We start from the raw sequence: 143,736 nt of genomic DNA, 5'->3' as shown, positions 1-143,736 counted from the left end.
TGTGAAAGCTGAGTCAGGTGGCCGCTTTCTTCTGCACTTACCAGAAAAAGAAATTTTATCTCCAGCTTGTGGAAAGAACTGCAGCTTCTTAAGTTTTCCCCTAGTCTTCTGATTTTCCCTGTAGCTTCAGACAGTCATGGGCAACCTGTCCACATTATCCTTTCAGCAGATAAGTGGTTGGCTCAGTGTAGATAAACCAGCTGGGTGATGGGGAGCTCTGTGAGGCTGGGGTGGGGGGAAGCCCCTTCCCTTGGGGCAGGAGAGCGGGTGGGCTGGGTGGCTTGGCCACCTGGGCATCCCCGGGGCTGCAACACCCCTGCAGCCACTGCACCTTGGGCATCTCAGAGGGTCACAGCTGGTGACATATTTACTACCTTGTCCTGCTTTTACTTGAGCCCCTGTCAAAAAGGCACTCCAGAAACCCAAAGAGGGTAACCAAACCTTATAGACAGGCCCCTGGAAATCCTGGAGCAGCTCGCTCCTGCACGGGGAAGCTGCACAGATACATCTGCAGCTGAGGACTCTGCAGAGGCAGCCATACAGGATGTGGGCCTAAGGGGGAGAAATGCAGGTTTGGGAGGTGGGGAACCAGTTCTTGCAAAATGTCCTTAACCAGCCGAGGCTTGAGTGGTAACGTCAGCACTTCTGGGAGCAGAGCGTGTTCCAGCATCTTCTCCACAGGGTCCTCCTGGATCTGGCCTGCATGGGCTTATTATCATAATTAATACTGCAATTTGCTTTAAATGACACACCACAGTAAGTTATTAGTAATTCAGGTGAAGGTACGGTGAGGCCAGTCAAATGTTTACCTCGTAAACAAAGCATCGTATTAACCTTCAGTTCCATGCGGATGATCACCTGTAACTTACGTGGTGCAGCAGGGCTGTTACAACATCCATGAGCTCTGTAGCCTGGTTTCCTCTGGATGTGTATCTTAACAGCTGATTGTGCATGCTGCCTGACGCTGTTTCTACAGCTGAAGCATTTAGACATCCTTTCTCCAAAGAGGATTTTCTGGAGTCCATAATAAGTTATGAGCACAGACAGCAGGCTTGGCATCCATCAGGGCACTGAGTTGCTCTGATCTATCTGGTCACCAATTTTTACAGATCTTGTAGGGCTTAGTTATTTTCAAGAGCTCTGGTCCTGTGGCCAGCTGGTTCAAAAATTCAGTGTGGAGCTCCGTATCAGGGGTTCAGTGCTGCCACCATAGGCATAGGACACCTCCTCCTTGCACGAAACTCCAGTGACCATTTCCACACCTGATGCCTTCCACTCAGCCATATCTCTCCGGTTGTGCTTCCTCCAAAGGCAGTTTCTACTGCTTCCACATTCAGGCTAGGGAAAGCACCACTTACCTCCTCTGGCAAACCAGCTACAGAGCAGCATGTATTTCTTATTGGTTAGATATGGAATAATTAGGATGTCAAAACTATATTATACCATTGCTCTGAAAAGCACCACGCTATGTTGCCTTTAGCTGCTTTGCAAGACAAGCTCTTGCACAACTCACTCCCTTCTTGCTTGAATAAATTCGGTGCTACCTCATCAGCTCCTGCACCTCAGATGCCAAGTCATGAGCCCTTGATACCAGTGAATTGACAATTATTGAGAAGCATAGCCCGAGACAAATATTTATTTGAAAAGGCAGCCCAGACCCCATGGGAGAAGTAGGGCTAGAGGAGGTACAAGAGTTCAGAAACCCCTCGCATAGTTTTCCAAGTGTTGCTGTTGTTTTTCCACTAAGGACCTGCCCCATGGGAAGTGTGTCACCAGCCAGACCTTCATAGCACAGTATCAAGTTTGTTTGTTGGTTTGTTTTTTCTGTGAAAAAAGGCAAGCTTGCAGAAAGTGGCAAGCCAGGGAATTCCATTCTGCAGCAGTGTTCCAGTGGTAATTTATCTTCTGACAAAAGATGGAGCAGAGCACACAGATACAAAATAAAATCCTATTCATATAGTGTCAGATTTGAATCATCCTGCATCTCCTTCCTGTGTATATATGCAGCAATGCTTAAGGGTGAGATGCTCTTTTGTAAACACACCACAAGGATACATGAACTCTATTTAAGTAAATGCATTGCATCTTTTCTGGAAATATGTCTGAATTATTTTACCAGTACAACTGTCATGAATCCTTGCTAGTATTATATATCTATTTATTTAATTTGGCCACCCAGCTCTTCTAGTGCTTCTCAGGACTTAGCTCTAAACTAGGAATTTTTTTACATATTGCACATACCTTGAAGTGAAGAAAACCGTATAAAATTCAAACAGTACCTTAGCATAGGGATAAAAACATTACATCCTTCCCAATTAAACAATATTTTCACATGTGTTACAGGCCATGCAGAATGGCTATGCACTTGAAAGCTGTTTTAGATATTATACAAGCAAATAAACAGCACTTTTTAAAATTTATTTAAATCAAGAAACCAGATTCTGGATTGGAAAATGCTTCTTTCCAGAGAAGCATGCAGTCTACCTTTGCTTGATATTACACTTGCTAGCCAGGTGGTTAGAGAGACCTGGAACAATTTTTCATCACTTTTAATAGGCAGAGAGCATGCTTCTATTACCCATGGCCCCGAAGCACAACCAAGCACCTGTTTTTAAACTTGTGCGATTCGGTCCGACTCGGTGAGGCAGTGACCCACGCGAGGCTGAGCCCGGCGCCAGCGGGGGTGAGCAGTTCCCAGCCCAGACAGCACAGGCTGCGCACAGTCCATCCATCATTCCTCTGCAGCACTCCAGGAGGGGTAGCGTCCCAATAACACAGTCATTTAGTACAAACCATGCAGTGCTTGTTATTGCTTTCTTCTTCAGCAGTGTGTTTGAAGGACTTTATAGTGCTACAGAAACAGGGCAGTAGGGAAGACAGAGAACATCTGTATCAGTTAAGGATACAACTGATCCTTTGGAAAAAGTGAAGTGCTTTACCATCCTTCTATTTTTAACTGCATCCAATTAGCTTGCACTTCAATTCTCGCTTTCCATAAACGCGCCTTCAACAGCATGAAACCGCCTATAATGACAGTATGCATTTTTTTGATGCATTAACTCTTACATGCAGAAAAACAGCCTAGAGTAAGGAGTTTGCATTTAACATAGGCAAACTTAAAGCACAGAAAAATTGTACAACAGTAATAGATATTGGTACTGGTGTAAGATTTCATAGTCTCCCATTCAGTAGCTATCATCGCTTACCATGCAAGAAGACGCATCACCTTGCGCTTATCTATATTAAAAAAATGTTTTGTGACACTGTAACAATTTAATCCAGTGATTCAGACCTTGATGTAATATTTTCTTTTGAGGTACAGTCCTACTCATCCTTGTGTCATCTGGAAATCATCTGCAAGGATCACATACCACTGTACCTATGAAGAAGGCCCGGCCGCATAATGAGTGGCAACTGAAGAGGACAGGTTCCACGTTGGGGACAGCCCCTGCTTTGGCCGGCACGTGACCCACACGGTGCCCCGGCTGTCCTGTGGGGTGGCACGGCAGTGGGGCAGGATCACCATGCATGGCCCATGGAGCCACCTGCTCCTCAGGCACAAAGGCAATGGGCCAGGCAAAGCTGTCCCAATGCTGCCAGTTGGGCAGTGCTGGTCTACTACAAAAAAAAATCTTTGGCAAGAACTTCTAGAAATAGTCCCATTCATCGTTCTTGCCTCAGAAACAATTAAGTTCAGCAAGCTGCTGCCAAAGCACATTTTTAACCCTGTTAATTCAAGAGCATGCAATTGTTTAAAACAAATTGGTATGTCTATTACACTAAAATCTCTTCTTTTGTGAAAAGTAGGCTGACGTATTTCTCTTCTTTTATTGCCAAGACTTGCGTATTTATTCTTAATCAGCAAATAATTGTGCTGTACGTACCTCAAGTGTGGTCCCGTGAACTGAATGCCCAATAGCAGCCGGAAAGCATTAGGCAGTCCCTTAGAATACGTCTTCTGGCTTGGTTTCTTCCAAGAGAAATCCTGTTTGCATGCTCCAACTCTGTTCTGCCATGTGAACCAAAGCAGGTTAGCAGGCAAGGATCCACAGATTCATTTCAGCCACTCAACCGATCCAAGCTAAAACGCTTATGCAGCTGTGCCCTGTGGTACACATCCTTAAGCAGAAGAGTAAAGCCTGAAGTCTGGTATGTAAGTTTATGGCTATGTAGCTAAATAAGCTGATTGGTTGGAGAGTTTTGACTCTGAGCTCCCAGCAGAGCATATAGGTATATGAATGTACCTAGTAGGTATCTAATTGAGATGCCTTGTTTCTGGAAGCCAAATTTGAAACTTTGGGCCTTAGTTACATGTTTAGGCATTTAAACAGACATTACTAAGCACCATTGCTTCCTACTGGCTTCAGTAGGATGTGAAAGCTAGGCTGCTATGGTGCCCCAAAACAGGGAGTAGGAAGCAAACCTTAGATTCACCACTCTGAAAATTCTTACCTTCATGGTGTGGTGGGACAGTAAAAATTGTTTCTGATATTGAAATTTATCTTGAGTGTTCTTTGTTACATATTATCACTATTCTGCAATGGATTATAGCACATGGGACTTTCTACAGGGAGTTATAACAGCTCTTCTCGAAAAAAGGGTGGCTTTTTTCTCATCAGTAGTAGCACGCAGGAAATACTAAATCAGCCAGTAAACCTCTTGTTATATCTCTATAGCTATCTCTCCAATGCAGGGAAAAAAAAAAAAAATACAGTTACACAAACTAGTTTTGAATCAGCAGTGTGTACTCATAGTAACTTTTCAAAGTCATGATTTCAAAGTAAAGTCAGCTTTACAGAGAGGATTAGACACACCAAAGAAAATAATTTTATGTTCTCTCCATGCATAAAAATCAGAAAATAAGCATGACAAAATAATCATATGTCAGTGCAGTGGGACATTGGAGGAGATTTTATAGCCACTACAACTGTTATGTCTGGGATCTGATTATACTTTTAAAGACACGAAGACATTCAAATTAATACTTCACATACACTCCAATATTCTGAATGCTGTGTATAAGGATATCTTACTGCAGGACGATGAAGAATAATAGGAGTATTCACTCATTCAGTATGAAATAATTACACACCAAGTATTAACTCAGCTTTTCCAATATCCTATCATTGCATGTTCAGACTTTACAAAGTGAGCAAATCATACCTGCTGTGATGAAATGGATAAGGAATGAGCAGGAATGAGAAGCTATTTTCCTAAAAACCTGTAGAAATAATGTCTCTGGTGAGGCGTATGTGCTGTCTGTACAGCTCCATCCTTCTGCCAAACTCGGTTTCTGCCACTGCTGCTTTACAATGAATGAGGTCCTGTGGAGGCACAGTCATGAGCACAGCTGCCCGCAATGTGTGTCCCTACAGGAATACAATATTCACACATCCTTCTCCACACATCTCTCTTGCTCACACATGTGATGACATTTGCTTCCACTAGTAATATACTGTCTGTATACTTGCCATGGTTTAACCTGGGCACACGCTGCTCTTTCCTCCTGATGACAGGGGATCTGAGAGCTGGAGTTAACAGATTTGTTGACATGAGCCAGGTGTCCCTTACATGTCAGACAGTCGTGCTATGGCATGTTTCTGCCACTAGCACTTTTGCAAAGATTGTTTCCTTGCAAAACATACGTTAATTCAAACAGCCTCCACCTACGACTAAAACTCCACCAGTTTGCAGAACTCCAAGGCTGTGAAGAGGGCATCTCAGCACTCCTTCCCTGAGCATCCAGTGCTGTAAATGGTTTGAGCAGATCGTCTAGCACATGTACAGAGTTTACGCAAACATCATTCCGTGCAGCAGTTTGCCTGCCTCTTTCTATCATACTTTTTATTATCTTCCTTTTTGTATTTCCCACTCAACAGCAAAGAGAAAGCATGGTTTACAACAACAGTGTCCTGTGTGGCAGTATGCACATATATATCCTGGTAAGATGATAAGGCAGTTAACTCAACATAGCATATACTAAATTAATCAGGCATCTAAAGAGAAGATCACCATCTATAACCACAAGAGAGAGAAAAGTAAAGAGATGCACAGAAGTGTAACAGGAAGAAAACAGCATTAAGAGAAGGATACGAGGGGAAATTCCTGTCAGTCAGCACTATTAGATGGTGAAAGAGATACCCAGGCAGAGAAACGTAAACCCATTGCTCAAAAAATTTTAAATGAAACTTTATGCATCACTTCATTTAAAAAAAGTACTTAGAAGTATCGACAGCACAACACAAATGTCTATGATTAGAATACCTAAATACATAGTTTTGATCACCTATTGGCACACAAGTGAAGAGCTTGTTGGAAAGCAGACCTTCAGAAGCAGAGCCTTCAGAAGCACCACTGCTCTGCTCCACTCTGTGTCCTGCACCTCCTGCTCCGTCACTAGGCTGGCTCATGTCCTGGAGAACCACCTTTATTATTAATAACTATTAACCTCAATCTCCTCCCCAGAGCACAAAGCAAGCCAGCCTGTGAAGACCATGCAGCACGGCTGGGATGCAGGCGCTGCGGCAGAGCTCCCAGCAGTCCTTGCCAGCCCTGCAAGCCCATAGTGCCCCTGTCCTGGGCACTTTTATTTCCTGGGAAGGCGAGACACGCTGGGCACACTGCTCCCAGACACAAGAGGTTACTGTCCCAGCCTTCCAGATCCCCCAGATACCTGACAAAACACCCTGGACATCTGGTGAGCCAACCAACAACATCTCCCGACCAGCTGTCCCCACCACAGTCAGTAATACCCAAGTCTGCTGTCTATCTTTAACAACTGTATAGTTGCTCCTTGCACAGTTATATATCTGAGCTTGTAAAGATGAAGTCTGCTTGTATCAGTAGATACCAGCTGCTGAATTTTTGCTACATTAGGTAGCCTTGATCATTACAGATATTTGCAGCAGCACATACCTTGCAAGTTACAGCTGCGTTTGGTTGCAACGCCATATTAATAACATTTGCAGGCTAACTCAGTTTAATACTATTCACGTTACAGTGTTATCTGCATTGAGCCAGAAGGGATTTCAGGAGAATTGTGTGGGTCACTAAAATAAGAAATTGTGTACCTCTCGTGAGGCACAGCTTACAGCTTCACAAGACTACTGGGGAGGCGAAGGTCAGCCTCCTGTCTTCTAAGGGACCAGAGGCAATGTCCTCACAAAGGTATTTTGGTGTTGCCTCATTAATTTCATTGTTTGCTGTAGAACATATTTCTTCCATAAAAGCTGGAAAGTTAAACTTCCTACCAGGTACAACTATGCATGCCTACTGTCTCAGACAACAAATCGGTTGCACTTCTTCTCTGCTATACTTTAATTGCATATGTAATTATGTATGAGCTTGAGAACTTCCCTCGATCTTCTCAGGCTCTTGTTTAAACCACTCAAGGCTGTAAAGTACTGCTTACACTTTACATAAAAGTTGATTTCAGGACAGTTCACTTTAATCTGTTCTTGGCTCTGAGTACTGATTAGGCCCCAAGCAAAGAACAGAAATATGTTCCTCAGCTGTAAAACCATTGAAAACGAAGAAACCTGCATTTGCTAAGGGAAAAATATAAAAATGTATAAAAAAGCATCCAGACTTAATATTTTCTATGTATCCAGGCAATTGCCCTAAAGGCAGTTTCTGTTATCACAGCTGCCAAAACTGTTTATTCTCTTAGCTCCTCCATGTGACTTTTCTCAAAGTCCTAGAGCAGACACCAGTTGATGAGTGCAGGTTCAGTAAAAAAACAGGCTGCGCAGAAACTCCTGTATCTTAAGTGCAAGAAGGAATACTTGCAGACATCTGAGGCCCCTGCGGTTTTTGCTTCAGCCTAAACTCTGGTTACGGTGCCATCCTACAGCCTCTCACGAGACAGTAACAAAGGCCAAGCAGTCCTAGATACCTCCTGTACAAGGGAGCGTATTCCAGGAATGCTGAAGCTGAATTTGAACTTCCCTTATCAGGAACAATGAAACTGAGAGCAAGCAGCTTCCCAGAAACCGCAACTGTTCAAGATACCCCATGCAGAAATGACTACTTTTCAGCAAGTGCTACTGTCAATCACTGCGAGCCAGCCTAGAGGAAATGCAATTGTGATAACTGAGTATTTTTAGTGCCCATAGAGGAAGCAAGTAGTTTAGCTTTCTTGCTCTCTGCAGAAGGGATCATTACTATGCCATTTTAATGTCAAGTCCTGGAGCACACATATAGATTGTGCACAGAAGTGGGGTGAAGTTTTCCCTTTTAACATAAGGGCAAATCAGCCCACCCATATTAACTTTCCATGACAGGATCTCTAAAAAAAGGCCACACCACCCTTAAATTGTTTTGGACTTAATTTGGTCTTGTCATGCAATTAGGTTTTGCAAAATTGGCTTCTGGAGTGACAGCTTCTATTGTTACAGCATATGGCAATCAGAGAGCAGCTTGTGGCAGATGTGATGTTTATTCACTATTAGCTAGTTTTAGATTTAACGATGTCATTCTAATCAAAGCAAATGTTAGATGCATTTGACATCTAAGGAGTTTTGCAGCCCCCCCATCATGTTTAAGCTGTTTCTGTCAAGTGGGAACACTGCAGCTCTGAATAACTCGAAGTCATATTTAAGCATTTTAATGCAATTTACTGGTGGTCTGTATTCCAAAAATCCATGTTTCTAACACATATTTTGTTCCTTCAGTAGACTACAAAGACCACCTATTACAATAAGTGAGCTCATTAAGCATGCAGCTCCTTAGTCTTGCAAGCTGTTGCGATAAGCAGCTGTTGCAAGAGGGTGAAAGGTTGAATTATCAACTTGGACAGCACAGCTCTTCATTCAGCTGGCCCAGGAGAGAAAGTATTTGAGCAATAGCTCCATTACTGCAGAGTATACCTTTGACTACAGCACACAAGCAAAACATCAGTGGTATTTCATGCTTCCCCACCCAGTAAGCAAGACACTCCCAGAAATTAATTGTCAAAAATTTATTATGAAAGCTTCAATAGCAGCAAATATTTCAGTAAAAATTATTGCATTATTAAACCAGTTCTGCAGAGTGACCCAAGAGGCCTGCTGAAGTCTGTCCACTTTGGAGTCTCTATTTGTCTCAGTAACCAGTCCCCAGTAGTCCATCAAATATTGAAACTTTCTCCTCTCTGCGTTTTGTAGACAGCACCAACAGTTCTAGTTACAGTACTCTGTCCAGTCCTTCTGGTAAGTTTTGGCCTGCTTCCCCCAACTTTCTCTCTGTCTTCTGAAACAGCTCCACTTGACCAGGAAACTTGCAATACTTCTTTCAGTTCCATGGTATGTCAGCCTCTCCACGGTTGCAGCCTACTGAGGCTCACTGGTGAGGTGAGCTGCTCTCCTCTTTCTCCTCCGTAAGAGCCCACTGCATGCCAGTCTGAGTGACTTTAATCCAGTCTCTTGACCAGGCTAATCCATGGAATCAGCAGCTTGTTGCACACTTTGGCGAACCCACGCCACGTTGAGAATGCAACAAAGGTTTCAGCCTCCCCAATGCACTGGGACCCCATCACTCAGGCAGGGTGATGGTTGGCACCCAGTCATTGATATTTCGGCTCTCTTCACAAAACGAGTTCAGCTTTTCTAGAGCTGGGTCCTTCCAGCCATCTTCATTCGGGTTCTGCCAGAAAGAAAAGAGTTGCACACCATGAGCACTGCCTGCCAGCTGAGGTCATCACAATATTTACAGAAGCATTAGCTTAGGGAGCAAGGCATTTTCAGATGGTTTGTGTCCTGACAGAGACAAAGCAGGAAGCAGAGATATCACCCTCGTGTATAACAGAGGAAATCCCCAGTTAGGAGAGCGTATACTACTACTACTCCTCAGCTGACTTGCTCTACAGCACGTGGCAAGTCCCCTTCCTTTGCCCAGAAGAGGATTTAACTACCAGCAGGAGACAGGGCCGCCCCCGAAAGACTAACCGTCCCGTGCAGAGGCCGGTACCACAAGCACAGCCCCGGAGGCCAACGCACGGAGCACCGGTCGCCTCCCGCAGGACACCCACCGTGATGAGGATGCAGTGGAGGTCCCGCGGCTCCCCGGACTCCTCGCTGGGCCCCACGATGGCAGCCAGCTTGGCCACGTCGTTCACCCGCACAATGTCAATGTCGTTCTCGCAGCAGAAGGCCTGGATCAGGGTGAAGTGGATCTGCAGGGCAATGTCCCCCTCGTCCTCCTCGTCCGTGGCCAGCACGCAGAAAGCGACGTTGTCGGGATCGCTGCAAGAGGGGAGCGGCGCGTTGAGCCCCGCGGCCGGCCCCGAAGCCCCCGCGCCCCGCCGGGCGTCCCGCCAGCCCCCGCCCGCCGTACTTACACATTCATCAGCTTGGCCGACTCGTAGACGCCGGCGGTGAGGCAGCCGCGGCGCTGCGCCGACACCAGCAGCTCGTGGAGGGCCTTGCCGGCGCCCTGCATCCTGCGCGCCGGGAGAGGGCAGAGAGTCAGCGCGGCGCCGCAACCGTCCCCAACGGCCGCCCCGCTTCCCTCGCCCCAGCCCGCCCGCCGCCCGCGCCAGCCGCCGCCCGGACGTACCAGTCGTGGCCCGCAGGCACAGGCTCCTGTCCGTGGATCTCCTCCAGAGTCATAGCAGCGGGTCCCCACAGCGCGGCGGGCAGCGACAGGGCGGGCAGCGACAGGGCGGGCAGCGACAGGGCGGGCAGCGACAGGGCGGGCAGCGACAGGGCGGGCAGCGACAGGGCGGGCAGCGACAGGGCGGGCAGCGACAGGGCGGGCAGCGACAGGGCGGGCAGCGACAGGGCGGGCAGCGACAGGGCGGGCAGCGACAGGGCGGGCACCTCCCCTGCGCGCACTCCCCGAGCGCTCTGAGGCGGCAGCTCGCCGGCCGCCTTATTTATAGCCCACGCGGCTGCGGCGCCGGCAGCTGGCGGTGCCTCCTGGGTTCCCATTGGCCGGCAGGGGAGAAAGGGGGGGCATTATTATGCTAATCGGCGCGCGTCGGCGGGGCAGCGGGGGGAGGAGGAGGAGGAGGAGGAGGAGCGGGCGGCTCGTGCCCGGAGGCCACGTGGGGAGGGAGCGGGGCGGGGGCGGGGCGTAGGCACACGCCGCTCCGCCAGGCCACGCCCCGCCCCGCCGCGGGCAGCGGGCGCCGGTGGCGGGGCCGCGGGGTCGGGCCGCTCCCGGCTCCCTGCCGCTGCGCTGCCGGTGCGCTGCCCCTGCGCTGCCGCTGCGCTGCCCCTGCGCTGCCCCTGCGCTGCCGCTGCGCTGCCGCTGCGCTGCCCCTGCGCTGCCCCTGCGCTGCCGCTGCGCTGCCTGCTCGCCAAGCGCTAGCTGTGCTGTGGTCAGCTGCCGGCGCTCCCCGTCCCGGTGGGTTTAGCCACTGGAAAGTACCGGGGCGATTTCTGTCCGAGGCTTGGAATGGAAAATCCAAATAGTGCCGGGGAAAACAAAAAACCAAACAAACAAAAAAAGGTTTTAGCGATATGATATCAGCAAACGCAGATGCCATGTCCTGCTCCCCGGAAGGGACGGCCCTTGCAGCAACCCTGGCTGGGGAGCAGCTCTGTGGAGCAGGCCCTGGAGCCGTGGTGGGCAGTGAGTGGGCATGGCCAGCAGTGGCCCTGGGTGCAACGAAGGCCCAGCGTGTGCTGGGCTGTAGGCACAGGGGCATGGCCAGTCGGTGGAGGGAGGGGTAACCCCCCTCTGCTCAGCACTCGTGAGACAACAGCTATGCAGTTTGTCCGGTTTTGGCACCCCCGGTAGAGGACACACATCAATAAACTGGCACAAGTTCAGAGCGGGGCACGGAGGTGTCCAGGGCTGCAGCACTGTCCTGCCCTGCAGGCTGAGGGACCAGGGCTGGTTCAGCCTGGGGAAGGCACAGTTCAGGCAGCACCAGGCAGCAGCCCCCCAAAACCTGTGGAGCTGTCATCAGGAAGACAGCGCCAGGGTCTTCGCAGCAATGCCTAGTGGGGGAACAAGAGGCAATGGGCGTAAGTTGAATCGAGAGGCTCAGACGGGATGTCAGGAAAACCCTTTTCCCCCTGAGGACAGGCAAGCAGTGGAGCAGGCTGCCCAGGGAGGCTGTGCAGGCTCCATCCTTGCAGGGCTGCAAGCCCCAATGGGACAAAGCCCTGAGAGACCTGCTCTGAGCTCCCTGGTGACCCTGCTGCAAGCTGGAGACCTCCTGAGGTCCCTTCTGGGCTGTGTTGTCCTATGATCCTATCATTTTAAATTTTTTTCCCAGCAAATGGGAATTTTTTTTCAGTTGAGCTTTATTAAAAGTAGATCTAATTTGGATAGTACTGTGAGCTCGAGTGTATCCTTTAAAATTAATTCAGTGTGAAATGTGTATGATTGCTGAACTCGGATCTGAACCCGTCATCAAGCCAAGCAATAGTAAAACAAATTTTCCCACTCTGAATGAATACGGTCTAAATATTAAAGGACAAATCACCTTCCAAGTCCTTTCAATCTCTGACATCTCAGCTTAGGCTGCCAGTTAGTACTTGTCCACCGAGTAACCGCTTCAGACCAGCGCCAAGTCATTTCTCAGAGGTTGAGGAGAGCCACCTCGAGGTAGACCTACGTCTGTTGCAAACCTGCACTGGACCGAGTCCAGCAAGTTGCAGAGAAGGAGCTCTGTAACCTGTCACCCTCGCTGCTCCCTCGCCTCTGGTCACATCGTCCCCTTTCAAATGTTTTGAAACCCAGACTCCGCGGATGTCCTTTCCAGTACCCCTCTGGGAGTCCTAGATCAACCACGGCTCGTCTGTGACTGTGTATGGTATACGCTGTCTGCTCAGTAGTTTCAGCCTCTTTGAGCACCGTAATTTCAGAAGTGCTCCTCAAACTGAGCCACTTCAATGGCTTGCTGTGTTTCTGCTTCCAGTTGTTTCTAGTTAATGTCCCAGGCATTACTACAGGTGACAGCATTAGACCCTGCAGTAATCTCTTAGCGAGCTTCTATTTTAAACTGATGACAACAGCACGGTCTGTCAGATACATCCGACCTCTCTGAGAACATTTCTCAGGTGCTGTCTACAGAGCTCCCAGGGCTGGGGAGACAACTCTTTGTTGTAACTACCAATTCTCAAGCCTACTGGATCTTTTTCACCCTATTAGTGTGCAAAGGCATTCTTGACTTGTGGACCCACGCCAGTGACCTGGCACACTGAATATGCTTGAGCAGGGCATAAATTCTTAGTTTGTTTTCTTTAAAAAATATGTGAGAAGTTTTCAGAAAATTATCTCCCGGTCTGTATTCATGAAATGGCAATTGTCTCCACTTGTTGGAATGAGTGTAGTGTAGGTAGCGTGTACCGTTCATTCTCAAAAGGTAAAAGTCCTTCATATGTCTGCCATTTATTTTTTTTCTCTAAATATATAAATGGGGAGGAATGCAGAAGAATAGTTTGAGTGGTAAATGGTAGCTTTAGGCTTTCTCATGAAATTAGGTTAGAAACACTAAACGATGCCTCTGTTAGAAGTATTGAAGGGCCTATTTCTGATACAGTTTCAGTGCATGATGAAATAGGTGGAAAATCTAGGACTGACTCAGAGCTTTGAAAGATGCTGATATTAACTATGACTTCGATGAGTTTCCCATTACAGTGGAAATGAAAGTTACTTAAAATGAATTGAAATTAGTAGGCCAAAGTAACTCGTAGTGGATAACAGTGCATATGTACTAGTTTAACATATATAAGTACCTAAATAATGAACTGATGGATGGAAGCATATTAACACATTAATCCTTTCACATGCAAGCTTCCTGTTCTGGCCTAATGATGCAGCACGCTGGAGTTAGGGCTTCTTGTCATCACACTTTTCAGTTTGCCCCGTTATTCCTGGGTCTCCTAGCACAGATGGTGCTGAAGGCCACGAAGCTTTACCAGGCACCCTATCCAGCTTATTTCAAACCATGTTATCAACACCAGGCCTCCAATGCAGAGGAGGAGGTGCAGGAAGGAGGTGCAGCTGTGCCTGCCCCAGGTCCTGTCCCTGTTTTGAAGGCGTCAGCTCCACAGACACGATGCCTTTGATACCTAATTAGCAAACTGCAGTGGAGGTTGGACTCCACTGCTTGCTTTCTTGGTCTTTTCCTCCCATGTTTTTAATACATCCATGAAAGAAAAGAAAGAAAATAAGGAAGTGAGACATCCTTTTTGCTCTTCAGCATTCCTGGCCATGAACACCAGAGTAAGGGTGCTGAATGTTTCCATCTGAAAGTGGAAGTTACATCCTCCATTGCCACAGGACGCTTGAGCACACTTAGGCGTACTTCAGTCCCCTCAATATGCTTATGTGCCAAATACTGAACAACAAAATTCACTTCTGTAAATGCAGCTCAGTATAATCTATGCATTTGATGGAAAATCAAAGCACGCATTTGATGCGTGCTTGAAGCTATCCTGTAGGTCGGGGTGGGAACATCACATGGCCACACTACTCAGACATGAATAAGTGGATTTTGCCGTTGAATTTGACAGCAGTGGTATAATGCCGCTGCCACTCACCCGTGCTTTCCATACCGTGAAAAGGCTCGCCTGCAAACCCTTTTTTTCCCCCTGGCACCTTTAGCACATGGATGTAAGGGCCCGTAAAGGTGCCAGGGAAGGACCAAAGGCGCCTCGGCCAGACGTGATGCTGCGTTCCCAGTAGAGCTGTGACCTCTGCTGGACATCTGAAATATTACTGCCACAAAAAATGATCGACGGCACTTGCGTTCGGTTCCTGTTTTCATATCCTTAGTGTTTGCAGTGAAAATTTAGCAAAAAAAAAAAAGTAGACGTTGGTGTTTCCTACAGGAAGAAGACCCCTAAAACAACTCCCTAATCTTATAAAAAGTCAGATGCAGAGTAACACGGAAACAGTAGTATATTGAATCACAACGAAGGCAAGTAACCTAGCAGAACGTAACAGATAAAACTGCAGATAGATAACACCCCTGTATAGCTGGTAAAAACCATGATTTTGTCATTTTGTGAGGAAAATAATAATGTGTCTCCAACTGAAGAGCAGCAGGCACAGACATCACCGTTTGGCCTAAGCGAGAGGAGATGCAAGCCTTCCACATCAGAAAAGGCATGCAAGCAGTGGTAACAGCCAGCCCAGCCACGGGGCTCTTGCATTGCCCCAACCTGTCTGGTGCTTTCCTGGCTCGTGCTGCATTCCTGGACTTCCCATCAGACAGACCCTTTTTACCAAGATATACGAGTGCTTTCAGTTTAGATGGAGTACCCCCAACCTCAAGTCTTTCCAAATCTGTCAGAACTTCTCATCCCGTTCCAGTCCTCCATCCAGTCATCTGCCTTTGCAGCCCTGTTGTTCTCACCCAGCAAGATTCCTTCTCCAGTTATGGCATCTCACAAAATAAAAACCAAACCAAAAACCTGTCTACCAAACCTAGAATTTTTAGGAAGCGGAGCTGTAGTCCCAGCTTCCTGTACAAATCTTCTGGCTATGATCAACCTGATTTTGTGTTTCCATCAGACCAACAGGTCACCCAGTCTTTGTATTATTTCCTTCCGCTGAACCTGACACAGATGCTGCTGATTCCCATGCCTAGTAAACCAGACAGCTCCCTCTGTTCATACACTTTGTTCTGTAGCACTTTCACCACAGAAATGCCATCTGCCAAGACCAAACATCCATGATCTGTAGGCAGCAGGGACATTTAACTTACTGAGAAAGCAGTGAAGTAAGACTTTTTGCAGCATCTGCTTTTTCTAAAAAAATAAACCTGCATATTACAAGTCTCAGCGGAAAACGATGCTGTGGGAATAGAAGCAGTATTCATCTGAATTAAGTGTTTTACTATTTTGTTTAAAAAAATCGAGTATTCCCATAAATAGAACTGAAGTGCTATAGGATGGACAACACTTAGTTGGCTGCACAGACATGTTTATTATAGAATGTAGTACAGACAAGCACAGAGCCCTCATTTCTGTCATCTTTTCAGGTTTTGCGCTAAAAAGGGCAAAAGCACCTCTTGCATTCATTGTGGTTGTTTGAGTTTTTGTACAGACAATGGCACACTGCATCAACTAGCCAAAAGAGTTTTAAGTGTTGCTGAATTCACACTGCTAGTGCATTTTCCCTCCTGCAGATCCTATTCTTAAAGTAAAGCAAGAAACCAGAAATGTTGATCTAATAATAGAGAAGCATCTTTGTAATAATAGATTAATGTTTCTCTCCTGTTCTAAGAAAAGAAAGCATTGTTTTAGAGGTTTTACAGAGATGGCTATTTTTAGTCAATGCCTTCCTTTTTACAGGTGGGAGGTTGAAAGAGGTAGTTTTGAAAACGCATACTTGGAGCAGGTAAGAGCCTTCATAGAGGGAAGGGGAGAAATACTGCACCCAGCAACTCGTACTGGAGCAACTCTGCATATTCTGCCTTGCTTTGCTTCAATAGATGGCAGCCCCTACCTGATCATGTAAATGGATAGCGCTGTCTACAACACCTTGCAATCTGACTTCAGCTAAAAGCATCAGCCAGCCAATGCAACCAAGTGTTTGGGATCAGGACACAACTGACCATCCCTGAAACTGGTTGTTTGAAAAGGCTCCTTTATCCCCTTCCACCTCAAAACACAGTCCTATTCTCCCCAGCAGGTTTGCTTTCACTGACACGCTTAAACAGAAGCATTCAGCAAGTTCAAGCACTTTTTTCTCTTCACAAATGATTTATTTGCACAGCTGCTTAGATTCCTATACTGCATTTATCTAGCCATGTGATGCCTCAATTAAAGATAGTCACATAAAATGTCTTCAACATAGCATTGTGTATTTGGGTTTCATAATTTAAACAAGACATACATCTCCTGCCCATCTCTCTCCACCAAGAGTGACTAATAGAGTTCCAGAAAGAAAAAGTTTTTCTTTTCGTGCTTATCTTCAACGTGACAGTACTACACCAAGTTATGCTCCTGAGAGACCCACCTTAGTGTGCATCACCAAAAAAAAAAAGAAAAAAATTAAAAAATTAAAAAATCGATAAACCTGCATTGGCCATTCTCTATTTAGACTGTGGTGAGCTGCAAGTGTGCAAAGAATATGTGTCTGGGACAGCCAGGTCCCCCCCCCCGCCCTGTGCCAATCTGCATAATTCATATCTTACTGGGCGCAGGGAAGGGCAGTCTGAAGCAGCTTATTGGGGGTAGCTGATAAAATGTTAGGGAACCTTCTGCTGCACCCCAGCTCAGGAGTCCCTCAAAAACACTGAGAGGCATGACGATGTTTTCCTTTTTTTTGTTGTTTTTGTTTTTAATTAAGAACTGCTGAAAGCCAGGTTTTCTTGGCAATGCTTTCTTTCTTTCAGACCAGAAGTTTTATCAGGGCACATTTTTCAGGATCCTCTCCTGGGATTTCTGTGTGTCTGTAGGTCTAGCAACTGAAACCTTATTGTGCATTCACAGCAGCTCTGCCTGGCTGCTGTACGACTGGAAATCCTAGACACATTCACAGCCCATATGCACCACGGCTGCATAACACCCAGCTCAGTAAATCCTATGTTTTCAGGCCAAATTGGACAGATCGTGCATGCAAGTTCAATTGAAGTCTGTGTGCCAGGAAGTCTGCAGTGTCAGATTTACTACCCTTGAGCACACACCTTTGTCCGGGAATGCCTGGAAACCTTACTTAGGAGTATGACTTCAGACAGACACTCGAGGTTAGAAAATTACATAAGTGACACTAACAATTATATTTGCTAATAATTCAAGCCAGAAGAACAGAAGCAAAGCCAAGCATCAGAAATTGCAGGTTCTAACTCTCCATCCACTCAGCACTGCAGCCTTCGGGCTGCTGCCAGTAGTAGTCTCAAGTGAGGCTCAGTTACAAATAAAACTGGGAATTTCTTGTGATATAGCTGGTTTTCATCCCCACTTACCTTAGTTCCTTCACATATTTTTTCTGCCATATCTGTTAATGTGCTGCACAGGGACCCCTCTCCTCCAGCAGAATAAAACTGCTGAAAAACAGTCTTGTTTTGCTAGCTCCCCAGTCCAACCAGATGACATTAAAGACTGCTGTGAATGACAACTTTGGCTTTCCCAGTGTCGATGGCTCCATACGATGCCAAAGGGAATTTTTGAACAGCTGAACATAACTTGATCAGCATAACGTTAAAGAATCTGATTTTTATTTTGTTGTGTACTGAACTTTCTTAGAGATGCCAACAAAAGCTAAAAATCAAATACTTAAGAAGATCACTGAGCAGGTGTCAGTGTGTTACAATGAAAGAAGAACACAGTCTTTCCTTAGCCCAGATGCTGCCAGAATTATTCATTTCACTGGGTAATTCTGCAGCATGAAGAAATGTAATTCACTAAGAAGGCAGATGTGTTGCCCTATGTCAAGTGCCTTTCGAATCTCAGCAAAAGACTGTCTAATGGAGCTTTTATTGCAGAGACGTGCCTAGCTGAGTGAAATAATCTGATCCTTCATCAGTCCTTGGGTGTCTCCTGTTGTAGGTGTAACAGAACAGAGAACCTGAGACTGAAAACTCAGATGGTCAACCTAGACCTTAAATGTGTAACTCTTGAGTCCTTCCATGTGCATTTTCCTGCCTTTAAAAAAAAAAATCTATGAGACTGGCTTATATCTAAACAGGTTAGACATGAGATCTGATGGGGACAGGGTTACTTTATCTTGACCCCTTCCTTTAAAACAAACTGAAAGGTAAGAATAGCAAAAATCTTTACCGACCTCAGTTATTTGCTGAGACACCTCTGTACATGCGAATTTTCCCTGATCACAGGCAACATCAAATCAGAACGTTTGTATCATCCCACCTTTGTCATAGTAAAACAAGAATCAGCTTAAAGCTACAAAATGGACACATTTTCTCTTTCCTTTTCACCCACTCAAAGACATTTTCTTTAGATATAAAGAAGTACATTAATTAAGCTACTACGTAATGGTACCTAGAAGTTCAGATTTCCTCTTTGAAGTCTTGTTAATCAAATGCTCCAAATATCATAGTGAGAAGTGAGCCGTGAATGACCCCCATAAAGTGAAATCCAGTTGCACTCTTTGATGCATAAGGTTACAAAAAGCAAGTGATGACAGCTGATAAATGTGCAGAAATATAACCTAACATTTAGATGCAGTTTAGCGCTCTATAGGAGAAGGCCAGTTGGGAACTATTGATTATGAAATTACTGCAGTAGGACTATTATTCCTGGCTATCACGTTTCACTAGTGAAGTGTTTTAGTCAGTTCATCTTGAAATTCCTGAGGTAGTTTTAACTAATTTTGTTAAAATATGTGTATGCCAACTGGCTAAGTTGTCATTGTTTCTCTGTTGCTTTTTACTTTTTAGCCTTCTTGTGTTTCTCTCTGTAATTCCTTGTCATTTTCTCGTGTAGCCCTATACCTCAGTCACGGTGTATGGGATTTTGGACCAAACATATAAATCACAGGCTTCCCTCTACACATTAGGTGTTCATCTGGTGGAGGAAAGCGGGGAGCAGGGACACAGATGGGTGTACATAAGAAGGGGGGGTGGCAGGTAGCCTTCCCTTGAAGCAAGTGTTGTGATCAGTTACTATCTGGGGCATGGGTAAGACACTGTCTTCAGAAAATGTGGATACCTAAAACCTCTCTGACTCCAGTCAGCTTGTGTATGACCCCAGGTATGACAGAGGGATAGCACAGTAGCGCTGGCAGATGCTCTTACTCATTATTAAAAATTCGGTATCCACACCAACAGCATAAGTTCCATCAGCTGTGATTTATGCCTGGCCCCTGACACCTGCTCTGAGGGTCACGTGTGTTGTTTGTAATAAACAAGCCTTAAGCGAAAGATGCAGTGGTCCTTTATATGGGGACCAGAATGTAGTTTTTCCCTGGTCACAGCTACCTCCCCTAAGCAGTAGGCAGCAGAGTCTTTGAGCAGGACTCTCTCAAGCCCAACATATACTGGGATTTGGTGGGGAGTGAGGCTGCCTACTGCCTACTTGTACTGGCTGAACAGAGAGGGTGTCAAGTACTGCCCATGCCAGTGTAGCATGTAGTTTGAACCAAAGATATACCCAGGGAGAGCTTCTGGCAGCCCTGGGAATGGGAACTGGGATGTATGAGACTATCGAGCAAAGCCTTTTCTGCTCAGCTGAATAAACAGGGGTAGCAGCAACAGCTCCTCCACCAGCCCTGGTTTTGCCTAGGCAGAACACCTACATTCAGTGCCAGGTCCAGTTTTAAAGATACAGGCTGCACACCCTGGGCTCTCAGGGCTTAGTTATAGGAGGCAGATTTGGCTGAGCTGTGGAGAAGCAGCACTGAAAGTCTGAAATTGCTCTCAATGTTCATGTAGGCAAGAATTCAGTTTTGGGAACGTCTCTAGCGAAAGCTGAGGCACACACATGGAGAGGCTGGAGGAGTAAGAACTTTGCCCTTCAACTTGCACCAACGCAGTCCCTATCCTTATGAGCCTTTCCATAGCTGTGTACCCAAAGCCATGCACGTCTTTAACTGGGAAGGCAGTGGTTCTTCAAAGTCCCAGACGAGTTTATTGAACAGTGACTCCTCTCCTCATGACTCCGCATTTGATAATTCATTTTAGGTCAGCGTATCTCATTTCCCAGTGTGCAGCTCTGCCTCTGTAATTTGTCTAATATCGATAAGAGAGGCCATTAGCAAGCTCCTTCAGCTTGTGCCTCCAAAATTTCTGAGAAAAAGATAAGGATGCTAAAGTGGGCTTTCATGCGTTATCTTGCACAGTGACTTCATCCTCTGTATTTAGGGTGAGGAATGAGTAAAATTACCAGCAGACACACACTGATCTAGTCTCTCATTCAGTATTCTTCAGTAATCTGTGGAACAGACGAGTGTTAAAAAGAAGAAACAAAGATCTATCTGCTACTACAAGAAATGCCAGAAACCAAAAAATACATGTTATCGCTTAGGGTAGCGTTCTCATACTAGTCACTTAAAGCAAAATAGTTTAGATATTTGTTTTCGTATGCAAGAGCTTAGAATTTTGGTACCGATACTCTACTCTTTTCTATGCTCTGCACAGGACTTGTGTGAAACGGACCTCTAGTGGTTAAACTGGGCATTTCTTCAAATCCTGACTGCCCCACCAAGTCCTACATCCCACATTCTCGGGGAAATCCTCCATTCAGGTTCTTGGCTGAATATTTCAAAATCTAAGAAGGACATAAGGTTTTTAGAAATATAATTCCCCTTGGCTCCAGTTTGTGTGGATACAATAGGAGGAAAACGTGAATATCACTTATCAGTTATTCAACTTAATGCTGTTTCTATTCAGTATTGAGGATACACGCATTTGGAGATGTGGCCCACTCAACGCTGATTAGGGAAGTCTGGAGATACTGGTACCAGCATTTAGATAACAATAATAAGACTGAATTTGCAACAGAGATCTTCTTCCACTGCACCGTGCTATGCAACGAGCTGTGATCTTCATTCACAATACAAAAGCAACTGTAAAAAATCTCCCCTGAAAAAGACAATTACTGAAGGAGGGAAGGGCAGAAATTACACATGCAGCTTGACATACGCTAGCACGGATTAGAGAGAGTCCTGGCCAAGTAATCTTGTATTATGGTTCAAAATGGGGAATTGGCTATAGACTTTGGTCATCTCTGTTCTTTCAGAAGAGGAAGATGTGTTTGGTAATCTGGGCATCAGGGCATCTAACTCTGTCCAAAATGATATGTAACCCTGGGCAAAATGGTAAATCTCTCAGACCCTGGCCTAGTTCCACATGTGCAAAACAGGATTAGCAGACTGGCTGAATCTCAGCATGTTTTCTGTCATTTTAAATCTCTCCAGCTCTTGGATTCATGCTAGTGAAGGGAAGCTTTTTGGGTTCTTAATTAAAGCTTTCTGACTGTCACAGCTTGAGAGAAAAACTAGAAGTGAATGAACCATAGAGACTGATATTAAAATGAAAAAAAAAAAAACCCATGCAATAAAATGAATCTGCTAATTTAAAAAAAATTATCTTTAAATCAAGCTTCATTTCTTTTTTTGTGGGCCTGACTCATGATTTATTTATTGTTTTTATCACTTGAGGTTGAAAGAGGTTGCAATAATGCTGCCTTTCTAAAACTCTTTCTTGGCCTTGTCTAGTTAATTTGTCATACCTTTGGATGGAGACAGTCTCTTACAATATAACCACAGTTTCCCTTGTACTGTGATGTCCTGCTGTTAACTGATGCCTTCAGGTGCAACCATAATGTGAATCATAATAATGCAGAACTTTAAAGCAAGGGAGTCAAATAAAAGGAATACTTTTTTCAGTAGCAAGGTTATAATGTAAAGGTGTCTGCCAAGTTCGGAGTAAGTCTCAGCCTTCATTTGCTAAGCTCAATTGCTCAACTTCTACGTAAAAAGAAGTAGTCACTTCATGAAACTAAATTTTCCTCTGAAAAAATCTAAAAAAAATCTAAATATGCTCTCACATTGTGTCTACTTATTCTCACTATAATCCCATATTAAAAGTTATTCACTTTCCAAGTAGAGCTGAGGGTTTGGTTTGGGTTTTATTTTTCTTGCACTGGGCCTTGAAAATCAAGGCAAGTTATATCTTCTTTTTCAGCTATTATCAAGAAGAAGAAATCAGGCTTCCTGGTTGATCTTCTGCAACCCTATTGTTAACAGAAAATGACCAAAACCTCAAGGCAACCTCTATAACCTCACAAGTTAAATCCAATTAGGATCATTGAATACCACCAGCAGCAGCGACTGTTCCTTGGATCTTTTTTGCGGAATCACAGAATCAATCACAGTGTGGTTGAGGTTGGAAGGGACCTCTGGAGGTCATCTGGTCCAACCCCCTCCTTGAGCAGGCTGCCCAGGACCACGTCTAGATGGCTTTTGAATATCTCCCAAGGACAGAGGCTCCAGCAGCTCTCTGGGCAACCTCTGCCAGTGCCCTGTCACCTTCAGAGTAAAGAAGTGTTTCCTGATGTTTGGGAGAAACCTCCCGTGTCTCAGTTTGTGCCCATTGCCTCTGGTCCTGTCACTGGGCACCACTGGAAAGAGCCTGGCTCCATCCTCTTTGCGCTCTGCCTTCAGGTTTTTACACACATGGATGAGATCCCCCTGAGCCTTCTCTACTCCAGGCTGAACAGTCCCAGCTTGCTCACCCTTTCCTCATATGTGTTAGCAAAATGGATGTGCTGTCTGGTAAAAATAGCCAAATACGTCAAGCTTCTTCCAGCAGTGGGAAATGCTGAACACCAGAGCCCAAGGGCTATGCGCTGCTTTAGCTGCATGCCATCGGCTTCCACTTTAAATGATTACACTATCAGCTTCTCTATTTTATATGATTTACAAGTGAGGAAAGTTTTGCTGACTAACAGTATAAAAATACACCAAAAAAACAGATTCAGTTAAAACAGAGCACATATCTGCCCTTGCCAATACTGGCAATCGCCAGCACTGCAAGGGAAGGGTGCCGGATGCTGTCACCGGCGGGCAGGACCTCCCTCGCACACCGAAAACCACCGTCGGTGCTCGGCAGCCAGCCAACTCATCAGCAAGGCTGAGGATGACTCTAACCCCAAGACAGGCTTTTGGGTTGTCGTCGATAACACCATCGCACCGAGGTGGAGGGTCGCCCAGTGGCACGGCGGCCTTCTCCTCCTCCTCATGCGCCTGTGCTACAGGGCAGGGCTGCGATCTGCTTTTTTTTATGCACACCCTTATTCTGGGAGATTAAGAGGCAGAGGTGGCCCTGCTCCCGCGGGGATGGCTCCGCACACCCGAGGCTACGCGCCCATGAGTAACTTCATCGTCATGGCTTCAACGGCACTGCTCACCAGGTGTCACCCACGGATTACGCTCGTGCAGATTTGCTGAACGCAGCTTCTCAAGTGACTCCTGGAAAGCTGTGGAAATCCTCCCGTTAGCGTTGGGTTTTCTCTTAGGTCATCTGCGTCTCACAGTCAAACAAGACTGAACGTGTACTTGTTGGTCACCGCTACACTGAGCACACCTCGAAGGTTCCCATTGTCGGCACTGTCTGAAGTTAAATATGAATTACATACCTTCCTCTTTTATTCCTATTAATTTAGCGTCTGCATACAAAGTGGTCAAAATAGGGTAGCTTTTGCATACCTGAGTCTAGGACAATGCTTCCCAGAACCAGGAGGAAATAGGGAAACAGATTTCCTGTTTCACCTATAAAGCCCCTGACTTTCAGAGAGCAATGCCTATGCTGAGGATACCGCTGGCAACCACCTATAGAAAGTATTACTTTTAAAAATTGAAAGGAGTTTGGAAGCATGAAGGGAACCGTGACTTGGAATGAAACTGCTATGGCAGCAAATAAGGCATAAAATGAGACCAGCCTTGTTTATACAGTATCCTACTGTCACAATTTAGAATTGAATGTAGTTAGTATTCAATTCAAAGTACCTGAAGCCCTGCATATATTGTAATGAGGTGTATTAAAGCTGTCGTTAGTTTTTGGGATTCTGCTTCTTCAATCATTTCTGTTCATGGATTAGGTTATACATGAAAGTAACTTGAAAGTACTGTTGCAACAGGACTGTTTGCAAATGCATCAGCCTAAGCATGGATTAAATTCTTGCAGACTCAGGACCTAAATGTTTGTTCCATCACACAGGTTTGGAGTGTGTTTAGCACTGTCCTGACAATTTTCTGACACATCCATAACAGACAGAAAGAGGTTAATAGCATCCCGTCTGCAGTCAGACAGTCTCAGATCCCTGCAATTAGATGTTATCATTGCATTTGTGCCTGTAAAACGTCTGAAGGATCCTATGATTTCATTCATTTGCAAACTCACAAGTCTGGTTAAAATTATACTAAAGGATGAATAAATATTTGTAATTTTACACAACAGTTAGATTATTATGATTATAATAATAACAGTAATGATTAATAAAGTTGAAGGTTTTACACATTGCTCATTTTCCCAGCATCAAAACCCAGGAAAATAACATCTGCAACACTTGAAGTGAAAGCAGAAAAAGTAAGTTTCACATTGTATGACTTGTGCACCCTCCCCCCTGCAACACACACACTCCCTTGGGTCCCCAACTCTTCCTTCCGCCTCTGCTCGCACCAGTTCCCCCGGCACGCACAGAGGCACCAGCCTCTTCCAGGGGTCACCGCGCTCTTACTGGAGTCACTCCGCTCCCTAGAGAAACACCACAATACCCTTCCCCCCGATTTCCTTGGTAAACTCATCGCCTGCATATCCCTACTCCTGCCTGCACATCTGGCTGACACACTGTAAATGCTCCACTTGCAAGACACAGACCTTACATCAGCATCCAGGAAATTGAGAATGAAGTTTGTGGCTTGACCAGAAAAAAACCCAGAAAACAAAAAAGCACACAAGGGGGGGGAAAAAAGCATTTAGGCTCTCTTTTTGCAGACTTGAGGCCACCCTTCGACAGCATAGCCCTGTCTGCACGACAGAACATGGCTGCGTGCAGGTCCTATGGAACATCTCTGGCATGTGGCATATGACCAAAACATAATGCCATTAATGCGCTAACATACCTCTTTATTTCACAAAGAAATCTCCAGAAGGCTGTGAGAAATCACAATTAATTATTCAGATCAAGTTTGCTGCCACACCAAAAGCTGTAATGCTTTTGCACCGGGTTTCTAGTGCAAAAGGAACAAAACCTCGCAACAATTTGGGGCATTTTCAAGGATGCTTGTGACCTAGAAAAGCTCCTTGCATTGCCGAGCTGCAAGAGGGATTTGCTTTGCCTCCATTCCTCCTGCCACAGCCCTAGGCAGTGCTGGCCATCAGGGAGATGTTGGGGGAGAAGACCAGGGCTGGCTGTGCCCTGCTCTGTGTCCCTGTGTTGCAGGGGCCCCGCAAGTCTGCACTGCAGAGTCCCCCGCTGCCAAACTAAGAGCAAGAGCCAATTCCTCAGTCGCCTGGCTAACTTAACATCTGCAGCTGGACGATACAAAACGGACACTGCACGCACACGGACTGGCTTTGCCTGATGGGGGGGTTTGGGGCCATTCAGATGGGAATGTATGAGATGTTGAGTTTATTTTAGGCAACCTGAGGCTGGAAGTCTGGTCCCTTGTGTCACTTAACAAGGAGCAGTGGTCACAGTCTCTCGGGTGTAACAACATTCACAGAACATTTCAACTCGTCTTCTTATAATGAATTAGGATAATTTCGTTGAACTGGAGTTGCACAGAGCCCAACGACATACACTAAACCTGAAAATAATTTGCGAGAGTCTGACGACCATTTTGTAACTGCTTGGGCCAATTCAAGACAAGGAAAACATGCACATGACAAAGAGAGAAAGACTGCTTCTGAGGAAGACACATACAACCAAACCACCTGGAACCCAAACTCAATGCTATCCCTTGAAATGACTGTTCATCTTTTTATGATATAGCAAAAGGCAAATAAAAAGTAAGCCACTAGCAGCCTTAGCCATACTTTGTCTGAGGCATAACAGGCAGGGTTGTTCAGCTTTGATTTTTAATTTGCTGTTGCTCTTGAATCTACAGCAGGAATAGCATCATGGGAGTAAACAAATTACTCTCCTAACCCAATTTAAAACAGTTTTGGCTGATTCACACAGTCTAGAGAGTAATATTTAACACATACTAGCAGCTATGTAGTTCTAAAAACGCATGAGATACACACTTACATATGGAGCAGTGGGAGGTAGGACCCAATTGCACTAGTTCTCTGCTTAATGCGTGAGACCAGACAGGTTTGTATATACAAATGTAATGCCTTATATCTCTGAGGAACATATTTGGTATCCTAAGCAGATCATGGCGCAATTAGGCTTATTTACAGAGCTCCCCTGTTCTTTTAGGAACCGAAGCGCTCCGCAACGTTCAGCCTCCCCGGTGGCCTATATTCTTGTTTCGAGATCTGCTAGTTGGTTGCTTTGAAATACACGTTTCAGTGATAAGTAAACAGCCTAGCTCAGCATATTTAACTGACCTGTTCCCATCACAGTGTGTCGTTACACCAAGTGTGAAGTCAGCCCCACATTAGACTTGTGAAGATTTCAGGTTTCCTTTCAGAAAAGACCCTGTTGAAGGGCACCATGCGCCCAGCAGATCCCTCTCAGGTTCAGCTGCAAAATACTCCCAATGGACAACAGTTCCCCATGCCTCGTTGCTTTTTGCACTCCCCAGTTACCCAGTTCTTAATTCATTCAGTAGGGGCCTGCAGTCATTGCGTATAATGCTGATTATTATTGGTTTTTAATCAGCGTGTGGTGGAAGCTAAGACCCTTCACTCTGCCAGTTGCGTCCTGTACCAGCCACTCCATTTGCTCCCGTGATGGATGTCAGGTTCAGGAGCATTTAGTGCCCCACTGATCCCATTTACTCTTTTAAAAGATTGGCTTTTTTCCAACCCTTTTCAATTTCTCCCCTGCTCCATATTTTATTTTTCATTGTGTCGACACTAATGGTTCAGAGAGCTCTTTGGCCAATTCCTGGAAGTTATCCAATCCTTCAGGTTTTTAAATGTTTAAGTTTAATATCTGCCATTTAATATCCTCCCTAGTCACTTGCTAATGGAACAGAAGGTAATCATCACCGTATTCTTATACCTTTCACACATCCATCAAAGACTAAAACGCCTCTTCCACAGAGAAGTCGTTTCAGATCCCTTCTCTCCGTTAGCGGCCCTCCCCATCACAGCCGGGTGCCCAAGGCAGCATGAAGGCAGGGCTGAGGCTATGCCAAACTACTACCTTGCAGTCCATAGGAGAGGAGCCCTTAAGCTCCAGACTGACTTATTTCACTTTTTCTTGTACCATTTCCTGCACCCCCTTATCTTGCTGCAGTGCCCCCTTGTTATCCAAGGAGGGATGCACGCATCCCCCTGTGCAGCTGCAAGGAAAGCAGCCCTGCTTTTGCCATTACCACCACGGAGCAAGCCAATGCCTCGCAGACTCTCTCCCTTGGCTGTGATTTTCCCAGTTACATTGCCATCTCCCCCAGGAACCCACTCATGGATCCAGGAACCATTGCAGTAAGCACTGGATTAGGAGGGGAGTGTGGTCCCTGCCCCAAAGGAGAGCAGCGGACCGCAGCTGGGTCCGACCAAGCAGCCTCGTTGACATGGTACCCCACAGCTGAGAGGAGCAGCCCCGAGGAACTCATCAAGTCTCACCTTGATGCAGGTACCTCGGTCAGCCTGGTCAAAAGTGGTCTGAGGACAGCGAGGGACAACCCAGGAGACTGCCAGAAAGCAGCAGGTCAAAATCGCGCGACACGCAGGGTAGTGGTCTCCATAAATCCACAGCCTGAAGTTGCATTTGATACTTCTTCCTCCTTCCTTGCATGTCTGCAGTCTCTACTTCCCCAAAACACCCATCCCCCAAAACACCGTTTTTTGAAAAGATTAACTTGGATCAGACAGGGGCTGAAACTAGGCACGCCCTCAAATGCACCTTTGGCTTCTGTCACCAAGATGCAGACACACTTTGAAAAACAGTGTCGGAAACAAGGGGATTTCTAGTTGAAGCTGATTCCCCAAAGCTACAAAGATTCTGATTCTCTGAAGCTATAAAGAAATACCATTGCTCTCAGACAATAAGAAACAATTATCTCCAGCTTTGGGTAGTGGTTTTCATCAGTGGATCTAAATGGCCTTTACAAAGGAGATAAGCATTATCATTATTCTTATCTTACAGAAGGACAAACTACAGTACAGAGAGGCCAAGAGGCTTACAGTCACTCATTTGGCCAGTGATGGAGATAGTCATCTGATTTCCAGTCAGATGTTCTGGCCACTAATCTACCTACAGAAGGAACGCTTATTTACAGAAACTTGTTTCCTAGTTGACAGTTCATGACCACACAAATGGGTAACCAACAAACAGAGGAAATCACTATTTTTTTTTTAAATGCAGTCCATTTCTGTCTTTCTCTCTGTGCAAAGGTCTATGAGATCCATGTTCTTGCACTCAGACAATCTAACGGAGGGGATTTAAATAACCATCAAATATCCCCATGGAGATATATGGATTTTCCAATAGTGTCTGACTATCCATTTAACTCAGCTTACTTGTGTAAGAGAGATAAGCTTTTACCGTTATTTACACTAACTTCAGGCCTGCTGACACACATTTTCAAAGCTGTTTGTAGCAGAAAAATCCTAAGGCTGGCTCTGATAAGAAAATGGCAGCATATTGCTAACACACAGTATGAGGAGCTGATGGTGGTAAAACGCATTCACTTCCACAGAGCAGGTTGAAGATTGCACGTTGTCCTTACGGTATAAGAGCTGGTTAGGAAATTATGCTTGCTGCTGACATTCCTGACGGCGGGATGTCCATCAGTGTCACTCTTCTTGCTCTCACAAAGCAGACTGAGTACTCCAGCAATACGTGCTATGTATCTCTTGCAGTCCCTGGGGATGGTAGTAGTGATCATAACCAACCCTCCAGGCGTGAAACTGTCAGTGACTTGAGCAGAAATCAGTCTCTCCATTCCTAAAACATGAATTCAGGAAACCTTACATTTCTACACTGAGGCCAGGCTTTGCTAGAAAATGCCTGAAATTAAGTAACAGGCGAAATAAAAGTTTCCTCCAAATGCCTGAGACATTTAAGCAGGACACAGAAGTACAAATACTTAAGGCAAGGAACACGTAGCTTTGAGGGCAAATTTTCCCTTTCATACTTTGACGCAAATTGAAAACGATGTTCTTGATATCAGTTCATGCTTCAGTGGTGTAACTAGCAGCAAACTTAGTGGACTATTAAGAATCATACATCAAAGTTTATAAACACACTTTTTGTTTGAAGTTGTGTGAACGGGCATCATTCTTTCCTCTGTGACATGGATGCACAGCCCTGGACGCCAGCAGAGCTGTACCACAGGAAATACACCTAATCTGCGTGCTTTGCCATTACCTAACCATATGCGAACTGGAAAACTGGCACCTACAGAAAAGTGAGAGTTTTCCCAAGTGCATTTCAATTCAGGTTTGTTTACCAAACGGCTTTAACTGTAGCAATCAGTGCATGTTTTATTTAATAATTTACATAACAAATGAAATCGTTCTCTGCAAACTGTAAATTTGCAAAGACAAGTCTGTGGGCGAGATTCAGCAAAGACATGCACAGAACTTAAGTGCTGCAATGATTTTTAAACACTCGATCCTTGGAAAAGGATCAATAGGTTTATGCTATGCCCTGCGGCTGCTGATACAGTGTGCTGGAAGTCCTTGGTGCCTTAGACTGGCAATGCAAAACACCCATATCACAGAGCCACAAAAAGCAAGCACTGAGCACCAAAACCACGTGAAATGTCATCCCGCTCCAGAGGCTGAATCTGGGTCAGGGCTGCCAGAATCCACCATCCTGAATCCTCTTCTGAAAAACAGTTCAACCTAGTGCCTCTTGGTGCAATATTGAGATTATTTACAGTACAGAGAGCAACGCAAGAGCTAAGTCTAGGAATAAAACTTGGGAGACTGAAAACCTGAGCTCTAGACCTTGCTCCAGAGGATGTTTCCGTGTATGATATAAGAGATGTTAAGCACAGGACCAGGACATAGAGCTGCCTGGTTCCCTTACCAGTAGGCTACTGTTATGCCCCCTCTTAAATCCCCTCCCTTTCATTCTTGTTCTGGTTTAGATATTGATGTCAAAGAGCTTTTGGTACAGAAAATCACTTTTTCATCCCAGTCAGGGTCAATTCACTGCAAGAGCCAAAACTGGGGCAAAGAGGCGGGGGAACCACCTCCAGAAGAGAAACTACAGCCCTGTGGCTGACCTGGACATGCCTGGGGGAGTCACTGCAGCCTGCTCTTGCCTCTGAAGCTGAAGACTGGTCTTCAGGCGTATGCAATTGCTCCTGTGCAGACAGCAGGGATCCCTCAGAGAGCCAGGTAGCTCTGTCTGCTGACACATCCCGTGAAACAGCCGGGATGTCAGCTGAATGCAGAACAACAGTTGGAGAAGCTAATTTCACAGAAGCAGAGCACTCAGTAATTACAAATAATACGGGATTAGCTACATATGTTTGCTTCAGAACATGAAAAGGACATGGTCTGGAGGCAAGGAGAGGAGAAATCAGATTTCACAAGCAGGCCTTGCATTTTACAAAGCAGTGAGCAGCCCAGTCATGGGACTGGCAGTATTTAATAGCTAAAATGGAAGAGACCTGTTTGTGAGACTATGTACAGCAGCACTCTCAAATAATTATGCAGTGATCCTGGCAGCCAGAAAGATGTGTTTTAACTTGTACTTTGGCCTCTCTCACATGGCATGTTGGTGTACTTTTGTCTTGACAAGCTCTCTTGCTTTACTGTCTTGGAGCCAAACCAATGTGTGGTGCAACCAGGTTCAATTCCAGATCAGCCATTGCAGCGATGGATTTGGCATCCAGCACTTGAAATTGTTCTTTTCTCAGGCCTGCTCTTGCACAGCCCTGAGCACTGACTTCTCAGCGATTGTAATGCAAGCTGAAAATCCTCAGCCTTTTTTAGGATTGGACTGGAAATAATTAAGATGATCTTAAAACCACCAACCCAACCTGACGAGTAGGTTTCCTCCTCCAGATTTCAGGCTTGGATATTAACTTTTCGCTGATGATCAGATTATTGACTACTTTGGTAAGGCTTTCCACAATCCTGGGTATACAAACAAACCAGTTATGTTTTTGGAAGACATAATTAAAGGTTGTCACAGCTGTTATAAAACTAAAAAACTTTGCATTTTAGACATAAATGAAACAAGTGTATAATAATATGTTTTATTCTAGGAAAGGTTATAGAAGAAGTTTTATTATATGAAAGGGTTCCTGTAATAATGCAATACCAGGTGCAATCAATTTCTGGCAGTGCTTGCATCCATCCGTTAGTCTAAAATGTTTGAAACGCGTGGAGATGCTTGTAGAATAAAATGTTCCTATAAGATAGTAGTCACGTCAAGCTGTCTTTCCTAATGCATTTACTGACTTCATTTCTGCCAACTACATAGCAGTGGCGGTATAATAATGTACCTGTAATAGAAACCAGTATGCTTACAGCATGCTAAATATGTTTTGAGCTCATGTGGATAACTGCTTTCCTGAGAGGAGATCTGACACCTCACACCAAGCCAGGAAACAAGCAGGTATACTGCTAAGCGCTTAGCTTTGGTGGAAAGACAATTTAATGGATAGTAATAAAAATATTAAATGTCTACTTTTTTGTAGTGTGTAACTTCCATAATTTTCATGCAATTGTTTGGTGATGAGAACATAACTGAACAAATAGTTAGCTGGCCAATGCTTTTCTCTCTACTTGGCCAACAGTCTACAAGTTACTGGGGGTAAATACTACACTACTGCAAGCTGCAATTGATGCCAATGGGACAGCACTGTAGGTACCAACAGTAACAGCGGGGTGGGAAAAAATGGCTGGGGTTCTTTTTTATCCATGTCAGGGATCTGGATAAATTAAAGTGAGATTAGCTGCAGGTTAATATACCACCCAAAAAAACCAAAACAACAACAAAAAAAACCCAACCAAAACAAACCCAATAAAAACTTCAAAACAGACAGGAAAGAGGATCACTTTGCATTACTCTCACGGTACTAAAAGCTTGGAAGGCTGCTGTAAAAGAAGCAGTGGGGAATTTCTGGGCAGTGCACAACTGGCACGATGACTCTTGTGCTATCCACCCCTTTGGACTTTCTTCTGCTAGGGGGCACATTAGAATAGGGGAAGAGATGAGAGGAGGTACTTCCAGATTCCCAGCTGCATTGCACTGCAGGCAATTTGCTTCTGTGAGAAATGGGTATTTCGAAGCACTGAAAGGAAGCGTCTGCATGTGACATTTCGAGGCATCCCCCCAGGTGATTCTTAAACCAGAGAGCCCTTTGCAAACCGGAATCCGCTGCACTGGGAAGAGCTCCAGGTGGTGAGCACTGAAGCGTCTCTGCAGACTTCCCTGCAGTTACGGTTCAGACCTGCACCAGCACCGTGCAGTTAAAGTTCATGCCGGTGCAGTGGCTAACGCCCATTGCTCACTTGCCTTATTACTCACACACTTAAATGTCAAGAGCACGAGTGGGCCAGAACGAGCAAGGCATTGCTCTACCCTGCAGATGAGAGGCCGTCCACCCCAGAGATGTAAAAAAGATGTAGTTAAGCCTGTCCAGACACCCAAGGCCCCAGTGAGGGGAGAGGAAATCCTGGTGAAAGCACCTGGACCTGAAAAGCACTGCAGGAAGGGAGGCAGCCCACATGCACAGTGCCTGCATCCCGGGCCAGCGATGCACGGCTCTCCCCGGCCCCCACAGCCGCACCAGGTGTAAGATGCTGAGCCACACCGTCAAGCCCCAAGCCCCAAGAGCAGGCGTGCCATGCCGGCCTGCCGGGCCGTGCAAAGCCCCGCCACCGTGGACAGTAAATCGGCACAGCGCCAGGGAAGAACGCGCTGCCCCACTGCCCGCTTCGCCTGGCTGCGGCGGGGGCCAGGTCCAGCCGGCTGCGGCAACCACCCCTGCACCGACTTCAGCACAGCCACCCCTGCCCCTGCGGGACCGCCTGGAGAGAGCCAGCTGGAAAAACCACATCGGAAAAGCTGTCTGAAGGTTGTGCGAGCCCTGCGCCCTCGGCACGCTCTCCCTGCAGGGCAAAGAGCAGGTTTTCTGTGATGTTTAACTGAGCTGTGGGCACTGTGTAGGTCTTTCAAAGTCATCATGACGGTCCCTTGCTTAAATCTGGATGTTGACATGTGGGACAAACGTTGCATGTGAATGAAATCACACCCTTTCGCTGGCAGCTAAATACCCAAATACGTACTGTGCTTATATATAAATATGTATGTCACTGTATGCCTAATAAATATGTTGAAGACAGGTTGGAACATATAAGATTTTCAAATTTTTTTTCTGCATTATAAGCCTTTAATGAGTGATAATCCAGCACTGAAACCAAGTAAAAGCTCGCTTTTTTACTTTGTCAGTTACAAAACGAGGGCACAGAACAGGTACAGCCAGCAGGTAGACTCCCAGCTCTGAATCCCACTTCTTGCTAGCAGACCATGTTATTAATGACTGTTATCAACACAGATAACCATAGGAGGGACAGCACAAGGTAGGGCTGCTCTCCTCATGCAACTCAGTCTCCTCTGGGATGCTCCGGAGGCAGGGGTATGTTCCCTTTAGAAACCAACCACTCGTGACAGAGTGAGGGGGTGTGTCGGCGATAGATACTCTTATCACTGTAATTAGCAGCTTCAAGAAAGGTGGAGCTGGATCAGCCCTAGCTAAAATAGACGTACGTTATCCTGACAGCCACCCCTTTGGCTGGGCCAGCGGTCTTTGAAGTCACTAGAAAGACTGGGGACCGGCTGGGGCTCCTGCTCCGGCTCCTTTGATCTCGGCAGCTCTGTCACAGGATAAGCCCGTGCATGACTCGTGTCTCCAGAAATTTGCAACCCCTCCCACAGCCACTGGCACAGCGGTGCACCAGGTGCCCCCCGCACCCCTTCCCGCCAGCGGCTCCGGTGAGCCCAGTGGGGCTGGGGGCACCTCAGCAGCAAGGATGCAGCTCCGCACCATCCTTGCGAGAACCAGGACGAACGCTGTCCTTCAAGGAGCAAAATTCACCTTTAGGGTGGCAGGGTCTACCACCCTCCTGGAGGCTTTCTGGGAGGTCATCTGGCTGGCGTCCACCGCTGGTGCTTTGCAAACTATTTTTGTGCTGCCGGTCTTCACACTCCTCTTATCTTCATAGACTGTCCTCTGCCACCAGCTGCCTTTTCAGCTAGTGTTTCTGTTTTCTGTGGCCATCTCCCATCCCGGGGGTCTTGACGGCTTAGCTGGGGCTGAGCTAAAGCCCTGCCCTGAAAGGGGGACGGCAGCAGGGAGAGGGGGAGGAGGAGGGAGTGGATGCGGTGTGCGATGGTGTGTGATGGTTTTGGGAAGGAAGGGTCGAGGCGATGAGACCTGCGAGGGACGGCTGACCCGAGCGGGCACCGAGCAAAAATGTCTGCACGTCCTCCCCATCAAAGCCCCGAGCCGGCTCTGGGCCCCCTTCCCGCTCCTCCGGGATCCCTGTGCCTGCCCCCTCCCTCCAGTTCTGGTCCCGCATCCACAGCAGGACGGGTCCCACCCAGTAAACATCACTGTCAAGTGATTTTCTGAGGCCGTGCCTCCTTCTAGGAGGCCATGGCCCCTTTTACAGTGATTATGCAGTGCTGCAGTGAAGGCTGCTGAACTTTTCACCTCCTTGGTCACTCATTTTTACAAATCACAGCACCACCGCACTTCTGCATATTGCACAACCGGAGATCTGACCAAGGGGCTTGCTTCCAGCATCACGGAAAATAAAAAGACAAATCAATATTCTAAAGGTTAAAACAGTCCTCAAAGGCCAGGCACTCAGCAGCTATAAATCAATGCAGCAATATTCACTACAGGAAAGCTTATGTCGGTTTAGGATCTGGCCCGAAAACAATTCCAATCATAGAATCACAGCAACGAGATGGAAAAGAATGATTAGATCATCTCCTCCGACCCTCGGGGCAGGGCCATCAGGCTATACTGAGTGCTTTGTGCTGTGGTCAGTAAAGCTGTAGCTGGTTCAGGCTCTGCTAAGGCTTTCCACTTCTGTTTTCCTAGTGCTTCTGTTCTTTGACAAATGTATTTTGAGTGAATAATTTATGCTTGGGATATTTAAAGAACAGAAACCTAAATCCTCTATTTACTGAATTCAAGCAGAGCTAGCCTAGAAGGAAACAGCTGCAACGCCTCATTTCCCATTGCCGCCTCTCTGCTGACCTGCTCAGGACCTTCACCCCAACCCAGGGAGAGCATCCTCTCCAGGGGAAGCAGTTACTGGAAGAGTAGCCAAAATCATTCATAAATGACTGTGTTAAAAATGGTTTGCTTAACGTGTTAGATGTCCAGGTGTGCTACAATATGTTTTGGTTCCTTGCATGTTTTACAATAAAGATGAAAGACACGCCATATCCTCAAAAAAAGATCAGAACTCTTCCTGCTAAGTTCACATGATCAATTCCTGCAGCTCGAGCCTTGCCTCTCTTTTGAGCATGGACTCCAAATTATGCTGTCTGATGCCATCTGGTGAATCCACAGGGGATGAGTAAACAATAGCAAACTGATTTCCCTCCGTACCAAAGGAACTTGGCTTGCATTAACATTCCCTTGGAGGTAAATCATTATTATTCTGATTGCTAACTCAGATTCCACTAAGAGCAGAAGGAAAGGAAGGGAAGTGATAAAGGGACCTCCTTTTGGAGCATGGATGCAGTGAAGATCATGGAGACAAGGTGCAATAATAAAAGCAACATGATAGAAACTGCTCTCTTGATGTGCCGGTGAATCACAAGCCTTGATTTAAGCAAATAGGTCTGCATCTGCTCCGCAAATAAGCAAAGGGAGGAAAGTGTGGGTGAAAAATCTACTGATTTTTGATAAGGGTGCGCAGCCTGAGGTGCATTTTGTTCCCAGTTAAATTGTCACATAGTAAAGGAAAAATAAAACAAAACAGACAAACTTGAAAATTAGGTGCAGTAGATGTAGAAATTTATAAAATTATGGGAGGGGGATTTCATTTAACACATACCACATATTCAAATTATTTCCTTTAGTAATTAGATCTCTGTGAACATACATTTTTCAGTCTACCAAAATTGTGCAATAATTTTATAGTGAGATAGAGAGACAGAGAGTTTTGGCCCTGCAGAGACCTAATAGGGCATAAAGACAAGCATGTCCGTAGGTGTCCCATCATGTAACTGGGCAGCTGTAGAGTTTTCGAGAAGGTAAGACAGAGCAGAGGTATTGGGCCACAGTCATGCAAGAGGTAATGGAGTCAGAAGGATGGACAGAAATGAGTTCTTTATACCCCACACATTTTCAGGTAAGGTCATGTCTGATTTTTATTCACTCTGTGGTTTAAGCCATTAGTGCAGTGCTCAGGGGTGAGGTTCTCTTCCAGCACCTGCTGCAGACTTCCTGAGCAGTTTGGCACTTGGCTTGTGCACCTCGTTTCCTGTCCATATTAATTGCATCTCCCTGACGAACCCACCGTTGCTGGCAAGTCCTGCTGAGAGCAGTAGCTCCAGCATGCCCCACACCTGACTAGCTGCATCTCTCCAGCAAAGCCAGCACAGACCAGACAGACCAACAACGCGCACATGCAGAAGGGCTCTGCACACGCAGCAGACCCTGTGTAGGATATGGCCCAACAGTTGCACACCACCAGCCTTGCTCTCAGCGTGTGCAAGAGCACTTCTTCAGGGACGGCTGCCCAAAGCAGCAGGTGACAGATTGCTGCTTAGCACAGCAGTCTGTTGTCAGGAGAAGGGTTGTCAGGCATGTCCTACTTAGGGGATGAAAAATGCACTGTCTATAGGCACAGGGACTATATGAGTCGTTATGACAGATGTAGGAAGGCAACAAAAATAATGTTCCTTAAAGTTATTGCCATATCATGGGGAAAATGTGGAGAGAAAAAAAAAAATAAAAAGGTCACACTGCCCTTGTAGGGACCATGCAAGCATCTAAAGGACTACTTTGGGGAGAAGGGACAGCTGGCATCATCCTGGAGAGCAAACTCCAGGCAGTTGTGGGGACAGCGAGTAAACTGTTGGGAAAGGGGTATTTCCTCAGTGTAGGGAAAGAAAGGCACTCAGAATGCGAGACTTCTTCAGCTACCCCAGTGGATAACAGTAATAACATGGATGGGAAAAAAAAGAGCATTTGGAGGCAGGAATGAAGAATATCCCTTAGAGGACAGCAAGGCCAACATCCAAGAGGGACCAAAAAAAGGTGGATGTGCTAAATCACCCAGGCAGCAGACACCAAGGAAAGAAAAAGCACCCCTGGTCTTCCCTCCAGCACTCGTCTGCATCGCCGGTGGTGGCAGAGAGGGAATGGGTGAAGGCAAGCCAGGTGTCTGGGCTCCCACCTCGGAGGGGGATGGAGGAGAGGGGCCGGGAGCTGCTGCAGGCAGGGATTTGGCAGCCTGTCCAGACAGGTCCTGCAAAGGGAGAGGGGAGTTTTTCTGTTTCACTCTGGTTCTTTGTTTTTAAACACCGACAGTATTTCCCAGTGATTATACTCATGTTTGCACTCATTAGCAGCAGTTAATACAGTATCTTTGCCGTCATACTTGTGGATCCAACTCATCAGTACGGCAGAAGCTTCCTTAGCTGTAGGGTGTTTGGTTTGCGCAATTCGGTTTAGGAAATCTCCCTGGATTTTCCCAGGTTTTGTATTCATTCAGTTTTATTGGTGGTTGCGCTCAGCACTTCAAACCCCTCTTTGCTTTTGATATGTTTTCGTGGCTCTGCTCCATGGCACTCAAAGGCCAGCTGGGAAACAAAAGGAACCTCTGAGATCAAAAAGCTTTCAGCTAACACACCAGCTAACATGTGACTCAGCCCTGCGATAGACTTACTTTGAGAAAAAAATCTCTTTCTGAATTTTTTTAAGGAGAATCAAGTGGTTAAGGATGTAACCTATATTTGCCTTCTTTTCCACGTGTCGACGGCCTTATTTTTATAACGGCTCCTCCAACTGGAAGAACGCATCTGTTAGCTAGGCGAGATTAACTTCAGGCTCTGGGCATCCCCACGACCTGCTAACATCTTCTTAAGCACAACGATCCTTGGCTATACTTGTGGATTCACACCTGATTCTCCGTTAGGGCGTATTTTACCTTTTAGTCAAAACATTTAATTGAGTCGATACGTTTTCTAACACAACGCTTCCCCACTCCTCCTCCCCAATACGACACGTCTACAGGTAGGAAGGCTTTTCAGGGAATTCTCCCAAAAAGAGAACAAGCGAAGCCCACGCTTCTGCCAAGGCTGCACCGGCGCGGCCTATCTGGCCGCACCACAGGGCCGGGCAGCGCGCTGCCGTGTGTGAAATAAAAGCAAAACTAAAAGGCGGGCGGGCACGGCTCCAGCGCAGCCACGGCTGCCCGCCGCCGCCCCGGCTCACCCCACACCCCGCTCCGCCGCATCCCCGACGGCTCCGGCCGCCGCGGGCGGGGGGCACGGTGGGCCGGGCGGGGGGCAGCGGGGCATGGGCGGCTGGAGAGGAGAGGAGCGAGCAGGAGAGGAGCGAGCAGGAGAGGAGAGAGAAGGAGAGGAGGGGAGAGAACAGAAGAGGAGAGAGCAGGAGAGGAGAGAGAAGGAGAGGAGAGAGAAGGAGAGGAGAGAGCAGGAGAGGAGGGGAGAGAACAGAAGAGGAGAGAGCAGAAGAGGAGAGAGCAGAAGAGGAGAGAGAAGGAGAGGAGAGAGAAGGAGAGGAGAGAGAAGGAGAGGAGGGGAGAGAGCAGAAGAGGAGAGAGCAGAAGAGGAGCGAGCAGGAGAGGAGCGAGCAGAAGAGGAGGGGAGAGAGCAGGAGAGGAGCGAGCAGAAGAGGAGCGAGCAGGAGAGGAGCGAGCAGGAGAGGAGAGAGAAGGAGAGGAGAGAGCAGGAGAGGAGGGGAGAGAGCAGAAGAGGAGAGAGCAGAAGAGGAGAGAGAAGGAGAGGAGAGAGAAGGAGAGGAGCGAGCAGGAGAGGAGGGGAGAGAGCAGGAGAGGAGCGAGCAGGAGAGGAGAGAGCAGGAGAGGAGAGAGAAGGAGAGGAGAGAGCAGGAGAGGAGCGAGCAGGAGAGGAGCGAGCAGGAGAGGAGAGAGAAGGAGAGGAGAGAGCAGGAGAGGAGCGAGCAGGGGAGGAGAGAGCAGGAGAGGAGCGAGCAGGAGAGGAGCGAGCAGGAGGGGAGCGAGCAGCAGAGGAGCGCTTCCCCCACCTGCCCGCCGGCTGCGGGCGAGGGGATGTCCCCTCCTCCGCTGCAACGAGCTCCGAGTTCGGGCGGTACCCGAGAATCTGGGTTCGCAGGGGCCTAATTTCCAATGAAAGCATTTGGCGCAGAATATGCGTAACCATTAACCTAAAGTGCTAGGGCAAGCTGCCTTTTCACATGCAAGCAGGCAGGTAACAGGCAGCTCCCTCCGGAAGGGGGGGATGGCTCTGTTATCGGCCTCTCCTCTCCTATTCTTCTCTTTTATAGCTGAAACTTCAGCTCCCATGCTCACACAAGCCGTAGTCGTGGAAGGTTTTTGGCCACCGGATCCCTCATAGCATTGTTGTCTAGCCTAAAAGCTTCGTTAAAATTCAGACTTCGCAGTTTTACCTGATTATTCCAGCAGCAACCAGCAGGCGGTCTAACGAGAGCCAGGCAGGTGGTAATCCCTGTCACTGCCAGGTAACACGTCGGTGTTTCCACGCTACCGTTTTGGAAAGTGGCCAAGACCAGAGCCAGGAGCACCAAAATGCAGAAAATAACAAATGTAACAAAAGATATTTTGGAAAAAGAAGCGGGAGCGCCAACATTCAGACAATGCAGAAGCTCACAAAAGCAGTTCCGAGGGCCTTTCTGGGCAATCCACATGCTGGAAGTGCCACAAATCTCATTTGCCCCTGCAGCTTGACCTCCTGCAGAGGTTAAGTCCTTGGAGGCAAAAAGGAAATCTTCCTACCCTTCTCCACAGCCTACATATATCTCTGCATGGCAGCCAGACCAACAACAGCACAGCATAGTGCACATCTGTCTTGGAGATGTTTCTTTCTCATTTTGGCTAAAAAGGAAACGTGTTTCACAAATGAGAGGGCACTTCACCAGGCTGACAGAGCATCTCTGTCCGTGGAAATTCAAAGTTTCTATGTTGAATCGTTGTTCCAAAAAGAAACTCCCAAAACCAAAATGTTATACTCTTTAAATGATAGGAAAAGCTACTTTTTGCCACATCCTTCATGAAAATGGCAAAGCCAAGAGCAGTATTTTCTGCATGCGTCAGTGCCTCCTTCTTTAACAGCCTAAGCTTCATCTAAAACCAATTTTCCTCCTCTGTAACTGACACTAGACTCATTAAGCATGTAACAAATTAAAAATACAAGTATCTATTAATGAATAATCATATTCATTCATAAGGAACGCAGTTATGGACCTCCTCTTCAAGGGTTAAAGCGCTTTTTGGATGCTTACCACTTACTAGCAATTTGCGTAGTTAACCCAGTGGGGACTGAGGAGTCAGGCTGGGAGTTGCTGTACGTTTGCAGTGCACATGTAGGATGGAAGCCTGAAATTGTATAAAGTAAATTAAGATGGAGTAATGCAGAATTCTTATTTTAAGTAAGAACTTTATACCTTTTGAGCAAAAAGGATCAAGAATGTTTATAAATAAACTAGGAGAGCAAATATTTTAGACTCCACCATAACAGGCTAGCAATAAACAGAGATTTCTGTAATGTTAATTCCGGCTCAAGCAGTAATTGTACACATATGCATGCTGAGGACAATTAAATTATACCAAGATACTTTGTGTAGGGACAAGTCATTCTTACCATTTTATGGCACTGCATAAATAGTAAGTAATACCATAATGTAACTGCTTTCCACAAAACCTGATCACACATCTTTTCCCCCAATTTATCACCATGCTGGTTCATACCAACAAGTTCCCAAAGGAGCAGCATAGTTATCAGCAGGCATTGATTTCTGAGCTCAGTCTGCATCTTCCTACTATAACATTTCACTTGAGAAATGAAAATGTTTCTGAAAACTGGCAGTGGGGCGACACACCAGCTTCTTGGGAAGGGAACATTGTAAGCCATTTACTGCTGTCAGCGCCAATTCCATTTACAGGGCTGTAGTGCATGGGAAACTTTTCTGCATTACTAATGAATAACAACTTCTGAAAGATGGGAAATTAGTTTGATAAGAAGCCACCCAAGCCCTTGCAGAGCAGGATAAAGGCACCCAGGAATGCATAAACAGGACGGCTGAGTCGGCAGGGTGAAGCAGGAGGGCTGTCAGAGGAACGTAGTCTCACAGGAGCAGACTTTGACTTCCTGAGAAGCTCCTCAGGGATGAGCTTTCCCCAGCCGGGAGTGCCACAACATCAGCAGGGCATTGATTTCACACCCATCTTCACTTTCTGGCCTTCTCCCTACCGCCCTGCTCACATCCCCACAGCAGCAGTAGGTCTGGCAAGAGCCAGGAAGGTACCGAGAACTTCAGACCTCCCTAATTAACTCCTTAGTCATCACAGCCCTTGATCTTTCTAGTACGGCCTGTCTTCCTTGTACTAATCCATGAAATCAAGGGAAGTGCTGACAAAAGAGTAATTACTTGGGCTGTCGTGAGGGTTTGGTGGCAATAGTGCCCGAAGGTGTTCCTGTTCCCCTCGCCTGCCCACTGCTTGCTCAGGGTGGGGGAGACCACTCCAGAAGCATTGCTGCAAGCTGCCTGAGGAAATGCCCCGGCTTTAAAAAAACCCAAACCTGCCAAAAACAGACACCACACCTAGGAGAGAGCGTGGTGCATGGGAGAGACTGGGAATTAACATCTGATTTCAGGGGAGAGACCCAGGAGCAGCGCTTGGATTGTCACCAAGCACTCGGTAGCCTCATACACACAAATGTTCAGGGACGTTTCTCCTCTGGGAGGAACTCACTGTATTTTGTGTGCCAGGGGGTAGCCAGCATGGCTAGCAATAAAACAGCTACCGAGTGTGATAATATTTCTATTAGGGAAGATACATTTGCGTCTGGGTTCAGCGAGTGACCAAGTGCCTATGATAGCTTCATGCCTAAGGAGTTATCAGTGCTCCTTCCTTTTTATTCTGCACTCTCAAGTCTGATTGGTATTTTTGTCTGTGAGGTTAGAGCCAAACTTATTGTTCTTTCTTTCTAATACCATTATAGCATGGACATTTTGGCTTTGTGAGATACTTTATTTAATGAAAAAGGATAATAAGGGGGTTGATTTCTACAAAGACTAGCAGGAGGCAAGAGCTGGTATTACCAAGCTTTGAGAACAGTTGCTTTCAGGAAAATTATTCTGCAGATGGAGGCTGAGGGCACTGACCATGGGGAACTGAACTGCGACATGTAATTTCATTACTTTGACTGGGCTAAGCTGCCTAAGCTTATTGCTACCTTCAGCAACAGAGCACATTGGCTTGCAGTACTGCGGTTCTGTGGTGGAGGGATGTGAAAGGCTGTGAGGGTTGCTACAATTTTCTCAAGTGCCATAAAAAAGTGGACAATTGGTCATTAGCTGATCACCCCACAGTTTAAACAGATCACATGCTACTGAGATCCTGAAAATACGCCGGTTAGCACTTCAGGCGGCACTGCCGTTAGACTAGCTCTTGCAGAATTACCATGCATATAGGAAATCTGTTTGATTCCCACGTGTTTAGTTTTCAGACTTAAAGGCTCCATGGAAGGGTGGGAGGAAAACCAACAATCAAACCATCATTCCCTTGAGCTCTGTGCTGCATTATTTTACTGTATGCAATCTTTTTTTGTTTATGAGGCTATATATACCAGTACAGCATTTCTTGTCCTTTCTGGTGCTTTGAAAGTAAGAGAGTAAGATGAATAGCAATCTTGCACGGTGGGTACGTGTACCTGTCTGTATACATTTATATATGACTTTCATGTCTGTGAATTGTGCTGGACAGATAATAATGAAAACTTGACAGCCCCTCCTTCAAAGCAATACAGTGAGAAGCAATTACATGCACTTTGAATACCAGCCGGACAAGCTTCCCACACCATAAAACGCAGTATTCCATTTTGAACCTGGAGGAGAGAGTTGCATCCTGCCATCTTTACTCTGTCTTCAAATAAGATTATCTGTACTGTGCTCCAGGAAAAAAACATGCTGCTTATCATTTGCACTAGCTGCAGGAAACATTGGGTGAAATTCGCTGACCTGTGTGATACAAAGGGTGAGACTGAATGATCAATCGTCTTTAATCCTTAAAATCTACGAACAGAAAGAGGGAAGTGAGCAGCTCACTGCGATATGAGCTGTTCTGTTATCTATGGCACAAGCCCTAGTGCGTAAGGCTCTGCGCTTCCTAAACTGCCTCGTAAAATCCTGCATTTATAATGGGTGTCGGTACTGGGTGTAACTAAACCAGCATGGAGAGTGGTTTAACAACATGTATAAACAAGACCAAGCAATGCAAATCACAGTTCCTGCAAGTCCTTTTGAACTGTTCTTAGAACAGGGAGGAGTGATATACAATAAAGGGTGAAAAATCATGTCGGTTTTCCCCTTCTCTAGCTTTTACTTCTCGTTAATTAATTCATACTGTGAATTAGTTCTGGTTGGTGGATACATTTAGGTGTTTTGTGAGTCTGAGAGCATGTCCTACCTTCATTCAGATTATGAAACAAGCACAACAAACATGCCTATTGACTGGGTATCTGTACTGCATTTGGTCATTTGAGAAATCTGGCCCCATAAAGGTCAAACGGATGTCCGAGGACAGGAGGAAGGTAGAAGTATAGAGGCCCATATGTTGCACAAGGGCTGTCAGGGGACAGGAGGTGTGGATGGGCTGTTTTGGCTCTCCTGTCAATCTACGACTCCATACACTGGTGACAGCAATGTATTTACTATTTTTTTAAATCAAGGAATGTATCTGTTTTCAATCAGATCCAAAATTATTCTTAATCAGTGCTCCAAAACTACCTTCAAGTCTTCACACACTACTTGCTGTAAGTCAGTCACCAGGGCTGACTGCAGAACACAGGAAAAACTTCTTGTGCGATTTCTTAATTTAATTTCCTTGGGCTGAAACATCAAAAGGAGCGTTAAGTATGTGGAAAAAAATCCTATTCTGGTTTCTCAGGGTTTTTAAATCGCTATTTGTCTTCTTCCCTAAGTAGACTTCTAGCTAGTCATTAGAAGACCAATCCCTGCTGAAGTCCCTGCTGCACCTGTTTGTCGCAAAGCAGCTGGAAACTGGCCAGGAATTATCAGTAAAGCCCAGAAAAGGACAGAGGAGCAACTGGCAAAATTAAGGGAAAAAACTGTGAACTTTTTAAATAATGGCATTGTCCTGTGTTGTCTCCTTCTGTGCGAAACCTTGGTGAAGAAGGCTGTCCCTGCAGAGATTTTTGCAAATCCTGCTGAGAAGGGAGAGGTCACCCAGGAGGGAACACGCTGTCCTCCACACGATGCAATTTTTGCCAGGGATGAAGCAATCTGCCCTGAGACCTTGTTCCTCGGTATCAGGGTCAGGATTTTGCTCAGCTTGCTCTGGTGCAGAGCTGAGCTGGCAGCATGCTGCTGATGCCCTGGGAAAAGGGGAGAGGGGCTGTGATGCCCTGAAACCCTGGGAAAAGGGGAGTGGGGCAACAACACCGAGGGGCAGAGGGGTCTCCCTCCCACCTGCAAGGCTCAGCACGGCAGGGGCAGGTTGTCTTGCACTGCCCCTGATCAAATTCGGTTGATGCTCACAGAGCTGGGAAAAGATGAGACAATCCTACAGGAATGGTTGGCCAGGCTAATACATGAAGACAGTGAAGAGGAAGGTCTTTCCCTTCCTAAGAGATCAGCAAATGCCATTACAAGGCCCAGAAAGGGGCCTCGTATAATACCTCTACTATTTGCCTTCTCCATTTAATTGAAAACAATATAATTGGGCAAGACTCAACAAGGACACAAGAAAAGACAATAATGAACCCCAACCAGGACATGGTATTAATAGGCTTAAAATCCCATGGAACAGCAGTTGTTTATCCCATATTTTACATGTTAAATAATTAGATCACATTAAACTTTAACGAAAACATGGTAGAAATTAATATTATGGCACCAGTCCATTGCATTGAGTTTGGAGATAATGTGGCTTCTCATCTTTGTCCGCTGTATCATCAGGACTCTTTTCCTGAGCTCCTACCACTGGTAATTTACTGCGTAAATGGTCAATCCAAGCCTGCTGTTTGGATCTGTATTTAGACTTTGGAAGACCTATCACTTAACATTTGTGAAAGTATCTGTTATTCTTGAAAAAACAGCAGGTACCTTAACATGTTTGGATTTGGGCTTGGCTTATTTTTGTCTTTGCTTCACACAGAGAACCGTGAACAGCTCTTTTGATGCTGTTTGCTTTTTCATCGTTTCATGCTATCTAATAATTTCGTACTACCAGACTTCCTTGGCTGTTATGCATAAAATGATTTCCACGTGACTAACTCAGAGAAAAACAAATGAGGTTGGGCTCTGGACCAGGCAAGGGAGCGCCAGCCAGGGAGCCCAGCGCTGCACGTGTCTTGCCTCAAAACGATGAGATTTCGTGTGGGAAGAAGGCAGGAGGATCTGCACAAAGTGTGACAGTGACTGGAAGGGACCGGTATGATACTGATCCCTAAAATCCATTCAGACTGACTTTGATTGAGCTATTTGTTCAGCTGCGAGGCCAAAGGAAAAGTGGACATGGAAAGCAATAAATACCATTTTCTTATCCTTTGTTGTAGGGTCATGTACTTTTTTTCCGATAAAGGAGTGTACACAATAGAAATAGACTGCATACACGATGCAAGCAGACTACCAGTGACTCTAAAAAGCATTGCTTTAAAATGCCTGCCCCTAGGCATATCACGCAACAAATCCCAGAAGGTGGAAACTCCAGGCCTGCCCTAACACTGGAGACAGATATAATAACCAGAAACAACAGGCCTTGAAAGCAACTTCAAAACCCTAGGAAGTCTGGAAGTGAATTTTCTTTATTGCTCCTAATTACAGAACGTTCCTTATCTTTTTCTTTATCTCAGTGAAAAAATGAATTTTGTATGTGAGAAACATATAAATAACAAGCCCAGCTCAGTCATTATATTTTTCTAAGATTTTTCTCTCATCTTTTTTCCTCTATCTCTTTTTTTTCTTTTTCTTGGCTATTTCCTAGTAAAGACACTTGCTTTCTAGTAGACTTTTCTTTCTCTACCTATTTTCACTCCTAAAGCCAAAACAAACAACAGTGATTATCAGCTCATAATGTCCTTCATGATTCCTTTGTTGACATTTTTCTTAGACTTTTTCTTGTCGCTGTTATCCTAAAATAATTAGGAATTTAAAACATTAATCAAATAAAAAGAAAGAGTAAATATTATGTTACCCCTCCTTCTGGGGTAGTCCTGAGGTAGATATAGCTAAGAGCACCTGATTGAATTTAAAAGAGTCAAGGTGTCTCAGCAATGATGTTTAAGGCAGCAGTTCCACTTTTGCCCAGCAAATAAGCCCAAAGGTGCACTGCAACTCTCCTATGCCCCTTCCCGCGTCCTCCTTCATGCCAGCAACAACGCTGCGGAAGCTCTGCAGCACGCCGGGTAACGGGACTGGTCCACCTGGAAACCCACCTACTTTTTCAGCCAAGGAGGTTTTCAGCCAGATCAGTTCCTTGATCTGAGCTGCTGTACAGCCTCCCAGATGTGAGGGCCGGCACGCGAGAGGTGTCGGGAGAAAGCTGCAGAGGGAAGAGAGAACCAGCTGTTCGGGTAACCGACCACTTTAATGTCATATAAAAGGGACGGAGAATGTTGAACCAAAATCAGACCTAGCAGATTTTACCTAGCAGTTTTGCCATCCTCAGCACAGGTATATTAGTTGCCATGGCCCAGCTGATGGATGGCAATGTGCTAAGTGACCATACCCTGCATCTCTAATGTGATTTGCCACGTAGTTGTGTCACACTGTCATGAAATCATGAGATGTAAATGTGAGCGACCAACAGACTTTTATTACTTGCTATCCATTACATTGTATTACACGGAAGAATTTTGGACACCTCCTTTCATTGCCTTAGAAAAGTTTCCTTGATTTTAAAGTGTTACCAACTCAAAACCAAAAAATCAGTATAGAAGACAAGTGGTTAATCAAATTGCTTCATTTGTAATTGAGGATTTTTTTTAGTGTTAATTAACAAAAATAAAAAGTTACAAAATACAAAGTCCTTCAGGATAAAAACTTTTGGCTAAGGATGTCTTGATAATTTTAAGCACAAAATAAATATTTAGTCACAATAACTGAAACTGTTCCCTTGTAAATGGTTTTGATGTTAACCAATGAAGAATTTCCAGGGTTATATAAAAAAAATCCTCACTTGCTCTACAGTAAAACTTTTGCTTCCTCTTCTTCCATTACTTTTTTTTTTTTTTTGGTAATTTCTCTGTATGATCTGGCAGTTCTGCAGAAACATGAATAAAGAACTTCTAAGCAGGGTGATGGTTTAGATGGCTAAAAGATATCTTTTGCAGATAGCCAGACTGCTCAGCGCACATTAAATGCAGTAACCGTAAGTCTTTGAATTTGTTGTCTTTCCAGGGAGACAGAGAGTTACAGATGTGAATTTTGACATTGTGCACTTCTACTCACTTAGATTGTTACGCAAGCCATAGAAAAGCTATAAAATGTTCCCAGTTTCTGCATGGTTAAAGTGATCTTTTATGTCTTTATAAGTCTCCTGTCAAAGACTGTCCTTGGTCCCTTCCACCCTATCTTTTACTTGCCTTTTTGTTATTCTCTGGAACAGAGCGCTGTGTTCCCAAGGGGGTTTTGTTAGTTGCGGATTGCTCATATCAGCTTAGAAAATCCCATCCTTTCCTGTACTGTGTGTCCTTTCATTTAATTTATAATGGTGAGGCAATTGGATCCTTTACTTTTGTTCTCCAGATGAAATAACAGAAACCTAATAGGAGCAACCGGTGGAAAGGAAAACCTTACTGTAGGCCAGGAAAAGAAATGTCCCTGTAACATCACACTGGGGAATCATGACCTGGTTTAGCTTCAGCAAAGGGGTGGTTATTAGGGCAACTTAGTTCAAGCAGCAAGTTACATCAGGTTTTTGCATTCTTTTGGAGTGAGAAGGACAAGGGATGCCAGCACAAGAAACCACTGAAAAAAGAAGAGGCCATGCAAGGAGAGGAGTCTGCTTTCACCTTTTATTCACGGCATATTTCCACTGCTGACTTCTCATTTCATGGGTTTGTGGTTGTCTGAGTGTTGACAGGCATTAATTGGCTTGTGGATTAGTTGAGGCAGATGCCCAGTACAAGAACAGCAGCAACTACAAGATAATTTTTTTAAAGTTAATATTCTTTTCTTATCAAGGTCCAAACTTGGAGTCTACAGGTTTTAGCTGGGTAACTCAGCTGAAGTTACAGGCATTGGTACACGTCAAAGAATCTCACCAGTCTTGTGATCCTCTCCGAGTAAACTGGCATGTGTGGAAAGAAATCGGATTAAGATGCTATGCTGAATGATAAAAAGGGAAAGTCCTCACCCACTAGGTAAAGGAGACAGGTCCGTGGCTATTAACTTTTACAATCAAGTTTGTCACCAGACAAATCCCTTATAATTGCATTTCTTAATTTGTATTTGTGAAGTGTGATATCAAATTACTAGTCTATAAACACAATTGTGGAAAATATGAAAAAGTCATAAGGTATTATAATAGTGCAGGCAATAAAAAGATAGGGTTCATATAGGAAGACTGCAAGCTCAGTATAAAGTGTATAAATGTCTCGATCCATTGCTGTCAAATCCTACATTTGCTTTTCCTGCATGAACAACAGAACACCTTTGTTACCCCTCTGGTTTCATACTTAGCCCACATCAATAGTTTGATATTGACTTGTGTGAAAAACATGTAAACGAAAGTAATTCCTGTGATTGGTGATGACTCCATTTAAAAATTTTCATTAACTTTGACCTTTTTGGAAATATAATTGTATTTTCAAAAGAGATGAAAACCAAGATATTGAGTTTTAGTTTCTTCATTATTCTTCATGTACTACATTATTAATGTTGCCTCATTGACCTTGTCCCTTGAGGCAGGCACTGCTGACACCTTTTTTATTATTTTTCTCATTAATAAACATGTTGTGCCTCCTCCACCAGCCCATGCACTTCTTCCACTATGTAGAGTGGATAAAGTGTCTTTTATCATTCATTTATCATTCATTGACTGTTGATCCTACGTCTTTGCATGCCAGCTTCCTATGAAAAGACCACTTGAGTGGTTAGATTCTTCATTTTGTACCCATGCATGTAACTTAGCTGTTTGAATAAGAATTATAGGCTCCAAGTTTGGACACTGATAAGTGAAAACTATTAACATAAAAATATTTGTTTGAGTTGTTGCTATTTTGCCTAGAAGCAAAGCATGTCAATAATGTAATTTGCTAGTGACTTCTCATTGTAAAATATGAATGCCTACATAGAACCAGAATGAGGGGAATTCCTACCACTTTTGCCATCTTTCCCTAAATTCACCCTATCCTTCATCCCTTTACCAAACTTTTTAACAGGCTTTGCAGTGGGATTTAATGGAGACTGGACTACAGATAACTCTTTTGTCCATTGGTTAGACACTAACCTACAGTGTAGCTCCACTAAATCGGTTATTCCAGACTGGGAAGTAAAAAGAAAATAAAGGGAAAATATTCTCTGTGGCCTTTACGGGGTTCTTGGCCACTACATCCCTCAAAAGAGGAGAAAGAGACCCTCCTCTCCCATGTCGTCCAGCCATGCACTTCCTCTGCACTACATAATCTAAATGCAGATGTCTGTGCAGCATCTACTTAACTCCCTCTCCTTCTGTCTTAGGCATACAAACAGACACATGGTAAACATAGGGACAGTTTCAAAGTCTTGGAGTGTATCCTCTATATAATTGCCATGTTTATCCATAATGATATAGGAAGTGTTCAGACCAAAAAAAACCCCACAGGGTTAGGAGATAACGCCCCTTGACTATTATAATTTAGTTCCATTGCCTCTGTAATTGCAGAAGTGAAGGCAGTGCATTTTCTCTGCCTGATGGGGAAGATACAGAAGTAAAGGTGAAGGTTTTATCTGTCTGTGGTTCTGCCACTGACTTATTGTATAATCTTGCACAAATCACTTTGAGCTGTTGTGTATCACGTTCCTAGCTAGGATAAAGAGTTAATGGTATTTTCCTACTCCACAAATAATTTTAGGTCTATGTCAGTTTTAGTAGTTTAATAATGTTAATCAACATGACTTTATTGGACAGTGCTTTTAAATGCCGTTTGTGTGCTAATTTTTCCTTATTAAGGTTTCCAAAACTGTCTTTATTGTCATGACTCTAAAGTGCATTTAAAATCTGTATTTTTATCATGCTATTTTCCCAAGATGGTTAATTGAAAAGGGTTTTTTTTCAGGAATGCATGTTGGTTTCCTCTAGCAGTGATTAATATCAATGGCAAATGATCTAAAAAGTCACGCCATCATAGCAATACAGCAATAAAACAGTATAGCTTGAAACTTTGACTTTGTTTAGAGTTGTTAACGTAGTCACATTCATTCAGCCCAACTGTTTATTCTTTTATCCTCTCATCCATTCATTCTCTCACATACTCTGCTACTGACCTATTCATTGCATTATATATTGGTCTGCAAACCTCCAGGCACGTTCCCTGCCCTTTTCACTGACTTACTAAATACCTACCACCTGTTCACTCACTCACTCTTGGACTGATCTGCCCTCGGCCTCAGACCTGGCTTCCGAGCCAGCTTTGGTCTTCCTCTCATTCCCTACTCTCCTCTGGTATCTTCTACCCTGCCGCTTATTTCTTCCTGAGTTTAATTAAGGACTTCAGGTTTAAGAGCACAGTCAGTTGTTACAGCTTTCTTCAACTTTTTCTTGCTTAATTGCTTCTTTTTTTTTTTTCCTGGCACAGATTTGATACAGCTTGCCTAGGCTTAACATACCCATGTGTATATTCATCCCTCAACATGATTTCTGAGCTAGGTATATCATGACTGAGGCAGTCTAAATATTATTACTTCGCAGCATGCGTTATGTGTACTTTCAAAGATTATACTTTCTTATGCTTATAACGGAGGTTTTTAAAAGTATGTTTCATGCATATCTTTGGAATACCCATTACGGAGTTGCTGTGGACATGTATTAATAGTTGTTCATTATATGACCTCATTGCTGCAGCATGTAGTATTTGAAAGATGATAATAATTTTTAGCAAAACACATTCAGTTATAATTACTGTGAGGACCAGTGTCTTTAGCCCTACACCACTAGTTCACATACAATCCAGGCTAATGTTACAGACCTTTGGAAAACCTCCCAGATTTGTGTCCATCACACCTTGGAGGCCATTTGTTTTTAAATCCTGTGAAAGATGTTACTTATAATGGGAATGGACAGGAGTTTTCAGTGGTGCAATTTATGCTACTTGCTACATGTTCCCGACACGGTTATTATTAGGGCATTTCCTTTTTCTCAACAAATCCCCGTTGATAACACATTTTACTTGAAAGAAGATCCTGAATGTGACTGAGAATCTGGTGTTTGACAAGGTCCAAATATCAATTCCTTGTTTTACCTCTGACCTTTCGGTCTGCGATACTCCACAGGTTTTGCTGAGAATGGAGATTGAAAATGACGCTATACAAATGAACAGTACCATTCTTAAAATCTAACCTGGATAGAGACAGCAGAAGTAATGGAAATTTTGTCTTGGTGCTAGCCTTTGCTCTGGTGCCTTTGTGCCGCTCTGGGTTTTTGGAAGCTTGTGCAGACCATAGGCTCCCTGGGGAAACCTGACAAAACCCCAGTGATTTTCCTGCTCTATGCTAAGAACTGCCCTAGCCTGGAATTTGTACAATGCAAAAGAGATTAAAAAAGCACCTTTGTTTCTTCCCTTGGAATATAATTTCATAGCTGTATCCCTCAGGAGATGCTTCAAGTCTTGTCTACGCTAGGAAGGTTTTGCTGGTATATTAATACCAGCAGCCAGTCCCAGAGCAGATGCAGCTTATTCTTCTGCTGGTATAAATTACAGCAATTCCCCAAATAAAGTACGACAAGGGTTTTTTATCCTGCTACCGTATTTGCGCTAGGGATTTTCCAGCATGGGTTCAGCGTTTGATCCTTTTTCATGCTCCTGGCAGACACAGGTAGATTGTCAGAAGTGGTTCTCCCCCCTCCCAGCAGACCCTGGGACCTCTGCTCCTCCTGCTCCCTGTTGCTGTTGCGTCCCAGAGCCGGGTGTGACCGCTTGCTTCTCCATGCCTCAGATCTAACGTTTTGATGGTGTGTGACCCTGTTTGATGTTAATGGTGTGATGGACACCAGTGGCCCGACATTAAGCAGCCTAAGTTAAATCACCATTTTGAAAATGTAGTGAGGGGAAGTGGATTTCCCAGTGTTTTCCACAGAACAACAAACTGTTCACTGGCTGTGCTAATATCCTCCTTCAAACCCTACAGTTTCAAAGACCCTGAAATATCAAGGTGGCCAGGTCTTGCCTTGCACGTAAACTTTCTTCATCTCAGGTTATCATCATGACTCTATGTCCTTAAGAGTCTCTTTTTCCTCAATAATTTCATTTTGACAGTATTTCTTAGCTATCGCTCATGTGAATTATAGATATTAGAAATCGATTGTCATGTTATTGTAACAATACATACATATTGTGTAATGGTGGAATTAGAAGGTCATCCAGTAAGGCAAATGCCAGCATCCGATAAACTAAGTATTTTGTTCAGTCTTGCTTAAATGTTAGCTCCTGTTAACCGAGCCAGAGCAATCAAATGACATTGGATATCAGCAATAAAAATTGCCTGCTCCACAGCAATAAAGAACCCCCAGTCATCCATGTGTTGGTTCATGTCATTCATCAGAACAGTCACCACAGGCGTGCAGGCACATGTCGGTAATCAATAACCCATCAGTGACTCAGCAGAAGCTGGTGAGATCTGTGCAGTCACTGACCTATTTTCTTTTTTATGCCAAGCTGCTCCACCTTTAATATTACCAAGCAGTCACCTACGCAGGCCTACGCTTTAAGGTACAGTAACGTTTGCTTTCAGTAGAAATCATTCGCATTTCCGTGGTGCCGAGAGGCTGCATCCCGGATGCGATTTGCACTGCGCTCTGCAGCGAGCGGATCCATCCTGCCCGAGACGAGGCAGAGCAGGAGCAGGAGCAGGAGCAGGAGCAGGAGCCGGGGAACGGGAACGTGACCAGCAGCACTAGGTGCGAGGAGGCGAGGCGGCTGTTGCGCGGCCTGAGTAAACTGCGGGGACATCGCATCTGCTTTCGGCAGAAGTGCCTCGAAACCTTCTCAAGCCACACAGCCCTAAATCCTTCGGGAGGATCCGGTTTCCTGGGGCCATTCCTAGGGGTGTCATCGAGCGGGCATCATCAAACTGTTGCCCTCTCTGGCCCCTCCGGCCGGACCCTGCAGGGATGCTGCCGTTCATGGGGGATGCGCTGGGGAAAGGGGGAGGAAAAAATACCAGAGTTTATTGAAAAGAGGGCGGAGCAGCCCCCCGGCCGAGCCCCGCCGGTGCGCGGGCAGCCGCCCCGGGCCCCCCCCCCCGGGAGCGAGGGCCGGGTCCGCCCCCGGCGCCGTGCGGCTGCAGCCCCGCTCCGGGCGGGCACGGCGGCCCTGCACGCCCGCCCCCCGCCGGCCCTCGGCCGCCATACTGCGGGGCAACCCAAACTTGTTACACGCGGGCAGCAACTCCTCCTCCCGCCGCCGCCCTGCCCCCGCCGGCGCGGGGAGGAGGGGGCTGCGCCGGCCCAGCCTGCTGCGGGGAAGGCGCCGAGGCGGGCGGGGGCCGGGGCGAAGGCAGCGCCGCGGACCCCGCAGGTAGGAGCGCCCGGCGGGGCGGGCTGCGCGCCGCCCGGGGCCGGGGGAGGCGGCGGCGGCGGCGGGGGAGGGGTGGTGGCGGCGGCGGCGGCGCTGGCGGCAGAGGCAGGGGCAGGGGCAGAGGCAGAGCGGCCGCGCCGGGGCCAGCGTCTGGCCGTGCCCGCCGCGCCTCCTCCCGCCGAGGTGGGTGCGGGGGCTGCCGGAGCGGCGGGGCTGGGGTCAGCACCGCGGCGGGGGCCGGGCGGGCGGGCGGTGCCGGCGCACCTGCAGAGCGGGACCTCCCGCCCGGCGGGGCCGAGCCCGAGCTGCGGAGAGGGGGCGCGGGCGGCGGCGGCGAGGGGGGACCCGGCGCGGGCGGCGAGAGCCCCCGCCGGCGGCGCGATCGGAGCGGGGCGGAGAGGAGGAGCCTTCCGCAGCAAATGAGCGAGGGCTGGCAGGTTTATAAATGGGCTTTTTCTCCCACCACCCCCAAGCCCCGCTGACTGGCGGCAGCTCGCTGTCTGCCCGCCCGCGGCGGCTCCCCATGGTGCGTCCCGGTGCGGCGGGCCGGTGCTCGGGCCCCCGCCGCCGGTCCTGGCTGCACCTGCCGCGGCGGCGGGGCTGGGCGAGGGCCGGGGGCACTCCCGGGGATGGTGAACACGGATGCGAGGTGTTTTCGCCCAGCCGGGGAGCGGCCCGGTCGCTTCCAAGTGCCAGCCCAGGTTGCCATTAATGTGTCTGGGCACCTCGGGAAGGCTGCTGCCTGCTGGAGCCGCGGTCCCTTGCTCAGCGAATAGCAGGACGCCGTACTGGGTGCTTGCTGTTGGGCAAGTGGCTGCATATGTTTTGAAGAGCTATTATATGCTGTTTTATTTTTCAGCGGTCAGGAGAGTTTAAATCAGGTCTGCACAGAGGTGCTGAGTTTGCAAGGGATGGGTAAAGCGACATAGGAGTTTCCTGTCTATTCCTATCTGCCGTGCAGCTGATTATAAGCGGTTGTCTTCTCTGCTGCTTTGTGGAGGTGTGGGCTGTTTGGTGGTGTTTTCTGCGTATACGAAACCACGCAGCATCGGTGTTCAAGGGAGAAGGAGTGAGTGGGTGAATGCAGTGATAGTTACTTACTGTTGCAGCTCGTCTCTCTCTATTATGTGAGTGCCATTAGCAGGGAGGGGAACAGGAGCTTGTTCCTGGCCCTGGTGTGGGAGGGAACCTGGTGGATCTGCAGGTTGAAGGGCTTTTTCATGCCTGCTCTTTGGTTTCGTGCTGAAACACTTCCCTGCCGTCGTCTTACCTCCTGTCTTTATTACCACCTACTGCTTGCAAGGAGATACTTCAGCTGAAAAAGGTGAAACATTAGCTCTAAGTCTGTGACACCCAAGTATTTCTAGTAGGCTCTGGAAATCTATGTGGTTGTAAAGCCTCTTTTTTAATTAAAATACCTACAGTAATTAGCCGGAGGCTGTTGACTGCTTTATGACCATCAGGCTCAGAAATAGCTACTGATCTCATACTCCCTTTTGGATACCTATACGGAGGTTTTGTTAGAGAACTGTTTAATGATTTCTTTTATTAGAAAGAGTGCGAGCTTAGGCAGTTATGCAAGTGCAGCTAAAGGAAGCCCTGCTGCTTGCGTGGCTGTGGGATGGCGTGCGCGGGGCCATGCTGGAGTGGGAGTATCGCTTACAGACTGGGTTAGAAAGGGGCATTGTCAGAGAGAGAACCGAGTAGCTTGTGTAGGGTGAAATGCTCTATGTACCACGTTCCCTGCTGTGCAGGGAATTGCATGAGTACAGTGCGACTGGGATGAGCGGGCTGTGGACAGGCACTGGTTCTTTCTGGTAGCAGGGATGAGGCGCAGGCGGCTCTTTTCCACTGAAAGCAAATGAGTGGCAAGGGAATAGGTTTCTACGTGTATGTTCATCAAGGAAAAAAAAAGAAAGCTTTGCAAATGTGGAGCTGCATTGACAGATGAAGTCTGTCTCTGCTGGGATTTCTTGGCCTAGAGAGCAAATAATTCACCCCCCACCCCCAAAAAGCAATTATTCTGTGTACACTTTGTGGTGGTCAGGATTTGCTACAGAGTCTGCTGACAAAAGCTGCTTGCAGTCATACCTACCAAAATAGGTCTATAGCTGTTCTGTTTTGTTTTTTAAAGAAACAAAAGGCACTGTAGCTGGTGGGGAGGGCGGCAGCTCCTTCCACAGCGAGTGAAGCATTTGATGTCAGTGTTTGGTGTGAGTGGATTTATTCAAAACTATAAGACTGATTCATAGATTTTTCTGGACCTTGTAAGTACGGGTGTGCCTGGAGACATCGTTTAATGTGCTGTGTTGCCCTCTCTTTGCTGGTGTTATGATTCAGTCCCCTCTCCTCCCCCCAACATAAACAGCTATTACATTAAACACTTGATAACCTTTTGTTAACCTGCTTGCATGGATGCAGCTGTGCCCTGCCAAAAGCATGTGGCTTTATACCACTTAGAGGTCCTGCAAGAAGGAGAGATGATCTGGATGCCCTGGTGCTTCTCTTGCTGGCCTGCCTCCTGAGCAGCTGAGCTTCAGTGTTACCCGCTTTGTGCAACCTTTTACTGGGGAGGAGCTGGCAACCTCTCGAGAGGATCTGTAATCTGCCTAGGGCCACTTGGCTGGAGTTGGAGGCTGCACTGTGCTTGCTCTGCTGCGCACTCTTGCGCTTGCTCCCAGCCATCTTAAGGGGTGCATGTTGAATGAACGTTATGATGTTAAAGTATGTTCTCTTGGATGTTTTCTTGCAGTGAAGTAAGTGGAGGTCTCTTTCAGTTATGCCAAAAGGAATTCTTGATCTGAGCTGCTACCACTCGATCCAGTACTTGCATATGCCACCTGGTTTGCAAAAGGTGTTGGATAAATTGGTAGATGGTTGTGCCTTACTCTGATTCTAAAGGTGATGATCTGAAGTGGGGCTCTTAAGTAACTGGAAATAACTATGTTAAAAATGCTCCAAGATTTTATGCTATCTCTGAACTCCTCAAATGTTTTGTTTGAGTTTTTGGTTTCTCTGGAAAAAATGGAATCTCAAGCGACAGTTGATGCAATTTTGTAGATGATAAGAAAAGAAAGTATTTTCCCTGAATGCTCAGGGATGAGGTTCTTTGTCCCAGTTTTTGCTGTGCAAAGATAACTTGAAATGACTTGTGACAGGGAAGGAAAGATGTAATTGCTAAGGTTGACTAACATTTCTCGTAAGCCTTCAGTGCTTCCAAGTGTTGGATCTTGTAAATATTCATATTATTCTATTATTTAAATGAGTTGAAAAGTAGTTTCTGAAAGTGCGTGACCGTGAAAGTCTTATTCATTAATGGATGCTGATCTACTAATACTTCGCACTAAACTGATGTTTAATTGCTTGTAGACATGACTGAGATAATTTTTCACAATGTTTTACTTTAAGAAAAATGCATGAAACAGTAATATATTCCAGGTAGCATGTGACAATAAGGATGGAGACTTAAAAGTGACAACAAGAAGAAGCAAAGCAGGTCATAAACTTTCCAGAGTTACCCTTTAAAGGTCCCCTTTTTTTACACCTTTATATAAATTACTATGTTGAAAGTTTAAAATGAGAATTCAGATTTTCATTATTGTGGTAATACTAAACAGTTTTGGGGTGTTCTTTGTTGTGCCTAATACTCAGCTGCTGTGTGCTGTGTTTAGTTAGCTGAAGAAAGGTGTGCCCGGTTGGGATGTTGTATAATAAATAAGGAGTTGGGAAGTGCTTTTGGCTGTTTTATTTGATTTTTTTCTTTCCCTGAAGCTTTCCCTCTCCTCCTGTCTAACTGGTCATTTCTCTGATGATAAAGCAGCATTTTATTAAGGCCTTCTTCATCTGGCTTTGCATAGTCTTGTGCTTGAGTGTCTAGGCAGATAGGTGGAAGTGTATCGAAAAGAGTGAGGAAGGTCCCACTTGTTTTACTGGGGTCTTGAGTTTCAGGAAGATGAAGTGGCTGCAGAGTTGCTTTTTCAGTGTAGCACACAACTGGTTCTGTACCAAGAGGAGGCTGTGAATGCTGAAAGGATGCTGCTGCAGCTGCCATTTGGGGGGTTGACTCAATGGTGCGTTGATGTAGCTGTAACAGGCTGGGTGGAAGCTGTTTTAACTGTTTTCCCTCTGAGATGAGGGTTTCATCTTTGTTTCTCGGATGAGTTAATGAAAGGAAAGAAAATGACTTCTTGTCTTCCCACAACTGTTCAGTTACAAACCAAAAGTAGCACCTCATATTTCAGGCTAATGTGTGCCATCATCTTATATGGTGAAGTTGCAGGCAGGTCTTGCTGTCCAGAACTGGATTAACAAGGTCTTGCATTTAATTGTGTTCTGGCCAAAAGGCTTTTATGTTCTGTCTTTTATCTACCTGTAAAGTTCCAGGGATGTAAAGGGCTGCTCAGCTTTCTGGCTGGAGGTATTGCTGCAGCCTGCCTTCACTACGAGGGAGGTTAGTACCTGTAGTAAGAAGGGTGTTGGGCTCCTCTTCTGCTAACCTTGGGTGTCCGGGAGCCACTCTTTTCCCTCCTGCTCCCCGCCTTGCCAGGCTGTGCTGCAGCAAGCTTCTGGGTACATGAACACATTTCTGAAAATGGCATGAGTAAATAAGAAGAAACTTATTTTTGGTACTGTTAGCACTTTTTTATGATGGGATGGAGGGAGAAGAAAGAAAAGACTTTTTTTCAATGAGGGGGCATGCATGTTTTTTGTAGTACTGCGACTCAGGCTTCTGACAAGTAAGTGTTTTAAAGCACCAAGCAGCAGACTTTACTTCAAGAGTATGTTCTTACAGTGCCTGAGGGGGAAACAAAACAGATGGCAAATTCATAAAAATGTCAAATTAATAAAAACTTGGACTATAGATGTGAGCAGATAAGGAACTTTTTAAAGTATAGTAAGTAAAGTGAAGCCCATGTATCACGTTTAGAACAAGTTTGTAGTAATCTAGAAATAATACCCATTTTCCTGTCTTTCCCTCCTCTTCTACCTATTTCTTTTTCTCTCTGTTCATGTACAGCAGTGAACTCATAATCCACCAGGCATTTTCTGCATTGATCCTCTTAAAAAATTAGCATTAGCCTATATATGAGGCAGACCAAAGAGGATTGAATGCTGTGCTGCAAAATTAGTACCTCTTGGCCTCATTGCACGGACAGGCAGGTTGCATTTCACTTGTTGCCTCTCTCTGAAGAATGCTTTTGGTGCTGTGGTATGGCATGGGCTTGAGGGGAGAACAGGTGATCATGCATTGCGAGGAGCTTGCTTTGTATGTTCCTGTGCACGATTGTGCATGCTGAGCAGATGTGTACGTGATTGAGCACTTACATGAAACGTATGGAATTAGCAGACTGGGAAATCGTGACGTCCTTAATGCATCTGATTACTCAACTGAGCTGGGAGGCAGAAGAGGATATGCAAAGCAGGGGAAAGTTTATGGAGACAGGCGTTTCTGCTGGGAAAGCAGGCAGGAGAGTAGAAAATTCTGCAAACTGTATTAGCCCTTTGCTGGTATGCAAGAGAGACCAGCTGGTGACTGGAAGCTAAAGCAGGTCTAACGTGACTGCAGCGAGGTGAGACAGAATGGGGAGGCTGGTGTTCTGTGCTTGAATACGGCCTGCCAGGTCCGGACAGATTTGCATGCATTGCAAATGCCAGAGAGGGGGGAAAAAGGGGAAAAATGCATGAAACGTGATTATAGTTCCTGCTTTGTTCAAGAGTAGTTTTCAAGGGCAGGCTTTAACTGTGTTTCTGCTGAGTTTTTCCTCTTTCCCCCAATATAAAGCAGGCATTCTCCTTGCCCCAGATGATTTTTATATGTATGGTTTTTATATGTATACGCTTGGTTGTGCTTGGGTTTGGTTTTTTTTTTCATAAACAAATGATGCTCTATGAACTTTGTCATTGCATATACAAAGAGATGCATAGAAAAGTGGAGGCTATATATATATATATTTAAAGAATGTCTTTGTTCTCATTTGCGCTGAAAGAGATTATGTGTTATGGTTGTTTGTTACTGGAAAAACAATGCAGGATGTAGGGAAGAGACCTAGAGATGTGAAAGTTCTTGGATTTGTATCGGAATTCTCTCTCAGTCTAAACCTGCTGTGTTTTGGGGAGAATGGAAACATATAGACTTTTTTTTTTTTTAAACAAAGTGCGCTATGAATTTATACCTTAAATCAGGTTGTTGAGGTTGTGCTTGGCTTTGCTTAGGTTTGTTGCAGTTAAACTCCCAAGTCTGAAATACTTCAGAAGGAGCTAGCTGTCTCTTACATTGTTTAGTGTAAAGTAGCTTGGTCAAAGTTTGTGTGAGGAACAAAGTTTGTGACACTAAATTTGGTAATTTATCTCTGTAAAATGCATTATTGTAACTTCCCAGTTTGCAAGTTGTCTCTTGTGACAGTAGGAGAAAATAAACCTGCTGTGCCTTGTGGTGTTGGGGAGTGTCATATGCACGTGGGTAACACTGGTATGTTCTCTGGAGTTATAGTAACTTTTAGGTATTGATATAATATTTTACAGATACCTTTCCCTGTGCTTTTACCTCATCCAGTAATGCTTGAATTTATTCAGAAGCCATTTATTAAATCACATTTAAGAAATAAAATCCCAGTTATTAACGCAAGCAGAACACTTGCTGTTCAGTGGAACCAGCTGAGATTCTTCTCACTCACCGGAGGACGAGAGGAAGGCAGAGTTTGTGCAAAAAGGCTATACCTTTCATTGGACCAACTGATATAATTGGTAAAGTGACAGGAATATAGACAGGCTTTTGGACAATCAATCTTTTCTGAACCTAATCTAATAAAATATTTATCATCCTTCCCTGTAAGTCCCATCTTGGATGTTCTTGGTAGGCTCTGTAATTCTTGTCAGGCATTGTAGTGTGGGCTGTGAGATATTTCTGTGTGTAATTCTGTATTTAATTGGAGTATGGTAAGAGTGATCTGCAAAGCATTTACAAGTGGAGGAGTGTTCTGCACACAGAAGTTAGTAGCCAGGCCCTGACCTTGCTAGCAGCTGTGTGTGGATGGAGCATAGCTGAGGTTGGGGATGTGCCTGCAGAGGTTTACCTGTAGGACAGGGGCCCTACACAAGCATACTGTCCTGATGTCTCAAAAAACAACAAAAAAAATTAAAAATATTTGCTATAGTAACAGGGCACTAATGCTTGAATTGGTCATTTTGCATACAGAAGTCTGCTGGAGCAATGCTGTGTTGAAAGCTTTTTTCTTCTCCCACGTTTCTGTTGTTTCTTTTAACAAAAAGTGCGTAAAACGGCCAGAGGCAAGAAATTATGCATTCCTGTTTTCACTCAGCAATTGCATAATTACTAAGGATTTGCAAGAGATGCATATGTATGGACACACAGATCCCCTTCCGTATTTGGCTGCAGATGTACCCTACCTGAAGGGTCCATTTGTCAGAAAATTAGTCGTCCATCAGAACTGTAGGTGCAAAGAAAATAAATACTTTTGATAGAACTAATATTCCGCACCTGTCCCCCCCCAAGAACCCCAAACAAAAACAAATTCTGCAGAGCCACTAAAAATTATCTGTCTCTTGCTCAGGAGTAAGAATTACTTTTTTTTTTTTAATTAACCTGTTAAAATCTAGTGTTACTTAGATGAGAGAATGGCTGCCTTTTTCTTGAAATTATTGGGGTTGTTAAAAATCTGCAGTTACATGTTTAGATGCTTGGCCTTACTGAAATAACTTTACTATTCAGTTGAATCTGACTAGGTTTTTACTTCAAGTGTCAGGGAAATTGATAAACTGCCTTGAAAGGTCATCCTGATTATCTACAAGGTAAGTGAGATGTATAATGGCCTTTTCATTTCACTTCTTTTGCACAGGATTTAGTTGTGAGGGATTGTATGATAAGTATGTAAGATAGACCTTTTCTTAGGCTTAAGAGCTTTCCTCTGTGCAATTCTATCTCCCCAAAGAATGAATGAATGAATTAATTAAATAAAACCCCAACCCATATGTATACATTCACAGCATATTAATTGTTTAACATATTTGACTAGTTATTTTCATTGAGGGTAGATACTACTGAAATAGTGTTGTCTTCAAATACACAAATAAATAAATCTAAGTGTATCTTGAATCTCATATTTTATATGTCTAAGGGATTTATTCTTGCAGTGGCAGAGGGTGTATGGCATAAATCTGTTTCATACAAACACATGGCTGTGTAAATTAAATGTGTGTATTTTAAAGCTAAAATTAGTATTTTCTCACAGAATTAAGATTCCGATAAGGAGACATTCTCCAGTGGTTGAATTTGCCTATTTGGAATTGATTTTTTTTTTTTTTTAAAAAGGCTCTGCTTGCATCTGCCCTGAAATGGGCCTCCTATGTGCATAAATTGATTGTGCATCAAATGGTACACGCTGATATTCAGAAATTCCACTGAGGTTTTTAAGAACTTCTTTTTCCAGCTTTAGCACTGACAGCCACCAGGGGAAAAAGTGACCATTATTCAGAACCTGTCTTCTGTTGTCTGATTTAATTGTTGGCTTTTATCAGAGCTCAGTTCCTGTCGCTGCATGTCTGGCTCTGTTTTTCTTCATAGCTACGCCTTCATCATCTGGAATAGGATGTAGATTTATTATGTCAATTGCTTTGGAAAAAGGAATTTCTCAACAGATTATGAAACGATGCTTTTGATCAGGTGAAGCGTCTGATGGCCTTTGCATTCTCTGGTTTCTGCTTAGTGTTTGCCAAGAAGCTCGTACAGATTGAAGACCAATTTGCCGCTGTATGAAGGATGGTGCAGAAATAGGTCTGGGAGCATGTCCAGGGGGAGGGGTGAGTGCGCAGAAAATCACTTGAGCAGGGGTAGTTAATGTTTGTCTGCGGAAGGTGAATGGAGTCAGCTGTGCTAATTTCTATGCAATAAATGGGCTTTGGGAGTCAAAGGTGTTAATGTGACCCTGTCATTACACGGAGGCTGTAGTGAAGGGAGCTTTGAGGTTCCCACAGAGGGATCTTGGCCTGCATATTTCCATGGCAACCGCCATCACTTAAACATTTATAACCTTTGATTAAAGATACAAAAAGGAGGGGAAAAGCTTTTAAATGTTACAAATGTAAAGCTTTAACTAGGTCTTTCATTTTAACAATATCCCTTATTTACATTCCTTGGAGTGTGGAGGTTTTATAAGGAACACAGCTGTCTCTTCCCCATTTGGTAGACTTTGAGATGAGATTTCGGGGTAAATGTGATGTTCTGGAGATAGCTACCTGACTTTGATCATAGCTGCACTGCACTGACATCACTCCACCAATTTAGTTGCTATTTATTTACATTAGTGTATTTTGAACCAAAATTATACTTGAAGTCTCTTATGCAAGGAGATTTGTGTCTCTGATAAAAGGGTTTGAGGAAAACAACTAATTCTGTGTTGAATAAAACTTATTTTTGAAGAGGAGGAACATGAGATATACCCTAAATTAAAGTCTCTTAAGCAGTATAATGACTGATACACAAAAGGGAGAGCAAGCTGTTCCTGCAGAAACTGAGGCTTGCTGTTGGCTTGCAAACTATGTGGAAGGGCATGTTTATGCTTGGTGCATCTTCCCATCCCTCCTTCCTCTCCCCCACGTGTGTATTCATTAAAATATTTTACTTCATGCTATGGTGGCCAGGTAGCAGTGCTGTGAAAGAAAGGCTCTCCGTTCAGGTCAGGTATTCTCATGTCTAATGCTCAGGTGCAGCATGTTATGCTTTCTGGGAGTTTCTCACTGCTGGAAAGCAGTGGAGTTCTGGAAGCAAATTTGATAGTCTTCCATTATATTTTTCTGCTTTCTTTTTAATCTTGGTCCCCGTCCCCGCCCCCCGGTGTTTTTTTTTCCTCCCCTATTTATTTTTTTTGCCACCTGCCACTCTTTTTGAATCATCCTTGGGGAGATGGAGGAAGTACTGAATGTGCTAGTGGATTTCATGGTTATGTTACCGAAAGTTGAGCCGTAATTTCAGGACTAGCACAGTGGGAGCTCTGAAGAGGGATGAAATAAAGCTGTGTTTCTTCTGTACCTTTGCTTTGGGCAGCTGAAATTTGGTTTTGCTTTCTACTAATCAGTACTGACTGTAGGTGAGGGCAGAAGTGGTATGGCTGGCTCGGTGAGAGAACATCACAGGTGTAAAGGGCTGTTTTGCGAGGACTGCATGCTCCAGCATTTCACCATCACTTCTTTTCTTTCCAAAGGAAGAGATGTATAGATACTGCTAAGACTAATAGCTGGTGTTTGCTAGTTTAAATGGACAGGGCTGGCTACGGTTGCCAACACAGAGAGTTTTACTGCTACAGATGTATTGTTCCATACGAATTTCTAAGGCCGAGCACACTGTATGATTGTTAGTAGCCTCATGTGCTGCTTCTGCTGGGACTGTGGAGGGGCCTTCGTGCTGCTCTGGTACAAGCCCTTGACATTCCTCAAGAAAGTTTTTAGTACTGAAAGACCTGGTTGGTTACAGTGGAAAGTTCATAACAAGTATGCAAACACGACTGGAAAGTTCATGATACTAGGATATTTATAAGGATGTCCTCCATTACAGAAGAGACAGAAAGGAAAATAAAAGTTGAAGGAAAAATGAAAGGGCATTGTGAAATACTTGTTTTTCTTCCAGGCTAGCTGTGGATATTGATGCTGTTACTAATCCATGCAATTTTGGGTTGGGAATGATTTTCAGTAGCTGTTGTGATATGAGTAAGTACTTCTGTCTGCCCTGTGAAATATGAGAAATAACTTTTCTGGTGACATGTTGCCTGCTTGGGATCTAAACATGCCTTTGAAAAGCAGCAGCATGCAGAGGTCATCCTGATGTCAGGGCTATATGTCAAATGGACTTCTTCACATAGTTACAGCATTTCTCACTGTTTTAATGAATCAGAAAGGTAGGGTTTGGGATTTGTAAATTTTTTTTTTAATAGTCAGAGGATGAAAGCTATACAGCTCAGTTTCAGGAAACAGCCCAAGGTGTCCTCTGTGTTGAAATGTGCATGTACTAGTATGGGCAGCTTGATATTACTTATTCTTGTGTTGCATTTTGCATGCTTCCTTTTAGTATACTGAAATGTTTGTAATCCAGTGCACGTTTTATAACAGCGATGTCATCATGAAATGGTTTGGCTCATTTACAAGGATTGTGAATGCACGGGTGTTACTAGTGTTAAGACAACTCAGAGCTGTGTTTTTATGTTCTGCAAATTTAGAAGATGCTGTGCTTCAGAGTGATTCCCCCCCCTCTTTTCTTCTTGTCTGAGTTCCTTACTCCACTTTTCCCTTTCTACCTTTAAAATGACTACCCATTCTTAGTTTTTTTACATACCATCAGCCATTCTGCAGCTAAAGTGGCTTTTTGTGAAAGTTCTTGATTAATCCTTGTTGTTTCCTTTCTGGAGATGCGTAGGTGGAGGAGCTTTGTAATGAGAGGAGCGTGGTTACTGCTGGCGTCTTGCAAGGAGAAGAGGTTGAAGACTTGTACAGGCGTCAGGGCACTTGCTGGGTGACGCGGGTCCCTTGAATGACAGCATCCCCAAAGGGCTGGGTTTGGGGAGTAGCTGTGTGGCAGGGTGGCAGACTCAAACCCTCTGAGGGCATTTGTGGGCTCAGCTAATGGCCTGTGCTGGTGGCAGGTCAGCGATGAAGCTGGTCTTACCTTCTGGTAGAAGTTTACTCCCTAAGTGAACGAATTAGTGTTTTGAAAAAGAACGGTGGTTTGGCATGGGGGATATAACAACTCAAGTTGACCCACTAGCAAGCTGGAAAGGAAGGAAAGCTCTAAGTTTTGTAAGCCAACTGAAAAATGCGCACCAGGATATGAATGCGGACAACATAAAGACCTATCTGAGAATGGAATCTCTGGAGTTAGTAGTGGAGGTGTTTTGCCATCAGCAAGGCACTTCTGTTTTCAGCCTGGTGAGCATGTGTCTGAGAGAGGACCTTGGCCCTAGTCAGGGGTCGGCTCCAGAGAGAGGTGTCTCAATCAGTATGCTTTCAGTTCCTTAAAAGTAAGGATTTCTTTGGCTGAGCTCCTTTTTGGTTGCTGAGGTATGAGGTATTGTTTTGGCAACTTCTGTTTTTAACCAGAGTTGAACAACTGCATTTTGAGGCTGAAGCAACTACTGGATCAAGTTGCCTTACCACCCGAACACAAGACATTATGCGAGTGTATCCAGGTACACCCATGAAGAAGGGCTGTCATTTGTCTTCAGATGGAAGAACGCTCAGTGCAACGCCAGAGTCACAAACCCCCTTTCTAAGGTGGTTTTGTTCTTGTGGTTACTTACGAGAGAAGGAAAGCCGTGAGGTTTCCGTCAGCTGCTGCGATGGGGAGGGAGAGCACTCCCATACCTGTCGTACGGTGTGGGGAGTGGATTGGGTCAGCGCTGGAGGAAGGAAAACCACCTTTGATAGCTTGCTTCTGTATAGTTTACAACTAAGATTTTAACTGATATTTCAGGGTCCTGAAAACTTGTTTAGGAGCTTTGTGAGGGTTTATGTCCTCTTTCATCACTGAGGGAATAACAACGAGCAAGCTCCAGATAAATAATATTAGAAACTTCCCAAAAGGCAGATAGAGATGCATAGAGGTGGGGAACCGAGTTGTCAAAAATTAATGCTCTTGAAAGCGCATGTTGAAGTTTGAAGATGGGTACATAAAGTGTGGGACAGACCCTGATGATCTGAGCATGCATCTCCAGCGGGGCGGGTGCTGCAGCAGCTCTGAACTTGTGCGTTCAGCCTGTGCTGTTTGGGGGGCCTTGGTGATTGGTTCGTCCAGATCCTGTAGTGTCTGGATAAAGCTCAGCTGGAATAGATATGTACACAGGAGATAATATTGTGCCCTTTGTTCAGAATTTGCATGTTTTTTTGTTGGCTTCTGAAAAATTTTTAATGGTTTCACTGAAATGAGCAGTGTGGATTTTTAATGTAGAACTTTCATTACAGCCAATAGCACTGTGCAAATGTTTGTTTAGATGTCCATGTAGGGTTGTGATTGCTGCAGTGACTTCAAGAGTTCTTCAGATGTGATCAAATTACTGTAGTAGGCTTTTTTGAGACCCTCCTTGTGGTGTTGAAATCCTTTGTGATTACAGGAGTTTAAGATGTTCGCGCCTTGAGTTTTAAGACTTTATACACTTCAAAATTGTAAATGTGGCATCAATACTGAGATGTTATATTTATTTATCCAGCCAAGATGCTATATTTAGTTATCCAGGCAATTATGTTATTACTTTTTTCTTTACACATTGACACTTGTGAGTGTTCCTTCTCTTCACAGACAGAGGAACCTTTGGTTAGGGTAAAAATTAATCAAATATTGACAGTAAAGCCATAGGCATTTTATAGGCCATACTATCTAATACTGGCATACATTAAGATTCTTATGGGAAGCAAGGAAAAAAAGTTTTATTGCTGAGATACTGATGATAATGATGCCTGTTGATTTCAGCATTCGAAGAGGAAAAATACAGAGTTTTGAGCCACTGTGTTTATTTCAGCAAGTCATTTTTTGAAAATGTATTGATGGAATTATTTGTACTGTTGTAAGCCAGGACAATGTCAGGTGGGTACTGCCTGTACTGGAACAAGCAACTTTATTGTTTCCTGAATCACCCTGAGTATAAGAATGTGAAGACCAAAACTGTAATAAAACCAGATGATTATTTCTTTTCACTCAGAGAAAAGCTGTAGCTAAAATTCAGTTTAATTCTTGGCATTTCATTTCCTTTACTTCAAAGCATTGGATAAAAACATAGTTGGTACTTTGCTATTAAAGACAAGTATATTCCATAGGACTTAGAATTCAGGCTTCATTAAAATTAAAACCACTTTAGCCTAAATTTTAATATCAAACTGTTTAGATATTTACATGAGTAGAGGAAAGTTGATATTTTAGTTAATTTTTAGTGACTAGTATATGTAGGTTATGTAAATCAGGTCATATGTGTAGCATTTGTAACACCTAGGACAAAGAAGAATTGTACATAAACTTTGCTTTTTGGCTGCCTAAAATTCCTAATGCTAGCGGGTACAACAACGTACCATAGCTGTCTGTTCTTTTTGCAAATTATGTGCTACGGATAGCCACATTGGCACAGATTTTCCAGACTCGTCACCCTGAACCAACAGTGGGACGCATGCCAAAGGGTTAAGTGTGTAGAGTAAGAGGCAGAGCATGCGATACCCAGCACAGCACCAGCAGTTTTACCAGCAGTGTAATGATTGTCTTTTCTGGGGCTTTGTTATGATTGGTAAAAGTTTGTGCAACAATCCTTCAAAACCCTGTATTTATATTACTTTCAGCGCTTGGGTTTGTGGCAGAGGGGAGGGAGTGGGAGGGTGAAAGCTGTTCGCTTTCATAAAATGCACAGCAAAAGGCAGAATTCAGCAGAGGCTCTGCCTCTTTAGCCCGGCTGTCAGCCAGTGGGCTACTCACAGGAGTAAAGTACTTATGCTTTTTTCGGGATAGGGCTTTGTGGCAGGTGGAAATTGGAGTTCACTGAAACAGCTGAGCGTTTGCTGCAGTGGTTGTGGAATGCTTCCGGACTTTGGCTGTAACCCACTGCTTAGCTCTTTGGCAGGAGGACAGAGCAATCTGGTCCAGAGCCTGAGGTCAGCTACTCAGGCTTTTACGTCTCAGAGTTGTGTGGAACAGCCTAGCTCTGAAGTTGGTAAAGGGGAAGAAACCATGATAGCAGTGAAGATCAGTAATGAAGCTTTACGCTTCTTGTTGTGGACATCTGCAGAGTCGAAAATGTGTTTGTGAGCTTTAATGCGTGTTAACAGCTATCTTCGTACCCGGGGGTCATGTAGACGTGCATCATAAAGCAATACATTGATTAATCAAGGAAGTGTTGTAGTGTGAACAGGAAACTGTTAAAAACATGGGCTTTTCAGTAGCACTTCCCCTTCCCTGTCTCAGCTCTGTCTGCTGAAATAATGCAGTTTATTTGCTTCTCACCTTCAATGTTTTAAGCACTCAGCAAAACCTGCCTGTAGTGAAGCGTTTTGCATCTGCTTACATTGCCGCTGTGTTTTTTCCACTTCTTAAATTTCTTAACATGCCTATGATCATTTTAAGGTTATAAAGCACTTATTTCAGATCTCCCAAAGCAAGGACTGCTTGCTCCATTTTCAAAACTCCTTGCTTTACTTCTAATATCTAATTACACTTGCTTTTCAAAGTTTGTGTGAAGAGGTTTAAAGGTTTCTGTGTGGCTGTGACGTGGGATGGACCAAAGGCAGTTTAATCTTCTATAGTTGATGAAAATACCAGCTTTTAAAAAGTGTTTGGGGAGCAGAGAAGAAGAAAAGCTGAAATTTAACTGAATCTTTGAGAGGTTGTGGAGGAGGATGTGGAGGCTCCTGAATCTTTCATCCCCACAATGAAACGCTGTCTAATACAACCAAAGTAGGTAGTTCCCTTTGTGTGGAGAGCAGGGACTTGTGGGTTGAGAAAGGACAGTGTTTGTCACTCCCTCAATTACGGATTTTCCATTTCCTGCAAAAATCTGAAGCTGCTAGGCTCAAGTGTAATTGATGGTTTTACAGTACTACCAGGTCTGTTGTATTGTGGTGGCATTCAGGGGCCCCAAGCAGAGCTTTGGTGTGTGAAGAGTTTATGGTATACACACATGTGGGAGACGTGGTCCTTTCCTTGGGAAGTGTACAGCACAGTTTGAAACAAGAAGAAGGTGAGTCTCTTGAAGGAGGAGAAGCAGAATTTGGAAGACTTGGGTTAAAGATACCTTGTACAGTCCTGCTGCATCTGGTCATTGAGCTGTGCCTTTGGCTGTTGTATCCGAAAATGATTTCCTGTTAAGTCTCACTGTGAGTGTGGATCTCAAACACATGGGGGAGAAAAAGGAAAGTTGATATTTTATTTAATTTTTAGTGACTAGTATATGTAGGTTATGTAAATCATGTCATATGTGTACCATTTCTAACACCTAGGACAAAGAAGAATTGTACATAAACTTTGTTTTTTGGCTGCCTAAAATTCCTAATGCTAGCGGGTACAAAAAAGGGGATGGTAGCTGTTAGTTTACTGAATAAGCTGCTGAGTGAAATGGGCAGGGAAGGTGAGAGTCTGCCACGGGTCCGAGCTGTGGCTCGGTGTCAGACTTCAAGAGCGGGTAACTAGCAAGGGGGCAGAGTTGGGAAGGATGGAAAAATGGATAAAAAGAAACAATTATGGGATTTAAGTGTCCTTACAGAAAAGATGATTTTGGTGGCTCTTTGAGGATGAAGACGGGGAGGATCATGTCTAGATTTTCTTTTTCAAGTAAAAGTGTGATGTAGGGAAGAGAAGGTGACTTGTTTTGAAGAAACGTACCTGTGCAGTTTCCAGATGCTTGATGTTTCATTCTGGAGTGAAACTACTGCATGCGTTACTGATGTGATGAAAGCTGAAATTTGTATTATTCCGATTCACACATTTCCTTGGTCTACCCACTGCAAGTGTATTAGCAAAGCCCACGAGCATGTGTTTTCTCTCCATCTCTCCAGTTGATTGAGAAATAGATACCTAGTTTTCTTTTCTAAGGTATTCATGCAGAGAGGTAAATTAATCTGACTTTGTAAATCTAGTGTAATTTTACTGGTATCCTTCCTCTGCCAGGGCAGGAGAGCTTGCAGACCTACTACTGCTTCTTACCCTGTTCACACTGTGATAAAAATGTAAAGATAACACAATTGATTATTGCTTGCATATATGTATCTAGGCATACCAAAAGCATTGTGAGTTCATTTCTACAGATGGATTTTTCCCTGAGGTTTGTATGCAGGCTGCACTGATTGATCCTTGGCAATAGCTATATTGATAAGCTAAGTCCTAATAGGCAGCTGGTGTAGTAGTGTGAAGTGGGTTTTTGGAGGGCGACCTTATTGGAATATGGTTCTCATTAGGGGAGAGCACCACATTTAAAATCATTTTAGTTCTTGATGTTGCAGTACTGCCTTGTGGAGACGGTGGGATTACTCCAGGGAGAAGGTGGAAGTGCCTCACATCACTCAGCTGTCCTCCTGCTGATTAAGGAGTGACACTGTCCGAGATGCCGTTGGGAGGCAGGCAATTATTTTCAGCTGAAGAGATGTTAACCAAGAACTGAAGCCTTAGGGGAGGAAAGGGTGAGCAGGGCTGGAGAGGGAGGGGGGCACCCACAAAATATGTCGCGTTTATTTTGCTGCTTCTAAGTATTGGGCTTCTGTAGCAAGCTTTCACCATTTGCATGGTGAGGCATTTAGTGCTTGCGGCTGACTCTGCGCAGAGCTAAGTGTTCTCTGTTTCATATTCTTATTTTTACGCTTGCTTAAATATAAAACAACTTAGTGCTAATTTGCATCCTGCTGTATAGTTAGTGAGACCAGCACAGTTGCTTTTTATTCTTGCTACTCTTTTCAGATAGTATTGGGTTTTTTGTTTTGTTTTTGTTTTCATATTGATCCAAAATCTACTTTTAAGCAGGAAAGGGATTTATATCCAGCAAGCTGCTGCCATGCAGTCATTATTTTTGTGGCAGGCTCATTACCTGATGACAAAATTCAGGCCATTGCATACTGCTCAAGGCAACATTTTGCTACGGTCTTTGTAAGAGAGCTGTGAGAACAGCCATGCAGCTTGGGTTGCAGGTAAGAAATTAATTTTTTAGATATTTTGTAAGGCACCATAAGTCAAAAGCTCATTTAAAGGTTTGTTTTTATCAAGTAAATTAGTGACAATAGGGAATAACTTAGTAGCAGCAGAAAATAATTGTCTTTACTTGCAAAATGCTGTGATCTAGGCAACAAATGAGAGAGGTTTATGTAGTGTTGTCACCGTTGACTGACTGATCTCATTACATCATAACTAACAATGAAGCTGTTTGAATTACTCAGCAGATTGAGATTTCTTAAACTGACTGTGAGTCATATTGCCTATTTGGAGAGGAATTGTAAATGATCTTATGTTTATGCCTACATTGGAGAGGGATCTCTTTCTCTGACTAGTCTTCTTAACTTCTGTAATAGCCTTGGTCCAGCTTGAGAGTACTCAGATGTACACACGTAGGTGTAGTCCCCACAAACAGCAATGCCTGAGCCAGTGCCTCAGTGTTGTGATACAGTGTTGTGAACTGTTGGGAAGCTGTCTTTTTTTGTTGGTAGATCGTATATAGATACTGTATGTCTTCTGTTGCCATACAGCTGAAATACGAAGAACTAACAAAAAACCCCTTTGATGGGTGTATTGTGTAAATTGTAGCTGAACAGGCAGCTGCTTTGTGAGCATTCAAAATTGTAGTTTGAAGCTTGAGATCTATTTGGAAGACATCAGACTTTGAAGTGGTCTGTATTAGTGTATACAGAATAATCTGTGTTTATATAAGTAACTGGCAGTTGAATATCAGTATTTTTCTCCCAAAGAACAGCTATGCTGAAGTTAGAAGAATAAGGGGGGGGGTGGTGGTGGCAGGAACAGGGACAGACCTCAGTGTGGTTGTGTTCGGGAAGGTACTAACAGTTTTTCTGGTTATTGCTATTAAATCATGCTGATGCTTTTGGTTTTTATTAAAACTTAGGGTATGTGTTGCCTAACTAGTATATGCTTTTTCTGTTTTTGCTCTTTTTAAATTTAACTGCACCTTGATTATCAGCATCACTGAAGCTCGCTTGAATAAACGAACGAAACTCACTCCACACAAATCCAAAATCAGTAGGGTGGTGTTTGCAAATATGTGCAAAGCAAAAGGCAAACCAAGAATAAAATGTGCCTTTTAGGAGACATCAGAATAATCTTTTATGCTTCTAAAAGTTCTGTTTTCCTTAATAACAAGAATCTATTAAATATTGAAAGGATGCCGTTACATTTTAATGACATTGATGCTTTGTCTAATAAGAAACAGAGAAAACAAAAGGAGAGGGGAATTTGTGAGCATTTTGAGAAGCTAAGACTTTAAGCAGAAACTTGCCTTATGTTCAATTAACTGTGTTTTGTTGTTTGATTTTTTTTTAACCTGTTGGAACGTTTCATGACTTTGGCAAGGTCTAAGGGTACCTATTAATTCTTAACCAATTTTTTTGCTGAATTCTGTCAGGAAAAGAAAGAACTGTCACTAAGGAAAAAAAAGGTGGATCACAAGAAACGAACCTTTCTCACTTTGAGTTGCTTTGTGGTGGCTAGGCATGTAGTGCTGTCTGAGGCTTGATGTGTTGAAATGACTTTTCCCCTACTATTAAAAAAAAAATACATGCGTGTATATATTTATATCCTGGGAGATGAGCAGATAGCAGACAAAAGAGGAGCCGAGGATGTAGAGCGCAGAATGGGGAAGGCTTCTACAGTAAATACGATCATGGCGCAGGCAGAATCAGATATCTCTCTTGAGGTCCACCTTTGTTGAGAAGGGATTTTTTCCTGAAAAACGTTGCGACTGAGTAAGTGGTGCCATGGGTCCGGGCGCAGCGAGTGCAGGACGGGTGCTGGTGGCAGAGCAGCATTTGGCCTGGAGGTGGTAGGTCCTTCAGAAAGAGCTGGCCGCAGCAGGCTTTTTTCTTGGCTTTGGTTTGGCTTTCGGGGCTGCTGGGAAATGAGGTTTATTTTTGTGGGTGCGGGTGGCTTTTCTCTGTCCTCAGCCTGAGTGATTCGAGAGGGTGGTCCCATCTGTCAGTGGGAGAGGCGTGTGATACAGACCTGCTTTTTTCCTGAATGGCCGAAAACTGACGCATGGTGTAATTTTGGGGAATGGTAAGGTGATACTTCTGATCCAGAGTAGCTGGATCAGAGTAGTCTGTCTTTGGTGTCTCGCTCTGCGGTTGGTGCTGCTCTCCCTATCTTCTGTCGGAGTATGTAGCTATGTCTGCTCCCCCCCCCCGCCCCATCAGATGCCATGCGACTGATGTCTGGTGTAACTCACCTTTCTAGGGCCTGGTTTATTAACGCACTTCAGTACAGACTATTCTGCCTTTGCTTTTGTACCTGTCCCTTACATTGTAATGAGCTTTCCCCTGAGCTTTGCAGGCGCTGGAAGCCAGGGGCAAAGGTGCCAGTGCTGCGGAGTGGCTCAGCAGGTCTTCTGCTGACCTGGTGGCAGTGGCTGCTGCTGTGGGAGCCTCGCCGGGGCTCCTGCCTGCCTGCTGCCTCTTCTGCCAGCCTGCCTACGGACTGCCGCCCGGTGACTGCAGGCACCCAAACGGGCTGTTACAGAGGCTTCACAAAGGGACCAGCTGGACTGCCCAGAGTGTCAAGGAGTGAGCCGCAAGGAGAAACGAGAGCGTTCCTCACGTTAAAGTTGTGTCCCCTTCCACTGCTTCTCTCTCCTTACACAAAGCACGTTTTGCTGGGGCTTTTTTTTTTTTAAACACACAAACCCTTGTATTTGCAAAGTATTTTTCATGATGCAATTTTTGTTTGTGTACTAAGAATTACTGCTTTCTAGCGGCAGAGTTGTGCTGCAAGTGTAAGCTGAAGAAGTGTAGTTGCAGATTTGGAGTGGACAGTGTTCAGATTTCCTTTTTCATTATTCTGTCAAGAGCTAAATGGTTAAAACAAGAGAGGTTTCCGCTTCCTGTATCAGTTGACTGCATGTTTTTCTTACTAATGAAATGTGGCTAATGAAGCAGTTGGCATCTGCTATGAGAGAGGGTGAATGGGAGAGGGAAATATCAAAGATCAGTTTTATGACTTTGCTTTGTAGACCAGCTATTTAACATAGTGCAGTAAAACTTAGCAATTTTGGCAATTCAGAACGATCCTGGCAGTTTCACATTGTTTTATTGCATGAACAAAGTAGCTATTGTTCTTCTGGTTGTTGCTGGTTGCTGTTTGCCTTCATCAGTGTAAAGTAAGGTCCACAAGAACTGCTGTGAAACTAATGATCTCTTTTGAAAGAATCACAAACGTTTGGGATTAGTCCGGCATTGCTTCAGCGGCGTGAACAAGGACCAGATGGGGACGTGTAGCGCAGCATGCCAGAGCAGGAGCCAGTGGTGCATGCTGGCTTTCGCAGTTAAAATGGCCTGTAAAAATAATGCTGACAAATTTGCCCCATTGCATTAGCTTCCAGAGATGCAAACAATCAAGAGGCTTGGGGAGGGCTGCAATGGCTGAAGTGCCACAATTTGTTTGGCCTCTGGGAAAGCCACGGCATAACCAAATACAAAATGAAGAGGTTAGTTTTTAAATGTTTTATGGGACTTTGGGTAATAGCCTCATGACCGTGAAATTAAGTTATGTGGATAACATAAATCTGCAGTTTGAATCTTACAACCAGGACGAACATTTTCAAAAAGCTTAATAAAGTAAGGTGCTTAAATTTGCCTGAAAGACCAAAATAAAATGAGGGCATAACCTGACTTTCACGCCTGTTACATTTTTCTCCTTTTACATTAAATGTTGCTTTAAACTTTAAAGGCATCGGTCAATTAAAAAAGTATGTACCTTTCTAAAATGCCTTTTTTTACAAAAATAAATATAAATAATTCTATTACTTTATTAATATCTATTATAGTAGCTAATGTATAATATATACTAATATACATTATTATAAGTAATTATAGTAATTACGTTATTAATCATGTAAATACAAATTTTCTTGTCTGGAAATCTAGTGGAGGACAGGATCCTGAAGGGCCCTGTTTGCTTGAAGTTCAAATGTTATTCTGAGGACGCATGAGGAACTTGGAGAAGAAATAACAAGTTATACCTGTTTCTTTGATTTGAGAAGCTACTAGTTACAAGCTCAGGAATCTTACAGCTCTTATTATAGGATCTGCCACCTTGCTTTGGTTTTGTGGGTGACAGAAGCAGACGAAGTATTTCAGGAAGTAGTCAAGAATGGAGAAGGGAGGCTGCCTGAGCTCCGTTCCAACTGATCAGGTTTTGTCCATCTTCCTGGGTGACGGGGATTAATTATTTCCTGAAGGGACTACCTGTGCCTTCAGAGGCTTGAGGCTTGCAGGGCTCCTGGGGAATACGTTTTAACTGCACGTTAAGAGTAGCACTTCCACACCAGGCACTAGATCAGTGGTCCTGCTCTGCTTGAGAATTTGCAGTCTTGTGGAGGGAAAGACTGATGGGGGAAGAAGGATCCTGTCGTTGTGCTGGCACATGCTCTTGACTTCAGTCTGGCGGATGATTTTCAGAGTGATGGGTTCTGCTAGTGCATTTTCAGTAACCCTTCAGCCCATGTGTCTTCATCAGGGTAGTAACAGTGGGAGCACAAATGCATTGGCCAAGTGATAATTTGGGCAGAGATGTGTGGTACCAAGAGGGATGAGAAGAGTTCCTCCAAACCATGTTGCTCCATAGGCAAAACAGCACATACTGCTGCTCTCGTTTTGCTCCAGACTGTCCTGGATGGCTTCAGATCCTGTGTCAAGTTTTAAGAGAAAGTTTTCTTGAGGTCTGGCACACATGCAGAACACACAATGTCTTGAGGATGAAATTTACCTTCCCATTAATTTCACTTTACAGTCTATCACTTTCCTGGCCTATGATGAGGTTTTTCTCCACATGGGACTTCTCGTGAAGGTTCTTAATTATCATGCAATTTGGGGAGTTCCCTTTGCGTTACCTTCAGCTGATGTTCTGTCAGTGTACTTACATTGTAATTCATATTGTGTTATAATTGCTCTTTATGAATTACACCTGCACTATGCTAGAGGTTATCTAGAAATTCAAGTGTAGCACAATGTAAGCATAACATATGAAATACATGTGTATTGAGACATTTCCTTTACATTAGCATGAAATGCCTCTGTTAAATATGCAAAAATATGCAGAGAGAACATTTGTAATTATGCCATGCAAGGTTGAAGGAGTTAATATGGAGAACTTGCATTGAAATGATTCATGGCAGATACGAGCAGACTTGGAGGAGTGTGGTTTTGTGAAGGAGACTTTTTAAAATCTAGGTGGGGTTTTTCAAAGCTGTTTATACAACCAAAGAGAAATTGAGAAGATTTATTTCAAAATAATTTTCAGATAGGTGACTGAGTAGAGCTTTGCTCTGTAATGACTAGATGTTATGTTTCCAAAGCACGTATGTACTGATGCTTGAGTTTAGCTTCCAACTTGGTAATGGGTTGGGCAGAGTCATAATCAGAAAAATCTGTGCTGTAATGATGAATCTTTTTTTTTTTTGTGGAAAAATAGCAAAATGTATTCAAAACAGCCAGAAGACTGATGGCTGCCTTGATCCTTGTAGCCTCTCTGAGGTATATGCAGGAAGTCTTTCTGAGCACTGCATGGGATCATGAGGTTTTGTTTTTCTAAGGGAGTAGCACTTGGAGCAGCAGGCAGTGGGGTGGGTTGCTGCCCTGAAAAGGGGTTATGCTGCAGAGCCATGCGTGCTACTGCTGTAGCTGTGCTGCAGCTTTCATTGCTTCTGGAGCTTGTAGCTCAAGATATTCAGCAAATATTCAGCTCAATATTCAGCAAAAATGTAAAAGTTAGGAAGAATCTTGATAAAGCCAGGCTAACATATTGGGAAAACTTGTCTTGCATCACTCCAGAATTACAGCAGCTGGTATCCTGCCTGCCCCTTCAGTGTCCCCTCTCTTGGCTGAGACAGAGGGTGGTGAGGTGGGGTGGTGAGCTTCATCTCCTCTGAGGTGAAAAGATAACCTGATGAAAAAGGTAACCCAGTACTTCCCTGAAAAAAAGCAAATTAAAGGTGTTACCTTAGCCCCTGAGTAACATGGACCTCTGGAATGACTGGGTGAAATTCTGTACTGAGCCCTGGAGTTTGTCCACTACTCTCATTTTCCCCATCTGGAAAACGGATCTCTCCTTATTTTGTTTCTAATGATTGCAAATCCCCCATGACATCTTATTTCCTATGGTTAATTACTCTTCACCTTGAGAGCCTGCACATTTTATTGTTGATCTTCAGTTTCTGTCCACGGGATCTTTTCAGTACTTTATTAAATGAAAGACCATGCTGCTATTCAGTATCACCTTCTCCACTAAACATGATAAGCTCTAAGTTGCTTGCATGTTGCTTAGACTGTAATAAGTGTTTTATTTTCCTTAAGCAAATGGTTTACTGTTGAAAGTGTTGATCTCTGTGTTTGGAAGTGTGTATAAATGTCTCTTGTTTCTAGTGTTAAAATTCCAGAATATAGTGTTGCAAAGCTGGAAGTCTTCAAATACTGTAAAATGAGGTTATAGGAAAGAATAAATGACTGAGCAAAATCAGTAATAAATCTTGGTTGTCTTTTTTCTGTTGACTTGTTCAATGTTTTAAATACAGTGCTAAGTAGCTCACCACCTAAAAGCACAGTCCTAGAACAATCAACCTGATTATTTGGTTTTAAGGAAATAATTAATTTTGCTGCTGTTACCTTTCTGTGAGAAGGTTGGAGGGAAGGATGGATGATTGTGTTATTGAGTGGACTAGTTAAATAACCTAGGCTATTTACACTGTAACTAATACTAATGCCAAATAACTCTGGGAATGAATTTGTTTTTCCTTAGTGTGAATAGAGAGCTATAGTAGTTGCATGCTATATTAAACATGAAAACAGTGCTTAAATACAGGTGGAGTAAGAATTTCTGAACCAGCAAGTGCAGCAAAACTTGAATTAAGCTTCTTGTTCAGTTAATTGTATGTTGGTAAATGTATACTAACCTGTGGGCTGGAGCCACGTGGTCTGCTGCCTCTCCTCCCTGTAAAAATAAAAGCAACGTGTACCTTCAGCAAACTCGGCCCATGTCTGCTTTAAGTCCTGCTTTTGCTAGCAAGGGGGAAGGGGCTGTTTTAAAGAAAAACCCAGCCCCAAGGGGAACAGCAGTTGACCTGCAATGGGCAGCAGAGGCTCGAGGCAGCATGCTGCAGTTGGCAGCCTGTGTGCTGGTTGGAGTCAGGATTTGGGTCCCCAAAGATGTGAGGTGGGGCAAAAGCTGCTTGGTGCATTGCCTATATGGATGCTTTGGCAGTGAAGTAGACCCAGCAGCCAAAGTCCTAATTCTGGAGCAATAACCTTTTATTCAGTTTTCCTGTAATATTTATTTTAGTATAGGGAACAGTTGCTCTGCTCCTGGTGTCTTTTTATTTTATTTTTTTTTAATTGATCTTATCTTGAAGTGTGTTTCTGAACCTGGGACCAACCTTAGTTAGTTCTTGAAAAGCTTTGCAGAGAAGTATGTATAGAATCAATTCAGGAGGAGGAAACCATTGCTAGCAGTTGTGTGAAACTGTTCATGCAGATGATGCTGACTTGCAATGAAAACATCCACTCCTGTATTAGTACCCTTAACTTCATGATGCTGATGTGCTTAAGTGGTGATTCTCACGAGATCTACGTATGCAGTCTCAAGTGTCCGCCTCCACAGCAGCTTTTTGTGACAGCCTATTTTTCAGCGCAATTTACCTTGATGTTGAAGTCAAACCCTACTCGAGTAGGGCTTTCTGTTGAAAAGGGTATTTTAGCTATCTTATCATAAGGTTTACAAAAGAATTGCATTTAATTGCTCACAGTGAAGTGCTCACCCCTCCCCACTTGCACACACTCTGCCCATGAAACGTGTTAATCCCCTCCTGCCCTCCCCCCATTGAAGAAGCCTGATACATTTCCTTTTGCATTAGTTAGGCCTTCTGGGAAATACATGCAGAAATAAAAGGCTTTTCTATAGCCCTTTCTCCCTCAGGAATGCATAGAAAGCAGGTCCTTGGATCTGGTCCACAAACTTGAAACTTGATTTTGGGGGGGGGGGGGGGAATCTATAATCCTATACACATGTTACTGAGAGAGTCCTAATTAAAAACTGAGGAAGAGGTATAGGATCTCATAAGATCTCATGGTACTTAAAAAAAGTCCCTTATTTGCAATCTGTATGATGTGCTGAGGTTTGTCTCCAAAGCAGGTATTTAAAACTCTTAGCTTTGTGACCTTTGTTCTTCACCTTTATTAGCAGTGTGTACCCAGTCTACGTAGAAGAGGCTTATTTTGTTTACAAAGATTACTCGAGTACAGTGATGGTTTCTCAACTATCAATAGTACTCAGACATTTTACCTTAACTGTAGCAGGAAATGTGCCTTTGCCTTGGAATAACTATTTGTGCATACTAATTACACATGCATGAAAACCCATGAGAAAAGGTACTGCAGGTTTTTACAGTGATATCGCTATATTGATAACTGATATCAGTACGGTACCACAGGCAGAAAGGCCAGGCTGAGCCTGGTGTAGTTTCTACCCCTCTGTGCATTGGGACATAAAGGAATGCTTGCAGCTTGGGGTGGGCTGACCATCATGTTATGAAGGACCCTGAATACGCAGTGGTGCCGTGGCTTGGGCACAGAACCTGTCCGTGTCTTTGGGCATGTGCTGGTGTCCATGCTCTCCTCCTCCTGCCTAGCACAGATGTCAGTGTGGCTTGAGGCATGTGAAGCATGAACACAAGCCCTTATTGGCAGGACAGTGTCGTCATTCCCAACGTATCCTTGCCTGTGGGTTCATTTTTACCATGGGCAAAAACACAGTTGCCTTTTTCTCCACCATGATTATATGTATTGTTTGAATGTAGCTTGAAAATTGCACAATAAAAGTGTTTGTTGCGAATACGTATGCAAATATCCAATGTCACCACTTGCTCGTTAGACTCACTCGAGAGCAGCAGTGGTGGTGTTTTACATGGTTCGGATGGTCATCACATTCATGGTGGCTTGCGCTTCTCAATGTTGGTGCACCGCTGCCGTTGCATATGATAGAAAAGCCAGCCTAAACTTCTTTTTTTGCCAGTTCCCGCTCTCTCTCCTTGCTTCTGTGCAGCCTCTTCAGAAGTGGCGGTGCAGCTGCTTGGGGGCCTGACGCTGTGCCACATCAGTGCTGCTTGCTGATGGTACAGCCCCACCAGCGACCAGGCAGCACCGCTGCGGGGGCAGGAGCTGCTTCAGCTGGTTTTGCCAGCAAGAGGAGTGTCAGTGAAACTGCAGTGTGATCTGTGCTGTTGTGAGCTGGAGCATGAAAATGGGCATCAACAAATTAGGGGTGAATCTGACTTGACTGAAGTGACAGTTTCTTTCAGCTGATAAAAATATTTCATAAATACTGACTTTCTTTCAGTTGTTATCTAGTGTGGGATTTTAGGTCATGTTCCTTGGCAGCCACCAAAGGAGAAAATTATTTTAATTCCACGCCTCTTCCTGAAGTGAGAGATTATGATCTCTGTGATGACAGGTTGTCAGTTTATCTCTTCCCCCAAGTTTTAGGATGGAATCGCAGAGAATGGGGTGTAGGAGACCTGTTGCACAGTGTCCTCCTCCTTTTGATGCCAACATCTTTGCCTCATGGCTCGGTGATTTCTGCCCCTCGGCTTCCGTTACAGCTTGGTTTAATAACAGCATCCAGCACCCTAATGTCTCCTGCTGACAGTTTCTTAGAGCGGGCTGAGTATTTTGTTTTCTCTCTGATTTTAATTTCAGGTTAGCTATTGATCTGGTTTGTTCAGGCACAGATTTTCGCCCTCTTCTTTGCTCTCAGTAGGTGGCATTTTGCTCTGCAGACTATCTTGGTTTAAGAATGGACCTTCATGGTAGGGGAGAGCTCTCCATAAGGTGAGCAAAGGTGGTGTAATCTGGTCCGTAGGCTTTTGGGTATGCTTTCCAACACTGACCAGCTCACTGCAATTAATCGCTTTGCTACCAATGAATTGGGGGGGGTGTTTTCTGTGTTTGTGTTATTGTCAGTGGCTGGTGCTTTTTCACAGCTCACATTCTGTTGCTTAAGTAGCCTCCCCAAGATTTAATATGCTGCTTTCAACCTATATTTTTAAATTATGTTGAGCCAGTTGCTGATTTTAATAGGGAATAGTCATTCAGTAATGGCTTTGCAGGCAGTAGGCGGTGGTGTGCTACAAAACTGTCTTGCTTTAGCTCACCCTTATGTGACAGTTGCCATGAAGTTTGTTGGTCCAGTTGACTACTTGTTAGGTAAGAAGGCTGAAAGCAAAAGTTTTTGTTTCAATTTGAAAACTGTTGACTTCCTGTGGATTGATATACTTTTCATAGAATCACAAAAGACATAAATATAGCATATGGTTAGTCTTATTTGGGAGCATTGTTTGCTTTTGAATGGTGGAAAAAGTCTAAGAAAAATGTGTTAGAAACCACAGCTGTTTAATGATGGGGGTCTTTATTTACTCCTTGATTTGAGGTTTTTATTTTTAGGTATACAGAAACCTTTCTGTATCAAAACTTGCATCATAGGGACAGAATGGTGTGCAGCTTCTTCTCTTTAGTAGTCTTCCTGAAGGAAGGGAATGTTACAGGCCTGATGCGTCTTGAATCTATTTTTTGAAGAGTGCCTGGAGAATAAAATGTGCTTAGTTAAGCTGAGTATGTTTATCTAGCACTTCAAACTCCTAGTTTGCCGGGTTTGGATTCTTCAGACTGGTTTTATTTCAAATAATATGTTTGCATGTGGAACAGGGTTTGGGAATGGGGAATGTACCTCCTCCTTTTACAAGGGGTACAGTGTTGCTTTTTGTTCATGGGTCAGAAGAATGTGTAGATCAGCTGGGTTTCTTCAAAGCTAGAGAACTGGGTAACGGTTTGGGTTTTTTTAGTTTTGTTTCTGGTTTTTCTGTTTTTTCTTTTTTTAAATTCTAGTTAAAACACGTTTGTCAATCAGGTGCTAGGTGAAAAACTTAGGCAAGAGTTTGGAGGTGTAAAATGTGAATGGGTAAAAGCTGTCTTTGTGTGCCTTAGGAAAAGAGGGTTGACCCTTAATGTGAAACAAACTGATAAGTTAATGTATTCAGCCTGGATAAGGTGCCTTTTAATGGTCTGATAAATCAGTTGCGTGTTTTAACATTGAACAAAGCCCTGTTTTAGAATAATAAAACTGATATTGTGCCTCAAATTATTAATGGTAGGTGATAGCTGTAGACCTCCTTCGTTCTTCTCCGAGGTATTTTAATGTCTGTCGCGTAGGGACCCTGGCTGTTGCAACAGTGTTGGCCAGCAGCTGGTGGCTCGGGGTGGCCAGAATCCTCTGGGGCAGCCAGAGGCTGATGGGGAATGTGAGATGTGGTGGGGATCCCGGGAGGCTTTGACCCAAACTCTTCACCAAACAGAAACACAGCAGGGCATCCATTAAGGAGGAAGTAACTACTGCTGCGATGGTAGGCTCTTCAAGTTTGTGTCGTCTGAGGATTTTTTTGAAGAGTATGGATTTAATTTTCTTTCTAAGTTAGGTGTGGAGTTATTTACCCTTGTGGCCTTTACGTCCTTCTCGCAGGCATCGAGGGATGGGGAGGAATGGCTGTCGGCCCTTCCCTGCTTGTGGGTGGTGTGACAGGAGAGCTGTGCCCCTGCGATGCCGTCTCCTTGAAACGCCGGCCTTTGTGAAGGGCCGCTGGAGCTGAACGGGGCTGGGACGAACGCGCTCTGACTGACGGGCAGGAAGCATGTTTTTCTTCCCCCTTGGTTAATGATTGAGAGGGGTGCAATGCTGCCACGGCTCCTTTTGGCATCACTACAGCAATGAACTCTGTTTCTAGTAATTTATGTCTCTCACCGAGTTTTTTTACAAATCATGGTGTTTCCCATCGTGAGCACCGGCTCGATGAGTTTCCTGCCCTGCCACGTCCCCACAGACCTGTCCGCTCCCTCCCAGGCTCCCGCCACCGGCCAGAGGGAGCAGGCCCTGAGTGTCCGGGAAGTCTGAACTCCCATCTTTTGCCCTCCCTGTGGTTTTTGGGGGAATGGTGTTGTGTGGCATGGTTTGGCTTGTGTGACAAACAGCTGAAATGACAGTTTGTGAGCGTGTAGATCCAGGCTAGCCTTTGGTCTAGCGCAGGGGAGGGAGAACAAACCAAACCCTCTGGTGCTGGGCTTCCTCCCGCTGGCCCGGGCAGGCAGGACCATGTCCCTCACAACAGCTTCAGTGTCCTGTGTCCCCTTCCTATGTTGGTGACGAGCTGTGAATCGCCTTTTTGTGTCTGTAGAAATCAGATTCATCAAAAAGCAGGTTAATGAGGAAGATGCCTTCTTGGAGGATTCGTATTTGGTACCAGGTGATGACAGGGCCTGTCATGAGAGTTGGGCTCTGTCGCTTTTGGGTAATGGTGCCGTTAATAACGTTTTCTTCTGTGTAATCTGGTGGTGTTCTTTGTCCAAACTGACATGTTTTTTCCGAATGCTAACTCATGTCATCTGGGCCATCAGGTTTCTGCGTTTTGCTGGGCTCACTTACAACACAATATTGTGTTAGATTTTTTTTCTGCTTTTCCCATTTTGGTGTTGCTGAGCTTTTTGCTCAAATCCTTTGGGTTCTGTAGCGTATTTTTTAAGCAGGTTTTTTTACCTGTATGGTTGAGACGCTTTAAGGTAGCCACTACATTAAATCCCTGTGGCCTCTGCTTTCCTGGTGCCAAACCGAGTACCAAACTGAGATGACATCAGTTACTTCTTACATAAGTCAGATTCTAAACAAAAATGGCCCCCCAAACCAGAAAGCCGACGGGTGGAAAACAACGCCCTTTCTCTTCCCTTGTTGTCTCCACTCTGTTTTTTTCCCTGCAGTGAACAAGGCACTCGTGTCTGGGAGGGCAGGGGCCGGATGCAGTGGTGGCCGGGCAGCTGCAGGACGGGGGGAGGCGAGGCTGTGTCGGGGGGCACGTGCAGCCTCGGGCAGCATGGCGTGGGGCGACTCCAGCCCCTCCGGTGTTGCATCTGGGCAGCCCTCCCCTCACCTTCCTGCCTGTTTGTGCCCACCCTGAAACTTTAATTTGCTCTTGTCCGTGTAACATTTTGAGGCTCAGCTGAGAAGGCGGTGTTGGGATTTTTGCTGCCTGAAGAAGGTGAGTGTGGATGGTAATTAATCCAAGTGATTTCTGCTGAGTGGTGAAGGCAAGAGGTTTGTTGGCTTATAGTGGATGAAAGGGGAAGAAGGAAGTGAGTCAGAAGGTTTAATTTTGTTTTTCATAATTCCATTTGCTTCCCTTCCTCTTGGAAACTTTTGTGTATGTTTTAGCTGATGGGAAAAAGAGGATGAAGGGGTTTTTGTTTGTCTTTCAGCAGTATGAGGACTGGACTCAGGTTGAAGAGAAGTATGCGTATTCATCATATGGTCAAAGTTGCATCATGAGAGAAATCTGTTGTAACTGTCTCAGTAGCTTATCCCATGTCCTTACTTAGGCAGAAAGATTTCCACTTCTTGACTCAGCTTCTTTACCCACATGAAGTGGTGTACCTAGAGTAAAAAAAAGAACGCAGAAGTGCTCTAAAGCTTTCTTTTTGCTTCCCCACCCTGGGAGTGCTCTTTCTGTGCTGATCTGGCTGAAGTTGCATCACTTAATGAAAGTTCTTGGTATACTGAAATAATAGCTGATTTTTAAAACAAAACAAAAAACCCAGGAGATGACCTTAGCTATGCCCCTTGTGTTGTAAAACAAGAGTATCTGTGTCTTATAGATTCTGGAGAGTAAATGCTTGCTGGAGGCTTCTTCCTTTCAGTAACTAGAGCTACCTAAATTGACTTGACATCAGAGGAGCCCAGTGCTGACAGCGCCCAGAGGCTGCTGGTCTGAGTCACGACTTTTGGCTCTTAACTTGGTTCCTTTGGGAAGATGAGGTTTTGGACAACCATTGTCTGAATGTCTCAAAAAAACAGATTTAAAAGCTGCTGCCAAGGACGCATTTGAATGTTTGGGTTTTTTTGTAGTGTCTTAGCCATAGTGAACTGGCTCTGTGTATCTTTTTAATCCGTGGTGCTTGTAATGCATATCAGTTTAGCTATGCTCACAAAAAACTTGGTTTAGTCTCCTTCTATTATCTTGCTTGCCTGTGGACAAGCACAGGATATTACCGGAGTCCTGGAGGGTTGATAAGTGCTAGAAAATATGCTTATAGTGGGACAAATTCAGGAAGCACTGCTCATGTAGCTTACCAAAGAAAAGGTAATGGGCATAAATTGATAAATACAAATGATGGGGAGGAAAAATTTAGTTGACTCCTCAGGGTGAGGTGTGTAGGACCCTGGTGTTTGGAAGCTGAAGGCAGGCATTTCAGACCAGTAATATATCACACTTATGTAACAGAAAATTGGTGATGGATTCTACCTCTACAAGAGGCTGTATGATGGGGACCGTCTCCTATTTCTAAGAGCAGATTGTCACTTCAGCTGACTTGTGGAGGGGTTTAGCAGCCTCTGTTACCCAGGAGGGCAAACTGATTTTCAGTGACAGCTTTTGGCTTTGTAGCTGCATGTTTTTTCCATCTGTATTTTCCCTCCTGTAAATGCTTAACATGTATTAATTGCTTTTTGTGGTTTTCTTTCATTGCTAACAGGTTTCTCCTGCTTTAATTCATAGCTGTTGTGTTACCTACCTCTGTGTTTCAGCTTCATACATCATTTCATCTGTACCCTAATTTAGAAGCAGAGATGTTTGAAAGTAAGAGAAATGCTGGTACTTGAGAGAATTACAGCTTACATCTACTCTTCTAATTTCTTTTGGTTTATTCTGGAGATAGTGTTAAGGCTCATGCCTTCATAAACTTAGGGTCACAGAAAGTAATGAATTTTAAGCCATTGTTTAAAGTCTTCATCTGTCATTTTTGTGAGATTATCACTTACAGACACTTGACATCAGCCAATCCAGACTCATATTGCTAATTGAAAAACATTTTCTCCCTACATGAATTCCTAAATCATGTGGGCTCATTACATGACTTGACACTAACAGGCTGTGATAGAATAAATCACTACCATTAGAGGCCCTTTACTTGTCTTACCCTGTTATTTCGTTTGCTCAGGGGTTTCTTTCTTTGGTTGTTTCTGAAGCTTTGGACATTCTTTCACCTGTTTTGCTCTTCTCAGGAAAACTGGGATGAAAGTATTTATTTTGCTCTTTTGAGTTGGTCCTCACATTATGCCAGCTGTGAATGCTATTTGTAGTTAGTGCAGGTGATAAAACATCACCGTTTAGAAGCAACGTTGATATGAATATGAATTGATTTTTGTTTTTAAATGTGGTGGTGTTCCGTGAGTTTATGCAACACAAGTTCAAAGTGCCCCTTATGTTCCTTTATGCAAAGAACCTTCTCCTTCTGGTAAGTGTTTTGCAACTTCTTGTTATGTCTATTTTTTATTGAAGAATGACTTGTATCACAAATGTTTTGGAAGAAGTGGATATCTCATTTTTTGAGACGTTTATCTCATATTCAAATGTCAGAATGTCATATTCTATTCATATGCTTGAAAACTTGCAAAAGAGCACTAAATGTGACAACTTGGGAGGAGGGAAGGAGAGTAAACTGTCCTTCCTTGGGAGGCATTTTGCGCTATCTTTTCTAGATAATAATAGTGGCTAAGTGGTATGATGTTGAACTTAGAAAACTGGTGGCACTTATGAAAGGGTGCTGTTCAGTGAAAAATTGTAATAGGAAGCTTCTAGTTTTTTTTTTTACTACGAGTTTTCACCTCTTCTTTCAGTGCAAGATTTTTTTTTTGCTGTTGCTTGTTGTTGAGAAGCACTGCTACCTGCAGAAGTTCAAGTCCTTGTTGACTGTACAACCATCACCTTTTGTTCTGCAGTTGAATATGTAAAGGAAAGACTAACAATGGTTTCATTATGTGATGGCTCCCGAATGCAGGCAAAGAAGCGTCAGCTTTAATTAATGGACAGTCTGTTCGTACAGTTTGTTCGTTTGAACTGTGCTAGCAGGTCCATTGCTCAGTGATACACTAACTTACAGGAATATTTAGTCCTCTGCCTTGGAAACCTTTCAGACTGGTGTATGAATTGCAACATCAGAAATCTGCTGATAGGCAGGAAAGTTAGACTCATGCCAGTAGCTGTGAATTATGATTTATCTGCTCTGAAGCTCCACTTCTGAGTGACAGGCTTAGCATCCAGCTCTTCTGACAGGGAAGCGAATGGATACCATCCACCCTTAGGTAGGGTTTTAAACACAGACTTCCTGGTTCTACTTCTCAAGATGGTAGTACCCACCTAAACCAATTTAGTAATGGTAATGCTTTCTCTTTGAGACCCCCTGATGGTGTACATTTATAGTCAGGTAGACATACTTTCTTTTAAAAGAAAGTATCACATATCCATTACTCAGGGGTGCATAGCATGAAAAGCAAAGGTTAATGAAAAGCCCGTGTGTGAAGGTCTTAGTTGTATGTTAACTTTGTCTTTGGCAGCTCAGCTTTCCTGACTGTAGCTTTGGTAGAAAGCAACATTTTCTGTCTGCTGCAGCCGTTGTGGCTATACCATGTGTCTCGGTCAGTCCAAGACTGTTCACTGATCTGGAGAGGGCAGCCATTAATTAGTCATTTCACTACCTGTTTGTCTAGCAGTTTTGCATTTAGGATCTTCTGATGAGAATACCCGTCTAACTTTGATAGAGTGAGATGGAAGTATTTGATTAAACATTAGTTTATTTAAAATTATTTTATTTAGAATTGTTTCTTCAAAGAACTCAGATTGATTTTTGTTCTTGCACTCTTTGCTTGCTGCCTGAAGTTACATCAAGCTGAGGACTGTGAGACTTGTGTAACTATAATGCAGGTAGTTTGCGTGTTTGCCATGCTAATTGCATTGGTTTTGTAAATGATCCTTTATGGTACATTCTCAGTCTTCAGTATGTGGCAAGTAAAGTTTAAACGTGCAAACAGTGCTTGTTCATACTTTTTTGTGATATCCAAGTAGTGAAACCAACTTGTGGTAGGAATTGTACTTGCTGAACTTGTGGTTCAGGGGTTTATCAGCTCAGTCTCATGGCACTGAAATGGCTTTTGGTGTTCTAAAGTCAGTGAAGTTGGAAGACAAATAAAAGTAAGTAAACAGGCTCCAGCACAGGTAACTTGTCCCTCTGTCTTCCTCTTCAGTCCCCCTATTTGGGTCCTGCTGCTGTCCATTTTGAAGCATTATGTCCCTGCCACAGGCTGCTGGCTTTCATCAGCATGGGAACTGAAGAGGGCTGTGGGAGAGCTGCTGTTCAGTGATTTTGTAATCCTCTGTGAGCAGCTCATGTTGAGGCTGGGGATGGGAACGGAGTAACAGAGGCTGGGCATCCCCCATGTGCGGCTGCCGAGACAGGCTTTGGAGGCAGCTGAAGCCCATGGTTTCTGTCCACTTAAGGGACTGAAACAGGGTCTGGGATGGGAAAAGAGCAAAGGTAGCATGATCTGCATTAAGTCCTGCAGTTCTGAACTCCAGATCTTCCGCTTTTTAGTACATCTGTGTTGCAGGCTTTGACATATTGTCAATACTGTTGTAGATCAGAATCCTTTAAGCTGTGTTTGGTGAGTGTGTTTCAGTGAACCTCAGCTTGGTGTTTTTGAAGTGCCCTCCTACCCGTGTGTCACAGAAGCACGGCTCGTGCACTTGCACTTGTGTTTATTCAGTCCTCTGGCATCAAACACAGGGCTTTTGGAGCCTGCATGGTCCAGCCTTTCTGTATGCTTCTCACCTTCACTGGAGCTTAAACACAAGTTTAAACAGAGTTCAAATAAAACAGGTTGGCGTTTGGCAGCACTTTCTCACTTGGTTAGCAAGAGCGCCCTAGGAGCCTATTAACCCTGTGTGTGCTGTGAGCCAAAGAGGCGTGCTTTAGAGTTCATGTCAAGTCTCTGGTGCAAGTGCCAGAAGGAGAATTATATACGAGACTCAAAAGATATCCTCATGCAAGTACAAATGACGGAGACAGGTGGATCAGTGGAAACTCCAGCTTGTGAGGAACACATTAAAGATGCTTTGTTCCATGGCAGCAACTGGTCTGGTAGCTTCCAATCTATTTTCTCTGGCTGGCAGAATTTCAGTCAAAACCTTAACGCTTTCCAAAACTGCAGTTCTGCATAGTGAAAGAGACGGAGCATATTTTTCTTGAAAATCTGCACTTAAATGAGCTCTTAGTTGTTTCTCTGCACTAGTATTAAAACTTGTCTGGCTGTACAGTGAGTGACATTCAGAAGCTGATCTGCCTGAAAGGTGACATGTCACAACCTCCATTTCTCCCCATGAAACCAAATGGCTTAGTTTTTCAGCTGGATAAGTTTCTTGAACCAACATTAAATTTAGTATTTTCATTTATCCCTAAGAACAAGGGAAAAAAACCTGCACACATGTAGCTTTCTGCTCTCGTACTAGCATGCAAGTTACCTATTTTCTGCTGTTGAAGTGTCATTCCAGGAGCTATCAGCCTGGTGGTTGTATAAAGTCTCCTGTGAATTTTTCTGCTTGTGTGCCTGGTCCTGTTCTTCTGGTCCCTTGGGTGATGACATTCTGTCCCTGGTTGTGGAGGTGGAGAGGAGATCATGTCTGCTGCTGGCAAGTTTCTGCATCTCCGTTAATGCTCTGCTAATATTTGTTCAAATTATCTTCCCTCTCCTGCCTGACACACTTCAAACAAGCGAGCTTTGGGGCTTTTCTGACTGAACAAACTTCAAGCAGTTGCTAGTTTACAACCTCTTTAATCCTTGATAAATAACACTGATCAGACACCAGACAACAAGGGGGAGAAAAAATTTGCATATGCAGATGTAATTCTAGCACTAGCCTGGAAAATAATGTTTTTGCTTAACTTGTTTTTATGTATCCCAGAAGGATATTCTCCAGAACGTGTCAGGTCTGAGAAGCGCTAAAACAAGTAGCAGTATGGGTTCCTGCCTTAATCCTTTTAGCTAGAATCCCTGGTTAAAAAGGAGGTGTATTTGGGGGAGCACTATTTCTCTTTTTACTGTGTTGGTAGAGAAAGCCAGCTTTCTCCCCATGTAGCCTAAGCTGGTGCAGTATACAGCGGGGGACGATACTGGGAATTTCCCTTGTGTGTGAGAAGAGGAAGAGGAGTAGGAGGAAGATGCTGTTTGAGCAGTAATTTGCTAAGGAGCCACTGACTACCAAGCACAGACTCCTGTGCCACCTTTGATGGGAAGATTTTTTGCTTCCCTTCTGCACAGTGATGAGGTATGTGTTTTTGGCTGCCTGTTTTCTGGCCTGAAACCAAGAGTGTTTAGGGACTGTTTGATGGAAATGGAGGGTGCAGCGTGCTGGATACATTCCCAGTGCTGGTGTCCAGATGATTTGCAGCAAGGCCAGTCCTGCAGTCTGCCTGCCGGATGCACGTTACCGCACAGAGGGTGAGGCTGAAGTGGGTCAGTTATAGTAAAGCTTTTGCCGTCAGGGTGCTATTTCTCAGGCCAGTGCAGAGGAGGAGGGTGTGTGTGTGTGTTTTCAGTCAGTGAGTGTGGCAAACACCCTACTTAGACTATTTCCCTTTGAATTACGGGGTGGTTTTTTTTCTTAGAACAGGGGATGCTATGTGTCTTCAACACTTGTGGCACCCTCTTGGTGCTTCCTGCTTTGATTTTCATGAACCTCATGTTTCAGTCACTTAACATGTGCAGAATGAGGAAATGGCACTGTTTGCAATGGAAGAACTGACTTCTTGTAGAATTAGAGTTTTGGGCTTATAAAGTCCCTGTGGTAGCTTTGACCTAGTTTGGGAGCTATCTGTGTCAGCCACATATTGTTTCAGATGAGTTAGCTATGCCTCTGACAGTAGCAGCACGCTTGCTTTTGGAGAGTCTGGAAAAAAAATTGTTTTAATCACTGTAGTACCACTTCTACTTCTGCTTCTCCCTGCTATGAAATCCAAAAATGACAGCCTTGCTTTTGTTGCTCTATGAATGTGGAAAGGCCAAATTTGGAAGGCACACTTTTTTAATGAATACAAGTCAAGGACTGTTTTTTATTACAGAGAAATCTGGGAGAAAAAAATGTAAATCGAGAATTTTTTGGTTTTCTTCATGTTACGAGAGGCTTGGCTTTGTGAAGAAGCAGCTATTTGACAAAATGTTCTGAAGTGTGAGCAGAGAACTGGGATTTTGTCACTCAGTGCTGCAAGAGCAGAGCAACTGTTCACACTCAAGTTTTGCTGTGGAATTTTGCTGAATTTTTTATAACAGCTTTACTCTGATTTTTGCCTGTCCTGTGCTACTGCTGTAGCTCTCCTTGGCACCAGATGATTACTGAATTTTGAATATGCAGTCTTAGTATGTTAGATGTGACTCCCACTGAGAAACTATGCCTTTTGAAAACTGTCGTAAAAAATGTTTGGAAGAGGGATTCTTCTCCCTTTCTTGTCCCCTGCCCCCAGAAAGTCTTGCTGTGGAAACAATGAAACCCAAAACATGTACGTTGTATATGCAGGTTCTTGCTCTTGGTTGGTGTCTGTAGGCTCTGCTCCACTACAAATAAAGGTCTGTGTTTTTTATTATGCTGCTCATAGTTTTTTGGTGGTTTTTTGGTGATGGTGTTTTGTTTGTAACTGAGCACAATGATTAATTGTGTTGGAAAGTGATCTAGAAGTGCCAGGCAAAATTGAAGGCTCCATTGTACTTGGTACTGTGATAAATGTATTTTCTGTTCCTAGATGACTTGCAGCACTATTAATTTTGGAGTCGTCTTGGAAACAAAATGAAACAGATTTTTACCTTTTTTGAACTTGCATTGTGAGTTAAGGGTGTATTTTTCAGTTGGAAAAGCACACTTATGCTTATTTACGCTGCCAGGTACAGCAGAAGTTAATCCTGTGCTGCAAGATCTCCTTGAAAAATCATGTTTTAAGTCTGGTTCCCAACGGGTGCTAACAGACAGGAAATTGGAGAAATGTACCTCTGAGTATGGAAGTGTTAAAAGTCAATATATGTTACGTGTCTCTACTATGTGTAAAAGCAGTAACTTCATGTAGGAGACCTACCTGTGCTCAGGGTTTGTTCTCGCCTGGTTGTGCCTCTTCCAGTACCCTTATCCCATACATCCCCGAAGGATAGGCAACATCCTAACAGCTGAAACCAGCCGCTGCAGGTGTGTGGCAGTTAAGTCGTATGACAGCCCTTTCCTATAGACTGTACAGCAGTTGCTTTAAATCTGTATCTCCCGGTTGGTATTTTACAGATGGGTTGGATAGAGTTTTTGGAAACTAAATGAACATAAGTTCTTAATTTCTTAGTTATGCTTATATGAGGCTGTAGCACTGAGGTATTTTAAAATTGTGGATCGGTTGGATAGCTTCCTTGATTTGAGATTTGTTTACTTTACCAAATAACGTTCAAATACTTATAAACAAGCCCTGCAAGATTCAATTTTATATGCGCATTGCAATTTACTATTCTATCACCTTTCTTTAAAATACAAATATTGCCAAAAATGTTGTCAATAATATGATATCTGCATATGATATATGCAGATACTGAAGTATTTTAACATACATACGAGCAAAATGTTTTCAGTAATGTTTCTTTCTGCTTCTTGTGTTGCTTTTTGCAAAGGTTGTGGCCTCGGGATGCTAGCCAGGCTTTGAACTGTAAAAGGGAGCATAAAGAATGCAGGATGTTTTTAGAATAGTCTCAACCACGAGCAGATGGCTTCATTAAATTCTCTTTAGGAGCAAGGAGAGCAGTTGCTGCTTTTGGAAGAAAATTGGCTAGAGCAACTGCTTTTACATTGCCATCCCAAGTGTGTGGCAGGTAGCAAGAATACTTGTACAACAATTTTATGTAAACCAATTGGTCCACGTACCTTCAAAAAAATAGGTGCAGGGGAGTGGTGCCTCTTTTCTGTAAACTGATAGGTACAAATTAGAACAAAAGACTGAATATTTAATCATTGAACTTCCTGTGCATGTTTTAAATCTTGGGCAGTGGAAGCTCTGCTAGTTGCTTTGCTTTTTGCTCCTCAACCCCAAACATTTCATATAATTCTGTTCTTTGCCACAAAATCTTCTTGTTTGCTTTGCTTTTTTGCCTTCTTTTCTGGAGAACACTGAGGAAAACTACATTTATAACTAAATGTAGTTATAAATGACTTGTGAAGGAGAGTGGTATACAAAAGGTAGCTTTCTTCCTGTAGAATACAAAGACTTCTGGCAGAAGCATATCAAGAGTCTGTTTGCTCAGGGTTTCAATGTTCTTGTGTGGATCAAAGTTAAGCATAGACAGTATGAGCAAATTTTTGCTTTGCTTGGACCTAAGCTGTAATTAGGTACTTTATGCTCAATTTCCTCCCTACCCTTCCACCCCCAAAGTTAGAAACCAAACTTCTGAGGTTTGGGTCAGGGCAAGTACTCTCAAGTTATGCTATCTTTTTTTGAGGCTGAATAGCCTGCTAAAAGCAGAAAAATGTCTGTTGGGCTTTAAAGATGGGGATGGATTTAAGGAGGAGAATTTGAAGCTGACTTTTGTTCTTGCAGATGAGAAGTCAGAGATGTGGAAAAATGTTGTACCTGTTAGCCCTTTCAGAGTTGTGTGTTTCGTTTAATTTGTTGTTTTTAGAATTAAATTTGGAGGCCATAGACCTGCTAGCAGGGAAGATGGTGTCCTGCTGTAATGGTAGATTTTTATCGGTATTGATTATTGCATATTCATTCTTTGGCTTGTGAAATGCCTCTTTATTACTAATTAGATATTAGCCTGTGTTAGTAGCAGAGGTGGGTCTGCTGCTGGTAGGTCTGAACTGCTGTGTTGAGGCTTGTCTGTTGGTATATGGTATGTTCTAGGGAAGACTTGGGCTCTAACCAAGCTGCTCGGCTGGTTTCAGCTCTATAGTCTGTTAAGATGCTTCCAGCCAGTAATCTGGGACAGTGACATTGAGATGCATTTGTTATTTGAGATCACCGAGTGATGGGAATGCTTTTATTTATGAAAGTGGTTGTGGATCAGTTTGTTTCACCATACTGCACCAAATACTTCTGTGTAATAGTTTTGCAGAAATTTGTATGTGCATGTTTACACACGTTTGCATAATAGAGCAGGTCCATGTTTTTACCCCAAGTTGCTTTTTAAGGGTAAATTTGTAATGTACATGTGTTGCAGAAACTGTCTGAACCAGACATCATATTAACCATGATTGCTGCAGGAAAACTTGTGCTTAATTAGAATCAATACATTCCACAATGAGAGAAGAAAATGACCTTGTATTTGGAAGGATGAATTACTGGCGTGTTATTGGCCTTGTTCCAGGGTTTTCCCTGGGTTATTCTCACCCCAAATTCTTCTGTTAAGTTGTGTACGTCTATGGTACTTGCTTTTAAAATACTGTCTTTTGTGTGTGTTTTCCAGAACCGTATGGTACTAAAAGGAGCTGAACGGTACTATTATTTTGATAGAATTATGTGAGCAGATCCACTGTAAATACAATTCTGGACCTAGTTATCTCATACCTGCTGCTATCTATAAGACAAACTTTTTGGACTTACCTGGGTACACCTTTATCAAACCTGAGGGTCTCTATCAAGGCTGTAAGTGGAACACTCCCCGACACCCCATGGTGTATTCAGGGGGTGCTCAGGATTAGCAGCATTTTTCGTATCTCATTTCTGCTCCATCTCCTTGTTGCTGACAGGTGCAGCAGTGCTGCATGGGGGCAAGGGGACCCTAATGGACAGGTCTTTTACAGCCCAGATTGTATCCCATTGTCACCTTTCCTTTGAACAAGAATGGAATATTATATAACTACAGTTGTAGTACATCAATGATTTTTAGCAGTACGTGCTACCAAAAATTGCCTTGTTAAACTCCAGGCCTTGCACGTCCTCTGGACAGGAACTTGGTCACGTATTTGTGTCTGTCATTCTTTTTTGATGTTTTGCAAACATCTCACAACAAAGACTGCTGAGCCATTCGGACATCTGGGCTGAATCACATTTAACCAGCTTATGTGAGCAAATGTTTCTACCCATTCACATAGCGAAATGTTAGCTGCAAAGCCTGGGATATTCTGCCACAGAGATGAACAGCTTAATGTGGTTACGATTAAGTAAATTCACTCAGCTTATTCTGACTCTGGCTTTTTCCCATGAAGGTGGAAATGATTGCCACTTTGCAGTCTAGTTTTTTAAAATTTTTTGAGCTGTGGAAATACTCTACTTCTGTGCTTGCTCTGTTTAGCTTTTGCCAGCTGTAGAACCTTCATAAGCAGAAGAAAAGGAAAGACTGTCTGCAGACATATCAGAGATCAGGCGCCTCTCATGTCCGGTCAGCCTTGGTTTGGACCATCAGCAAGTTTTCAGATGACACCAAGCTGAGTGGTGCAGTTGACATGCCAGAAGGATGGGATGGCATTCAGAGGGACCTGGACAAGCTGGAGAAGTGGGCCTGTGTGAACCTCATGAGGTTCAACAAGGCCAAGTGCAGGGTCCTGCACCTGGGTCGGGGCAATCCTCAGTTTCAATACAGGCTGGGGGATGATGTGATCGAGAGCAGCCCTGCGGAAAAGGACTTGGAGGTACTGATGGATGAAAAGCTGGACATGAGCTGACAATGTGCGCTCGCAGCCCAGAAGGCCAACCGTATCCTGGGCTGCATCAAAAGAAGCGTGGCCAGCAGGTCGAGGGAGGTGATTCTGCTCCCCTACTCTGCTGTGGTGAGACCTCACCTGGAGTACTGCATCCAGCTCTGGAGCCCTCAGCACAACAAGGACATGAATCTGTTGGAGCAGGTTCAGAGGAGGGCCACGAAAATGGTCAGAGGGCTGGAGCACCTCTCCTGTGAGGACAGGCTGAGAGAGCTGGGGTTGTTCAGCCTGGAGAAGAGGAGACTTCGGGGAGACCTTATTGTGGCCTTTGAATACTTAAAGGGGGCCTATAGGAAAGATGGGGACAGACTTTTTAGCAAGGCCTGTTGTGACAGGACAAGGAGTAATGGTTTTAAACTAAGGGAGGGCAGATTTAGACTGGATTTAAGAAAGAAAATTTTTTACCATGAGGGTGGTGAGGCACTGGAACAAGTTGCCCAGAGAGGTAGTGGAGGCCCCATCCCTGGAAACGTTCAAGGTCAGGTTGGATGGGGCTCTGAGCAACCTGATCTAGTTAAAGATGTCCCTGCTCTTGCAGGGGGCTTGGACTAGATGACCTGTAAAGGTCCCTTCCAATCCAAAGCATTCTGTGATTCTGTGGACCAAATAATACAGAACATCTGAAAACATCTTTTGTTGGTGGTGATGATGTTTTTCTGTGCTGGTGGAGTAAATTATCAGCTTCCTTGAAACTGGAGTTGTAATAATGGCCTGTATGTTAAAAAAATAAAATGTCCACTAAGACTGAAGTATCAATAATCCTCAGTTGGAGTTACAGCTTTCCTAACGTGCAGCAAAGGAAAACAGACTGGTGTTCTCATATTCACTCCTGCAGCTCAGAGCTGGTTGTCAGCGCTGGAGCTCGCAGATGGGAACAGCTTCACACGGTTCCGAGCTACTGTGGGAAGCAGCCCAGGTGTGGGGCAGGAGGAGGGCCAGTCCTTTAAGGATGCAGCCTTCAGTCATGGCTTCAGGTTATGCTTAATTCAGTAACTGCAATTCCCTGTTCTTTGTCCTGTTCCTCCCTTCGCCAGCCTCCTGTGCTGCTGCTGCTTCCCTTGAATGAGATCTTAATGATGATGGGACTGTAGGGTGTCCTGGTTAAAAATGTGTTCTTTGTCTTGTTCCCCTGAAATAGCTTTCCACCAAAATAGCTTTCTGATTTTTTTTTTTTATTTTTACTTTTTATCCCCACCATACCCCTGTGGGCATCGCTGTGTGGTGCATTACTTGCCCAAGCAAACCGTGCTTATTCGGTTCTTGTATTGCAGTGTCCTCTTTAGTGCTAAATGCAAATCCTGCTAATTAGCAAGGAGTTGTTTACTGTCCAGGTGAAAAAATGGAGGCAGTTTTACACTAGCTTCCTCAAGTCCTGGTTGACGGGCAGCATCCACTCTGTAGGTTGAGAGTCTGAACTGAGGCCTGTGCTCCCTGTCTGGGATGCTTTCTAAACCCTGGCCTGATAGTCTTGTCTGCAAGAGCTGACTGATACTTGACTTTCCAGCCTATAGACTTGCCTTATCCTCCCTCTGCTGGTGATCAGCCTTCTGCACTCTCTTGGATATAATTGTCACAGCCAGGCTTTTCTAGAAGTGACGTGTCACCCTTACTAATCCAATAGAGTTTAATCTTTCGGACTATGAACAATTGAGATTATTGAAATGGGGTTTGACAATAATGTATGTTCTCTAAGCATTTTTATTTGGTATTTTCCATTTAAATTTGGCAAATCAGCCACAGAAACAACCCCATGCTCTTCTGCGGTACTCTGCAGCTCTGAAGACCTCTTCGTCTGAGAAACAGGATTTGTGTTTTGGTCATGTCTTCAAGCTTGCTGCAGTAACACATTGCAGTGTTTGCTTCATCTGCTGGAATAGATCACTTTAAGATCTTGTAATCTTATTTGTCTCAATTTCACAGCTATTGAGGGCAAGGAGTGGAGGACTACAGGATTTTTATTTTACAAGCTTTTCACCTGAGAAACGTCATCCAGCTCCAGATTTTGTAGTGCCTTTGTCCTGCCCTGGCAGTGAGGTGATCGTGCATCTTTGCCTGTTGATGACAGTGGGTGTCCCAGAATAGGCCATGTGCTTTGCTGTCTGAGAGACAGTGCATATTGTTGCTTGTCAGTCTTAAAATTTATCACCCATCCAGGAGTCAAAATGATGAAACAGGACCCTGCGTAGCACTGGGAAAGTGTTGCCCACCTTGGCCCTTGGCTCTTCTGGCAGCATGGGAGGCAGCGGAGGGGCTGGTGTGGGGCCCTTGCTTGCACCTGCATCTCTTGCTTATCAGAAGTTTGTGGAGATGGGTTTATTTAGGGCACAGGAGAAGTCTGAGGATGCCATTTTAGCAGCAGTTCCTTGGGAAGTAGATACCCTGCCTCTTTAGCCGCTGTTCTAAATGTGTGTGATACTGATGAGTTGAGAAGAAAGTAGCTGATACCTGCTCTTGTAAGGTGGTGGCAGAATTTGATCATAGCTGCTGCTGTTGTGTTATTTTTGTATGCGGTGCAGTGTTAGTCCGCTTGATTTCTGCATGCAAGCTGTTAAAGACCAAATAGGGTGACACTGTGAGAACAGGCACTTTTTCAAACCTGCCTGTATTCATATGCGTAAGACTAAGACTGTAATGCCTCTGCTGATGGTGTTTTCTAACCTTGCTTGTAAATAATGAAAGTACGGTGACACAGCCCCATGGCAGGTGTTGGGTGGTTGGGTGCAGTTGGAAGAGCCCTGGGGAAGCCCTGGAAGAGGTGGTGAAGGAGTGGCTGCTAGGATGAGATGGCTCCGGGAGGCGTGGAGGATGGCAAGCAGCTGGGAGATCCTCACAGAGGGGAACAGTGAGCAGTGGGAGATCCTCATGGGCTGTGCTTCCGACTTCTTAGCCCGTTAAATAGCCAGAAAGATAATGTTTATTAAACTTGTTTTCCCCCCTGAAAACTTACGAAGTGGCCTAGATGTAGGAGAAGAGTATTTGGTGAGTGACGTACATATTAAAATGTTTAAGCTGAAAGTGGTGCAAACTGTGTGTGGTGCAGACTTTCACTGAAAGGTGCAAATTGTAGTTTTTACAAGTGACATGAAAATCCTTATTACAGTGCTGTGGATTTCAGTAGGCAGTCCTCTCGCCTTCTTTCTACTGGAGTTGCTGAAGACTTTCCAAGTCTTCCTGGTAAGTAAAATTTTTCGTGTTTGGTTGTTCCTGTGCTCTACCAAGAAGAGCCTTTCCTTGAGTCCATTGTGACACTTTGCTTTGCTTCGTGAGCCTGGCTTTCACCAGGAGCCTTTGTGCACCGTGGGAGCTGGTGGGGTTCTCTGCTGAGCAGCTGTTTTCCCAGGCATGGTCACCTTCTCCTGGTTTTGCAGTTACCGTGTCCTCCAGAGGTGAAGTGGTTGATCCCAGGCTTTTGCACTCTTTCTCAGGCATGGAACTGACAACTGCACTGGCACGTGTCAGGGAAGGTTAAATCTAACATATGACTGTGAGAGCTGGAAATGTACCAAAGCATTGGACAGGAGATAAATGCCATTGAGAAGTTCTGGGCCTTGGATGGAAAGATGCGTCACCCATGGAGCAGTCTGAGAGATTGTTAGTCAGCAGTTCATCTTGGCCAGGATCTGACCAGATTGTCTTTAGGACATGCTTTCTCAGGAAGTGTCCTTTGAAACCTCACTCATGTCAGACAGGAAGGACTCCTGTCGGAAATCCTGCAAAAAATCCTGTAGTAGGGAGAATGAAGCAACCCATCTTCATACCCTGCGAAGCAGCAGGAGACAGGAGATCTTTGGTTCCCTGTGCATCAGGAGTGGTGTAGTGAACCTAGGTGAGCATTGACAAGGTGAAGCATCTCATGTATGTTACAGCAGTGATATAAATAAACCTAATTTTTTAGCTTTCCACTAGTTTCTCATTGTCTCGCAGAAGGTTAATTTCAAGCAGTACTTTACATTGTTAACATTTTAATTCCTCACTTCATGCTAACAGGAAGATAAGTAAGCAAGGGCTTTGTTCCTGCTGAAGAGTGATGTCATTTCGTATCATCCGAGACGATCTGCAGTGTGACAGTGTTTTGCTGGAAGTCTTGAGGGAGGGGTCAGTTGTAGTGAAATTGCATAACTGTTAGCTGTCACTTAAATGCTGGATGTGCCACCAGTCTTTCAAAGCATGTTAGAATTTACAAAACTTTAACCTATTCAGATATTTTTAAAGTGTCATGGCTCAAAAGAGCTAACGGTAAAATGCACGATACCCACCATGTTAGAAAGATAGAGAAGCTGTATGAGCATAGATACTCACGTACCTATATTTTTTCTGCAGAATTGGTTTTGGTCTTTCTCAGAGGGGAGTCATGGAAGTTTTGGGGTCAATAAGGAGCAGCTTGTGTTGTGCCTTGAGGTGTGCAGTCAGCTGACCTTGCCGGTGGACTTCTCAGACCATTGCACGCAAACTGCAGCACAGTTTCTTGTGTGTCACTGAACAGCAAATCTGTTGTTAAAGACGATAAGTGTTTTTGCCAAGCAGAAACACGTTTTCTGTTCCTTAAGAACAAGGAAGCTTAAATGAAGCTTGCTATTTAAAATCTCCCATAATAAGTGAGGACCATCAGCAAACAGTCTGACAGGAGACAGGTTTCTTAGCAACAAAAATGATGAAAACTGTCAATCAGTCTTTAATTGTAGAAGAGCAGTAGCAAAACAGCTAATAAATGGTTGTTAATCTGGAGTACTGATACTGAGCTTGTAGTCTATGTACTCCTGGGTACCATGGATGACTTCTAAGAGATCTGCAAAAGCTACTTAAGAAAAGGAAGCTGATTGTTAATAGACTTAAATTCTCAATGTAAGTCTGCACATCCTGTAGGAAACTTGAAGATTAGTGTTTTTCAAGTTCTAAGATAAAAACTTCTAGACTTAAAGAAGTCTAAATAATAGTTTTCTGGAAAGAAGATTGTATGTGAGAAGTTCCTCTGTTCATACATGAATAACGCTACCTAGCTAAGCTGACATTTTAATACAGGGGCATTGTTTTGCTTTGCTGTTAAGTACTCTTGCAGTAGTTTAAAGCTAATATTTCCATTAGAGAAAACTGGGGGAAGTGTCAAGGGAGAGTGAGAAGGAAACTAATGGTTAGTAAGAATCATTGTTTTGTTTACTGTATTAAACCCGCCCTTATTAAAAAAAACCAAAACTAAAGCAAAACAGCAAACTTCTAACAAATGAGCTGCATAACAAATAAAATTTAAATTTAGGAAATCAATATATCCACAGAGAACTTTGAACTTAAAAGTTTAATTGATGTGAATTAATATGGAATGATGACTGGTTATTTTTATAGAAGTGGCCCATTTATTTTATAGGCTTTTGGGGACTTTGATTTGTTTCTTGCTCTATTAAGTGTGCTTTGGAAGAGAAGGGTATTTTGCGATGCAGAATGACACTCAGTGTAGACGATGACGGTATCTTCTTGAGTCCTGTCTCTGCCTGTTCTGGTCATGCAGCAGCAAAGAGGATATAGCTGTCTCAAGGATGTTCTCCTTTTTCTTTGTATATCTTTTGGTGATGTGATACCTGTAGCTGCCAACCTCAGAAGGTTATAAAGGGATGCAGGGAAGCAGCTAACAGCTTGAGCACCTCTACAGAATCTGGTTCACAAGTAACATTAATTGCCATTAAATTCTCTGACATATCTCTCTAGGCTGGGATTAATTTTTGCATATGGCTGAGCTTAACCTAATTTTTCTACCATTACATTTGAAATGTGAAAGCTGTGAGTGGTCTGGGGTGGGGGTCTCTGGTTTGTGATAAGACGTGGGTGGCTGCTGCTGCATTTGGAGGTCAGCTTTGCTGAGGAAGGCTTTGTGTTTCACTGTTGAGCCCTAAACCTTGAAGGAAGCCCATAAATCTTGTCTTACCTCTAATGCTTTCATATAATTTTACAATTCTGCTTTTCTGTAATACTAAAAAACTCAAATTTAGCATTCAAGGGCTGGAAACTTGCAGTAATTATGTGTTTTGTCAAGAAACTTTGAGGCAGAAGCTCTGTAATGTGCAGCTCTCACATCTGTCTTTCCCTTTCATAGTGTCCTTAATGACAGTGCAAACAAGATTCTTAAAAGTTAATCATGAAGTGTAATAATGACTCTTCTCTGCTACATTTCATTTGGCATAAGAAAAAGCTCATTTTAGGCTTGGCAGGAGTTAAAATCCCAGTAATGCTTATGAGAATGTTCTGCAAGCAAAGCTTCTGTTAATCCTGTTCCTGACATGCTCACACATAATTTGATGTGAAATCTGAAGCGCTTACACTGAAAGATCTGCACCTGTGTTTTTGAACGAACAGAAAACGGTAATATGGGCGCAAACTGATACCCAGTTACTAGCTAAAGGTCAAAATGACCTTTGCATTGTTAATATCAACACAAGGGTTGTATTGAGGCAGGAGCAGGTATGATTGATGTTCTACAACCTCATAGAGTGGATGTAGCAACATGTGATAAATTACTGCATTTGTGTAAGTTCTCCTAAAGTCAGAGTTGTTTTTTCAAACTCCAGAGTTAGAAATTGCTAACTGAATTGTTGCTAACCAAATTCTACAATGAAACACCTATGTTTAACGAGTTCTGTTCTGCACAAAATTCTTTGTATTTGCTGGTATGTATAATTTCTTTGTACAACTTGCAGAAGTGTGCAGACTCCCTGGCTGTACACAGTTAGTTTAAAAAATAGCACAGGTTAGTGAATGACAGTCTAATAATCTAATGATGATTAATAAAATCTGTGCCATCTGTGAAAAGCACTAGCAGCTTTTTTCAAAAGTATGGTTGTGTTACTTTTCAGCATAAAAAATGCCAGAGTTGCTGTAGAGGTTTTAACATGAAAAAAAGGGGGAACTCTTTTCTGATCTAACATCACCTTAAATACAGCAAAACCCCAAACCTTTTAAAATGCTTCCACTGAAGTTGTTTGCAGTAGGTGTTTTTGTTATGGTGAAATGCTGATTTCTTAAATTTTAAGGCTATTTTACTGCATTTCCATGGTGCTTGCCAAGAGAACATGAGTTACAGGCTGCTATTGGAGATTAATCTCCTGTCAAGATCTCGGATATTTAAAATGACCTTTGCAGTGTGGTGTGAATTCTGGATTTTGACCCTAAACCTGGTATAACCTGATTTGCATGGGGTTGGCTGGGACATACTGTTGTCCCATGGTACGTGCTCTTTGCCAGTCCTTCAGAGGCAGCTGAGTATCTTGAATGTGCAAGTAAATGTAAGGGTAACACCCTTGTGGCCAGGGTTTAGCTGATGAGAAGGAACTGTAGTTTGTTACTCACCACTGGCAGAATAAAGTAAATTGTTTTCATAATGATGCTGCAGCAGGAAAAAAACAACATTTAGTCAGGGACATAGTCGTACCCTCAGGTAGTTCTGACTTTTGTCTTTTCAAGATCTCTTCCAGCAGGCAGTCCTGCAGAAGGCTCAGTCCCTCTGCAGGTGCTATGTAGCATCAGAGGGGAGAGCTGCATCGTGTCCATCATAGGCCTAATCCCAAACAGCCGTCAGTCCTTCAGGGTTTTCTTTTCAGGCCAGGATCCCTCAACTCTTCCTTTCTTTTTCTTATTTTAGCCCTGAGGTGAGACTGGGAGGACTTAGAGTGTTGCACTCACTGGGCTTCCCACTCCCCCCCCCCCACCCCCTTCTTCTTCCAAAGGCAGGCTCAGACTTAATGTCTCCATTGGTGTTGCACACACATTTCATGTGAGACAGGCTAGCACTGCTACTGAAAGAGGCATTGTAGATGGATTTAAACTACCCTGACCCTTCTTCTCCCCAAAGTAGGTTTTAACCTGTGGAAGTTGATCAGTCAACTTCCCTAACTTGGTTGCAGAGTGGCATAAGTTTGGGCTGGGAGGTGGGGATGGATAGAGACCAGGGGACACAAAAGTGGCCAGAGGTAGCAGGTAGGCAGGACAACTTAAGTAAGCAGGCTGGACCCCTTGTAACTATAAGGGGGAAAGAACAGTTATCTACCTCGTTTCCTCCAGCCCCATTTTGGGGATCCAGGGGATGATTTTTAAGCCATTCACCCTGGCACATTGCTAAATTTCTGATGTGTGTTTTAAAACTAAGATGTTTGCATAATTTCCTATCAGTGCACAGTTGCTCTCTAGGACCTTTAAAGCCTAAATGTGCTGTAATTAAATAAGAGTATGGATAGAAGAGTGGGTTACCAGATACTACAAGTGGAATAGTGCAGGGGAAAGAGGAAAACAGCAGTGACCTAGTGACAGGCCAGGTGTGAGAGTCAAGCATGTCAAACTCTGCTCATGTCAGTGCAGGGAAAACTGCATTGCTGCTTGGTGCTGCTGTACTACCTGAAAATAAAACTTGACATTTGTTTTCTGAGGGTCAGATACCAAAGAATGGGAATGGAAGATAAAAATAAGATGCTTCTACATTTTTTCCATTAATACGGGGATGAGCAGACCTGAGGGAAATTATCAGTTTTAGTGGGGATTTTTTGTTGTTAATCTTTAACCAGTAGCAGGTTCTCAGTGGAAATGAATTTGGAAACTCGACTGTTTTTAGTTTGAGAAAGTTCCCTGTGCAACTTCCATCCCACGACTGGTTGAGGAGGAAGAAGAAACTGATGTTCTGTGTAACTCAAAACGCCTCTGTCTCTCGTACGGAAATGTGAGTGTTGAAACTTGCTGCAGCTTAAAAAAACAACAGCACCTGCGTGGAGACACTGGCTTCAGCTTGGTACTTATGAAAGAGAATTGACAGCACTTGATGGTGACTCTTCAAGTAGCTGCCATTCAAATACAATATATATTTTTCTTAATCAAGGGAAAAACCTAGCATTTCGAAGGAGGGCTTTACTGCACCACCTTCGACATATGTACATGTAGGAAAAATTGCCGAGCTTTTACTGTTCAGCCAGCATGATTCACATCGTGCAAATGCAGAGCTGGTCGTGTATAGTGGGCAGCAGAAGCAGCTCCATGGAGTGACCGGTTGAAGTGGTGGGAGCAGCGACGCTGACATCTCCTTGCTGCATCCAAAACTGAAAACTCAAAATTATCATCTCAGATCCATTTACCAGTTGGATGTTGTAGTTCTTTGTCCCAAATGAAACTGGGAATGTGATACAGTAGGATTTAGGAATGTGTAGATTTCCTGCGGTCCGTTCTGGTTGTTTTGCTATTGAATGGGCATGCTTTTAACATGATATGATGTATCACCCTAACCAGTCCAATGACATTCTCATTATGTTATGACTTTGTGCAATTGGACACGAGAGAGAGGAAGATAGTTTTAAAGGGGTGTGTGTGATAAGGGAGTTGTAATGCATGATCAGTAAGATAAGGATATTCAGAAGCAGAACAGATTTTACCTGTGTTCATAAGTCAGAGATGTCCTTACGTAACTTGTAAAGCTTGCGGAAATCCCTTTTTATAGCTTTTTGCATTTTTTTGGACATGAACAGTTTTGTTTTGTTTTTACAAAAAAATGGGTAAATTCCACCTGTGAATTTTAATTGTTTTTTAATAGTAAATACCGCTGCAAGGTTCAACTTCTGAATTTCATATAGCCAAACACAGTGAAGTTTTGTTTTTGTTATTTCTCCACTGTTTTGAATAACTTGATTCAAATCCCCTACTTCAGCAATCTTGCACAGCTCCCTCGGGGAGGCTATGCTGTGACTTACACAACCAGGGAGCTGACTTTGTGGCTCCTTGAACTGAAGTTGCCTGTTTTCTCAGCACAGAAGCCTCTACTCGGGACGGACAGGTAACCTCTACCAACGCTTCTCTTTAGTAAGTTGCAAAATGTTTTGCTGTGCAGGTTGGGGAAGTGCTGGTTTTTAATCTTGTGTGCTGAGATGAAAATTACTCTTCCTCTTCCTCCTCTTCCTCCACCTAATGCTAATTCATTTGGGGGTGGGGGGAGCGGGGAGAAGAAAAAGAAAGGCAGTGATTCGAATGTGCTTTTAAGGTTTGTTTAAAAGCTGTCTTTGCATTTTGACTTCTCACTGTAGGTGCCCCTGAGCAGTGCATGCTGTTGACAGTGCGTAGGGGTATGTACAACTTAGTAAGTTGGGTGTTTTCAGTGGGCAAACTGGCTGAGAATGTTTTGGTACTGAAAACCTCTGCTGTGTGGACAAGGTGGCTTTTTATTTGCCTCCTCTGAGAGTCAAGAAACTTCAGGGTCTGGCACCTGTCAGTAACTGGCATAATTTGTTAAACTGTCTTGAAAGCCTGAAAAGCCTGAATCTGTTACTGAATAACAGGGTTTTTCTACACTATCATGATGGTAAAATACTCTGTTCTTTATGCATTAAAGACTCACTTCCATGTCTTCTCATTGCCTGCATTTTTTGGAAGAGGCCATGCATTTCTCAAGGCAAGAGAGAGAAAGAAAAGTGTCAAGACAGTATTGAAAAATGCTAAATATGGAACATTGTGAAGTAACACCTGGTGGTTTGTAATCTCAATGTTCAGATAACTTTCTTGAATATATTTAGACTATCACCTGTAAACAGTGGTAAGTGCAGTTTGTGTAAAGAATCGGAGAAAGTAAAAAATGGAAATGCTGGAGTAATAAATAGTTGAAAAGCAACAAAAGGTGTTATCTGAAAGTGACAAAAGATATGATCTAGCTCTTAAGAAGTTATGTGGTATAATACAGCATGTTGATTTTAACTTTAGCTTTTCTGGGTTGCTGTATTGTCATAGTGAATATGGAAATACATGACATTCAGTCGCTTCTCTTTTTAATATTATGAGGTGTTTCCACATAATTGGCAGCTGTTAGTATTTTGGGTAGGACATGTCTATGAAGCAAAACTTGTAGTAGAAACTTCCTGGTTGTGGGGTTTTCTTTTTTTGTTTTGTTTTTTTAACTCTTGATTTTCTTGTAGTGTACTTCATTCATTCTGTTAAAGAACATTAACCAAAAATACATGCAGAATTTAAACTTTGTTTTCTGTTATTTTTCATTGAATACTTAGAGTAGGACTTGGAGGCTCATCTGCTGTTTCTTCTTGTTCAGGTTTTAGCACCAGCAAATAACTTTCTGGATTGCTCTTTTTCTGCTAGAAGGAGAAGGAGACCTTGTAGGATAATAAGGGATGATGCTTGTATGGTGAGAGGAGAGGTAACTGTCTCCTTCATACTGACCTTGCAAAGTAAAAATGTGTTGAATATGGGGATGCTCCCAGTGACCTCTGCTCTTCAAAGACTATAGAATCATGGAATCATTTAGGTTGGAAAAGACCCTTAAGATCATCAAGTCCCCCTGTTAGGCTAACCCTACCAAGTCCACCACTAAACCATGTCCCTAAGCACTACATCTACACATCTTTTAAATACCTCCAGGGACGGTGACTCAACCACTTCCCTGGGCAGCCTGTTCCAGTACTTGTTGTTTATTGACCACATAAAATGTTCTAATGCTGCCTCTGAAAGAACATTAGCTTCCCTAAGCAAATACACCATGTTGCGAGTACATATAAATTTTACATGTCCCTAAAGTGGTGGTTTAAAAAGTTCAATCTGAAGCCAAAGTGCTGGTATTTGCTATTTTCTTTGCAGTTGTGCAACCTCCTTTCCGTTTTCTAGTGCTCTGTGGCTCTTAGTCTCACACAGTTGTAGTGCTGGTGCGCGCTGTCTTTTTTGGAATTTGATTCAGAACCACTACCATGTTTTTGATTAAAATTTTATTAAAATAATCTTGTGTTGATACTTGTATAATATTGTAACCATAGGAAAGTTCAAATTGTGAAATACACTCAAATCCTTTCCTGAAGAAGGGTAGGGATGCATGGATGATATCATGAATGCTCCCATCTGGTTTTGTGGAAGTTAGGTTGCTTCTGACAGTTTCTCGTAACGTCCTTAGAAACGGAGGAACTCCGCTCTCAGCAGTAGCTGGCCCAGCCTCAGTATTTGTATTTTGTAATTGGGACACAGGAGGGATTCGTAGCAGTCCCGAGCTCTCTGCCTCCACGATGGTCTCTGTGTTGTTCTTGGCTTTTTTGAGGGTGCTTGTGAGATCTGAGGTTTGGGCTAAAAAAATTAGAGATCTGAGGTTTGGGCAGTCCAGTTTGGGCTAAATTAAAATTACAGTTTGAGACATAAGAGAGTTTTTCTGCTTTGTTGTTCCAAAACCTGGTTTAGCATGGGGCTCTGCTGCAGGTTAAAGCTCATGCGCATAAAGTCAGGCCCAAGGCAACCCTATCTTTCCTTTAACATAACGTTCAGAAAAAGTTGGGGGATGTTGATAGGTAAGTAAATGGTTCTGTAAAATAAAGATGTTTTTATGAAAACTGAAGTTTCACAAGTGGGAAAGGGGAAAGACATTTGAGGCTTTGCTCTGTAAATCCTGTAGTGTGTTTGTTACTTGACTGTTTTCCCCCCAAGGTCTTGCACAGGTGATTAGCAGGTGCCATCACCAGTCCCATTGAGAGTGGGTGGGAGCTACAGAAATTGCTGCAATCAGCAGCAGTTATTTTGATATGTCAAATACCCAATTATTAAAGTGCTGATAATACACACAGTTCTTGAAGTTTGTAGTCTAGCCTACCTTTTCATGTAATTACTTTATTTCAAGACTCTAAAACCACACGTAGCATTTACAGGAAATTTTTTAGTGTGCTGTCTGTGGGCAACATACATGACCTTAGTTATTTATTGCTATATGTCTGCTTGACCTGTGGCTTCCGTACAAGCATTTAAAATAGTTTTTCTAAGAAAGCCAGCACATATAGGTTGTGGCTGACTTGAGATATGGGTAATAAATACACATCTATTTGCAATCGTCAAGGTATTGATGTGGAAATTGTATTTTGGTAAGGTCAGTGAATAGTGCTGTAATAATAAAAACATTCCTAAACTTAAAATTTGCCTCCATCATCTCCCAAAGAGTTTTCTGAGTAATGAAAATTCACTTAAAAGCTATTTTTCTTCTGTATTTCCTTTCTCTTTCTTTGCATTCAGAATCCCTAGGACCTGGTTACAGCAGGCTTATGCTTGAATAAAGGATTAAAGAAATGCTTCTGATCTGGATGGTAATTGATATGCAGAAGGAAGTAGTACAAGTTATATGTTGCTTTTTGTCGTGTGTCCGTACCCCCCCCCCCCCCCTTGTTTGTTTGTTTTCAAATACAAGTAGGCTGTGACAGCCAGAAGTACCTTGTAATAGATTAATGTGCTTTGGAATTTGACAGATTAGAAGAAAGTCCTCAAATAAATAAATAAAATATATGCAAATAGGCATATATGAAGGATTGTGGCTCTTTTATGAAAAATTTCCTTAAGGTGACTATCATGTTATTCTACATAATATATTCCAGGCTGTCTCATTTATAATCCAGTAGGTGTCTTCTTTAATCTTTCAGGACTTAGTCACAGTTGTCAAAATAGTGAGCTTTTCGTGGCATAACTTTTTGTTGTCCCTGTACCCTGCCCCCCAAGCTTAAGTAACTGTTACCAGAAGAAACAGGGGTTTTTTTTCCCTTAAGTTTACACTGAAATACAGTTTTTACTCTTAAAGCCTGAGAGTGTTTAAGGTTTGTTTAAGCTCCCGCAGTGCCCGCTTTAAAGGATCACTTGCGAGGCTTGGGCCAGACAAGAGGACCTGAAGGGTGCCTGCAAACCTGCAGTGCTTACAGGGATGTTAATTTCATACTCAAGTCATGGTTGGATTAAAGGGTTTAATTATGTCATAGCTTTTGGCAAGCTGTGAGTAGTTACTCATGTGCGTAGTGTAACTACAGGTGTTGTCCAGACAGGCAGCCAGTGGCAGCGTGATCAAAGGAGAAGAATCGGCCCCTACTTGCAAACCACCCTTCACCTGAGGCCAGCCGCCCTCGCACCCAGCCCCATGTCTGTGGGCTTCTCTGCCAGAAACACTGATGGTTAGTGGTCCCTTCCCGAGGGACATACTGAGGATGCACTGCTCTTGTGAGCTGAGTCCTTGCGGCTCTTCTGCCTCTCCCTGCCTCCGCGGAGATCCAGGGGCTGGCGGAGAGCTGGCCTGAGCTCCAGCCACCTGCCCACCTGGCTTTTGGGTCCCCAGTGGCCTCAGACTCTATCTCAGAAACCTGGAGCCACTTGTGGAGATGTGTAAAATCTCCGTGAGGGGCCGTTTTGAGAGCTAGTGAAGTCTGCAGGTCAGCTAATTTGCTGCAAGGGTTTTCATGAGCAGTTTGACACCTACTGTAACTATTCAGATGCAAGTGCTTCGTTACAATGAAAGTGCTCATACAAGCCACAGGCTGCTAGAAGTCCGTTCTCAGAAGAGGCAGAAGAGAATTTTCTTTTCCCTTTAGGTACCTAAAATGGATGATTTTGGGTTTTTTTGCTTTGTTTGCTCTGCAAGCAGTAAGCCATAAGGAAGCACACTGGGATTTGAAAACTCTAGTTAGCGATAGTGACTGTGGTGACCGATGGCCTCTTGTGGCAAGCAGCAATTTTTGTAAATTTGTACTCTCTGCTTAAATATTGAGTAGGCACAGCCATAGAGATGATCTGGTGTAAACTGGTTCATGGAGAGCTTTGTAACTGGTCGGATGATTCACAGTTTGCCTGCTCTATTTTCTCCAGTGGAATGAAAGGTAGGCAGTTGTTTTTACAGCAAAAATAAGTCAGTTATATCCTGCTATCGCTTGTGAAAAATATCCAACGGGTAATAGCATAGATAGGCAACAGATTTCCATGGGGTATTTTGTTGAAAAAACATTGTGGGGAGAGTCAGACTAGTTTCCCTCTCTCTAATGCAAAAGATCCAAAAGATTTTGAAAAGCTTTTTTTGTAAGCAAAAGTGGGTTTGATGTACCTGTTTGATACCTGCTACCACATTGGCAGCCACAAAATTGGCAGCCACAGCACAGTTAAAGAACAGGGCAGACACTGTACCTTTGAAAAGACCCTGTATAGGCTCTCCTTTTCCTTGGAGACCTGCAATATTGAACTGTTTCTCGTAATTTTGTCTGGCCTGTTTGTTCTGGGGCCTTCTGTCTTGTGAGCCTTTCGTTATAATTTTCTGGATCAAGAATTAAGCCTTCAGATGTGCAATGGAGTTGTGGTTTGGGGTTTTTTTTGGTTTTTTGGGTTTTTTGTGTGTGCACTCTCTTCCCATGTGGATCAGTGGGATCCTTCTTACTGTTGACTTCAGTGAAATCCGGATCAGATCCACAGTGACTTGCATTTAAAAAACACTATCCCTTCAGGTAGCCCACACCCTTCTAAAAGCAGTTAGGTGAACAGTAGGAAGTATATATGCTAAATACAAGTAACCATATTATAAGTCTGCATATTTGGAAGTATGTTACCTAGAATACTGTTGGGATAGATGCATCGTGTGCCCTGTTGTGATTGCTTCGGAGTGGTCCACTGTTCTCCTTTGATTACACCAAAATAAATTCGAACACATGAGGTTTCATTGTAAATATCCAGATATCCTTATTCTAAGCTTGTGCATAATGCAGTCATTCAGTAATACAGGAGAGTGTTGGAACTGCTTTATATGGATTTAGTAAGGGTAATTGTTTGTGGGGCTGGCTGGTACCTAACTTTTCTGAGTTTCCTTTATACGTACCGTACCAGTGTAGGAGGGGTCCCAGACTGTTACCAGGATCAATAATTGCTACTGCAAGGCAAATGCTGAATAATTTTGTACTGAGTAGATACCAGCCAGCTTGGGATAGAGGAGACAAATTGAGTTTGAAAATGGCTGGTGTGTATGCTTTTTATCAGGACTGCTTAATAGTTTTTTGTGTTAAGTGCAGCATCAGGATCTTGGCTCATTGGATGCAAATGTATCAGTTCTGGTTTCTGTCAGAAACAGTCTGCTCTGGTAATCTGGGAAATAAAAGCCAAACTTTCGGGGGAGGATTTATTATAATTCCCATATCAAAACTTGCCCTTGGGTTTATGTGGTAATGATGTCAAACCCCATTTCTTATCTCTTTGCAGAAAGGACGTGTTTCTGACAGCTCCCCAGCTCCAGCGGTGTGCGGGAGGCTCCAAGGGGCGGCAGGTACGTACAGTGAAACTAGGGGTACCCCCCGCAGCATGAGGCCTGTGGTGGATTCCTGGTGGCTGTGCTACAAGTGTCTTTGTTAGTAAAACAAATAAATACACTGCAAGAACACTAGGTACTTAATTCATATGAGAAAACAAATAAGGATTTAATGATAAGCTCAATTTATTACTTTGTTTTGCTTCAGGACCAGAATACTTCTCAAGAAACTTATCAGAAAAAGGACTTTTTTCACTTGGGAACATACTGTACGTTTACTTGTGCTGTAGTTACTACTGAAAGGTCCTGTTCAGGATTGCAGCCCTCCTGTGTTACGCAGTTTATGTGTGTAAGGGGGTACTGGGCTTGCTTTCAGAGATGTTTGTATCTTTGAAAGTGTGGCTGGACACCTAGGATAGTTTGTTTTTTTTTTTTTTAAAAGCACATGTGCCTGTTGATTTAGACACCCAGGTACATTTACGAGTGCTGTTAGTTGCCAGTAGGCATCTTCAAATAATTTGAACGACTGACTCAGTCCTATGAGCCCGAGAAGAAATGAGGAAGAAGCTGAGCAATATTTTGTATTGTGTGAGAGTATCTTTAAGTGGTAGGGGAAGATGGACTTGGAATTTCAGGGACTTTATTTCTTAGTCATTGGGACAGTTCTCACTGCAGTGCCGACACTGTCACAACCCAGGTTCAGTATCTGGGAGAACGCAGTGAAGCAGAAAATGATCTTAAAACACGTCTCTCCCCTGGGCAGCTCTTGAATTCTGGATTTGAGATAGCTCAACATCCAAGTTAGCAGAAGGTGCTGGCACTGCAGCTGTGGTTGGGTCCCACTGATCGTCCTTGTAGTTTTTACATTAATAATTTCTGTTTAGTTTGCTTCTATGCAGCCAGGCTGAGGACCCACAACAGTCCCTTCAACCTCTGATAGCTCACAGGTCAACTTGTCCAAGGCTAGAGTTAGCTTTCTTTTTCTTGGAGAAAGAGAAAGCAAGCAGAAGCAAACCCATTCGCCCTTTCCTGTTGCTCTTTGGAATTGAAGGCTAACATGATGTTTCTAACAATCCACCCATAATAATCTGAAAAATAAGAATTTTAATCTTCTGTTTGTTGTTTTGTAATCTTTGGGTGGGGGGGTTGTTTTTTTTTTTGTTTTTTTTTTTTTTTTTTGGCACAATACTTTTTCTTCATGTAATCTTTGCCCCTAAAAAAGCGCATAGTAATAAAGAAATGAACAGGAATGCGAGGTAAAAAAAAAAGGGGGATCTCTTAAAGTATTCCACTGAAGTTTATAAATATTCACTGCTTTTAAGCTCAAGCATTAGTTTCCTGAGTACTACTTGATGGCATATTTATAATGCAGAATCAGGAAAATAGTAAATTTCTGTCTTCACAGAAGGTTTCAGCCTAAAACCAGGGAATTTCAGTTTCCTAAGAATTTTTATCCTCTTTTAGCACTAGTGCACATCCTCCAGCAAGCTTTTCGGTGGAGGTAAAGACCACATCAAATTGTCTTAAAAAGCTTCATCTAATTTGTAAGCACCTAGTAACTACAAAGTATTTTGGTTACAGTTTGAAATGTAAATAATCCCATGCTCTACATGTATATTAATCATAAAGGGCTACTGGTCTGCTAGTTTGAGATTTTAACTTACCTCAGCAGAATACAAGTCCATACGTATTGTATAATAAGAAAAAGAGTGTAAAAATTATGTTTTTCATGAGACGGTCTAAAAATGGCACTGTACATGAGGTTTTAAAGGGCGAGAAATAAAGCAAAGGATATATCCAGCCTGTCCTTACCAGTCTAAAATAAATGAACTATGTAAATAAAACTGAGCTGTCAAAGGTAAATTGCACATTTTTTACTGTGTAATTTTTGATTGCTTAAAATGCAAGCATTGCTAACTTTTTCTTCTATTTTTAGAAACAAAACTTCGGCAAATTGAAAAAATCAGGTTTAAGCAAAATCTCACAATGGGAGTACTGTGGTTTGTTTTTTCATGTATGAAGCCTTAAAATCTTTGTTATCAAATAGGCATCAATAAACATTGAAGCGGGCCTGTGTTCTGTTAAAGCTTTCAAAAGCCTTTGAACAAAGTTATTTTGTGAGAACTTGCAATTTATGCCCCCTGACAGATGAATCCTTTAACCCCCCCGCCTTTTCTGCTGGAGGAAGCAATTTGCTTGTAAATTTGCCTGTCTCCACATATTGAGCTTCATATCCCTCATCATAGTAACTTACAAGTTTTAAAAATGCTTTTTTTTTTTTTTTTAAGTCTAAGAATAGCAGGATAGGCTGCTTGGGAAACCTGCTGTGTTTTTTTTTGCTCCTGGCAGCAGAAAGGGAAGGTGCCTTGCAGTCAGTTGCTGCTTACTGTGAGGCCCTCGTTTGCCATGCCTGGACAGCAAGTGGTGTGAGAGTGATTTCATGGAGAGGTAGGGAAGTATATACATTAGAATGTCTTTCTTCTAGCACAAAGGAGGGTGGTCTTTTGTCTGGCAGCCTCACCAGATCTTGCATCACCTGTGGTCATGTAGTTGTGCACTGCTTGTGTTGGGGAGGAGGAGGTGGTAGCAGCATGGATAGGAGATAAGCACAGTGTATGTGGGAGATTGCAAGAAAAGGTAACCCTGGAGAGGAGAATAAAGTGCAATACAAAATGGGAGTAAAATGATGTGGATGCTTGGTGTGCCTATGGAGTAATGAAAAGAGTGACAGGATTAGAGCAGGAGGGCCAGTGCCCTTCTGGCTTTCTGTAGGGGAGAGGCTGGATGCTCTGTGGTGCTAATGCTCATTTCTTGGGAATCACAGGGATCCCAGCTATAATGCTGACTGCTGTGGGTGTATCAGTAAATTCTTACATGGTTTTAACCTTCATAGAGAAGATAAAGATAGATCCATTTAGCAATTTGTGTAATACCGAGCAGAATTCAGAAGTTGCACAATGCAACTAAGTATTTATTAGAAGAAAAGATTTCAAAACGAGGTTTGCAAAGTTGGGCATTTCCTAACTTTGAAATCTCAGAATTTAGATAGCTTGTGCAAGTATCATGCGTACAAGATGCACACTTGAATCCAGCTTTACCACGCTGACTGGGGGAGAAGATGCTGTCCTTTGGGTTTTTGATGTTGCATTTTATTACTTATCAAAAAATTAATTTGGTACTGATAAGAGTTGCTGAATTGACATCTGTGAAAGGTGACATTTTACGTTCACAAATACCTCTTTGTGCTTTGCCTATGTGTCCTGGGGGATGGGAAAGATGGCAGTCTTCTTCCCATTGTTGGTTTCTCAGCTTCTCCCATTGCAGGGCTAGCATTTTGCATTTTTCCAGTAGGTGGACTGGACAACTGTTTCTTTGATGCCCACTGACACGGGCGATGCGAGAGCCAGAGGTTTTTCGATCTTGGTAACAGTCAGGATATGCCATCGCAGCTCCCTGCTTTCATAATTTGTGCTAGTATTCCCTATTAGCACTTAGGCAGCCTGAAATTTTTCTAACTGTTTTGATATTCTGTCCCTTGAGAGAGCAGAAACTTGTCTCTTCCCGTTTCTCTGCCTGTGCGCTAAAATTATGCATGTCAATAGGAATGTTCACAGCTCTGAATTTCCAGCTGTGCTCTGCCAAACTGATAGGAGCTCTGTCGATTTTTTTCTTCTTCTATAGTTGCCCTGTTTTTAGTCACCATAAATACAAGCATTATGGAAAACTCATGCGTGTAGTGTACGTATTGTTTTGCTCTAGTTCGTCGTTATACATTGATTTAAGATCAGGAGCAGCAGAGTGCCCAAATTAAAATTACTGGTTTAAATTTACCTCAGAAAATTTTCAGCAGTTTTACAGAAAACAGAAAAGTAGACCTGTGGTCACTTCTAATTAGGAGTTTAATTATGTAACTACGGATGTCAAGTTTCTTTCTGCTTTACTTCTTAAATGTTCTTGTTTTCAAGCAAATTGTGGCTCATTTTTAGCATTAGGAGACCTAACTTTCCAGAAATGCAAAGCACTCAAATCTAATCAAAGCCAGTGAACACTGAAGGAGCTGAGCTAATTTGGAAATTAGGCCATTGTCTGGGCCTTCCCCCCCACCCCCCTTTACTGCTTGTGTTATATAAAACCAGGTTCATATTAGATTATGGATGACTTCCCAGTGGATGTCAGTGAAGGAGTTATTCCAGACAGTTTTCAGCACAGGGAAGGGAGGACAGGGAGAGAGTAATTAAATTGAAGGCTAAATTAAAGGACAAGGTCCTGGGTGCATTTTCATCTCTATTTAAACTAATAGGAATGAGGACAAAGTGGATCTTGCAGGATTGGGCACGTAATGTTCGCTGTAGTCTGTCTCACCCTTTTTTTTAACATGCAGAATTCTACCTTAGATCAACAAATAATGTCCACAAGTCAAACTTAGTAATGTGAAAAAGGGCCTGTCTTGCAAACCTATACAGTGGGAATGGAATGACAGATTTCTGCTTTGTGTGGCCAGAGCAATTCTCTGGCCACACAGCAAAGTAGGCACTAACTAACCAACCCAACCAGACCTTTTGTCTTCTTCAGAAGGCAATGTAATGTGTTTCAGATTTTGTTGTCTTTTTGCATTTTCTGAGGTAGGGGAGCTAGGGTAGGAGTGTAACCATGGCTGTAGGGAGACTCAGGATTTTCCTTTATGAGGGCAGAGATTTGCTAATCCAATTTTAAAGTCCAGAAAATTTACAGGATTTCAGAAGCCTTCTCTAGAGACATCTACCATATGGTATTGTACACAAATGATTGCTTATTGTTGGGACGGGTACTGAATAATGATGTTCTGGCTGTCTCTTTTTTAAAAAAAAAAAAAAGAGTTAATGGGGAATTATTTATTACGTGGAGTCTTTTCAGTAACAAAAAGTGGCATGAAAAAAAGAATTAGCAGTGTGTAGAAATAATGGTTCAAAGATCTTTCTTCAAACTGCTGTTTTTCCTGTTACATTTCCATTAAAATGAAATTGCTAGACTGCCTTTAACTTAATAATTGAACTACTGTTCACTTTCTAAATACTTACCTGTAAAGCTATTTGCCTCAGAATACACTTGTGTGATACCTTGCAACTCTGATGAGCGGGCACTTTTTAACTTGTTGGAGACCAAAACGTGGAATTGTTTATGTATGATAATAAACAGGAAGGGTGCAAGACAGACAAATAAGCCTAGTAAGCTTAACTGAAAATAAAATGCCTTAAAAACCAAAATGATTTATATGATCCAGTACAAACAGTTAGATCTGATCCAAAGTGCTTACCAAAACTAAAAAAAATAAAAAATTTTTTAAGTCACAGGTTCAGCTTGAGCAAGTTGTGGTTTTGTGTGGGTTTTTTCTTAGTAGGTAACAGATTTGTAGGATTTTTTTTTTAACCTTGCCTGTGATCATTTAGTAAAGCAGGTGTAAAAGCTTCTATGTATTTGTCTATGTTCTACTCAGCCATGTTACTTATGTGTTCGTAGCAGATCCTCTGGCTGCACTTACCAGAGGTTCCTTGCCCCTCGCTGATTAAACCCGGGGCCTCTCCCTCCCAAAGAGGCTGTCAGCATCACGCTTGTCCTTAAGAGACGTTCTTGCTGCAGCTTCACCTTAGTTTTTTACTTCTGTCCTCCTCAAGTGCTTCCCCTTTCCTCTTGAATGCTACTAAGGATTTTGCAACCCTCGCCTGCCCTTGTGCTGGATAACCTTTAGGTATTACAGTTATCTTGGATGGTGGCATGTCTCTTAGTGGTGTCACATTAGTGTCTCAGGCTGTGGCATAGTGTAAATCTAGCACCTTCTGTGCCCTGCTGCAAAGGACAAAGCGCTTTTCTCACCCCCCCACCCCAAGTGTACAGCCCCCAGAATTTATCCATATGCAGTAATCTAGTCATTGATGAATTCACTTCTGTCTCCTGGTAAACACTTGCAGAGCCTTGACCTAGGAGTGTTTGTAGGAAGACAGGAGCAGTAGAGACTCATGGAAGGCGGTTTAGAAAGCAGTGAATGGTTTTGTTGACTGGTGAGGACAGAGCCTTTTCTGGCCTGAGAGTAATGGGTGGCTCACAGAGTGACTTTCATAGGACTGTCTAGCAGGTTTAGTATTTAAGCATTGTCTCCCTTTATTTTTGTATGCAGTGCATTAGCTCTTTGTTTCCATAGCTGTGTTTCTTTCTACCCCCACACACCTTGAGTGCATTAGTAGCATGAAAAGACGTAGCTAAAAATGACACTGTTCATAAGATCCCAAGGATGGGAGGTGCGGCAGGTTTGTATAATTGATGCTTAAGATTAATGCTGCAATTCTCATGTCCTTTGCTCTCTGAACTTAGGCATAGTGATTCTTGTTTTGGTTTATCATTTATCAGAGAGGTGGGATTTTCTTCGACACACTATTAAAAGCAAGAAAATACGTAAAACTAGAGTTGAATTTTGTGCATTGAACATAAGTGAAAGTTCAAAATATTTATACTTGGCATTCTAGGTAGGCAATAATTGAAAGCAATAATTTCAGTTTGCAGTGTAGTGTGTGGCTTGTTTTTAAGAATCATGTTCTCACCAATTAATGTACTCTTATCCAAATTAAGCTATGCAGACAGCTGTAGAAGTATTGCAAGATCAGTGCATGCAACGTGCTATTTTGGCCAGTATTCAAGTTTGCTTTCTCTTCTTGCTCCTCTCCTCTCTCGACAGCATCATTTATTTCTGCAACAAAACAGAAGAATGCGCTCAGTCGCGCTTCTCAGCAGCTCCGCAGCCTGTGGAGTGTGTGGGCAGTCTCTGCGTGCAGCATCCTGGAAAATGTGCGTTCTCTTGAAGTGATCTGCTGAAAAGCGTGTACTTGTACAGTTTTTCCAGCCTGCTTTGTTGCACTGCTCTCAAGCTCGGAAATGCCTGGTCTCTAATACTCCCTGGGATTTGCATTTCTTCTGCCAAAGAAACGCTACCTGCTGCAGTTATCCAAGGAGCCTTGAAGAGCAAGGACACTGAAGATGGCTCTGTGTGCTTTTTATGCAGTTTGGGGTTTGTTACTGGAAGCGGCAGTAGCATTTGGCCCAGTACCGAGGATCACTTGGGAACACAGAGGTAAGAGAAACTTCAGTAGTGTAATATGGGATATTGCCACAACCTCAGGGTTTCTGTGGGATCTGGAACACCTTCAGCCTGTATATTCTTCCAGCCTGCTTTCTGCGAGGTTGCTTAGGTGTTGCTGGCTTTGCTCAGCTTAGGAAGTGCTTAGGACCAGAATATTCAAAGTGACTCAGGCGCTGGGTTAACTGATTCCAGGTCCTTCAAACAGTTCTGAAAACATAGCTTTTTACAGGAGAATTTCGAATTTGACTTTCTCAGCTGAAGGATCTTGCAGTTGAAGCTTGCTTCAAGAGAAAAACCCAATAGCTGTATTCTGTTTTAATCAAATTATTTGTACTTTGAGTCTGAACATATTAGCAAAATGCACCTCTCCAGCTAATAATCTTTCTTATGCTTTTTCAGACTGAGATGTATTTTGACACTAAGCCATCCTGTGCAGAAAATAAATCACCACATGAAAGAAAGATAAGCATTTGGCCCTCTTCTGATAGCATTATATGGTGCCTAGAGTTCAAACAGTCTTTTTCAGAGTGCACCACTTTCCCTATACTTGAAGTTGCAGCAAATATTCATAACCTCCCAATAAAATTAGCAGGAGTTAGGAAATGTGGCACAAAGAGAAGTAATAAGGATCAGAGCATCCTTTAGCTTTTGGTTTAATAATTTAGTCTGGATTTGAAGAGAACTCTAGAGCAAGGACTATAGAGTAGTTATTTGCTGCTGTTTGTGAATATCCTTTTTTTTTCTTGTCTCCTTTCCCCCCCCCCCTTCCATGTGGGATGGATACTTTAGGTTTTACAAGGTTTTGTGTTTGGGTCCTTCTTTACTACTAGTTAGTTAGCAGCAATTACTTAACCCAAGTGTGCTGTAATTGAACAAAACCAAAGTAGTACATAGGCAGTATGAAGAAGCAGCCTTAAATAAGGATGGTAAATACTGAGCAGTCATAGTGTAGGAAAAGATAGAAGGAGATTAAGAATGTAGTAACAATAAGCTGATTTATGAGATGACTGTAGGAAGTGTTTTTCCTGTTTATTGGTATAGCAATTAGTGAGTTGCTGATGTAGCTTTTCAGAAAGAAAGGTCTAGACAAGGCTTGTAGTTCCTGGTTAGGCTCCTTGATACTCCTATCTTGTATAATAGTTAAAATTTTGCAAGTTACTGTTTAATGGTATTACAGCAATGCACTGCAGAACCACATCCAAATTACTCAACAGAAATTGAATTTATTTTCATTCCTGCTATTCCTCCCTGTCTCTATCTGCTAAAGATTGTTACATTTAAATATGGGAAGCCTAGTTTTAATAGGAGGCAGAATTTAGTTCAGCGGAGGAACGAACATGTGGAGTTGTATGAACCAGTTCGTCTATTTGGGGAAAATTTTCCTGTCAAGTAAAACATTTTAAAATGACATGCTTGAGAATCTAGTTTAAAATGAATGTTTCCAGAGTATTATAGTTGAAAATGTGCAATTGCTAATGTTAGAATTGGGAGCAATAATACATTGTTTTCTGCCTATACTTTAAACAGCCACGCTTAATTAGTATTGTGGTAGTCTCTTGCACAAAATATGGTCTCCCAAGCTTTCAGTCATTTTTCCATTATGGTCGTACATGCAGAAAAAATACTCTTGTATATTAGTCATTTTGTGTCATCTTTCTCCAAGCCATTCTGTTCCAGTCTGCATGTTTCCTCATTCCACTGCCCCATGTGTCCCTCTTTCTCTCACCTTCCTTTTCATCTCGATTTTCCCTCATGTTATTTCTATCATGTGCATTTCATCTCTAGTCTCCACTTCAAAATCAACTTATTGACCCTGTAAATGGTTCCTTTTTAGCTTCTGTGTCTTCTTTCTGCTATGATAATATGCTGAAGTGTCATCTTTTAAGGTGCAGGATTTTTTGTGAGATTTGTTTGCGGTGGTCACAAGGGACGTGGTGACTGACCTGATTTTGCACAGTAGGTGCGTATATGGGAGGGAGAAGGTGAGGAAGGACCTGACAGTGGATGTGTAAAATGGAAGGTTAGAAAAAAGGGAATTAACAGGTAGAAAAAAAATGAAGGAAGACGTGAGTTATAGGGATCACTACAAGAGGAAATACTTAGGCATTTGAAATTGAACAAGAAGTCAGGGACCGGTGGTTTTGATGTTGATGATGGGAGCTGGTTGTTTCTGCTGAACCAAGCTTCTGAGCTGTCTCTCATCTGTTACATGGATTGTCCGAACTAACCTTTGTTGTTTTCAAGATATCCAACAGCTGTTAGACAACTTAGAAAAATGACCCATAAACTCGACCCTAAGTGATGGTGTTTCTTCATGTGGCGCTATTTTTCTTTCATTTCAACAGAGGTCCAGCTAATACATTTTCATGAATCAGAAGTGTCAAACTATTCAACCTTGCTGTTAAGTGAAGACAAAGATGTTCTGTATGTAGGAGCCAGAGAAATGATCTTTGCATTAAATGCAGTGAATATTGCTGAAAAGCAGCACGAGGTATGCATTTTAATACATTATCCTCCATGTAAAAATCATACTCCAAATTTGACTTCATTTCATTTCCTGATATCAGTAGCACTACACTTTAGGTGATAGGTACCTAAAAGAGAAAATACTCTGCGTGGGCTACTCCTGTGTTTATTTCTGGAAGACACTATAGAGTAAAACATGCCATCAGATGAGAGGAAGAAATGAGAAGTTGGATAAAAATAAGTAATTAGAGGTCTCCTTAAGTATTTTCTTCTTCGGGACAGGTTGCTGGACTGGAGGGACTTTCGGTATCATCTGTAATGGTGGTTCTTATACATATTTTTATTGTCAGGAGTGGGCCATCTCCTGTTACTCTGAATCAGAACGTAATCTAATCCGAAACAGAAGCAAAGTTGGAGCTTGCTCAGGAGTGGCAGGCTGCAGACATGCTTCAAAGGAAATGAGGGCCCTGTCCTTTTGGTTTCAGCTTCTGTTTTGTGTTTCTAGGTGTGTCTGCACAGCATGTGGTGGTGCAGACAGGTCTGATTCAGCTTGCTCAGAGAAGTACTCTGGATGTGCTGACGCTGGCTCCTCAGAGTAGATTAGCCCATGCAGAAGTCTGCTAACATTGTATTGCTTCCAGTCCTTTCCAGGCTCCTGCTTCTTATCCCATCAGCAGCACAGGCTGACACTTAGAGGTGTGGCATGGAGTCCTACCCAGGTTGTTTTGGAAGATGCTCATATGATTTTTAATCTGAACAAAATGTTCACGGGTGGTGGTGGGCAATTTCACCAGCATATAAAACTTGTTTTATTGAGTGCATGTAACTGTCAAAGTTGTGCTTCTCCCTATAGTGTAAATTTGTCCACTAAGTTTTCTTTGATTGTCCCCTGTGCCCCCCAAGTGTTTTTCATTCAAGTGTGAATGAAATTAAGTAGTACTTAAAATTGAGAAGTACTTAAAACAGTTACAGTTGCCTTTCCCTAATGCATATGGTAATGGCAACTTCATTAGCAATTTGAGGGGAAACATCATGATGAACCCAAGGGGTAATAGCAGTGGTTTAGCCCCCCTCAAGGCACATACATTTGGAAGTGTCACCTCCTCAGGAAATAATGGCTTTGAACCTTTGAAAGCTGCTTGCAAAATGGCTTGCATTTGCTGCAGATAGTCATAGGGTTGCTGTTTTTTGTGTGTTACTGCAAGATTTTCAGACCTTGCATTGAATTAAAGTGCTTCGAATTTGCCTTTTTGTTGCTTGCTTTTTCACTTAGTTACACTGGAAGGTCACTGAAGATAAAAGGACTAAATGTGCAGTCAAGGGCAAATCAGAACAGGTACGTATGTTTATTGAACTTTGAAAAAGATATTATACATTTCACTTCAAGAGGAGCGATGTTAGAAGAAGAAAGGCTCCAACTGTTTGAAATTAAAATTTTCAAATAATCACCTAAATTATTTAATTAACTTGAGCTTTAGAAACTGCAGCATGCTTAGTATTTTTTTTTTTTTTTAAATTATTAGTTCATTGTTTCTTGCTGGTGAATATTATTTGAATGTTTGAAAATCTGGACACATCTTTATGTGTGCCTAATGTTACAGGTTTTTCCATTAAAATGATAAACCACTATTACTTTCACTGGGGTAACTGATAGCAACTGTTGTGTTTTGTTATGGCAATAATTCTTCCCCAGCATTTGATTTTACAAAATGACTGATAATTTTGTTTGCCTTGATTTAGGGTGTAGGGTTTATTTACTAGGCCAGTGCTGTTTGACCAGTGTATTTTTCACTAACTACTTGTATCCTTATTGTGGAGCTCAGCGACTGTGCCCTCGTGGCAGCACCTTGCTGGTGTGACTGCTCAGACAGCTCCCCAGCAGCTGAGCAGCCTGATCTCCTGCCAGCTCAGCAGTGCAGGCAGCTCAGCCCCTGGGATCCCTTGGCGTTTCTCAGAACCACGGACTCCTCAAGACTGCCAGCGCACAGGCTGGCTTGCTCATTTTGCTTTTCTGTGGAGATGGTTTACTTGAGGTGTTTGACTGTATTTGGATGTACCTTTCCCCTTGTGTGGTGCCAGTTCGTTTGGTGATACAGCGAAGTGAAGATTTGCTGGGCAAGACTGATGGTCAGGCTTTTAGCACAGGTTCGAAAGTGGAAGTCTGCAAGCCCTGCGAATGCAAAAAGCAGTCATCCTCTACGCTTGCAGGGATTTGACATGGGCACCCCTGAACCTGCAGCCTCTGTGATTCGCACTGTTATAAAACCCCAGGTGCTGCATCCAGGGCTGATAGACATGGGGCTCCTCAAAGTGGGAGTGTGCGCTCTCTCCCTTGGCTCAGCTTTCCTTGGCTCAGGAAAGGTAGTATCCTTTCCTTTGACTGACAACCATCAATACATTATCCTAACGTGAGGTGTGGCGGGTATTTAAGGGCCGTTTCCTCCTTGTCTGCCTCTTCAGGATGCACTTGGAGAGTGTTATTTGTGTTCTCCTGGTTCAGTTGGGGTTACTAGTAATAATATTCACATACAGCCAAAATGAATGAGATATGTGAATTTCTCTTGTGCATACAGTTTAGTGGATGGTGTGTGCATCTCCACCAGTCCTCTGCAGAGATTACTGGTGTTAGTTAGAAGGGATGTTAGACCCCAGAAATAGGTACTTCGCCAGAGCTCCAAACTTCTCTTCCTTTTTTTTTTCCCTGCCCCCAGTTTAGCAAGTCACACTGCCAGCTATGCTTTTTCCTCACTGTACTCATAATCTTTTACTACTCATGTTTATGTTGTAGCCGTGATGCTTTGTAGTGCAAGTTTCAAAGGGTCATGGTATTAAGCCACTACTGCTATTTCTTACACTAAAACGGGCAGTCCTCTCCTCCACCCATCACCACTGTGCTGTTTAGTGCCAGCAAAAAGCACTTATGCAGCTGTTCAAGGACCTCATCTGGCAGAAAACTGGTTTTGCTCGCCCCCCCCCCCCCCCCCAGTTTTCTGCCATACCAAACCTACCATACAGTCACAGAAATACATGGTTTGGCTCATAAGAAGGAAGAGTAAGGACTGTGTTTATACTTGCTTAAGTACTTTATGGAACTACAGTACAGTGGTAGCATCTGGCTGTGTGCCAGCAAGAATTAAGCGGTGTTGTTGATACTGTCTCTTCCCTGCCCTGCACCCCCCACCCCACCTCCTCCCCCCGGTATTTAGAGTTGTTTTTCCTTGGTTATTATTCTGAAACTTTATGGTATCCTTTATGCAAGGCTTTGCTTAAATTTCTTGTTCTATTTCAGAGCCAAAGGAATTAAGCTTCCTTGGATGAAAGAGCAATTGATATTGAGGACTGAAAAAAATGGACAGATAAAAGTGACAAAGCCTTGTAGCTAATTTAATGGTATTAGAGGTTTCTCTCTTAAGAAACAACCTTGACTATCACTTAGTGTTTCATCTAGGCTTACAAGGGATGACAAAGTCTAAAAGTTACTCCATGTTTAGCTAGTTGTTCCCATGGATTGGATGTGTCGGAGCTTGTGCTTTGATGGAACAACTTGAGATGCACCCTGCTGAGCATATGGTACTTGGTCATGCTACCCTCATAGGTATACTGAGGCAGCTGCACACTACTGGCTGTAGGAAACAAGGTGCTTCAGGGCTAGAGCTCCTGGATATTGTAGGGAGATGGTGTCCCAGTGGTGATTGTATCACCCAGCCTTACTGGTGTGGTGTGGTATAAGTAGCGGCAACAGATAAGCTGATAGCACAACTTTATTTGTTTATTTATGTTGGAATGTGGAAGCTGTGGTTTATCAGACTGGTCCTTTTCTCATCCTCTGTTACAGACCGAGTGTCGTAATTATGTGCGTGTCTTGCAACAGCTGAATGATACTTTTCTCTATGTGTGTGGAACTAATGCATTTCAGCCAACATGTGATTACCTGGTAAGAACGTACATATGTTTTGACCCAATAACAGCTGTCACTTAAAAGCAGCTCATTTAAACAATGAGTTAATCTCCGTTCCCCAAGACCGGTGCAATTTCAGTGCCATTCAGTAACATTTGGAGCATTTATTACACTGTCCCACAGTAATGGAGTATGGTTCCTTTTTCGGTTCGTTTTTCAGGAAATTGTACTGTTTCTTTTTCAAAGCGCTTACTGAATTATTGATTGATCTTGTTTAACTGCAGATTTACTTTTTCTTTGCTTTCATAATTCTTTGTGTATTGTGTGTTAGCATAAAAACAGTTTCTAAAACTGAGAACTTCCATCCATTACCAAATCTCCCTGAAATTTCTCAGATTCCTGTCTCTTCTTGTCTTGTCTCTGCTCCTAGCTGTGCCACAGCTTCATAGTGCTGAATGCTTCAGAGTGAAGTCTTGGCGCAAAATCAAAACTCCCGTTTCTCACTGCTGACTCTTGTATGGTTCTCCTTAACTGCAGCTCTTAACAATTCTGAAATTGAGAAATCTTGTAATTGTTTGTTCTTTTTTGTCTCCTGTGCCTGCAAGTCTGCCTGGCATCACCTCTGGAACATTGCCAAGAAGTCATTGCCCTTAGCTTCCAATGTCTTCATTACACAGTATAACTGATAACTTCCTCAGTACTGTGGCTACAGTTCTCCGTCATCTTCCTGATCCTCATTTCTTTGGTTTTGAAGGGATTTATAAAGTAGCAGCTAACGTATTCTGTTGCTTTTTAAAATTTAGTTGGATTATGCCCCATCTCACAAATTTAACATAATCTTGAAAATTGCTAAATCCAGTTCAGACAGCCTTCTTGATTTCTAAAACTCTATTTTTGTGCGGGCTAATTCAATAATTGCCACCTCTTTCCATGTATCAGTTAAATTCTCTGCCTTTCCTGCTGTCTGGTTTTTTTGCGTACTCTTTCTTGAGGTCTGTCTGGATTTAACTTTTTGTCTTCTGTTCTTTTCTGCTCCCACCCTCACAAATCATAGGATCACATATCTTCTCTGTCTGGCCTCAATAAGATTTTCTGAAAACGCATATGCCTTTTATAATCTTACAAAAAATGCCTTTGATGCTGGAAGTTGATGATATAGTCCATTATTTAGTGTTAATTTTTCAGTTGCCTTTGCATGAGTCAAGTGGCTGAAAGAAAAAGTCCTAACAGTTGTTTTGTGTTTTCAACTTAATTTTTTGCAGAATTTAATTTCATTTGAACTTGGAGGTAAAAATGAAGATGGTAAGGGCAGATGTCCATTTGATCCTGCTCAAAGCTACACATCTGTTATGGTTGGTAAGTTCAGACTTTGCATATCTCTATTATGTATTAAAAATGTTCATTCTTTTCTGCTGTCATTCTCCAGCCTCTCAATATCAAAATGGTAGATTGCGTCCATATTTCTACATCTTTACTGTTTATCTAGATAGACATTAAAATCCTAAGTAGCCAACCTTAGCATGTTTCTTAAAAGGAGAACTTAAAACTCTAGGTGGTTTTGGAAGCAACGTTTAAAATACTAATATTTAAACTATATTTTCAGGTGTTTAACGTACTTAGACCAGGTAGTCTGAATGTACTTTGACTGCCTTTGTAGTATCAATTACTGTCATTTCAGTAAATTTAACAAGTAGAAATTTTTAGCTGTTCTGAAGATATACCCAGGAGACAGAATAGAGAAGTGAGATATTGATTGCGAGTATATTACTGCATAGTTAGACACCACTAAATCTTCATTTGGTGAAACCAGAGTTCATGGCTGTACTGTGGTGTCACAAGAGCATCATAAAAGAGAAACAAAGTAACACAAATCAGGAAAGAAAAGAAGACACTCCCTGCATTGTTGCCTAAATGCTTACAAGTTGAGTTTAAATAAGGGTGCCATAGAAAGAGAGTAAAATAATTACTCCCAAAACTTCTGTGGCATTTCTTAAGTAAATTTGTATATTTGTACATAAACTGTAGGTTTATGTGTTGAATCTTAAAGCACTACAAAAACAGTGCTTACTTTTGCCAGTTGCTTGTATTAGAGCAATAATAAACCCAAGTGTGGAAGTGTTAGCCTTGAGAATGGTCAGCAGAAATACAAACGCAGAAGACTTGTCTGGTGCAATTTAGAGGAAGTCCTTGTTTATCTTTTCTTGTGGGAAGCTTAAGCTTACATAGTCTCCCGAAATATTTATGTACCCTTTCCGGTATCCAGTGCATAAGAAAGTCTAAAATATTTGTTTTTATGTTAAAGATGAAGAGCTTTATTCCGGGACTTCTTACAATTTCTTGGGAAGTGAACCTATTATTTCACGGCACTCTCATCAGAGCCCTCTGAGAACAGAGTATGCAATACCTTGGCTTAATGGTAAGTGGGCATGAGAACTGGCCCAACCACATTGTTTTTCCTTCTTCAGTGTGACACTTACAGACAAAGAGTTTTAAGTGCCTTACCTGGGGTAAAAGGCATTGTCTAATATCTCAAACAGAATGGATTTTGTTGTATGGGCATACACTCATGTGAGTGTGTGCCCTCATCTGTGCCATCAAGAGATTTTATTTTGAAATTTCACGATTTTTATCAGCATTGACAACGAAAACAGCTTCAAGACATATAGGCTTCAACTTGATGTTAAAAGGCTACACTTTATTTCATATCTACTTGTTCATCCTTCCAGTAAGGCAGCACAGTTACGGTATAGTAAGGAAAAGAATGGTTTTGGTCTCTAACAGGTTTTCAAATTGAGCTGATCATGGTTCCTAATAATTTCAGTTCCTGAATTTCAGAATTCACCAAGTTTTGTGAATGCTCAGAGGTTTGTGGCTTCCTGCCAAAAAGGACCGAAATCATGAAGTTAGTATATTCCAAAAGATGCATTATGTCCAAAAAGTACAGGGTACTGAGTTTTGTAATACATGTTGTAATGATACTGTCATTTTTAGTGTTTCAGCTAATAGCTGAAATAGAGGAGAGGCAGGCAAGGGAGGGTAGTTCTCCAGGCCCATTAGAAAACCATGCTTGAGTGTGGACTGAAGAATGTTCAAGTAACGAGATAGCAGACCATAGAGGTGTCTCAGGTATCTTAGTGCTTTCCCATAGGGTTTGTGGTTTGGTTTCTTTTTTCCCCCATTTCTTTTCATTTCTTTTCATTTCTTTTCATTTCTTTTCATTTCTTTTCATTTCTTTTCATTTCTTTTCATTTCTTTTCATTTCTTTTCATTTCTTTTCATTTCTTTTCATTTCTTTTCATTTCTTTTCATTTCTTTTCATTTCTTTTCATTTCTTTTTTCTTTTTTCTTTTTTCTTTTTTCTTTTTTCTTTTTTCTTTTTTCTTTTTTCTTTTTCGCTTTTCTCTTTTTTCCGCCTTTCTCTTTTTTTCCTTTTTTAGAAATGGTATTCATATTATGAACTGCAAACTGTGTAGGCAGATCAGTGACTGGAGAGCGGGTAAATGCAGTGTGAGGTTTGGGTGAAAGAGGACTCCTAGAGTGTCTTTGAGGGAATCAAGTTAGTAGGCTCATATATAATATAAAATTCTTCTCTTGTATCTGCAGAGCCCAATTTTGTTTTTGCTGATGTGATAAGAGCAGATCAAAACAGCACAGATGGAGAAGATGACAAGATATACTTCTTTTTCACCGAAGTGTCTGTGGAGTATGAATTTGTTGGAAAACTGATGATTCCAAGAATAGCTAGAGTGTGCAAGGTGGGACGTAGTTCAATTTGCTCTTACTAATTCAACTAGAATTTTGTGTGTGTTTGTTAAAAAGCATTTATTATTGTGGACTTACTGCCAATGAAATGGAAGTGGTCGAACTTAGTGAATCTTGGTGAATGAGCAATTTCAATCAGTTCTTCAGAACTGAGAAAACCTAATTGTTGCTTTGGGAACAAATAGTTGATTTAATTTTGCACAGTGGTGAAATTTCAGTACCTCTGAGGGTTCTACCCACCCCTGGGGGGAAAAACCCAACCACCACAAAACGCAGCAACAGAAAAAGGGTCTCCCCGGCTTTCCTTTTTATTTTTTTTTTTTTAAACAACCCTTAAGCTTAAGTACAGCTCCCTGGGGGACTGACTTTGGTTGGAGCTGAGCGGATAGGATGTTTGTCAAGTTACTTTCAAGTAGCTGTATACAAACAAAACCATAGCTGTGTCCACAGCAGAATAGCTCTTGACTGTGGTGTAACAGATGGGACTTCCATGAAGCTGTTAGAACTGCCAGAGCCTCAAGGAAAACGGTCACCAGCAGCCTGATTCTGTCATACTTGGTGTGTTTAAACTTCAGTGTGTTAGGCTGATTCAAGTATGTACTCAGGAGTGTTGGTTAAAAATCTTGCTGATGAAAAAGGTTTTTTCCAGGAGAAAATGTTGATTTAACAAAAACCTTTGCAGTGGAATGTATCAATTTCCTCAGGATTTTTTTTTCCAACAGGAAATTTATCTATCAGTTTCATTTTGATGAGGTTGAAATGTTTTATTTTGACTTCACTGGTTTATATTTAAACACGGAAGTCAAAACATCAATAACAAGTTAGTGCCCTTGAGATTTCCATTAAAAAAGCAGCTGGAGGCAGATTTACATGAGGCTTATTATTATGGCTCTCTGCCCACTGACAGCTTGTGCACGCTTTATAAGGGGAGTATCGTGGAATATGAGAGCTTTATTGTTGCGGTTTGTTTGAAATAGGAATCAATGGCAGGTTGCAAATCTATAAGCATTTGTACTTAATTGTTTTCATAAATTTTGCAGATTTCCTTTAATACTTTGCATAACAGCACTGGATAATGAATGGGAAATATTAATAATGTTCACATATGCCTGCTTTTTGAAGAGAAGTAGCAGAGCTACAGCTCAAGTATCAAGTATTTTGAAACATTTCTAATCGCTATATCTTTCCTTCTTTAAGCCTTGGTTCAGCAAATCCTTAATAAAGGTGGTAACTGCTTGCAGAATTAAGCTATTGCTGCATTTATTCTAATGAAGTTATTAATGTCAGGCAAGTTTAAGTGCATATTGCAACATTAGAATTTAAATCGCAGTTTAGATGTCACAGAACAAAGGCAATGTTACTTATTTCACTTAAGGTACAGTATAATATTTCCACGGTCATTTTACTTGTTCTAATAGGCAGTTTTTTTCTAAGGGTACATTGCTTGTCTCAATTTTTCAAATGTTGCTGAAGTATGGTTCTTTTGTAAGTCTCATATCTCAGCTTACCTATATATGTTGATAGAAACCATTCTGCATTATTTTTGTTGAATCAACTAATTTTCCTGTGGCTTCCTTACTTTTTCTGTTTGTGAATGTGTTAACATTTATTGATGTTGCTGTAGATGAAATGTTAGAATGTAACAGGGCTCAGTAATTTCACGCTGCATAGCAGTGGTTCTTAAATGCAAAAATACTGCTAATTCTCCTCACAAACACCTTTTTATTTTTTTAACATCAAAAGAGGGACCAAGGAGGATTAAGGACTTTGCAGAAAAAATGGACTTCCTTTCTCAAGGCCAGATTGATTTGTACCATCCCTGATAAGAATTTAATTTTCAATACTATCAATGATGTTTTTATTCTCAAGTCTCCAACTTTGAAGGAACCAGTGATATATGGAGTCTTCACCCCACAACTGTAAGTGTGGTATAGCCTTTTCCTGGATAAGTACTTTTAATCTCAGTTGGTTACTACAACAAGTAATAATTACTGCTATAATTTTTTCCGTTTCTTCCTGAACTTTTAGGAATAATGTGGGGCTGTCAGCAGTGTGTGCATACAATCTGTCTACTGTAGAAGAGGTTTTCTCAAAAGGAAAATATATGCAGAGTGCTACAGTAGAACAGTCTCATACAAAGTGGGTACGATACAATGGGGAAATTCCTAATCCTCGACCTGGTGCGGTAAGTTTCTGTAATCTTGGATCTGATCAGTAATCTTTTCTTAATGCTCAGGAGTAAAGAAACTAGAAAATATTGGATAACCTACTAAAGCTTAATTTTAGTTTGCCCTGATCTGGTTACTTTTTGTTGTAAAGACTTTGTGGAAAAACACTGAAGTGATTTATTCTGAACTTTATCTGGGAATCAAAGTGGGTTTTTTTAATTTATAACTGAATTCTTTGCTGGTTTCATATATTCATTATTTTATTACTAATTTCCTAGTGGTGAAATAGATGTCAGTATACACTAAGCAACATCAAATACTTTTTAGTTCAGATTAACAGAAGGATAGCGATCGTTGCATTGTCTCAGTAGGCTCAGCGGGTTTATCCAATGCAGTGCATTGCTCTGCAAACTAAAATGTTCATAGTGTTGGGTCTCTTTCATGCTTTTCTTACTTTCTTTTATTCCCTGCAGTCATCTTCTTGCTACTGCTGAATGAGGTGACAGTTAAAAGTAGTTAAGAAGCATAAGAGTCCAGAAATAATGTTTTCCTAAAATGTATTTTGAGCCCAAACAAAAATGTAGTCCGAAGCTCAGGGTTTAGTGCATCATAGAAGCCAAAGTGCTATGAGACCCAAGGACCTTCCTTAGTAGAATGAGTATAATGTAAAGGTGTGCTTACTGGCCAAAATAATGCAGAGAAGAAAATGCATGTGGCTGCTGTTAGTTGTCTCTATTTTGTACAAGTATACGATATAATTTCGTTGTCTCTTTTTTTGGTTTGTTCCCCTCCGTCCCTCCCCTGCTAGTGTATAAACAACGAAGCCAGAGCATCAAACTACGCGAGTTCTCTGAATTTACCAGACAAAACATTGCAGTTTGTTAAAGATCATCCTCTAATGGATGACTCAGTGACTCCAATGGGAGACAGACCTCGACTAGTAAAACGAGACGTGAAGTACACTCAGATTGTAGTAGACAGAGTCAGAGCACTCAATGGCACCGTATATGATGTTATGTTCATCAGTACAGGTGAGTTCTGCAAAACATTTTTTTTTTTAATGATGCACTGATTCTTGAGGCTGAAGTGTGTTCTAAGAGAAACTCTTGAGATGTCCATATTTGCAATGCTTTTACACCAGCCGGTGTTTTCATTAAAAAGTAAGGGGCCATGGTGAGTAAGTGGAGAATCTTACATGCTTTGAAGAAGTATTGCAGGAAAAAAACTGCAAAACTGCAATGAGTGCAGCAAAACACACCTAATTTAATCCCTAAGCGGTCATTATTTGTCCCAAAATGTTATTTCTTGCTCAGAGCTCCTTATGATGGTACGTTTAATGGTTGCCATTGGCACAGAGTTATATGAAGTCTTCAGCTGAACAGCAAGCAGATTATTGAGACAACTTATAGCAATTGTGCACTTTTTTCCTGCCTCTTATTTTAAGGATCTTAAATATATTGCTTTGTTGTTTCAGATCGAGGAGCCCTGCACAAAGCTATCAGCTATGAAAATGGAATGCATATTATTGAAGAGACACAGCTTTTCCCAAACTTCGAGCCAGTCCAAAGTCTCTTGCTTTCATCCAGAAAAGTAAGTGCTATAATCATCACAGCATTCATCTCACTTTGTTCGTCCACAAAACTTTTTAGTACCACCTTGTAATCTTGTTGTGACAAAAGAAGACCGTCAGTGTGCACAGAGCCAAAGGCTGCATCTGTAACTCCTCGCACTGCAGCAATATCACGTATTGCCTGCTACATTTCAGTGTGTTTGGTAGGTGGCAAGCTTCTGAAGGTATGTAGGTATGGGGAAGGTGGGGTGGGGGGCTTGGGGGCACAGGTGTGCATGTATTCACTTGGATTCCATGTGTAGAAGCTGAAAGCTGTAACTTGTATTAAGGTACCAGTTTTCAGGTTAGGAGTAATGTAAAAATCCTGACCCCTTGTGGCCATTGCAAATCCGTGAGGAAAAATTCTTGGGGGTTTAGCAGAGGAATGGTGTATCTTTATGAGGAAATAATCTAAGAAGAGAGAACAGTCTTGTCTGGCAGAGAGACTCATAATTGTGGAACTAATTGGTTTCTGCTGTTCCAAATCTCGCAGGCTCCTGCATGCTAGATGTATCGTGAGAGCAATCATGTTGGTGTGGCTGGGGGTGAGGACCTCTGGTGAGGTCCTGTCTGGCCGGCGGGGCACTAGCTGCAGCTCCAGCTGGGGGACACAAGCCTTGCTACAGGCTTCAAACCCAGCGGTTGTTCTGTGCTATCAATCAGTGTCTGGGTTTAATCCTGGAGTGCTTTTGTGACAGTGGGAGGACAATAACTGTGTGTACTTTGTACACTAGTTAGGCTTCTGGCCCTAGTTACTCAGACCTGCAGATCTGTGAATGTCTATTAAATTATTACCCTAAGCAGAGGCTTGTAGTATCAGACCCCTCAACTGGCGAAACTTCAAGGTTTCTTAAGGAAAGAAGGACTCTTTCAAAGTGTCTGGTAGTAATACTCGCATTCAGTAGCTACCTAGTGATCGATAAATGCTCTGCAGCTAGGGATTTAGGAATACTGCCAAGATGTCTTAGAAACAGCTTTTATTTTCGTGTGATATTTAATAAAACTTTGCACGCCAACATGATCAGCTCAGTGGAAGAGTGCTTTATGCCATAATTCTTTCAAGCTCATCTTGCATGCTTATTTGTCCTTTCACGCTTAAAATAGAAAGAAGTCTGGAGGATGGAGTATACTTTTGATAGACAAATGAAAATCAGTGGTTAAAAACTTCCATGCTCATAGATTTCAGTAAAGGTGTTTGTATTATTTTTGTATGATGCATCACACTGGCAACTTAATATATGTATATGTGTATGTGTGTGTGTATATATATATATATATAAATGTTTGCTGGTTTCTTGTGCTTTATCTGCAAAGAAAGCTTCAAATGCCTTGCTTTGACAGGACGTTTCAGCATTTGCCCTGTGATAGAAGGTAATGATAGATAACTCTTCTAATAAATATGCTAATGCCAGTTCTTCTAATCGTGGGTAAATTGTGGGATCATTCATACATTGGCTTAATTATGATTCCCCCATTTCTGGGGAGTGGAAGGGAAGGGATAGGCCTGATACTAAAGACATGTGATCTAGCAGTTTCAGTACACACTTGGTAGACAAGGCTAGTGTAGAAATGATGGCACTGATTTTTTTCACTCTGAATCCAAGTGACACATGCTCAATTCCTCAAGAATATCTTGAAAGGGGACAGTGTGAGACATGGTGTAGGGGCTGCATAGGGGACGTGCTGTCTTTTCACAAAGAAACTTCTCCTTTAGGATTGAAAAAAAACACTGCTTCCTACATGGCACTGTGGGGAGTAACAGCTTGTATCTTCTGCAAGGGAAAATTTCCTTGTTGCTAGAATAACTTTTGACACATAAAACTAACACTCAAAACTGAAGTAGTGCTGCCCAGTACATTCCCATAAAAGCAGCAGTCCTTTTCAGTGATGAAGAGTTGGAGGTTGGGACAGGTGCCAGAGTCATGAAAGCTGTATAGTCATGGTACCACCTAGGCAGGGATTACTTCTGCTCCCCAGTGTGAAAACACAAGTTTCTACTCCTTGGACATCACAGTCAGTTACTACTGAAGTGCTTCATAGAGCTCATATTGTGATATGTGTAGTGGATTAACCACAAGAGGGTAATAGTTATTATCCTGATGGTGGGCTTCAGACCTCTCTGGAGTCAGAGTCCTTTCTGAACATATTATTGCAGTAGTCTCCAGGCCCTTCCCATATACCTTCACCTTGTTTGGAGGGTGGTGGGCAGAGTCAGATGAGCCTACAGTAGATCCTTGTAACTCCTGCTTGACTGAAAGATGTGTCTGGATTTTTTAAAATGGTCTGCTCAGCTTGCTGCATGTTCTCTGAACTTGTGGATGTACCAGCTGGGAACCATACTGAGGCACTACAACCCATGCACAGTGTTGCACTGTTGGCTTGGATGTTAGCTAGCAGAGTGCTAGAGATGAGCAGCATCCAGTGCATTGGGGGAGCTTTTCCTAGAAAGCTGTACATCCCCACCACTGCAGACTTCCTTCTGTGGACACGCCAGCATAGTCCAACACTAACCTAAGTTAAGTTTCAGGATGAAATACTGCATTTGAATGTATGTCCCTGAATTTTGATTCTCTTTCAAAGTCCATCTTCCAACAGTGCCAGCAGATTCTTTTTTGATTCAGTTTTGTGTTTCATCTTGCAGTGTCAAGAGCTTCCTTAAAAGCTGTCTGCATGCTTCATATATGAGACTGATCCAAACTGATTTGTGGTTGGTCTTGTAGCTTCCTCTAGAGACTGCTGTTAGTCAGAATGCATCGTTCATTAGCTTAATTTTAGACAGACTTTCTCATGATCATTGCACTAAAGAGACTAACCTTTTCCGAGTTCTCATGGCAAAACCTCCTTACATCCTTAGTGAAAGAGTGACAGTGAGCCCCAAAACCTAAATTCAGCCCTAAGATGCCCTGTTAGTTGTTTTCTTGAGGCTGTTTCTGATGCCAAGACCACAAGTCTGCACCACAAACATGAGGTTTTTGAAGAATGTTTCTGCACTAGAGATCTTTCTTGGATGTCTGCCCATCACTTTGTGACCATATTCATTCTGCTGGAGTCAAGCAGTCTCACTGCAGACATTACTCCTCACTACGTTTCTACATACTGGCATCCGTATGGCTGCAGTACAGGAAAAGCAACTCTGTGCTTGGATCCAGCTCATTTGCCATGACAACTGCGGTAGGGTGCTGATAAATCCACTCGGTATTCTGCTCAGGATGAAGCCAACCTACTGCCAAGGTGGGGTGTGCTGTTCGGCTTTGTATGCACAGCCTCTCAAAAGGACTTGGATGGTCGGTCACTAGTGGTTTTGGGCTGCAGCACAGGCCCTTTTCTTGAGGCGCTGCATAATAATATGTAAATTCACAGTGTACCTTTAGCCATCGGTTTCCCTGAGCTTTGAAACAGATGAGTGAAATAGGGCAGCTGCCTGCCTTTTATGAGAAGGATGTTTGGGATGAGCATGGTCTTTTCCTGCTGTGCTTGGAGTGAGACTTGTTTGGGATCCCCAGCAACAGTGGGTCAAACAGCTGTTCTGTTTATATCCCCCTTTTCCTAGATGTCATGCAGGTGCTGTTTCCGTTGAACACTGTCCAGTGTTCCTCATTGAGTGGCAAGTAGGCAGCTGCATTTGACTCCTGTAAGGTTGGTGCTGATGTGGCTGCAGAGACCTGACTGGTAGAAGAGCTGAAGGCAGTAGGGCTGCTTTGGGTTAACAGGAGCAGGTCCTACACACAGCAAGCCTTGCCTGTTCAGGGTTGCATGTGCCTGCTGCAGCCTTGTCATCAGCACAACCTTGCTTTGCCTCATACGAAGATTGTTGGTGCATTCATATTTGTGGAAAAACTGTGTGATAAAGCAACAGTTAGACATGGTTACTTTCCATTCTCATAAACTATCTATTTCAGATTTTTGTTCTTTTGTCTTTTTGTACTTCCAGCATCACTGAATATTTTCAAAATAAGTTTACTTTCCTTTCTAGAAGTAAAAGCTAATCAAAATACTTATTCCCCTCATGCTGCAGTTTTTACAAACATAGCTGTATATATGCAACTCTCTACTTTTAATAATTTTTAAATTGTTTCATGAATTGGATTGTTTGGCTTTGAGAAAGTGATTGGCTGTGGGTTTTTTTGTTGTGCTTCTGTTTGTTTTTTTAGGGCAGAAGATACCTCTATGCTGGTTCAAATTCTGGTGTGGTTCAGTCTCCAGTGGCATTCTGTGACAAGTACACCACTTGTGTTGACTGTGTTTTAGCAAGGGATCCTTACTGTGCTTGGAAACCTCTTGAAGCTTCCTGCATTGATATTTTTAAAGAAAGTGAAATTGAAAGGTAATGGTAGCCTTTGATTACCTTACAGTTAAAATCAATATTGCATCAGTCTTGCCTCTTCCTGATAACTGGCATTTTTTTAACTGAATGTTTTCAAGTGCAGACTTTTTCCTATTCATCTATGTCTGCTTGTGCTATTTAGATAAGATGAATCTTACTTAGTATGAGAGGATGGGCAGGCTGTAGGAAACAAGATTTGAAGTTGTAATACTTGGACTTCCTTTTACAGAAACTGGATTCAGAACATAGGTGGAGATGCATCATCTTGTTCTGGTGAGTTAGTCTTCAAAGAGCTGTTTCACATGTCTAGGTGGAGTAGTGAAAGAGTTGTGTTTAGTTCGGCTTGGTTTTTGTGATTATCTGGACATTCATTTATATTTAAATAGGTATGAGATTCTGCTTTTGAATATTTGAGCATCTGTACAGCCTGCATGTTGTCTTAAAATGTCTGTATTTGTATACATTTCAGTGTGCAGTGCACAAACCTCTGAAATGAACGGGGGCACCTCAACAGCGACTTGTGAATGAAAGCAGTATTTACCATAAGTACTTCTAGTGCAGAGGCCTCTGTCTCTGTGATACAGCATTTGACATTCAACTATAAGCCTTGATAAGTGCTTGGTTGTTGCTGCTGGATCAGGTGAAATGATCTTGAAAAAAGCTTGTTTTATGGTGAGAGGGGAGGGGGACTCAGAACGTGATACACAGCAGCTGAAGTACCCTCCATACTGCTTTAAGGCAAGTAACCACAGGTCCTTTCTTTATAGTGTGTGCTGCTGCCACCAGATCAAGGAGATCTTAAAGAAGAGTAGTCTTACAGGAGATTTGTACTGCAGTAAACAAAGCTCTTAAGAGTTTGATTTACTCCATTTTTATTTCTAGTCCAAGCAAAGCATGGACTGCCATGAGAGTTTTGCTTGTTGTTTTTTTTGTTAATTTATCATGTTGCATTGTGGGTGTGCCATAAGTGGTGATATTTTTTTAGAAGAGAGTTTAAGCTGAGTAACAGCACTTTGCTCAATTTCTTCTTGGATATTTTGTAGTTGCTGATTTACTTAAAATGCACTAATTGCATATAAAGTGATACCAAGTTCAGCATCTTGTCTTAAACAATGACTTGTCTCAGATGCACGCTCAGTTGCGGATCAACAAGGTCTCATCTTTATCTAGAAGTGGAGGCCGTCTTAGAGTTTGAGGTGTCCTGTCTCTTAGTTGGTCTTGATGTCTCGTACGCAGCTGTAGCTTGGTATTTCACTGAGATTCTTGCATGCTGTCATCTTGGTCTTGTGAGGTAACCTGAATGCTGTAATCTTTATGTTTCCATTAAGACTATAGCACAGTCTCATGAAACTGTACGGATTAGAGCAAACAGGAATCATTGCTGATACTCTGCACGTTTATTTTGATGTTCCAGATAAAGTAAGAGAGAATTCCCTACAGCATACATTCAAGCATGGGAGCACAGCAGAACTCAAGTGTTCTCAAAAGTCCAATCTGGCACAGGTAGTTTGGAAGTTCAAAGATGATGTGCTGAGAGTGGAGAGCCCCAAGTACCGTCTGCTGGAAAAGGCGCTGCTCATCTTCAATTTATCAGAAGGAGACAGTGGTGTTTACCAGTGTTTGTCAGAAGAAAAAGTGAAGAATAAGAAATTTTCTCAAGTGCTGGCTAAGCACGTTTTGGAACTGAAAAAGATCCAGCATACCACGGTGGGCCCCACTGTGGCAGCTGCACCAACAGAAGGTAATAGCGATGTGCCAAAAGTGTCAGCTCTGTCAACCGAGGGGTCTACCGCTCACACCTCGACCACTCAGATGGTACCGGTAACAACAGCAAGGATAGTAACAAAGCCCATTGGCCCTGTCCTAACAAGTGCAGCCTCCAACACAGAGCTCTTCAATTCAATTCCTGACGCGGTCCCGGAAAAGACGATGTTCCTCAAGTCAAATGATAACTTCCTGTTGATGTTCCTCTTCCTCTTCTTTTTTATTCTCTTCTTGTGCCTGCTCTCCTACAACTGTTACAAAGGGTACTTGCCAGGGCAGTGCCTGAAATTTCGCTCTGTCATGCTGCTTGGTAAGAAGAAAACAAAGTCAGATTTTTCTGATTGCGAGCAAAGTGTGAAGGAGACACTGGTGGAGCAAGGCAGCGTCAGCCACCAGAGCGGGGAGCAGCCAAAGCCGGCACACGACACCGGCTACGAGACTGAGCCCGACTGTGGGAACGGCCAGCTGCAGCCAGGGGATTCGCAGGCATCCCGAGAGGCCAAGGACAAGCCCTTCGATGTCAAGTGTGAGCTCAAGTACGCCGACTCAGATGTGGAGGGGGACTGAAGGACCCACTCGTCTATTTCAGTGGTGGAAATCAGCTGTGGTCCTGCGGCTAGCTATTTGAGCACAGAGAGCATGGGTGTGACAGCTGAGACATAGCGGGGTTTACATGCTTAAGCTGTACAGCAAGCCAATTTGCATTGAGATCTCACCAGATTAGAGAAGTGGTGTTCTTGTCTGCAGACCATAGCATCTTGTGTTGTACTGTCTTTTTTCTTTTTTTTTTTTTTTTAAATGGCCAGTTTCAGATCATAGAATCATAGAATCACTTAGGTTGGAAAAGACCCTTTAGATCATTGAGTCCAACTGTAAACCTAACGCTACCGAGTCCACCATGAAACCATGTCCTTAAGCGCCATGTCTACATGTCTTTTAAATACCTCCAGGGATGGTGACTCCACAATTTCCCTGGGCAGCCTGCTCCAATGCTTGACAACTCTTTTGGTGAATAAATTTTTCCTAATATCCAATCTAAACCTCCCCTGGCGCAACTTGAGGCCGTTTCCTCTCATCCTATCGCTTTTTACTTGGGAAAAGAGACGGCCATTTGTTTGTTCCCAGTTTTTCCCCCACCGAGCGCTTTGCTCTGGTGAACAGTTACTTGCTTGTTCTTCAGCCCTGTTCTTCCATAGGATAAAAGTAACTTTCTAATTCAGTTGGCTTTAAAAAGTACGTCAGTCTACACATATTTTTAGCTGCCATTAAAAAAAGACCTAGTTTCATTTAAATTCCAAATTGGAAATTAAGTTTAGTTTATCAGATTGGTAAATTATAGACTTTTGTCCAGATTGGGACGTTTTTTTTTTCCTCTTGGCTTCTAGTGATTATTTTTAGTTTTATGCTTTGTGTTTCGGCACACTAGGTCTCTTTAGTTGGTTAAAGTTAATTTTTTTAACTGCTTTTTAAGTATCTTAGATTTTAAGGTATAATGGGGATAGTGTTGGCTTGATTTGTGTAAGACTCTCAGGGATAATCTTGTTTAAAGGCTTTTTTCTTTGCTGCTTTCTAGAAATTTAGGTACAACAATATCAGTACAAAACATGGAGTAAGTGGGGATAGGAGGGAGGAAATAATAGATTTAGGAATGCTTTTCCTTTTTTTCTTCCCACACCCTAACCAGCAAGCTGGACATAGTCACATTCTATTTTCTATACAAAACTGGATTTTTTTTTTTTTTTAAATGAAACAGTACGGGCAAGCAGCTGTCAGTTAGCAGTGACATGAGAGAGGCTTTTTGCACTGTGGAAGCAAAACAGGCATCGAGAAGAATTAACTACAATAAGTCAGCTAGCGACTCGCTGGAATGGACTGTTAGGATACAGCCTGATGAGAAAACATTGCAGATTTTTTTTCTTTTTTTCAGATTCAGAAATAACTCAGCTTCTTTTTGTGACAAATCTTTGCAGCGTCACCCTTTCTGGATGATACCTTCCCAATTTCCTATGCAACTGGAGACTGAAACTGGAGCTGCTCAAACAATCAGTCATTTGAACTGTTTATGTGAATCATGCCTGCAAATGTGGAAGTGTGCTTTTGTTCTCAGCCTGGTTCACAGCAGCACTGTTTGTCTGTAAAAGCATTTTGTGTGGTACAGTCCTGAAGAATTGTTCCTCTCACTGCATCTTTCTGTAAATATTGCTAGAAGTAGAGTACATTTTAACAGTAAATAGCAGTATGCCTGGGCTGCTTTTCTGTGTTGAACTTTCACGCGAACATAATTTAGACCATCGTAGTGTAAACAGTTTATATTTTATAAGATTCAGTTTGGTTTTATTTTTCTATTTTTAATTATGTACATATAACAGAATAAATATTAAAATAAATTGTATTATCTTGACTTTTATGAAACTTGACACAATGACACTGCTTTCCATATTGCGAGTACTAATGTTCCTTGTCGTTTCCTTTAAGGGGGAAAAGTGAAAACCTTTGTAATTAATTTGAAGGAGATTCTCTTCTCAGCTTTATTTGAATGGGTTACAGCCCGGGGCAGGGGGGGATTGGAAGGATGGAGAAAGAAACGTGGGTGAAGGAGGAAAGCTCTCTTCTCTAGCGGCCTAGGGACACTTCCTCTTATTACCCTTCTAAAATTCATTTGTCCTTTTGCATTATTTCTTCAGTGTGTGATGTATTTCTTACAACTTTTTTCCTTAGTACCCTCTTTTTTTTTTCTTTTCTGTCCTCTTCTGTCACACAGCCTCATCTCCTATACCTTTCCCTCCTACTGGTACCTCCTTTTTGTCCTGTGTGGGAAGTGATTCACCTCCTTCACCCACCAGTACCCAGCCTGATGTTTGGTCTAACACAGACCCTGTAAAGGTCATGTTGTTGCCACCTTTCCTAAGTGACCAGGCACAGCATGTTAGTGTCCGGGGAGCCTTTCACCTCTTCTGCCAAGCCACAGGTAAGTTGGAGGACCCCTGTATAAATCAGCATTTTCTGCATTAAAGTTTTAGATATGTCGCCATGTACTGTATACCTTTTACTTTTTTGATGTTTAAAAAAAAAAAAAGAAAGGAAAAGGAAGACCATTTCAGGATGTATTGTGAACGTGCTGTTACCAAGAATCTGGCACTGTGAATACTGTACTGTAAAATGCAGGCTCTGATTTAGCAGCCTACTTTACTACATTAATAGGCAATTGACTTTAATAGGCTCATTTGCATGCTGAAGGAGTTCACTGAATCATGATTGCATACAGATGTTTAGCAGGTAAATATTTTCACTGTCAGTATGTATGCCTTTTAAAAAATACACTTCTGTTGGATTTGAATTCAGTGTATTTTTCTGGACCAGATCAGTTATTCCTTTTTAGTCTTAACTTATTTCAGATGGTAAAGTACTTAGAGTAATGGCAACATCCATTTTACGAAGAATATATTATCTGAGGTGTATAAGAGAAGAGCAAAGCTATCTTTACTATAGAAATTCAACATTTGTCTTTCAGCTTTTGTTTGAATAGTAGTTGCCTGTTTAAGCTAAGTGAGATGTAATGGCTGTAAACAGGTCTTAAAATGTAACCTTATTCCTTAAAAGAAGAGAATATGGATATAGATTAATTTGAAAAAGTAGCATTGTTTCATATTGTCACTGTCTGTTAGTCTGTGTGTGTTAGTGTTACATGGACTCAGATCAACATGCATAAACCTTTATTAGAGTAGGTCTTAACAAAGGCATGATTTGTATTTCCATGGCTAAAAAGAACAGCAGCAGGATCAGGGTTCTCTCAGCAGTAATTTGTTCACTGCTGCTATAGACAATTCAGAAACTTTTTGTTGTCCACCATGAAAAAAATTGTAAAAATAGCGTAAATAGCACAAAGGATTTAAACAGTTTGATAATTGTGCTACAGATCTGG

General features: G+C 43.0%; 2 protein-coding genes across 3 annotated transcripts; one reads left to right on the top strand and one right to left on the bottom strand.

Annotated features, from left to right (window-relative positions):
- Nucleotides 1-8,944: 8,944 nt before the first annotated feature.
- On the bottom strand, nucleotides 8,945-10,825 carry GADD45G (growth arrest and DNA damage inducible gamma). The gene is made up of 4 exons (XM_072858945.1): nucleotides 10,534-10,825; nucleotides 10,316-10,417; nucleotides 10,007-10,220; nucleotides 8,945-9,621 (listed from the first exon to the last, which is right to left on the bottom strand). The coding sequence occupies exons 1-4, from the start codon at nucleotides 10,584-10,586 to the stop codon at nucleotides 9,511-9,513; spliced, it is 480 nt and encodes a 159-aa protein (XP_072715046.1). The 5' UTR covers nucleotides 10,587-10,825; the 3' UTR covers nucleotides 8,945-9,510.
- Nucleotides 10,826-54,170: 43,345 nt separating this feature from the next.
- SEMA4D (semaphorin 4D) lies at nucleotides 54,171-142,165 on the top strand. Of its 2 annotated transcripts, XM_072859556.1 has the most exons (16): nucleotides 54,171-54,386; nucleotides 112,670-112,733; nucleotides 119,422-119,814; nucleotides 122,169-122,314; nucleotides 123,563-123,625; nucleotides 126,125-126,223; nucleotides 127,450-127,543; nucleotides 128,490-128,603; nucleotides 129,791-129,942; nucleotides 131,693-131,868; nucleotides 131,978-132,134; nucleotides 132,926-133,148; nucleotides 133,592-133,707; nucleotides 137,878-138,050; nucleotides 138,280-138,323; nucleotides 139,465-142,165. In XM_072859556.1, the coding sequence occupies exons 3-16, from the start codon at nucleotides 119,721-119,723 to the stop codon at nucleotides 140,379-140,381; spliced, it is 2,568 nt and encodes an 855-aa protein (XP_072715657.1). In that variant the 5' UTR covers nucleotides 54,171-54,386; nucleotides 112,670-112,733; nucleotides 119,422-119,720; the 3' UTR covers nucleotides 140,382-142,165. The 2 variants fall into 2 exon arrangements, with proteins under 2 accessions (XP_072715657.1, XP_072715658.1); XM_072859557.1 differs by lacking the exon at nucleotides 112,670-112,733.
- The last annotated feature ends 1,571 nt before the right edge of the window (nucleotides 142,166-143,736 follow it).

Source organism: Ciconia boyciana, chromosome 4 (genome assembly GCF_034638445.1).
Source record: "Ciconia boyciana chromosome 4, ASM3463844v1, whole genome shotgun sequence".
Taxonomy (NCBI): domain Eukaryota; kingdom Metazoa; phylum Chordata; class Aves; order Ciconiiformes; family Ciconiidae; genus Ciconia; species Ciconia boyciana.
The sequence above is the reverse complement of the archived record's forward strand: the minus strand, read 5'-3'. Positions and strand labels throughout refer to the sequence as shown.

Bases quoted from the DNA above. Each gene is read 5' to 3' on its own strand.
- GADD45G (XM_072858945.1), bottom strand. From the start codon at position 10,586: ATGACTCTGGAGGAGATCCACGGACAGGAGCCTGTGCCTGCGGGCCAC. The intron at 10,418-10,533 runs GTACGTCCGGGC...CCCGGCGCGCAG, and splicing joins GTGCCTGCGGGCCACGACTG to GATGCAGGGCGCCGGCAAGG. The intron at 9,622-10,006 runs GTGGGTGTCCTG...TCTTTCTGGCAG, and splicing joins TCCACTGCATCCTCATCACG to AACCCGAATGAAGATGGCTG.
- SEMA4D (XM_072859557.1), top strand. From the start codon at position 119,721: ATGGCTCTGTGTGCTTTTTATGCAGTTTGGGGTTTGTTACTGGAAGCG. The intron at 131,869-131,977 runs GTAAGTGTGGTA...CTGAACTTTTAG, and splicing joins GGAGTCTTCACCCCACAACT to GAATAATGTGGGGCTGTCAG. The intron at 132,135-132,925 runs GTAAGTTTCTGT...CTCCCCTGCTAG, and splicing joins CTAATCCTCGACCTGGTGCG to TGTATAAACAACGAAGCCAG.